At 38.3% G+C, this 144179-nt stretch overlaps 1 protein-coding gene across 2 annotated transcripts; it reads left to right on the plus strand.

The window, feature by feature from the left end:
- Positions 1 to 16285: 16285 nt before the first annotated feature.
- Positions 16286 to 80994, plus strand: MED13L (mediator complex subunit 13L). 2 transcript variants are annotated; one of them, XM_071209799.1, is made up of 27 exons: positions 16286 to 16427; positions 18907 to 19101; positions 19422 to 19610; positions 23478 to 23643; positions 27286 to 27390; positions 31583 to 32314; positions 33052 to 33277; positions 34256 to 34361; positions 34674 to 34798; positions 37524 to 37623; positions 43067 to 43287; positions 43624 to 43829; positions 48751 to 49688; positions 51533 to 51712; positions 52320 to 52543; positions 55670 to 55862; positions 56544 to 56970; positions 57817 to 58036; positions 59305 to 59493; positions 64573 to 64796; positions 64992 to 65134; positions 67618 to 67776; positions 69464 to 69640; positions 71630 to 71784; positions 74318 to 74479; positions 77144 to 77256; positions 78177 to 80994. In XM_071209799.1, exons 1-27 carry the CDS (start codon positions 16397 to 16399, stop codon positions 78307 to 78309), a joined length of 6039 nt encoding a protein of 2012 aa, XP_071065900.1. In that variant the 5' UTR covers positions 16286 to 16396; the 3' UTR covers positions 78310 to 80994. The 2 variants fall into 2 exon arrangements, with proteins under 2 accessions (XP_071065900.1, XP_004461955.2); XM_004461898.4 differs by having other exon boundaries at positions 43070 to 43287.
- Positions 80995 to 144179: the final 63185 nt, after the last annotated feature.

Below are 144179 nucleotides of genomic sequence, written 5' to 3' on the forward strand. Positions count from 1 at the left end.
CACAGTAAACCAAGAGGTGGATGAGAATTGTGGTTGATGGTACAGATGCAAGAATGTCCTTTGAGCTAGAGCAAATGTTTATCACTACTGCAGGATGTTCGGAATGTGGCAAAGCATGGGAATAATACAGCTGGAGTGACCTGTGGACTGTGGTTAGTAGTAATAATATTCTTACATCTATGCAAAAGATGTACTGTGTTGATACTGAGGCAGTATGGAAAATGTGAACCAAATATACACTATGGACATGGTAACAATCAGATGATATTATTTTATCTGTAGCAAATGACACACCACATTGTGGTGTGTTGATGGAGTGGTGTTATTTGGGAATTCTGCACATGTACATGATTATTTTATACGTTTACAATTTCTGTCATAAAAATATCTTTAAAAAGTAATAATAGGGTGGGTTGCAGGAAAAACACACACCAAATGTAACATCAGGACTATGATTAGTAGTAAGATTTTGACAATATTCTTTCTAATTTTTAACAGACATCTCATGACAATACAAGGTGTTGGTGGAGGGTTGATGTATGGAACCCCTGTATGATGTTATGCATGTTTGCTTTGTAAGTTCATAACTTTTACTGTACACTTGTTTATGTATGTTCATATATAAATGATATAAAGATAATAATAGGATTGTTTGGGGGGAAAATACTTTGTTTAGTAGTAATATTTTGACAATGCTCTTAAATCATTAGTTAAAAAGGTTTAACAATGCAAGTGATTGGTGATAGGGTGAGTTATGAGAGTCTTGTATGATATTATATATGTTTGTTTTCTAAGTTCACAACTACTACTATACATTTGTTTATGTTTATGTATGAGTGATATACTTCAATAAAAAAAAGTAATAGAAAATTGTATTGGCTGTTCTTGGGAATTGGAGGTGGCTCAAGTGATTTGGCTCCCACCTACCACATGGGAGGTCCTTGGCTTGGTTCCCGATGCTTCCTAAAGAAGATGGTGAGCTGGCACGACAGGCAGGTGTGGTAAGCTGACACAACAAATCAGGGTAGAGAGATTCCTGGTGCCCCCTAAAGAGGATGAGCAGGACAGCAAGCTGATGAAACAAGTGACATGAGGAAAAACATAATAAGCGACACAACAGAGCAGGGAATGGAGGTGGCTCAAGCAATTAGGCACCTTCCTCCCACATTGGAGGTCCCAGGTTTGGTTCCCAGTGCCTCCTAAAGCAACAAAGAAGGTGAACAGACAAAGCAAGTGCAGACAATGAAAGGGTGGGGAGAGAAAAATAAATAAAAATCTTTTTAAAAAATGCATTGGCTTTTCTTTTTTTTTTTTAAGATATGTAAATCACAAAAAGTGTTACATTAAAAAATAAAAGAGGTTCCCACATACCCCCCCCCCCACTCCTCCCACATCAACAACCTCCCTCATCATCATGGCACATTCATTGCATTTGGTGAGTACATTTTGGAGCACCTCTGAACCGCATGGATTACAGTTTATATTGTAGTTTACACTCTCCCCCAGTGCATTCAGTGGCTTATGGCAGGATACATAATGTCCAGCATCTGTTCCTGCAATATCATTTAGGACAACTCCAACTCCCGAAAATGCCCCCACATTTCATCTCTACTTCCCTCTCTCTGCCCTCAGCAACTACCTTGTCCACTTTCTCCAGATCAATGCTACAGTTTCTTCCATTACTAGTCACAATAGTTCTATAGTAGAATACTAGTAAGTTCACTCTAATCCATATTTTATTCCTCCATCCTGTGGACTCTGTGTTGGTCATGTCTGCTTCACCTCTATATTGAGAGGGGGTTTAGATCCATGGTTGATGGATGCGATTCTCCTGCTTGGAGATGTAGGCACTCTTGGTTCCCTAGTGTGGTGGTTGACCATCTTCACCTCCCTGTTAATTGACCTGTACAAGCCCAACAAACTGGAGAGTAGGAGCTGTAACTCATCTGAGGCTCATGGCTCAACTGCCACATGGCCAGTCCAGAGATTGAAGTCTCTTGGGTATACACCAATCCCAGCACTAACCACAGGTTCTGTAAAAGTGATAAAAGAGGTATGTGTAGAAAATTCACATCTGAGTCCAACTCCATCACACTCAGGAACAAAAATTCCCAGGTAGGGCCCACTGACAGAGCACTGAACTCCAGAGCCAACCACCATGATCATAGAACCTATATGTCTCTGTAGGCCTCAGTTGCACCAGTACCTGGGATTGTATCTACTTTGGCTGTCTCTGGTATTCTGCTGAGGTGTGCATAAGTATGACCCCTGTGATGACTTCCTGACTCTTTTTTTGAAGACTCTTAGACATATAAACTCATTTATCTTTCCTATTTCCCCCTTTTATTCAAGATCTCTTTCTAGTTGTGTTACCAGTTAGTAATTGGCGCCAGGGAGGCTCATCTCTGGGAGTTATGTCCCACATTGGGGGGTAGGTAATGTATTTACATGCTGAGTTTGGCTTAGAAAGTGGCCACATTTGAGCAACGCAAAGGCTCTCAGAAGGTAACTCTTAGGTACCCTACAGCTCTAGGCCTAGTTCAGATTTTAGGCACAGAGGCTCATAAGCATAGTCATCAGTATCATGGGCTCATCATTGGGCCATCCTTCTTCACTGGTCTTTGCCATTGCACTTGGGGGCTTGTTGCTTTTCCATTGGGGATGTGACAGAGCTCCCCTGGCTAGGACGCCATACTCACTCAGTTGTCGTTTGCAATTGTAACTACTATGAAAATACCCAGCAATTTTATGTACCCTATATACATGCCCTGGAGAACTCCCTCCCAACCATGTGTCTCCCATCAATAACACCCCACACCAATGTTCCTCCCCTGCCATAGTTGAACCCCTCTGTGGTCCAAACTTCTTAAAAAATGAAGCCTAATATATTGCCAAATTCAATTAATAGGAAAATGAAATAGTAGTGATAGGTTTAAAGATTAGAAATAAAATACTAATTTAGAAAGATTAAAATATATTAAAAATAAATTGGAGTATTAAAAAATGAAAAATATCATAAAACTTTGTTTTTGACGTTTTGCCTTTCATCACTGTAATAGCTGTTGCCCTATATGTATGTTTCATCAGGAGAATTTAATGTAAAGCAAAAGTACACATTCAAAACAGGAGTACAGGTATACTCCTATGATTTGCGGTTGTGCCTGCTGAGGCTAGGGGTACTGTTTTATTAAGGCTGGGCTCTCTCCCTCCTTACCCCTTCTTGTAAATTAGGGTTTGTAAGTCCAGACGTTCTTATTGGTCTGCCTTAGGCAAAAGAGGTATTGAAAATTACAACTTTTTACTGGCTGCATATTCCTAAGAGTGAGAACTGTCCAGGGGGAGGGGTCAGTGAAGCATGTGGTGGTCAGGTGATGAGTGGGTGTTTTGTCATCTGGTATCTTCCTGCATTAGGCGTTGGGCCCTCAGCCGTGGTTGGGCTGGTGATTTTCCTCTGGTCCTGTGGTCCTTCTCCTTTCCCAAGTTTTCTCTTCTACCTTTCCCTACCTCATTCCCTCCTCGGAGTATTCCATCCCTTATTCTTAAGGGATGATAAAGGAGGCTGATCTGTCTTCTGTAAGTACTTTACCCTGTCAATGGCATGTTGAATTCTCTGGCTAGTAAATCTAAAGATCCCAAAGGAGGGCCAACTGGGAGGTTTTCTGTTACAACTAGAGAAAATCCTTGCATGAATATCTGTAGGAGTTTGGTATTGTTTATGAATTCCAAAAATAGATACTGGATTATGTTGGTAAACTGATGTGTTCCTCTTGGCATGTTAGAGTGTATTAGATTCAGAGGTTTCGCTTTTACTTGATTAAATTATGATTAAGGCTTTGCTTGGGTTACTGCCCCCTGGGCAGGGACTCAGAGAAAATGACAAAGCAGAAGATGGCAGCAGGGTTAGTAGAGTTTGATGCTGGAGCTCCGGGAAGTAAACACACAGGAGAGGAACACAGAGGAATAGAGATGGCTTCAAAGATATGGCAGAGGCCCTAGAATAGAGAGAGTCTGATGGTCTGCAGCTGAACTTGTGGAGAGACCAGAGCAGCTGAGCCTAGAAAGAATGGAGCCCCAGTGAGAGAGACAAAGCTTATGGCAGCCTACAGTTGAGAACCGAAGGAGCTGGGACCACAGAGCTTTAGGAGGAAGAGGAAAGCTGAACCCTCCCAGACATAAACGCCATCTTGCTCAACATGTGCCAAATGACTTTGGGTGAGAAAGTACCTCTTATGGTACCTTGCGTTGGACTCTTTAGGGCTGGTAGCTGTAGCTTCTACCCCAAATAAATATCCATTATAAAGCACAAAAGATTTCTGTTACTTTGCATCAGCACCCCTTTGGAGGATTAATACACCATCTTCGTAAAAGTGGAGCTGTTCATGTCTGGAAGGTACAAATTTAATTAATAGGTTGACTAAGCAGGATCTGAAGATTGAGTAGAATGACCAGAACTAATGGTTTGAGGAGGGGGAGGAACCAAGTGAGAGAGGGGAGAATGGATTTTAAGACCTCCCAAATGGATGAGGAATCAAGCCCTAGTTTATTGGTAATTTGGTTGGCTATTTCTGTATCACAAGTAGCAACGATAGTAAACAGGGTTTCAGCAGCTGCCTCTTTAGAGGAAATATTTAGAGAGGGAAGTGTACCAGAAAGAAACAGGGTACACCAAGGACTGGTGTTTTTAACAATTAGTGTGGCATGGAAGGATGCCTACAATGCAGCTGTCTCTTTCCCCCATATGGATGTGTTTGTTAAGATGTTACTAATAGGGGCAGTATCAGTGAAGTGAGGGTTGGTATGGTATATCCATCAGTCTTTTGATCTGGCTTTTGCTGCAGTGGCAACCCAGTCAAGGAAGACATTAGAAGAAGCCTAAGGGCACAAGCACAAATGTTAAGTGGGTGTCCAGAGGGAGAGAATTTCTCTGGTGAGTAAAGTAACAGTAGAACTTTATTCCCATAGGCCCTAGGACATTTGCTTAGAGTAGGCAAGATCCAGGCTTATAATACTACACCTGTTAAACCTCCATGGGAACAGGCTGTAAAGCCAATTGTGTTTCTTTAGGTTCTCCTTACCTCACTCTGGCAAATGTTGCCCCTATTTGTATATCTTTCGTGTAGTTGACATACTGTAGTACCATCAGCCCTCGTAAGTACAGGAAGATTGGCTCCAGTGTTCACTGGCCTGTTGCGTAATGCCCTTGGCACTATAGAACAGAGTCAGTCTGGAGGCAGTGTCCACTGTGTAGGGGTAAGGAAACTGAGCCATCTCTGGCTAGCAAAGCCACAGGAGGCATCAGCAGCGGTATGCTTTCATGCACTTTGGGGGTATGGCCAGAAGATGTAACAGCTATCCTTATTGTTTTAGAGGCCATACTAACTGGCCATGCCACTAATTCAATTGGAGAGATACCATATGTGGTAGCTGGGACCTGGTCTAAATGCATGGATCTATTTGCCAGTCTCTTAAGGGTTTGTTGGTTTTGTGCACATGCCCATTGCTGTAAGGCATTGAATGTGGTTGGAGCTGTTAAAAGCCCTCATAACTTTGTATAATATGAAATAGGTCAGAATATTTAATGGGATGCTTAATGCCTTAGCCAGGCACCACCCTGTGGCAGGTCCTTTATGGCCCCTCTTTTCATGTCGTCATAGGGCATTGGCTTCATTGCTTTTGGAGCTGGATAACTGTGATTCTGGGTTCCAGGTATCATACAGGTACTTAAAAAATTCTAGGGCGCTATCCAGTTACAGACAGAGAGTAAAACATCTCAGGATTTAGGAATAATTAGAGATCAGACCCCAGGAATAAATGTGACTTCTTACAATCTGCCCCGATTTCCTTAAATAAAGCTCTTTCTCAAGATCATTGAATACAGCTTGTAGTAGAAATTTTGTTTCGGTTCTACCAAAATTACATTAATCAACAGGTAAAACATAATTTATAGACTTGCCTTGCTTCTCCTTAAAGTCCCTTTCTTTTTTGAAGATGAGCTGACTGCATACTCTTTTAGAGAAGCATCAGAGCAAAACGGTGTAACCAATAAGAGATTTTGATTTTTTTATAACATCACATTTTTCTAAGAATAACTGAGACTTTAACCGACAATGTCATCATGCACATCAGTATTAGAATAGAATAATAGACAGTGAGAATTGTAAAAGTCTTTAAGAATTTTATACAGCCCTCAAATATATAAGGAAATTACACATTTAATTTCTGCTTCATGTTTTCTCTTTTAGAAAGATTGTTTATCACAAAGAAATTTCACTAGTACCAGAAGAAAACTATTTTTCTATTAAATTTTACAAGGACCTAAGATTTCCAATGGAATAATGATTATCTCCCTATTATAATTTTATTGATAATATTTCCCTTGGTAGTAAAAGTTCTACACATTTACAATAGTCTTAAGAAATAAATTCTGTGATAACGCACTATATTTTATGACAAACCAGTTTTTTTTTTAAATCAGAAGTTTGACACCTTGCTAAAAATTCTGATCAAAATAAAATGTGACTAAAATTTAAAATATTATCAAAATAACCTCCCATTTAAACTTTTCCACAGTTTATACAAGTATTATATTTTTTAGTTTTGGAATATATTTTCTATTTTGAATTAAAATATATTGATACCATTAATTTTCATAAACATGTTTATTTAAGTACCTCATTTTTTACTAGGTGAAAGAAATTCTTTTGTAACAGTTTACAATTAAAGATATCCTTAATTATTAGGGCTTTATTAGAATACTAAAGGTTGTCAGGTCTGGACATTATATTTAAATAGACTTCTGTTTACCACAGTGTCAAATAAATTAGTAAAATAGTTTGGAAAAGACTTAATATAAAGACAAAATAGCAGTGGCTCTTTTTTTTTTTTCTTTTAAACCGTTAAGGATATGATGAAGAATTCTCTTAAAGCATGGATTCCTATATATATATGTAAATGTCAAAAGGACTTAACATTGTTCCCCTCAAAACAGACCAGCTATTTAAGAAAACTGTGTTACTTTAACAGAGGGAAAAAGTCAAATTTTAGTTTTGCACATCTTACAGATTTTTACTTAAAATTTGGCAGTTGGATTGTTAATTACTCTCATCCCAAGGCTGTTAAAAAGGTTTAAATTGGGAAGTTACAGGACAAACTTTACAAACTAAGGTTTATTCTGTAATATTTCCTCTGTCCCTTAATTTTCAAGCCTAGTAGAGAGAGACTAAGCTAAATTTATATTTCCCTATCTTCTCATACGTAGCCTTTCCCTCATATCTCTCTCAAAGAGAAGGCCCTGGGGGAGGGACAGGGCAGGGTGGAAGGGTTAAGATAGGTCAAGGAGCCTAGGAAGAAACTCTCCCTACCCCCAGTAGTTTCTATATTCAGATTTCTATATGACCTTTCCATCCTGCTTGGCTTTTCTAGAAGGGTATGAGCATAACATAAACAGCAGGTCCCTCAGAGGTTATGGTTTTGATACAGTGCCATGAAGTCCTGAACATTAAGTTACCCCTGCCCATTTTTCCTGTTGCTTACAGAAAAGGTCTAAATGGAGTATGATATTATAATTAAGTGTTCCATTTTGGAGATGTTTCTCTATCCTCCAATTTCTATTGTGGCCATGCTGTGTTACAGAAAAAGATTAGTTTTGTCCACTTTAGGCCGCCCAGCTGTAAAGTGCTCCTGTGTTTCAAGAGGCTTGCATAAAGGGGGTTAGGGATGGAGGAGTCTGTGGACTACCCATGTCCTGGTCTGCTGGGCCAGTATTGACCTATGAAAGAGGAAGATAAGAAAGGAGATATGGGAATGGACTTGGCCCAGTGGTTAGGGCATCAAACCTCGGGCCTCCTTGACCCGTGTGGAGTTGGCCCATGCGCAGTGCTGATGCACGCAAGGAGTGCCGTGCCACGCAGGGATGTCCCCCATGTAGGGGAGCCCCATGCACAAAGAGTGCCGCCCGTAAGGAGAGCCGCCCAGCACGAAAGAAAGTGCAGCCTGCGTAGGAGTGGCACCACCCACACAGAGAGCTGACATAACAAGATGACGCAACAAAGAGAGACACAGACACAGATTCCCGTGCCGCTGACAACAACAGAAGCAGATGAAGAAACAAGACACAGCAAATAGACACAGAGAACAGACAACCAGGGTGGGGGGGAGGGGAGAGAAATAAATAAATAAATCTTTAAAAAAAAAAGAAAGGAGATATCTAAGTGTTTATCTCCTCATAGTATATCAGTGGGTGGAGACCCACACAATAACAAGAAAATATTAAACTCCTGTCCTGGAGACTTTCTGCTATGTTCTCAGATAGAGGAACAAGAGTCTCTTGAGAACATAGGCAGGACCTAATAAAAGAAAACATACCAATACTTCAAGCCCTTAATATTATTGCAAGTAACTATGAATCTTATTCTTCAAAAAGTAAAACTTAATGGTTACCATAGGTCCCAAGAGGAGGGGAAGGGAAGAATAGAATAGATGGAACATAAGGCATTTTTAGGGCATTAGAATTGTTATTGCATGATCTTGCAATAATGGATACAGGCCATTTTAAATTTTGTCAAAATTTATGAACGTGTACGGTCCAAAATGTTAAACCATCACATAAATAACTGACCATGGTTAGTAGCAGTGCTTCAGTATTTGTACATCAATTGTAACAAATATACTATCCACAAGTAAAATGTTATTAATAGGGGAGAAGGGAAAGGGGGGAGGTTATTGGGTATATGGGAATCCCCTATATTCTGTATGTGACGTCCCTGTAACCTAAAGCTCCTTTGAAGATAAAATGAAAAATAATAAGACACTGGGAGAATATATGGAGAAAAATGTCACAGTACATATAAGACAATAGATCTTACAGTGATGAAAGACACAATGTCAAAAAATATTTCAAATTTTTTCAATTTTCAATAAAAATTATTTTATCTTCTTATTAACTTTATTTGGTTATTTTGTTGGTTTCATTTTTTAAAACGTTTTGGATCACAGAAGGGTCACAGCTTGGCAGGGGAGGATCATTGATGGTAAGGTGTCAGATGGGAGATACATGGGAGGAGGTTCACCTGGGGCATACCACTAAGGCACACAAATGGGTTCAAGTGTTAATGGGGCATTGTCACCATGGGTAGAGATCCACACAATAACTGAAATTAGATCAGATTCCCATCCTGAGAGCTCTGCCACATTCTCTAATGGGACAGCAAGAATCCCTGCAGTACAGGGGCAGACCCTAGTGAAGGAGGATGGACCATTGTGATGGGCGCTTGCTATTGATGACTGTAAAAAGTGAGGTGTTTAAATATACATGAAATTTTGTACTGCATTAATAGAGTCACTGGTGTTAATCTGTCCTTGTATACCAGAATAAACCCCACTTAGCTGTATTGTAGATCTCTGGATCATTTCTGAATTTTATTTGCTAGTAGTTAATTGTTAGTTTTGCGTTTTGGTTTACGAGTAAAATTGTTAGATGGTTATTTTCTCATTTTATAACTAATCTGTTCTACTGTCAAAGAGTACAAGCCTAATGGAAAGAATTGGGAGGCTTTCTTATTTTTCATTTGACTAAACAATTAGAAAGATTGACTATCTGTTCCTTGAAAGTTTGGTAAAACCTTATAAGCTGGTATTGAAGTGGGAGGATTGTTTTTTATTTTTATATCTTATTCATGTGTTTCAGATTTATTGACATAAAGCTATTTATAGCATTTTATGATTAAAAACAGTTCTACATTAGCTATAGTTAATTCTTTAGATTTCAATAATCCTTTCTATTGCTTTTATTTTCTTTTCTATTAATATGTGTTTCTATCATTATTTTCATTTCTGTTTTTATTGCATATATTTTCTTTGTTTCTTTCCCCCACCTTCTTGCTTTGCATGCTTATCTCTCTCTCTTTTTTTAAAAGAGGTACCCAGGATTGAACCACAGACCTTGTGTGTTGAAAGCAGGGGCTCAACCACTGAGCTATACCTGCTCTCCAACTTGTGGTATTGTCGTTCAGTTATAAATATTTTGTTATTTCTGTTGTGATTTCCTCCCTAACCCATGGTTTATTTAAGGAGTGCATGTTTAAGTTTCCAAACAAAGGGATTTTATTTTAAACATTTTTTTAAAAAGTTAACTTTATTTCTAACTCTGCTGTGCACTGTGGTTTGAGAATTTAAACTTTGCATGACATTATTTCTTTGAAGTTGAAGACTTATTTTGTGTCTTATTACCTAGTCCATTTTTGCAGGCATTCTATGGGTTTCTTAGGAAGAGTGTAAATTCTATTTATTGAAAGCAAAGTTTTCATATATATTCAAATTCATATATTTTGTCATTGTTTCTTTTTGGTAGTCTTAATATTTTCTCTGCTTATTCTTTTAAATACTGAGAAAAATATGTTAAAATCTATATTAATTGTAGATGTATCAATTTTTTTCTGTAATTCTACCAGTTTTTTCTTTATATATTTTAAAGTTTTATTGTATACTCTATTTTATATATATCAGAGATACAACTGTGTGCATACAAGTTCATAATAGTTAAAATTTCTTGTTGGAGTATTCTGATGATTATATAATCATCAAGTTCAATTATGTTTTATTGTTATTTTTATACCAGTTTTTATTTTTCTTAGTATTCACATGGCATATCATTTTCTACCTTTTAAAATTTTCATTCTTTCAGTATAATTTTACTTTAAGTATGTCTTATGTAAGCAGCATATAAATGGATTTTTTTGCTTTAGTTTTTCCATCCACTTTGATAATCTTTTTGTCTTTTAGATAGTTTTAATTTCTTCATACCCTGCTTATCTTTCCAACTTCATCTTCTTTCACCGTTTTCATGGTGATGCATCCATATTCTCTCCTTTTACTTCCTGGAATATGTGAAACTCTCTCCTACCTCAGTACCTTTGCAAATACATTTCTCCTTTTCGAAAGGTCTTTGCTACTTTTGCTTTTTAAGATTCAAAACTCAGTTTAAATGCACCTCCCTTTTTCAGAGATACTTTTTCCTGATCATCCCTTTCTAAAATAACCTTCACTCCATTATTTTTTCTTATTACCATTATTTATTTCCTTTATAAAACTTATAACAGTTTGCAGTTATTTTATTTATATGTTGACTATTTGATATTAGTATCAATATTAATGCAGTCATTGTACTTCTATGTTGATTTATTGATATTTTAGTCAGTGGACAGCTCCAAAAGGGGTAATGCAGTCATTAAAGGCTGTTTATGAGTAGGAAGAGATGAGTAGGAACTTTACAGAGAAAAAGGAATATCAAGTCCTCTAGATCTCTAGAGAAATGTTAGATAGCTTAACTTGCAGAGAAGTTTAATGTGAAAAAGAGGTTAAATAATTGGAAAAAGAGTCTACCTGAATCAGACTTAATATACTGAAAAAAAAGTATAGCAGGGCATAGGGGAATCCCCTTATATATTTTATGTAACATTTATGTAATAATCTACCTTTAAAAAAAAGAAAGAAAAAAAGAGTGAAGAATAAGGAATTTGAGAAGGCATATAATACTTGCCAAAAATAGATATTGGATTTGGATTATGTTTGTAAACTGGTCTGTTCCTCTGGGTGTATTAGATTGTATGAAATTCAGAGGGTTCACTTTTACTTGATGAAATAATGATTAAGGCTTTGATTGGGCCACATCAGTAGAACGCTGAGTCCCCACCCCCTTGGTGGGTTGAGACTCACAGAGAAAATGACACGGCAGAGGAATTAGAAGGGGAGTTTGATGCTGGAGCTCCTGGAAGTAAACACACAGGAGAAGAGCACAGTGGAAGAGTGATGGATCCATAGACATAGCAGAGGTCCCGGAAAGAAAGAGAGCCCAGTACTCTACAGCTGACCTTGTGGAGAGACCAGAGCAGCTGAGCCCGGAGAGGAAAGAGCCCCAAGAGAGAGAAGAAGCTGGGACAACGGAGCCTTAAAAGGAAAAGGAAGGCTGAACCCTTGCAGACGTCAGCAGCCATCTTGCTCCAACATGTGGCCACAGACTTTGGTGAGGGAAGTAACTTATGCTTTATGGCCTGGCAACTGTATGCTTCTACCCCAAATAAATACCCATTATAAAAAAAGGGTACTTGGCATCATCACCCCTTTGGCTGACTAATATACTTGGTCATGGTCTTCTTTGCCCTTAAATTAAAAATGGTAAAGCTTAATCATCTCTTTAGCCTTTTTCAATTTTCAAATGGTTAAAGTTTATGAAATACATAGAGTTGAGTGATTAAACATTAAGGTAAAAGTTGGAGATGGATGAGAAGAAGCAGGAACAGGGATGGAGCTTATAATTAAAGATTTACCTCCAAACTCTATAATGGCACTACATAATATATCTCTTACTTTCAATGTTCAGTCACAAATTTTTTTTCTCATTTTACTTATGTAGAACATAAGTTGGTAGGGGTATAAATGAATATCACCATTTATAGGTGGACTGGCTAGTAAAAAGTGCATTACATTTCAAGTCTAATTCTAGCTGTGCCTTTAAGAATGGCTTTGGGTAAGCTGAACTCTTTGTAGCCCTCTTTTCTCACCTATAAAATGAGGGGCTTGGTCTCTGTATCAAACTCCTTGAGTTTTCCTTTTAGGCAGGTTTGTAGATCAGAGAAATGTGATAGTTGTTGTGTACAAATATTTTTTTAAGACATTTTACAAAATCTTTTAGATTATCCATTATAGACAAGAAATAGTAAATTAGTGACAGTACTTTTTACTGTTCGGTGTATTTGTAACTTGAGAGTTCTCTGGTGAAATGTCACAGGAATCTGTTCTCAGTGTAGTCATTTCCACCATTTTTAGCAATGAGATGAATGAAGATAATTGAAGACTTGCTGATCAAATAGCCAATATGTTGGATAACAACAGAATTTGGATCAAAGATGACCTCAGCAGGCTTTGACTAAGAACCCTGTCTGACAAGATGAACATCAAGGATTCCTCTAGTGCACTTTTCTAGGAGGGCCAGGAGGCATATTGGACAAGGATCAGAGACAGGGGCTTGCTTCAGATCGTGTCTCCATTACTTTTGATGAGACATAAGGCACCACGTATGGAATTTTCTCTTTCTCTCCCTCATTCTGGCTGTTTCACTCCCCAGTGGCAACTGCCCTTAATTGTTAGGTTTTTAAAGGGTATCCTTTCAGAGAAATTTTCTGTTCTGTCAGTGTAAGCAAATTGTGTGTGTATGTATTCCTTGTATTCCTCTTCCATTTCTTGTGCATGCTATTTTTCTCGTAGCAAATTATGTTAGGGGTTTTCCCATATCAATATGTAAAGAACATGATCTTTTTTTCCCAATAGTTGCCTTGAAGTACATTGTAGGATATACTAGATATACTATGGTTTAGTTAACCACTCCTCTGTTAATGGACATTTTGGATGTTTTCAGTCTTTAGCTATTACAGTCAATAACTTTGTACATTGCTTTTCATTTTTTTAAGTTTTTTAAATTACAATTTTTTAACACATTAGTTTAGCTATGGGACAAGTTCCAGAAATGGTATTGCTTGGTGAAAGAGAAATTCTGCTCTCTGTCAGTATTGCCATTCCTGCTCTCTGTTTCATGCAATATTAGAAAATATATAGTTTCGTAGCTGGAAAGGTGTATAGATACCATCATGTCCTATTGAATCTTAGAATGTGGTCTTTGGACCAGGAGCAGCAATAGCATTGCTTAGGAACTTGTGAGAAATGCAAATTTTGGTGGCCCAACCAGACATACTAAATCCAGAGCCTTGGGAGCCCAGCAGCACTATAATTTTACATGTGAAGAATCTATAATTAGAAAGGTGTCCTAATTTGACAAAAATTATATTGCTGCTGGTGGCTTTTGTTATATTTCCACTATAACTTGCTTTTTTTCTTGTTTTGTCTCTTTAAAAAGGCACTATCTTTTAAAAATTATGAATGTAAAATAATTAGGCTGTTGATTATATTCCCACCTTTTTCATTTGTGCTTCTCTGTGTCCTTTGGAACACTTCTGTGTTCTAAATCTACTTATTTTTGAAATACAGCAAATTCAAATAAATACTGTTTTGAAATTTTCATGATTCTTTAAATTCAGTTGACTTTCTTAAACCTTGTATTGCCTCTCTGTTTTTTTAAACAAATCGATTTTATTGATACATATTAAGAAAGCATGCAATTTATCTGAAGCGTTCCCTGTTGTTTTTCACATACAAGTTTTCTCTTATCGCATTATGATCTCCAGTTGCTTTTTCAGACTCTGCCCATCATGTTACTCCATTCTTCCACTTAAAATTTCCAAATTACATCCTACTTTAAACCACATTTACTCCTTGTCTCATGATCTCTCTCTCGCCCTTTTCCCCCTTACTTTGATATCTTATTTTATTTGCTCTTATCTTCTTGAAACATTTAGATACTTCAAATTGCAGAAATTATTACACCTTAACCTTCCTATGGCATTTTGTTTTTATTTCAATTTCTGTATTTATGCCTTCCTTTGTTTTAGAGTTCTGCTTTCATATTAATCTCTTGTTAGCATGCATGCTTCTTGAGGGCAGAGACCTTGTTTTATTTTATTTATTGTCACTTTAGGCTCCTTCCACCTTTCTTTTACATTTATTAGTTGATAGATAAATGTTGGTTGCATTTGTTCTTATACACAGTTGGGAATCATTGTGATAGAGAATATTCCGTGGCTACACCCTACATCTGTAATTCCAGCCAGCTGTCTTATAAATATGCTGCTGACTACAGGGGAGGGTGGACATGTATAGGGATGAATCAGCTTGAACCCCTCAGCTAAAATTTACAGCCAGAAAATTAGCTAGTCTATAATCGGTAAACCTGTATTTTGGTCTTATTATGGGCCAGATACCATTTTGTGTGTTGATGACAATGGGTTTGAAGTGTACTTTTCATAAATAAAGGATACCGTATTTTTATGGTTGGTATTGTTTTTATACCTGTATATGTTTAAGTTACATACATGTATACCTTTGTGTGACCATAAAACTTAGAAGTATGGTGTCAAGGGGATTTTTAAATTTTTCAAAATTCTCATAAAATTTTAGTCATCATCTTGGGTTTACTTGTTGTGCTAAATACCTAAATACCAAGACTGGATATTTCCTGTTGATGAAACTTCACATTCTAGTAGAACACAAAGTTTCCTTGGGTTATCTCAACAACTTGTCAAACAGAATACCTATGCTTCATTTTGTGACAGGGTGAAATTTTTGTCATTTTTATTTCACTTTTTTCCTTAAAACATTATAACTTTATACTTCAAACAAAATTTAATTTTTAAAGTAATACCCAAAATAGTCTTCATAATATTTTAGAGAACTTTTGAAAAGAAGCAACACCTTGGAGATGATTTTTAAAATGATGGTTCTCTGTCCTTGTTTAATAAAGTGATTTGATTCCATGTAATGTTTCATCAGACAAATGTTCTTATGAGCTGTGTTGAAAAAAAGAGATGTGTTATGGCTGGCTTAGGGCCAGAGTTAACAAAGTTGAAAGAATGTGCCTCTATGATAATTTTGAAATTATTTTTCTCTAAGACACTTAATTTTGATCAATTTTTAACTATTCATGTAGAAAACAGAGAAGTGGATGCTTTAATAAAATTTTGTGATCAGAAGTAAATTGTAGAAAGTAAATATATATAGGTTACCAGCCCACTCTACACAACTTTTATAAAATGGTTATACAACCTCAGCAGTTGTATCTTGGAAATTTATATACAGCAGTATCCTTAATTGCTATATTTAGAACAACAGTTAAACCTTAATGTTTTGGTGTTATTGTATACCTAGCATATATATCATACTAGTGAAACTATTTTGTCATTGTACTTAGACTTGTAAAAAGCTAGTTCATGCTCAAGTCACAGGTTACTTTTCTAATATGTAAGCTGCTTGTGTTTTTTTCTTTTGCCTTTTAAATGTTTTCTTATTTATTTGACTAAGTACATATTTGAGTGCTTGCCATGTAGTAGGCACTGAGAAGGTAGAAAAATGTTATGAGTTTCTCTATGTCCTTAAGAGATTATAGTAGGTATAGGTGATACATTTTATGCACATGAAACTGGAAGTATTCTGCAAATAGCTTTCAAAAATTTAGAATCCAACAAGACAAAATTTTCAGATTTGTCTGGCAGCTTTGTCAGAAAGTTTTTATTATGTTATTTGTCAATCACTAGAAATTTGTTATAAATAATGTCAGTGGTCAGCTAACACCCATTGCCACTACAAAGTAGAGTTAAGTTTCTCATTTTTTCTTTTTAGTGAGCATTTGTCCTGTGCTTTCACATTCTTTCTTCATGGGGAAAGTAATGTATGTACAAGTGTGGAGATTGCCCAACACCAGCCAATCTATCTGATCAATGAAGAGCATATACACATGGCTCAATCTTCACCTGCACCATTTCAAGGTAAGGAAACCACTCTACCATCACCCACCAAGTGGATAGTTACCAGGTCTGTCAGGTTTTGTAGGGTGAGACATTATTATAAATGGACATTTTAAAGCTAAGCGTAAGGGTCAATCTCTGAAGAAAGGAGACACTATCATTTCAAAAGTAATAATAGCTTACAAGTTGTTTTGCTGAAAGCTTATCACAAATGCAACATGGTCTTTTATGAAGTGGTGTTGAGTAATAGAATATAGAGAATTTCCTTTAGAACAAAAAAGATTGATCAGCCTTTAAAAAATATAACCCGATTGTTAATTGACAAATCTCCTGAGTAAAGGTTTTTTATTGTTTGGTATGTTAACATTATTTAAGTAATATAATGATATGTGGTACTTACAGAAGATTATATTAAATTTAGCATTTGTAATTTCAACCAAGATCTAAATACGCTGAAGTTGTATAGTGTATAGTTTCCTTAATTATGTTGATATCTTTTTTATTTTTTTAAATTATAGATTACATTGGCTATAAGTATTTGTAATTTAACTTAATGCATTGATATTTTCATTAATTCCCCATTTTAATTACCACCTGCATATCACCAAAATAACTCCATGTCATTTTTTATCTAACTGTGCAGTCTACATCTTTGCTTTTGTCTTTGGAATTCAGAATTTTCTATGAACAGACATTCTTAAATGTTCCATATGGTAACATGTTGTTTGGTTCATTCTAATATATCATTCCTAGAGATACCTGATTGAAATAGTATATTACATACAATGTAATTTTTTAAAATGCTGATATTTTAACAGGCTTGACTAAAGTAGTTTTATTACTATAACAGCCTGTCATATGAATGTTTAGCCTTCATATTATTTATTGTTGTTTGGTTTTCTACAAAACATTCTGATTTAATTTGATGAAAGCATCTTCCCCTAAAGATAATTAAGCCTTGTTTTTTTTTTTAAGGTTAAATAAAGAACATTGAATCATCATTTAACTGTGTCCTAATTATTAACTAGATTCCCCCCCCCCCAACATATTTTGAGCTATGTACTTTATCATTCTGTAATTTGGTATATTTTAGGGATGGATATTAAATTTTAAAAATTTCATTCACAAACTGTACACTTAAGAGTTGTACAATATATGTTATGGCTTATCAGAATTATTTCAATACATTTTTTTTTTATTATAAAAGTGCTGTGAACCGTCTGATTTTATCTTAGATAAAATAAAGTGTTTATAGTAATAACAGAAAATAACAGAAGCAATAACTTGTTAAAAGGAATGGGAACTAACATACTTCTTAGTTTAATTGTTGGGAAAGCTAATATTAGCAATACCAGGTACCTATAGACCACTTATTTTAAATCTTACTGATTTGACATTGATGTCAAGAATCGTAGAAGACGTGTGGGTCAATATCCTGCTTTGGTGTGGAGGGCAAGTGCTGGCTTATAGATAATTATGGTTAATATAATTACCCAAATTGATGTGTAAATTTCCTAGAGGTGTTAATGCAGGAAAATTGCCCTTGATTTACTGTGTTGATCGAAGTCAGTATTTTAATCCCATTTAGATCATTGAGGAACAGCAGAAAGGCACCAAAAATATGTGGTATCTATAGCGATCTTGCCTGAGTGATGTCACATCTCATTCAGCTGTATAAAAAATTTTAAAAGCCAACAGCAAAAAAGGACATCCCATTTAATGGCTATGTGGAGATGTTTTTTAAAATCAGGATGAAGAAAAAGTGACCTTTACCCTTAGAAAAGTAATATTTGGTATGTTGAATATTCACTCTGAGTGTAAGAACTTGCTGGATTATTTATGGTACCATATACTCTACGTTTTTGTGTGTGTCTAGCTCAGGGAAAATGACATCAAGGTCAAATAATGAAAGAGGAAGATAGGAGAACATTGAGTGCTGAAATGTATTTTCATCAGCAGACCTTCCAAACAGTCATAATTGAAACTATAAAGCACTATGCTTCAAACTTGGTACATTAAGACTTTTCTGCTATTAGAAATTTTATTTATATATTTTTTTAAATTGCCACAGATATTTAGGAATTTCAGAAACCACAAGAAAAGTGTAAATGTTCTAGGCAGTTTTTAGGGTATACGTATTAAAAGATTTTCTTTGTTATGGAAGATTCAATGTTTACATTATATAAGCTGTTATTGAGCATTAGTGTGCAGCTAGTTTCTATATCATGTATTGATATAGTTGTGTGTTGATAATATGATACCTTCTCTTACCTGATTTCCTTCAAAAAGTTATGTGAATGGAGCAGCATATATATAATCAAAATGATGAAAATGAGAAACTTTTAAAAAAATCATACACTACAAGACATTAGGAAAAAGCATTGGGTGATGCTATGCATTAATCTAAAATTATCACAATTATTGTAGTTGCATTTTAAGTAGGAATTATTGCTCTGATCTGTAACACATTTCTCTCCCCCACCTTTTCACCTCTTCATAGTACTAGTAAGTCCTTATGGCTTAAATGGCACACTAACAGGTCAAGCTTACAAGATGTCAGACCCAGCCACCCGTAAGTTGATCGAGGAATGGCAGTATTTCTACCCAATGGTATTGAAAAAGAAAGAAGAATTGAAAGAGGAAGAGGAGTTGGGTTATGATGATGATTTCCCTGTGGCAGTAGAAGTAATTGTTGGTAAGAGAAAATATTTTGCCTGAAGAACTTTATTCAGTCTTCTTTATCTTTTTTAATTTAGAAAGATAATCCTTCAGACTCATTAGATACAAACTCTAAAACTTTCCTATCTTTTTAAATTCTCTTGACCTAGTGATAATATGCTTTGTAAGTTACCTTGCCTGAAGTACCAATGATCCTTGTATTACAAATGCTGTTGTCACAATATTTGAACACATATTTAACATTTTCACCTTTGAGCTTGACTTTGACCACTAAGTCAGCAGTTCTCTGTGACCTCTTTCTCAAGGCCTGGTCCTCCTTCCTCTCTGTCTTTACAGGTGGTGTTCGGATGGTTTATCCTTCAGCTTTTGTTTTGATCTCTCAGAATGACATCCCAGTTCCCCAGAATGTGGCCAGTGCTGGAGGCCATATTACAGTTGGGCAGCCGGGCCTTGGTAGTGTGAAAGACCCAAGTAACTGTGGGATGCCTCTTACTCCTCCCACCTCTCCAGAACAGGCTATCATAGGTGAGTACAATCCAGGAATGTCTTAGGTGGAATCGATCCCAGACAACCAGGTAGTTTCCCTGCCTTGGAACAGATGTATAAACTCAACTTGATAAATTCCTGGTGGAAGAGATAGAGGTAAAAAACTTTGGGAATTTTGCAAAATGAGAAGCCAATTTTTAAATGAACAATACGTGTACTTCAGAATTTTAATTGACTAAATCAGAGAATGACTGCCCAAGTAACCATTCCAGCCAGGAGAAGTTTCGGATAACCTTTTTCGTATCATAAAGGTTGACTAGTACCCAGGAGCTCTGGATAAAGGCTTTTTCTTTGTCAGTAATCTTTCTGCATTAATATTAAATATTGCATGTGAAAATTTTGACAATTTGAACAGTCTTCCTTCATGGAAAATTTCAGAAATTATTTAAATTGGGAGTATTTTGCCTTTTTAGTGAACATTTATTTCCTGTAGTATGTTTTTTGTTGTGGTGGTTGAACATAATTTTAATTGGAACTCTAGTTACTGAGGGAATGATTATCATCGTAGTTGAACTAAAATGATATTAGAGGCATTTAATGTGGTCCATGTTGGTAGGAACCTCAGAGTAAATAAAGTCTTGGCTGTTAAACTTTGAAAACAAACTATCAAGTATGGTATATACTTACATGGTAATTTTTCTGAGGATTAGATAAGACTCTATTTCAAAGTTTCTAACCCAGTACTTGGCACATAGCACATAGTGGAATTAAAGACTATATGGGAGGGCAAATAGGGATTTTCTGATAAAACACACCTAGTATTAAAACCCATCTGTATCTTCTACTAGGTTAGTGATCTTATTTAATTCTCATACTTCTTCTTAACCCCAGTATCCTCCTCTCTTAAATATATATATTCATGGTTCATAGAATTGTTGTGCATATTTGATAAGGAACTGGAAAGTGCTTTGCAAACACTAAAGCAATATCCAAATTGTAGTTTAAAATTTTAAAGCAATATTCAAAACTCCAGTTTTAGCACACATTATTAAGGAAGGAATTGCTCAGATATTGTGTGGTGTACATAGAAATGGACAACAAGTGGTCTCTGCTTTTAAATAGCTGTCTCGTTGCTGAGATGGTGGAAAAGAATGTACATCCATTTGTAATATGGTAGAGCAGAGAATTTTGATGGATTTGATAGGATTTGGCTTGAACCAATATTTAAAAAACCACTTTAAACTGAAACACACCCCCCTTTGCATTCTTTTATGGCAGTCATTTTAGGGAAGATTTACTAATATAAAGGCTAGAATTACTAATATTTTCAAAATTTTTAATCACATTTCATATAAACATTTGGAATTGTAGCAGTTGCACTAAAGTCTTAATTTTATCAGTTTGTTTTGCTTGCTATTTAAATGAAATTTGTGTATTCAGCTTCAAATTAGATACTGGATCAGATCAGAACTCTGAATTTCATAATTGAATAACAAGTTTTATTTATGGTGTGTTTCAGTGTGGACTTCATAACTAAAGATCTTCAAATTCCTTTAACTTAAGATTATATATGCCATTATGCAAGTACCTGGATAAATCCCCTAATACCTCCTCATCTCCTAAAATAAAAAAAAAACAAACAATAAAACTAAACAAAAGCTTCTGGTATCTTTGTAGTAAAATGGATTTGCCCAAATATTCCATCATTGTAGTTTGAATTACAGCTTAGAACCCTTAATGCTATATCAAAGAGAATCCTGCTCAGCCTTTTTTTTCCTTCTGCAGTTGACTGATTGAAATTCAGCATTGCCGTGTTTTCCTACATTTAGGACAAAGTGGGTTACCTTGCCCCCTAAAATGGTTAAGAATCTCCTAGATTAGTAGTGGTCCTAGGACTAACTAGTTTTGGTAAAATCACTCATACCTTATCTATATAGGTATATTAGTTTGCCTCATCTGTTTTATATGTGGGGATAATTGGAATACAGCATTTAACAGCATGGAATACAAAGCCTTCCTTAATTCCATGTAAGGTATCACCACATTTTAGTTAGGTCATTAAATCCTACTGAAAAACTTTAACCTAACTTTAATCAGAAAAGTCTTTGTGCCTTTTTCTCCTAACCCACTTTTTTTTTTCTGCTCATAAATTATTCCCTTATGATACCATGAGTTTTGATCTCTAGCTTTATTGTAGGGTGTTTTGGAGAGAAGAGCCATGTTATCTATTTCTGTTTCTTCCGTTTTACTAGTTTCATCATAGGCATTTAAAAAAAACCAATTGTAAAATTGAAATGAATCCTTTTGCACTATGAACAATGGCAAGACACTTTTTAAAATAAAAGGTAGCAATGAAAGACCACATTTCTTATATCCTTTATTTTATCCCATTTGTAATATAACGATACCTTTCTGGGGAACAAGAAAGCTTCAATTCCTCAAAATATAAGCATTTTTTTGCATGTGTTTTTTCTTTTTAAATACACCTAAGTCTAAACTTTCAACACATACAATGTTGTGTCGTATTGATACCAAGAACAGTTAGTTTGCAATTTTTTTTTCAGATGAGAGTGGATGTTTTTAAGGGTGCTTAATACTGATTATGTTGGTCAGAATGTTTTGCATCATAGTTCTATTGAGAATAAAACCCACAATAATTTATGAAATTGGATAAAACTAATAGAATCAGTTTAATACTCAAAACTGACTTTAGTATTTGCGATAAGAGCAATAAAAAAACTCAAAAACAAGGGAAGTGGATTTGGCCCAATGGATAGGGTGTCTGCCTACCACATGGAAGGTCCAAGGTTCACTCAAACTCAGGGCCTCCTGACCCATGTGATGAGCTGGCCCATGGGCAGTGCTGGTGCGCAAGGAGTGCCTTGCCACGCAGGCGTGTCCCCAGGGTAGGGGAGCCCTACGTGCAAGGAGTGCACCCCGTAAGGATAGCCACCCAGTGCGAAAAAAAAAGTGCAACCTGCCCAGGAATGGCGCTGTACACATAGAGAGCTGACGCAGCAAGATGATGCAACAAAACGAGATTCGGGGTGCCGCTGACAAGAATACAAGTGGATATAGAAGAACACACAGCAAATGAACACAGAGAGCAGACAACTGGGGGGGAGAAGGGAGAGAAATAAAAAACAAGACAAAAAAAAATATCCAATAATCAGTATTATCAGCAATCATACTGGACAAAATTGAAAGGAATGGATTGCATACAAATTATAGTTGGAAAAACAATAGAGAAAAACCAGTTTTTAATACTCTGATATAAATGCTAAGACAACCTCTTTGAATGTATTAGCACTAAACTTGCATAAATAGTGTCAGGCATAAGGATAAACAGCTCCACACACAAATTAAAAATTTGACCTTGTTAAAAACTTTGTTCCATTAACTTCTCTCTTTTACTCAGGGCACTATGTGCCTTTACACAGCCATTTAATTAAATGAGCAGATAGCTCCCTCTACTGTTTTGCCATGCTTGCAGCTTATTTATTATGTTGGGATTTAAAAATTCCAAACAATTCGTGCATGTACACATCTTTAATACTGTGATGTATGAACCCTTTCTTATACGTTGTAATCCAATACATGTGGAGAGTAGGATGTCTTTTTTGTGTGCCCTTATGGATTCTGTATGTTAGTATTGATGTGATTAACTGTTTTAGGAAGAACCCAAAGAATTATACAGGCAAAGTTTAAAAATAAATAAATAAAAAGCTGTATTGATACAAATTACAGTTATACCTCAAGATAGTGTTGTTGTCAGGATTTAGGGTAAAGCTATATCAATATTAGTTAGCAACAATTAAAATGCATGCTTATGTTAAATAAGCCAGCAATTTATGCACTAGAACTTTTCGGAAAATTCTGACATTCCAAATGGTCTTTCTTTTCCAGGTGAGAGTGGAGGTACGCAGAGTGCTGTCAGTCAACTAGGTTCCCAAGACGGGGGAATGATAACTATGCACAGTCCAAAGAAATCGGGGAAGATTCCTCCAAAACTCCACAATCATATGGTCCATCGAGTCTGGAAGGAATGCATCCTCAACAGAACCCAGTCCAAGTATGTATTCTGGTTTATGACTGGATCAGGATTTGGTGGCCTTTTTTTTTTTTCATAATTGTTTTTACTAGAGAAAGCTGTGGGTTTACAGAACAATCATTCATAAAATACAAGATTCTCATATACCACCACACCAACACATGCATTTGTGTGAACATTTGTTACAATTGAAGATAGCACTTTTATTTATACTTGTACTTGTTTTTTGAACACTAGTAGCCAGTATTTATTGGGAGATTCTGTGTTCTAGGCACTGCGTGAGACAGTTTGCATGGATAACCTCATTTAAAATATCCAATACATAGGCATGTGAAATATGTCCAATGTTTTTTGTGTTTTTTTAAAATTTTTTTTTAATTAGAGAAGTTGGAGGTTTGTAGAAAAATTATATAAAAATACAGCATTTCCATATATCTCCCTATTGGTGGCAGTTTGCATTAATGTGGTACATTTGTTAAAATTGATGAAAGATTATTAAAATAGTACTACTATCACCCCTAGTTGACATTAGGTGCGTTTTTTTTCTCTAAATACCACCCTATTTATTAACACCTTGTATTAATATTAAACATTGGTTATAATTCACAAAATAACATCTAGTAGCACTATTAGCCCATCATCTACAATAGGATTCACTGTATTATACAGTCCTATCTTTTTAAATTTTTATCTCAGTAACATATACAACCTAAAGTTTCCTCTTTTAACCACATTCACCTGTAATTCACTGCTGTTAATTACACTCACAATATATGCTCCCATCAACACCATCCATTTTCAAACTTCTGTAATCAACCTAAATAGAAATTCTGTACAAAATAAGTATCAGCCTCCATTCCCTACCCCCAGTCTATCCCCTGGTAACATAATTTCTAGATTCTCAATCTATTATTTTGCTTATTCTAATTAGTTCATATCATTGAGATCATACAATATTTGCCTTTTGTGTCTGGCTTATTTCACTCAACATAATATCCTCAGGTTTCTCTATGGTGTCATATGCATCAGGACTTCCTTTTTACAGCTGAATAATATTGCATCGCATATATACATCACATTTTCTTTATCTATTCATTGGTTGATGGACATTTGGGTTGCTTGTATCTTTTGGCAATTGTGAATATTGCCATGAGCATTGGTGTGCAAATACCTGTTTGAGTTCCTGCCTTCCAGTGCTTCTGGGTATACCTAGTAACAGAATGGCCAGGTCATATGGCCATCTTCTTGATTGCTACATGAGAAGAGTCTGTAAAGTTACACTTTTGTGTAAACTTGAGAGATCATTGCATTGGTATTGCAGCTTTTTTTTTTAAAGATTTATTATTTATTTATTTCTCTCTCCTTCCCTGCCCCCCCCCCAGTTGTCTGCTCTCTCTGTCCATTTGCTTTGTGATCTTCTGTGTCTGCTTGTATTCTTGTCAGTGGTACCAGGAATCTGTGTGTCTTTTTTTGTTGCATCGTCTTGCTGCATCAGCTCTCCGTGTGTGCGGTGCCTCTCCTGGGCAGGCTGCACTTTTTTTGTGTGGGGTAGCTCTCCTTACAGGGCGCACTCCTTGCGTGTGGGGCTCCCCTATGCGGGGGACATCCTTGCATGGCACGGCACTCCTTGTTCACATCAGCACTGTGCATGGGCCAGCTTATCACGTGGGTCAGGAGACCCTGGGTCTGAACCCTGGACCTCCCATGTGGTAGGCGGACCCTCTTATCCATTGAGCCAAATCCACTTCCCTTGGTTTTGCACCTTTTAAAATAGAATAAAATTCAAAACAAAAATGTTAAAATAGAGACACTCAAGTCAATTTGATTATCTGGAAATTGTTGAAGTATTGATCATCTAAAGATGGCATGATATCATCTGACATTTTTTGAGCACAGATGACTTAGAAATTCATCCTGAATGTCAAGACAGTAATTAGTAGGTTTGTTTTCTCTTGTATACCAATTTATGAATATTCCCCAATTACAAAAGGAAACGACCTCCTTTACCACATTTTCTGTTATACACTGGCCTTACATTTAATGAGCAGTTCAACTCTTAACTAAACTGATAACAGTTAGAGGGGTATATATTAGCTACTGTGCTTCTGTTTGTTGATTTGGGGAAGCTTTATTCATTTCTGCACCTACCCACCCAGTTAACCTCTCTCCCTTCATCCCTTCCTCCTTCCATCCTTTAATCCTTCCCTTTCTTGCTTAATTTATTTATTTTTGAAATAAAGGAAGAATTGATCCTAAGAGGAATATGAATATTTTAATCGCCTAAATGAACATGATAACAAAAGTCAGTAAATGCGATTCCATTTATCAAAACATTATATGAACACAATTAGAACATTTTCATATCTGTTTTAATGAGAATGAAATATCCATTTTCTTGACTGATATAAGTAAATACATGCCTACTATTATTCAAATTTTTATATACAGATGTAAAGCCTTTCCTTTGGACCCAACTTTTAGCAAATTCATACTATATATTTATATCCCAATGGATTGGTTGTAGAATTGGCTGCTGAAGAAGTAATAGATAATAAGAAATACAATTAAAAATTGTATGTCAGGGAAGCAGATGTAGCTCAAGTGGTTGAGTGCCTATTTCCCATGTATGATGTCCCAGGTTTGATCCCCACTACCTCCTAAAAACAAACAAATGAAAAAACCAACTCTCATTGGGGAGCCAGATTTAGCTCAGTGGTTGAGTGCTTGCTTCCCCATGTATGAGGTCCGGGGTTCAATCCCGGTACCACCTTAAAAAAAATTGTTAAAGGAAAAAAAATCATGTCATGTTCTAGAATTAAAAGTGCATATCATATACTTAAAACTGTACTTTCCTTTATAAAAATTGGTACAGAAATTTGCACTTCCGCCTGCAGTGCAGTGCCTTGATAATTTCTAAATTAACATTATTTTTCACATTTCATTTTCCATCTTTGATTTTCACCTTTCACTCCCACCAACTCCAACAGACTTTAAACCCTCTGCCATCAGCAGAGAACAGGAAGGTGAGACACCCAGGAAGCAGAGGAGGGTGGAGAACAACAGAAATCCTTGCAGAGCCATCATTGAAACATTTGAAGTATCAGCTGTAACAAAATCAGCATTCCAGATATATTACCCACACTCTTATTTTCACTGTTTAATAATAGAGATCTACTTTTTGCTACCAGTTATCAGTGATGTAGTGAAATGTAGGGGACATTTTGTTTTCTATCTTTTAGTTCATATTAAAAGAGGTGGGATGTTGCCCTTAAATGCTAGTAAATACTATAGGAGTTTCATGAGTGACTTAAACACTCTGTCAGAGGGTGTATAATTTACAGATGTGGTAGAAAAGCAATTTTAAAAATTCTAGGTTATTTCTACATAATTTACACTTTTTTTTTTTTTGGTGCCAGACACTTTTAATTGCTATATATACCACAAATGGTAAAATGTTAAATTTAATTGAAGTAGAAATATTTTGAATCTCATTTCTTCCAGTGCGTAGAACAATTAATAGTTTTTACCTTGGCAGCTCTAAAGTATAAGTCAGCAGGACACCATTACTGCATAAAATGTAAACAAGTCATATTTAATATTTTTTTTCCCAGAGGCCTGAGATGATCTCTTGTTTATCCATAAATCACATTTTAAATCCTTTAGGAGGAGCCAAATGTCAACTCCAACTCTTGAAGAAGAGCCTGCTAACAATCCTGCTACTTGGGATTTTGTGGATCCAACCCAAAGAGTTAGCTGTTCTTGTTCCAGGTAGGTAGTGAAAAAGACAAAGCAGTAGTTGGATAAAATGATGGCACATTGTGTTGGTTCTTCTCCTGGCCTTTCAGACTACTATCTCCTGCCTTCCTTTCCTCCCACTTCCCTCCCTCTCTCCTTTCTTATTTTTAATCTTATTTCTCCTCCAGAACAGAAGAAAAGGAGATCAGTTTTTTTTAATGTTCATATATGTTCATTTATTTCTTTATTAATCTGTTCGTATATTTATATTATAATTTTTGTGTAGATCTTTTTTATTTTTGCATAAATTTTATTTTTTCTTTATTTTCTTTTAACTAGTCTTTTCTTTTATGCAAATGATACAATTTTATTGTCATGATGCAGAAGGAGCCTTTTTATTTTTTCTACTCAATTTATTAATTTTTTTAAAAAAATTACATTAAAAAAATATGAGGTCCCCATTCACCCCCACCACTCCCCCCACAGTAACACTCTCCCCCATCATCATGACACATCCGTTGCATCTGGTGAGTACATCTCTGGCCATCGCTGCACCCCATGGCCTGTGGTCCACACCATAGCCCACACTCTCGCACATTCCATCCAGTGGGCCATGGGAGGACATACAATGTCTGGCAGTTGTCCCTGGAGCACCACCCATGACAACTCCAAGTCCCGAAAATGCCTCCACATCTCATCTCTTCTCCCATTCCTCGGAAGGAGCCGTTTTAGACAGCTGGCCCTATTATCACATTGCTCCCACAAATTTCTTCAGGCTAGCTACTTCAAAACTAAAAGCAGAAAGAAAAAAAAAAAACCCAAAAAACTAAAAGCATCAGTTTGACAATATAATCCCTAGCTTTTTAAATGACTTTATTGAACTCTTCTTAATTTTAAAATGAAGATACCAGTTGACTTTAGTTAAATAGAACTGGGTTAAATTGCCCTATCAATAATTTATTGTTTTTTTATTAGTAGTAGTGCTCCTTGATGACTGAGGCAGGTATTTGGTAACATCTGCTAAAAGCTAAAATTATTGTTGTTGTGATAACTTAATGACTCATTCACTAGGACCTCAAAATATTTTCTGTAGAAAATTTTTGCGCTCCTTATGGCTAGTCCTTAACTTACCACTCCATGCGGTAAAAAAAAAATCTTATTCTTCATAAGGGTTCTTAAATGTCTTAAGTGGATGTCAGCCTTTCCCCCTAGCTCAGTTGATTGTTAGAGAAAGTATTGATGATTCTTTACTTTATGGACAATTTAGAGTAGCTCTTCTTCCAGAGTTTATATATTCAAATTTGATACTGCGCAATACTTATAAAATATTTAGTTGAAATAAATATTTTTGGAAAGTGTCCATCCATTCCACTAGTTTAGACCAGGGGTTCTTTTTTGTTATTGTTGTTAGGCTAGTAAAAAGAATTTATTTGGGAAATGAGGGAAAGAATAGAGATTGCTGAGAAATGGAAGAGAAAGATGGAAATATATACTGAGATTTGGTGCAGGCTCCTCTAGGCAGAGAGAGCGATCAGGGGTTCTTAATATGGTGTAAATAAATTGGCTTCAGGGTGGGTAAGTGATCCATATATCCCTGAGAATGTATGCAAAGTTTGGTGTGTGTGGACACTTACATTGGGCCCATAACTTTTAATCAGTAGACCGTTTTGACCCTTTCCTCTGTCTTCCTCTTCCCCTTGAGTTGATTCTTTATTATCAAACTCTTCCTTCATAGTGAGCCTCTTGTTGAGAGATTTAACTATTGGCCTAATGAAACTCATGATAGATTTTTCTGGGAGGATGTTTTTCAGGAAGTTGTTTGCACATTAAGGGTCCTATCTCTGAGGATGTGAGACTATCACCTGATGTTGGGATTGGTTTAGTTTAATGCAACTGAATACTTGTTTTATTTTCATCTCTAAACCACTGTGACTTGTGTGACAAAATATCTATTAACATTGATTTCTAAAAAGCTCACAGTGAAGTTCTGGCCCACTTTTAGCAAATACATAGGATATAAATTTGGTGCATTTAAATTCATTTGTGCCTTCTTTTTCCTGCTCTTTTCCTGATCCAGATTTTTTCACTTTTAAAAGTTACCTTTTTATTGATTTATATCACTTTTTAATCAAATACCTTGATTTTTTTTCAACCCTGTAAATGTAAATGAACACATAAAGCCTTTGCTTTTTGTTCTTTGGGTTGTTGCTATGTTTCCTCCTCATTTTTTTTTTTATACCTTCAGGTCTTTTTCTAGTTATGCACTCCTGGGCCACCATTCCATTGACTTCCAAATATTTATCTCTAGACTTGACTTCTCACATACATTTACTCTAGTTTTTGTATTTTTGAGAGTTGCTTTTACGATGTCTCCTTAAGATCAACATCTCTGTTTCCCTACAAACCAGGTACCCTATTTGGGTCATTATTATCACACTTTTCCTTTCTCAATCTAGAAACCTTATCATTTTTTTCCCCTTCATTTGTTACATCAAGTCTATCACAATGACTTCTTTTGAAATGTCTGTTATATTCATACTACTACATTCTTTTAACCACAATGTATTTTTACACTATATGACCTGCCTCTGTTTCTTTCCACTATCAGTCCACCCATATAGTAAGCATTCTTAGCCTGATCTTCTTGTAGCCTTCTTTGGTCATACCTCTTTCTTCTTCAGATATTTGCAGTGGTTATCTATTGCTTACTATTTTATTCCTAATGATAACCATTTCACAATGTAGCCAAACTGTTAAATAAGTTGGAAAATCGACCATATAGATGATCCACTTTGCAAAAAGTTCTTACTTTGAAGAGGCTCCCAGGAAATATCTGTCAAAGGACTAGTGTGCTTAAATGTTCTCTGAGAAAATTCAAATCAAAAGTTTAATGCAAAATACTTATAGAGCTTAGATTTTAAAATAAGTACCCTGTGAAGATGTAATTGAGATTTTTTTCAGATGAGACAGACATACAATACTGCAGTACTGTACTCTGGGGGCTTTAAGTATACTTTTTGCCTTATTGTCAATAGCTTTATGCTATTTTTGTTTCCAGGATTTTTGTTTTCAGAGTAACAAAGACTTAGACATGAGTGTTTTCAGTTACCTGCTCTGGAATTACCAAACACATTATGGAATGGTCTACTCCTCACACTATTTAATGGCCTTATTGGGATGGGGTGACCATCCTGCTGTCCCACTAAACCATCCCATTATCCACACAAATCCATTTTACTGTCGACTAGGGCATCATTTAGTGTAATGCTGTAGTAATTTAATGCCACCCTGGTGGCTTCAGAGAGTTACTGCTTACACCAGCAGGAGAGTTTACATTTTTCCTGGGAATGATTTATGTATTGGGAGGAATTGGCTGACCTGCTATATAACTTTGCTGCACAGATTAAACCTTGGCATCATCTTGTGGGCCTTCACTGAGCAATTTTTCACACCCATGCTTACAAAGAATTCTGTTAGGATGTAAGTAGACTTGCTGTTCTTACGTGGTTCTAGCACATTTTCATGCATGTGTATTATTTTAATATTCACTCACAGCCTTTTTACTTCTGTCTCATTTTAAAACATGTTTGTAGGATTCAAAGGTGCCTTTTATCCCTCTTTTTTAGATAATAGTGGCAAATAACGTTTCTAGTGTACATATCCAATGAAATATTCTTTGGTTTGACCCTCATTATCTTAGTTTCATACTTTGGCAGGGGGTTGTATGGTTATTTCATTCCTACTTTACAATACTATAAGCCATTATAAACCTTTCTATGTTAAAAATTAGTAGTGTGTTCTAAAATACAAATTGGAAACTTTTTTTTGGGGGGGGAGGGGTTGTATTCTGACCAGATGATCCCATAATTCTTGGTTTTAAGATAAATATGAATAGATTTTCAGAGGTTCTCATCATGCTTGAAAGATTGGAGTTTTCAAATCAGTAATTTTGTAGGGGTTAGCAGTATATTAGTTTATGCTTCTTGATAAGTCCATCTCTTATCTCCTTAACTTGTATGTGATTGAGTCATCACTTTTTATGAGCATGTGTTACAATTTTCATTGTTTGAAATATAATTAAAACCAAGAGTCCTGTTAGAATATCATTGCATCTAATGTGAGCTTAAAAAGACAGCCTTACCAGAGACACGCTTTTGTAATGTTATAATGATACTGTCTATTTTCATCTGTATATTTGTTGACTTCATTTTAATTCTCATTTCAGGCATAAACTTTTAAAACGTTGTGCAGTAGGCCCCAGTCGACCTCCCACAATATCTCAACCAGGGTTCAGTGCAGGACCATCATCATCTTCATCTTTACCACTTCCTGCTTCTTCTAAGCACAAAACAACAGAAAGACAGGAAAAAGGAGACAAGTTGCAAAAGAGACCCTTGATACCATTTCACCATAGGCCCTCTGTGGCTGAAGAGTTATGCATGGAACAAGATACACCAGGGCAGAAGCTAGGGTTGGCAGGGATAGAATCTTCCTTAGAGGTGTCTAGCAGTAGGAAGTATGATAAGCAAATGGCTGTGCCTTCCAGAAATACAAGCAAGCAAATGAATCTGAATCCTATGGATTCACCTCATTCCCCTATTTCCCCTCTGCCACCAACACTCAGCCCTCAGCCACGAGGTCAGGAAACAGAGACTTTGGACCCACCATCTGTCCCTGTGAATCCAGCCCTCTACGGAAATGGCCTAGAACTCCAGCATTTGTCTACTCTGGATGACAGAACTGTCCTCGTAGGCCAAAGACTGCCTCTGATGGCAGAGGTCAGCGAGACAGTCTTATATTGTGGGATTAGGCCTTCAAACTTGGAGTCATCAGATAAGTGGTGGCACAGTTATCATCTCCCACCCAGTGATGATTCTGAGTTCAGGCCTCCAGAGCTCCAGGGTGAGAGATGCGATGCCAAAATGGAGGTAAACTCAGAGAACACAGCACTGAAAAGGTAAGGCAATGTCTTAAACTGTTCTTCAGACCACTTGCCAAAAGGGTTTTTTCTCTTCATCTCTCCCTGCTAAACCTTTATGTTCAAAATGAAAGCAGGCTGTTCCTCACCATTCTAAACTCTGCATATAGAAAATGTTTAAAAGTCAAGTGCTTTGTCCTTATTTAAACACAGTGGCATGATTATAAAGGGCTTATTGTGGCTTTTTTGTAGACTCCGTATGAATTTCGTTCTCTTGTTTTTTAACCAAGGGAAATGAAACTTTTCATTTCCTGTCATTTCTTCCTTTGCACGTTGATACGTTTGAAAAAGGCTTTGCATGCCTTTAAGTGTGTGTTAGTATCTAATGATAATTCTTAACATTTACAGGTCTTTTCAGCCACCCTTCACTATAAAAAGATTACACAGATTATCTCATTTATTGTTCACCACAACCATATTATTGTCTTAATTTCTTAAGTAAGAAACTAGAATCATGCAGTTAGTTAATGACACAGATGGATTCCAAACCTAGGCAGTCTGTCCCCAGATCCTGTGCTTTTAAGTGGAATCTGTGGAGTCAAAGGAAAAAACAGATATTCTTGGCAAAGGTATTTAATTGTGAATATAATCTCTAAAAGATACTCAGTATATAGAGATGTACTTTTTAGTATAAACTTTACAAATGTTTAAATCATATATGTATCTTTTTAAAAAATCATTTTACCTTGTTTAAATCATCGTTTATTTTCTTATAGACTCTTAGCACAACCTAATAAACGGTTTAAACTCTGGCAAGATAAGCAGCCCCAGATGCAGCCACTCCACTTCCTTGACCCATTGCCTCTAACACAGCAACCTGGAGACAGTTTGGGAGAAGTCAATGATCCATATACCTTTGAAGACGGTGACATAAAATACATCTTTACGGCAAACAAGAAATGCAAACAAGGGACAGAAAAAGATTCCCTGAAAAAGAATAAGGTATCATTTTACCTAGACAGAATTCAGTATTGTGTGGGTTTCTATCTATTGCACACATGTGGGAAGATTTCTGAGGCAGAACATTTGAGATAGTCTTGCCTGATTGCTCTGTCCCCATATTCATGCTCTTGGTACTATTGTATCAAACAGTGTATTGTTCTTTTTATGTCATGGCTCACCTTTGTTTACAAGTCAGCCGAACATAAATAAAGCCTCATATTTCCCAGGCTAGAGCTTGTACAGTGCATGTTTCCTCTCATATGCTAATTCTTGTTGGCCTATGCTCCCTGTTTATTTCTTTTTAAGTATTATTCCAAAAGACCAGAAGTGTAAAGAAAAATGTTAGTAACAGTATCTGCTATTTATTGAGCTCTGAGTGCTGAGCACTTTAACTATATATATCTCACTGAATTGATATTAATGCAGTCATTATTATCAGTGTCAGTATTAATTTTACTGGTTTCATTGTCATAAAAATCAGTACTGGAGGTGTATGCTGTCTTTAGCCTTAAATTTTAGGACATTCTGTAATCCTGGGCCATTTCAAGAGCTATTCTTGAAAATAGAGGAAATAAGACAATTGAAAGACACCAAATTAGTTTAGAGGAATTCCTTTACAGAGATCCATGTAGATCCGGAAAGTGTGATCCATAATTCAGAATCCAAAATACTATTAAAGGCAGCTTTTAACACCATGGCAGGTTTGTGATCAAATGCCACCAGTACCATTTATTTATAAAATTCTGATTCGCTCTGACTACTCCACAGGTTTGAGGGAAAAATGAGGGAGTTCTTGATTCTGTTTAAATTCAAGAGTAAGGGCATCTCTTTTATTTCTTCTGGTTGCATAGACCATGTTTTATCATACTTGTGCTCATAACAAGTTCCATTCTTCCCTCTAATTCTTTGTGTTCTCCCTCATATTCCACACTTTGGGTTGGTGTTCATGTGTTTTGTTTGGCTGAATTTATTATACAGTCAGAGGATGGATTTGGTACCAAGGATGTCACTACACCAGGTCATTCCACGCCGGTGCCTGATGGGAAAAATGCCATGTCTATTTTCAGTTCTGCTACTAAAACAGGTGTGTACAATGATTATTTGCCTCACTTGGATTGTTGCTAAAATAAAATGCAAGGGAGATGCTTCTCGATTTAGAATTATATTTTTAATTGTAATAATAATTCTATCTCCTCTTTAATATATTTTTCATAGTTGATTTTTCAGTTCCTTTCAAAACTGATAAGCATATCCAGAAGTAATTGTCTCTAAATTTAATTAAAGCCACAGGAAAAAAATTATAAGCAGGTCTTGTTCATTGAGATGTGTCTTCCCTGTCACTCCTTCTCCCTTGATGAAGTTGCTTATTCTGTTTCTTTTGCCTTATTTCCCACAGATGTCCGGCAGGATAATGCTGCTGGCAGAGCTGGCTCCAGTAGCCTTACACAGGTGACAGATTTGGCACCTTCCCTGCATGATTTAGACAACATCTTTGATAATTCTGATGATGACGAACTTGGGGTGAGTCTGCCATTGCTACATACAAAACTCTCCCTTAAAGGGAAAACGTTATGGTATTGCTTCAGAATTTCTTTATAGTTTGGTCTACTGAATTTGGGGGCTCTTATTTCAAGTCTTGAATGTTCTTTGAAAATATTTGTATACTTTGAAAAGATTTTAAAAGTTATTAGTGTAGTATTTAACACCTCTTGAGTTTTGTTTGTTAATAGCATTTTTTTCATTAATGGTTATTGTATATATTTAAATCGTTCACATTTATTTTAATACATTCTTCTAAATAGCATCGAATTAGTAGAAATTTGATATGTAGTCCCTGTATGTCAATTTTTTAAAGTTATTCCCGTGTAACTTTTTATTCATCTAAGTCAGAGGTAAGTCTACATTTTGAAAGATATGCAATATCTCTGTACTTTGTAGAAACATGGCATCATAGCAGGCAAATTGAATTTATGCACAGATGTTAAATAATTCAAGGTATCATATGAAAGTAAGTGACAAATAAGAAGGATTATAATTCTTTGGACAACAGCTGAACTAAGAGAAAATTTGAGTTCATCCCCCAAATCAGTTCTGTACCTGGCCATTGAGTGCCCATTGTTTCTGCGACCTAGAGTTGAGTGAGATAGTCCCTTTTTTTGTAAAAGTCAGTTTATTTTTCTTTTCTTCATTTATCTGCCTGCCAGTCCGTCCATTTTACTACATTTATTAATCATTCAATGATCATTTCTTTTGTGGCAGATTGTAAGGCTAACTATCCAGGTTACAAATATAGTTACATTAAAGCCCTTATACTTGATATACTCACAGGCTTAAGGAGAAATAATATATAAATAGAGTTACATATACTTACAAAGTTACAATGTACTTATGGTTGTGAGTGCAGTAATAGACCTGGATCTAAAGATGTTGGAGATTGAAAAACAAATCGACAAGGAAATCAGTGTTTCAGTTTCTAAGGCCCATTTCACTTGGAAATTATCTGATTGGGAGCTCAGTGGTTGAGTGCCTGCTTTGCATGTATGAGGTCCTGGGTTCTATCCCTGGTAACTCCTTTTAAAAAAAAATGTACCAGATAAGCAGATACTTAGAAGATGATGAGATCATAATGACCTCAAAGAATAGATTTGACTTGCAATGTGGAAAGACCCCAGTGGGGATTTAATTTGAGCCTGGAATGAGCATTGGTTAAGCAACAAGAAGAATGGTTTGGATTTGGGGGGATAATGAACAGACCATTTGATCTACTTTCTATGGTGGGTAGAGTTAGATAAAGTTAGGGAGGTTTTTGGCCCAACTTAGGACTTTGGTTTGATAATGTGTTCCTCTGGAACAACTTTTGTTGTATTGAAATATGAAGACCTGAATTCAGGGAGTGGCTTCATGAAAGGAAAAGGACGTAGCAATGTGAAAAATTCTTTGGAGGAAGAAATGACAAGTTTATTTATTGTTGTTGCTGATGTTGGAGATAATTTTTGAACTCGACTGTCTCATTAAAGCCAAGCATTGCCTAGTGTTGGTTATAATATCCTAAGAGTTAGAATAGGTGCTTTGTTGGTGATGGTGGGAACAAAGAAGTATGATTACAAATCAAAGAAGTAGAAGGGAAAAGGTAGAAAAGAAAAAAGGCAAGCAGTAAGAGGTAGCCCAATGCTATTCACAGCCACCATCCCTAGCAGTTATTTGTTTCTGCTCTACCCTCTTATAGTTATTTTCTATATAAATTATAATCAACACTGGTCTGTTTAAGTTTTTGTAATGTATTTTTAGTAATGTTAATATACAAAGGAGATTTGGACATTTTTAACCTCATTTTGATTTCTCTGAAATGAGTGTTCTTATTTTCCTCTGATTTCTAACCTGGCATTATATCAAGTGAACAGTTTACCTTAGACTAATTTATTAACTTATCTTACTGGTAACTGAAGTTGGACGCTTTTGGCTAAGTTTCCATTTCTGATGTCTTTGAATTTACTTTTACTTGTCAACTCTATAACATTATATTATTTATATATTTATAAATAAAAGGCCTTCTATTCATAAGAATTCTTTTTGCTTTTCCTTATTTTTGTTTATAATTTTTAATTCAATCTAATTATTTTAACACCAGTTCATTTGAGTTCTTAATCTTGCCTAATAAGGGACTTGACTTGTTTTAAAAAACATCAAAGAAAAGCATTGTATATTTCAATAATTTTATGGATAAGGTTATTTTTTGTGTGAATATGAATAGTCACTGTGGAAGTTAGTAAAGAAAATACATATGGTTTGTTTTGGTAAAAAGTAGTAGCTTTGGAGGGCTTGAAGTCATCTCTTTTAGCTCCTACCTCTAAACAGAAAGAAAACCAGACACATTGCCAGTTACTGCAGGAAGTACTACTCTAATATAATAATTGTGTCTGTAAAACTCCCTACTAATGATCTGGGAGGGAACAATTGCTTCAGGTCTGGAGGCTTTGCTTTGATGGCACAATCTGCCCTCACCAGAACCATGGGGAAAAAAAAAAAGACTCAATCACTTGCTTTCCCATACTCAGTAAGCTTGTAACCATTTCTTTGTTTCACCATCTGCTGATATTTCTATAAGATTACCCAATAAACACAATGTAAGGTGATATCTTTCCTTTATTTTTAAATAGCAAAAGACTTAGAAATATTTGACAGAAATACTGGCTTACTTATACACATGTGTTATTCTATTTTAATAACAAAAACAAAATATTCTTAGGCTGTGTCACCTGCGGTACGCTCATCAAAAATGCCTACAGCTGGAACAGAAGACCGACCTCTTGGGAAGGATGGAAGAACTGCTGTTCCTTACCCACCAAGTAAGCAGAGGAAATTGACTGAGGATTGACTCACTGCCTATATCTTACACATAATGTTCTCATCCTCTGTGTTACCTCATCTGAGCTTCCCCCTCCATTTTTTTCTTTGACAGAATTCTAACTGCAAATTAAAACTTGTATAAGTTCATACTCCTGAGATGGCAAGCAGCTTCTCATACACAAAGACCATCTTAATTTGAATTCCTTTTCCTTTGTTTTCAAGTTAAGAAAAAACTTTTATGGTTTAAATTATGGAAAACATGTTTTCAGTTTATTTTTCTAATAATTTTCTCTTGATCGGATAAATGCTGTGCAAGTGATTTTCAGGGAAATATTCCTTTAGGAGAGCTTGTGTAAAATGTTTCAATATCTTCATAAATATAATTCACACAAGTGTAATAAATATTAGTTTTTAGTGGTTCTTTTTCAGATTCGTACTGCTGTTTTTGTTTCGTGATAAAGTAGATTACATATGCTAACATGAAAGAAACTTCTTTTTTTCTAGAGTGTTCTTTACCCTGAGAAACCACATTATTTTACAAGAGAAAAGAAAGTCAGGGTAGCTTATGTGGATACTCTGAAGCAGAAACATAATTTCATTGCAAATCATTCTTTAATACCTTCTCATTAACTTCTACTGGTAATGAGAACAAATTGAGGGGAAAAACCACCATGTCATAGGGATGAGTCAAAAAGTTTTATGAACCTATAAATGTAGTGCTGATTTACTCAAATATAGAAGTGTGAAGTATACAGGGATTGGATTTTGACAGTTTTAGTGGATCCATAACTTTTTAAAATATGCAAAGCTTTCTCGAGCATGACGTGTATGAAAATGAATAATTATAGCTAGCCAGTTCCTATAGTTTTTTAAAAAATTAAATATTTTTCTTTTTTTATTACTCTATACTGAAGAATTTTACAAACATGATACTCACAGATTAAAAAGAAATAGTATTAAAATGGATACAAACAGAACAGGCCAGGTGAGGAAAATTTTTCCCTTGTGATAAACTAGTCAGTCCTCTAAGATTATTCATTCACAAACCATCCTGCTAGTTAGTATCATTGTCCAGTAAAGTAGTACTGTCTGCTCTTTCTTTTCTCTCAATTTATCAAAAAAGGAATTGTTTCAAAGAGCAGCTACTCAGAATTTTATAATAGAGTACAGGTTATAAAGATTAATGAATTTGGAATATAGCACAGCAATAATAGTACCAGGAAAACCCAAATATTACAGCAGTCAAGAGGATCTTCTTAATTATTACATAGTGTGTGTTGCAAGTATGTGCAAATGTGTGTTTAGCAGGGGTGTTGACACATACACACAGTATTTCCTGTCAAGTAATGACTGAAAATACCCTGGAAAGATATTTTCATTTCTGCCATAGCTTTATTAGGCATTGAGGTGGGAAGACAGATGTATTGTAAAATTTAATGTCTGGAACAGCACTTCCAATAGAAATATGAGATCCAGATATGTAGTTTAAATTTTCTAGTAGCCACATTAAAAAATATAAAAGGAAACAGGTGAAATTAATTTTAATAGTATTTTTATTCAACTTAATGTATCCAAAGTATTACCATTTCTACTTGTAATTAGTATAAAATTGTTGAGATATTTTACATTCTTTTTTGATACTATATGGTGTGTGTTACACACATGCAACACATTTTCAATTTGGGCAAGCATTTATGATACATAGTTTAAAAAGAAGCAACAGACTGTAACAACAAGGGTTTTTTTGTTTTTGTTTTTAAAGGGATTGAACCCAAGATCTCATACATGGGAAGCAGGCACTCACCACTGAGCTACATTTGCTTGCCAATGAGAGTTGGTTTTTTCATTAGTTTGTTTTGTTTTTAGGAGGTACTGCGGCTCAAACCTGGGACCTCATACATTTGGAAGCAGGTGCACAACCACTTGAACTCACCTGCTTCTCAAAACTAGATTTTCCTTAGCATCGAGTCTGCATTAATCTAGGTACAATTATGAGAAAGTAATACAGAAGTGTTTTCATTTTCTTAAATTAACCAACTGCTTATGTATTTTTATCCATGAAAACATAGAATTTTTACCTTTGAATCCACTTGAAGTATGAATCTTTTAGGGGGCAAAGTGAAACAGTTGGATTTTTGAGTTTGTGGTATTTATTCTAAAAGAGCACTGAACTGTTTGCAGTGAACTCTGCTAGGTGCTCTGGGGTAGGGAGATCCTGAGAAATCAGTGATAATGCTTATGTTGGAAGGCTTCAATCCTATACATGAACTTCTTTTAGAGATGCAGGGTAGGGGATGATTGGTGTCTTTAATGAGTTCCAGCTGACGAGCAGTGGATACTGAAGTATGGAGAGGATATAAGTAAGTGGAGCATTGTGAGCAAGACAGCTCAAGTCCAGGCCATTCTGGCAGCTATCCCCTCTCTTACTCTAGCCATTTTCTAGGAAGAAAATTGCACAGGCAAACCATGTTTTTCTTTTCCAGAAGACTGAAGTATTTGTGTTTTCTGAATCTTATTTCAGCTTTAACTACTTTTAAGTCCAGGTTTATGTGATCATCTCAAAACTTCTTTAGAGTCATCTCTTTTCAGAAATTGCGTATAACTTAGCATTTCCATCTTTTTCCATTCAAACCAAGTTGGGAGATGGGGAGGATTCTTTGCTGACTCCATCACATATTGAATGTTTTAGATATATGTGGCAAAGTATTTGCTTCTGTGTATAATGTACACAAAACACATAGTTAGATACTATTATTTATATTTTACAGATAAGGAAATTGAAGCTAGAGAAGTTATAAGTGTCTGATAATAAGAGTAATGGGACCACTTTTTGAAGTGGATTTCTGGCAGGTGGAATCTCATTTTATCTATGCTTTTTTTGTGCTGTTTTAACCCTGATAAAAATTATCAGGGTGTCTAAGGCTTTCAACACAGGTATATCACTGTTAGGTAGCTTCAAAGAAGTCAAGTTGTCTGAAGTAGAAAATGCCTTTATTACACATTTCTTAGAGGAAATTAAAAAAGTAAATTATGGGAACTGTTTTTTGTGTTTTTTTTGGTAAAATTTTGTGCCACAGCCAGAAATCTTGTATGTGAAAGAAAGACAATGTGTGTTTAAGCCCATGGTCATTTTAACACTATGAAAATTTATAGAATTTCTTTCTTTCCCAAAGATCGGCATTGGTAAATAGAACCTATCATATGATGTGTATTTGAAGATTTTATAAAGCAGAATTATAGCTAAGCACATTACATTTACAAATTATTGTTATTATTATTATTATTTGGTAATTGGGGCCAGGGATTGAACCCAGGACCTTGTATGTGGGAAGCCAGCACTCAACTACTGAGCCCCCTCGGCTTCCCTGAGTTGTTTTTTTCATTTGTTTTGCTTGTTGTTTGTTTTTTATTTTTTCAGGAGGCACTGGGATCCGAACCTGGGGCCTCCCACGTGGGAGGAGGGCACTCACCTGCTTGAGCCACATGCACTCCACAAATTAATTTTATATTAAAATTGACTAGTAGCTGCTATTTGGCTTGGCGAAAAAGGAATAGGGACTAAAGCTTAAAACTGATGGGTGTATTTCAGGTATACCGAAGTGTTTGTCAACATCTTCATTTTAAAGAAAACTTAATGATACAACTGAAGACCTGTTTTTCCACCTCAGAAATTTTTCAATGATCTATTTTCTCAGGTAGTTTTATTGTACTTCATATTTTGCTTGGCTAGTTTTCTATCTCTAGTTCAATGAATAATTATGTTCCTTAAGTGTAGAATACTTTCAAAGCAAGAAAATACCCTGAAAATCAACTTGGGATTTTTATGGGAATTGTTCATTTATTAAGCAGTAGGTACCATTTTGTCTAATAAAATCTTACACAGAATCCTGTAACAGAAAATAAATAAAACTGGAACTGCTACAATGGAAATAGAAGTTGGGGTCTGAAACCCTGGCTACTTGGCTTTCTCCTTCCCCTGTTTTACAGATAGGCACTTCAGGCTAGGAGAGGGTAAATAAATGATTTAGCATGATTTAAACTGCTTAGCTGTGAAACATGGTAAAGATCATCTGATCCAGAGGTTTTCACCTTTCTTTTCTACCTCTATATGTTGAGGTGGCTAGAAATTCTTTCCTCTACCTCTACAGAAAAAAAAAAAAAAAAGTGAGAATCACACATCTGGTTAAGCCTTCCCTTTAAGATGAAGTAACTGAAGCCCCAGTGGGCTTTAGCAGAGGCGGGACAGGAGTACCTAGATTGTGGACCCCAATTCACAGCTCCTTCATTGTAAAAACTCTGCTTTAAACTCTATTTCAGGGCAGACCATGGCACAATTATTCTTTTTTAGTTTCTGGTGCAATGTTGGAAGTCAGATCTTAGTCTATGTTGAAGTTGCTAGAAAGAACAATATGATAGGAATTTAGAACATCAACTGTCATTCTAAACAGCTGACTTTTAAAACTTGCTCCAAAATTGACTGAATTTGCTGCAAAGGTCACCACCTAGTGGCTACATTTTATAACCACAACTTACGTTTTGTTCTATATATCCCTACTTTAAAAATCAGTGTCTTAAAGGACAACTGTTGATGATATTTACCTCAGGTAAACCAAAGTGATAAAAATAATGTTGAGAATCACACTAAATTGCCTTTAGTCCTAGGTAGAATTGTTAATTTTAAATATGAAGTTTCATTTTAATGTCATCCTGGAACAGTTCCCCAAAAGAGAAGCCAGGACTATAGTGGATTTGTCAAACTAACTTAAGTAACCTTAGTACCTTAAAACTACTATTCTGTCTGCAAATAATTCTTATTGTCTGTAATATATATGCCTGATTTTATTGTTCATGGGTTTTCTATGTAACATTTGTTACATAATTCTGAAATATTTCATGCATACTTTTAAGCAAGGGTAGAGCATTTAATAAAGTGGCTACTTCATTTCATTACTCCCACTTTCAACTTAATTCACTACCTTAAACTTCCAAACCAGTTTTTGAAAGAAAAATGTTGTTCTGTAGATTTTGTTTACTTAATTAATGTGAAAACAAATCATAAAGCATCAAGCAGATAATGTTTTAGTCCCCCAGAAAAGGATACATTTCTGGTAATGGCCCTTTTCTTAGAAGCTTCCATTGTTTATATTCTATTATGTAGCTGACATGATCGTTCATTTAGCATTATCCAAATAGAATGCCTGGCTGTGAATTGGGATTTTTAAAAAGTCCTGTTAAAAGAAATGGTATTGGGAAGCAGATGTGGGTCAGGTGACAGGGCTTCTGTCTACCACATGGGAGGTCAATGGTTCAGATCCTGGTGCCTCCTGAAGTAAACCAGGAAAATGAACAGACACCGCAAGTGAAAAACAAGGGGGTGGGGGAGAAATAAATAATCTTAAAAAAAAAAGAAACGGTATTTTGTAACTTTTAAATTTCTTTTAGCAGTTGCAGACCTTCAGAGGATGTTCCCCACTCCTCCATCTTTGGAACAGCATCCCGCTTTTTCTCCTGTAATGAATTATAAAGATGGAATCAGTTCAGAGACAGTGACAGCATTAGGCATGATGGAGAGCCCTATGGTCAGTATGACTTCAACACAGCTCACAGAGTTCAAAATGGAAGTGGAGGATGGATTAGGAAGTCCCAAGCCAGAGGAAATAAAGGTAATTGCCAATATACTGACCTTCCCCAGGCAAGGTTATTTACAAATGGATTCATAAGTATCTTCTTTAAAATGGTATTATACCTATGCCATATATAGGAAAGTTTCTGAGAATACTTTGAATTGGATTACGATGTATACATCACTTGGTATTTTAATTATTGTGTCTTTTTGATTAATCAAAAAATTATGGAATTTATATTTTTCTGTTCATTAGGTAAGAGAAATATTGAAATATAATCATTTTTGTTCTTATTTTTATGATAGCACTGTGTAACTGTGGTGTGTTCTAAGTAGTTTATCAGTGTTTAATGCCAGCCTCACTTTGTTGTCTCAGGACTTTTCATATGTGCACAAAGTTCCAACGTTTCAACCTTTTGTGGGCTCCTCAATGTTTGCTCCACTGAAGATGTTGCCGAGCCAATGCCTGCTACCTCTGAAGATACCTGATGCCTGTCTGTTTCGGCCTTCGTGGGCAATTCCTCCTAAAATTGAACAACTGCCCATGCCACCTACAGCCACTTTCATTAGAGATGGCTACAAGTATGTACAGGGATTGCGTCATGTTATTTGCCATATTTAATGTGATTTTTAACTTAGCTAAATATGTATTACAATGATGACAGTAGCATACATAACTTAGGAAACTTCCATTATTGTCATTTCATGTTTTTGTGCATATTATTTTGTATTGAGAATGTACATTTTTTTCTAAACTGTATTTCATTTATATATAGAGAGATCAAGTGTCCATGCTCATGCAGTGCAAAATCACCATCTTTACAGAATTAAGCATTTCACTGGAGTTGGTATATACATGCTGCCTTTATTAGGGAGGGAGTGGTATTAAGTACATCAATTTCAGATGTGTTTCTTTAAGGCATTTTAAAATAAAGTATTAACATAGTTTCTGTTTACTGAACCCATGTGTTGTAAAGCAAGCAGCAACAGAATGGTGGTAGGATTTGGAGGAAGGAAAAAAAGGAGGTTTTTATGGTAGCTTGAACACATTTCATGAAGTCCAGAATTGTAGTACATACATCAACCATGTAGAATCAGTTTTCCCTATGATTAATAATTTCCTTGTGAAAGTAACTTAAATGCTATAAAACAAAAGACCACAAATTTAAATTTCTCTTGGAGACAGGTAAACAATGTATGTGGGTGAAATGGACAGGGTTAATGCAAAAGACCTGGCACTACTGCTACTCAGCATCAGTTGTGGAGGACAGTAGGAGTACATGGATTTGTGATGAAATGTAGAGAGTATGCCTGTGTAAAGGGACTTTTGTTATTCAACCGTAGCAAATTGTTGTTATGCAGGAGAATAGGTTCAGTGTAAACAGATCTTTTTGTTTTTGAGGGAGGATGGAAATCTAGAGTTTTAACATAAATTTTCCCTTTTTAAATGTTGGAAGCTTACTCTTAAAGTTAAAATTTGCACAAATAAGACAAATAAGTGGTCCAGATCCTGTCTGCAGAATACATGTTTGTAATCTCTTATAAAACAATCTTGATGGAATCAAGGTGTATCAGAAAAACAAACTGTGACAGAGAAGCAGTATGAAAGAATCCTAGACTTGGGAAGGTACAGCTAGTGTTACAGGACTCAAATTCTTGCCTTTTTTCTTTGTTGATTCCAAAAATGACATTAAATATACCATTTTTATTTGAGTCCTTCTTTAAAATGGACATCATCCTCCCAAATAGGACTTTTTTTTTTTTAATTAGAGGAATTGTGAGATTACAGAACTGCATAGTGTATAGATTTCTCATATATCACCCCTCTACCAGCACCTTGCATTGCTGTGGGACATTTGTTAGATTGTGAAAGAACATCATAAAAATATAAATACTAACCATGGCCCATGGCTTACATTGGAGTATTTTTTCCATACCCCTCTATTATTAACACCATGTATTACTATTGTACATTTGTTATAGTTCGTGAGAGAACACTCGTACTGTTGACCACAATCCATCTTCCACCATGTGGTTCACTGTTAGTGTACACTCAGTGGCTCTCACTTTCATTACAGAGTTGTATAGTCATCACCTTAGTAAATTTTTTAAATGTTTTCCATAGTCCAAAAGAAAAAAATTTCACATACCCCTATTATTGATCATTAGTGTTGATATAATAACCTTCTTTGACATTGATATATGAATATTACAATATTGCTATCAGCTACAGTCCTTAAGTTACCTTAATTATATTATTCCCATGCCTCACCATATCCTAACCACCTTATAGTAGGGACAGGCATTTGTTCTAGTTCATAGAAGAACATTCTTGTATTTGTGCTATTAACCACAAACCTCATCCACCACTGGCTTCACTGTTGTTCCATCCCTAAATTATTTTCTAGCTTTCCTTCAGCTGACATTTACATCCCTGGACTATCCCTTTCAGCCACAGTCACATTTATAAATCAGCTGTTACACACAGGACTTTTGACAAGCTCTGACAACTAATGGTTATGGAAATACTATGGAAGTACTAAAGCCCCAGCAATATGAAAGAGTATGCTCAAAAGCACTCTGAGCTGTGAATGCCTGGGTTGTGTTTGGCTGCCGTGCTCCAGTTATATTGTTGCTATTTAAGTAGATACTGGTACAACACAACTAGAGCACCCAGCACCTGAGCAGTTCACATACCCAGCTACAAATGAATGATGCAGAAGCTTCAGGAACCCATTTGACAGTTTAACAGTTTAATCTCTTAGACACACAGGCTCCTCAAAAGAGTCACATGCAACATTTTTCTGCATGAGAGTTTAAATAATTTAGATCTTTGTTTAGCTCACTTGAATCCATCATTTGCCATCCCAAAGATTCTTTGTATTCTAGATCAGCACTGTCCAATAGAACTTTCCGTGATGAAATGGAAGTGTTCAATATCTGCACCATCCAATAAGGCAGCCACTTTCCTTGTTACAGCCATTGAGTTCTTGAACTGTGGTTAGTGAGAATAAAACTGAATTTTTAATTTTATTTAAATAAATTTGAATTGAAATAGCACATATGGCTAGTCGTTACTTTTTTGAGCAGCCCAGTTCTAGACCATGTGGGATCCTCCTGCTGTGGTCTCCACCACCCGGGAATTCCCCTTTGTCATACTCAGTACTCCAGCAATCATTTGCTTAATGTCTGCCATCATTATTTATGAGAAAAAGTTTCTTTCTCTTTTTCACTGGTGAATCCTCAGGATCTAAGGTTGGCACTCAATTTATTTTTATTAAATAGTAAAAATCAGGTTATTTCATAAGATAAACCATTCTTATTGCCTAGGACACAATTTAATTATTTATGTTTTTAGTTGGTAGTCAGCTTCTCTTCTGATCTGACCTGCCTATTAACTTTAGGGTTTTTTTGAACAGAAAAATTTTAAAGGAGTCCAATTAGAGTAAAGATCATTGTTACACACTTACTATTTTGGTGTCTGCTAAACCTAGATTACCAGTCTAGGTTTCTCTGCCATTTTCTATCTATACTTAAAGATACCACTGTATGTCAGATATAAAACTTCTTTACAGTGCCTCATTTGGGTCTTTGAGGTGGTAGTTTAGACATAGGTAATTGAAAATTACAAGAAAATTATTTGAAAAACCCTGTCTTTATGACATTCTTCTTTCAAGTAAAAAATGCATAGAATATGTAGCCCATTGGAGGAACATCAATTTAAGCACAATAATAAAATATATCAAAAGAATATTAATAGAGAAGTGGATGTGGCTCAACTGATATTGTCCGCCTACCATAAAGGAGGTCCAGAGTTTGAACCCAGGGCCTCCTGGCCCGTGTGTTGAGCTGGCCCATGTGCAGTGCTGCCGCAGGCAAGTTGTGCCATGCCCCCTGCGTAGGGGACCCCCCCGGCACAAGGAGTGCACCCCAAAGGAGAGCTGCCCTGTGTGAAAATGCATAGCCCACCTAGGACTGGTGCCACACACACACAGAGCTGATGCAGCAAGATGACACAACAAAAAGAGAAACAGATCCCCAGTGCCAACACAGTTGAACACACAGCGAACAGACACAAGAGAGCAGACCATGGAGGGGGGGAAGGGAAAAGAAATAAATAAAAATAAATCTTAAAAAAAAAAAGAATATTAATAAATCAGTATTATTTTGATCCCCTCTATGTGGAACGAATGGGCTCACATGTTGTTTTACATGTATATATATATATACATGTATATATATGTATACAACGTATGTCAAGGAAACCTTTTCCAGTAATAAAACAATATTGCAAACATTGTTTAGTTTTGTGTTTGGCTATTCCAAAAAGAAGTCACTGCTTATGAGAAAATAGATAGCACAGCCCAGTAAGCCTCTGAACTAAATATAATTATGCTATAGGTAATGATAAAATAAAAACTGTACTAGAAAGTGCCTACCATCTCACAGGAATCAGCTAGAAGTTGGAAACAGTGATACAGTCTGTGTTATTCTGTGCAGCCACCTCATTAATATCATAGTATATGTAATACTTGTTTGTGTTATAGTACAGACTAATGGGTTACTTAAAATAAAATTCCCTTATCATCTCACGGTTACTTATCATTAAAACATGTAAACCTAGATAGGACTGCATTTTGAAGATTAGGAAAACATTAAGTTTTCATGTGTATTTGATTATAACTTCTTTAGAACATTTAGGTGTTCTAGAATGATATGTATAGATTATAGCCTCAGAGAACATGTACACTGAAAGACTTTTGACTTAAAAAAAAAAATAACAAAAATGTCATTGTAAATTAGACAGAAATTTGATCCCAGGGTCTGTTAGCTCTGATTTGGCATCTGAACTCATGTGTTCCAATTCCACTTAGAAGTTACAGCTTTAAAAAAATTTTGTTGACCAAAATTATATTGCAACATGTTTTCTTGTAAAAATAATGAAAGTTGCCTCAGAAGGTTCAGATTGGGATTGTGTCAATGTAGAATAAATAGAAAAGTGCTGTAGTGAATTCTTTTGTGCGTGTGTGTGTCTGTATTTTTTTTTTCCTCCCCTCTTGTGGCTTGCTTGTTGCATGCCCTCTCTGTCCACTCACTGCATGCTCTTCTGTGTTTTTTGTTTGTTTGTTTGTTTTTACTTGTCTCTCTTTTTGTTGCGTCACCTTGCTGAGTTGGCTCTCTGCAGCGCTTGCAGGCCAGGCAGCTCTTTGTGGTGTGTGGGTGAGCCTGCCTTCCCAAGGAGGCCCCAGGATGCGAACCCAGGCCTCTTATATGGTAGACAGGAGCCCAACTGATTGAGCCACAGCCGCTTCCCTTGAATTATTCTTCATATCTTCTCTATCGCTGCACTGAACTCACTTCTTTTTAAAAGCGAAAATGGAATATATCAAGTGATCACAAATGATAAGCAGTGAATAGTGCATGGTTGGGTTAATGACATATTATATATTCTGGCATCTTTGAATTGCCCCTTCCTCACTTGGTGCCCTTCTCTTTGTTTCAGTAATGTGCCTAGTGTTGGGAGCCTAGCAGATCCAGACTATCTGAACACACCACAGATGAACACACCAGTGACGCTGAACAGTGCTGCCCCAGCCAGCAATGGTGGGGCAGGAGTCTTGCCATCTCCAGCAACCCCTCGCTTCTCTGTCCCCACACCACGAACCCCCAGGACCCCCAGAACTCCCAGAGGTGGGGGCACGGCCAGTGGTCAAGGGTCTGTTAAATATGACAGCACCGATCAGGGGTCACCAGCCTCTACCCCTTCAACTACACGGCCCCTTAACTCTGTGGAGCCAGCCACCATGCAGCCAATTCCTGAAGCCCACAGTCTTTATGTCACCTTGATTCTCTCAGATTCTGTGATGAATATTTTTAAAGACAGAAACTTTGACAGCTGTTGCATCTGTGCCTGCAACATGAATATCAAAGGGGCAGATGTTGGGCTTTATATCCCCGATTCTTCCAATGAGGATCAGTACCGCTGCACTTGTGGGTTTAGTGCGATTATGAATCGCAAACTTGGCTACAATTCGGGACTCTTCCTTGAAGATGAGTTGGATATTTTTGGGAAGAATTCTGATATTGGTCAGGCTGCAGAGAGGCGCTTAATGATGTGTCAGACCACTTTCCTTACTCAACTGGAGGGAGCCCGAAAATCCCAGGAGCCACCTATAAGCCTTCTTCTCCTTCTCCAGAATCAGCATACCCAACCTTTTGCTTCCCTGAGTTTCCTGGACTACATTTCCTGTAACAACCGCCAGACTCTGCCTTGTGTAAGCTGGAGTTATGACCGGGTGCAAGCAGATAATAATGATTACTGGACAGAATGCTTTAATGCATTGGAGCAGGGGCGGCAATATGTGGATAATCCCACTGGTGGAAAAGTGGATGAAGCTCTGGTCAGAAGTGCCACTGTGCACTCTTGGCCTCATAGCAACGGTAGGTTTCCTGGACTACAAATTTACTTTGAAAGTTATTTTTACTTTGTTATATGGCAAGAAATTTTAATTTCATCACTTGAAAAAAAAAGACAGTGAGCTATATTGATTTTATCATAAACTGGGGAAATATTTCATATTGAAACACGTTTGGAAAAAGTAATTATTTTCTGAAAACCTCATTGATTGTGAGCTTATGTCTGCTGAGTACCAAAGTTGTGAAGAGTACATAAACTGATAATTTGTATACTTCCTGCATTCTATATCCAACCATTCAAGATCATATTTCCATGATAACTCTTCCATGAAACTTTCTACACATCTACAAAGTATTTTCTCCTTTGTCTGGTTTCCCAGTACATTTTATCTCATAGTAGTGATCACATTTTACCTTGTATTTTGGTTACTGGGGCACATCACTTGCCTCATGTATTTTCTTTTCTTTTTCTTTTTTGCTTGATTGGCCTCATGTATTATTAAAACCTCCACTTGACAGACATTTTGGAGTGCCAGGCAGTTTGCTATTCCCTTCCTTTCTTCATTCAATGTCGATTCTGTGATGCATCTTGTGTGAGTATACAATGGTGACTGATAGGAACAAGGTACCTTCCCTCGTGAACTTTCTAATCTAGTCTGGAAAATTATTTAATCAAAGAATTGCAAAAATAAGCGTATGATTACAAACCATTTTATGTGGTGAAAGCACGGGATAGAGGGAACCTGCCTGGCTTTGTGGTCAGGGATGATTCATTGATGAAGTAGTAACATTTGCTCTGAGATCTCATTGATGTTTTTTGATTTAGGGATACATTTCAAAATCTTTAAAGAACTCTTAAGCATATCATATTTCAGGTTGTAGTTGGTAGATAAATCTTAGATTTCCATCCCTGCCCTCTTTCCTAATCAACTAGAAAAGTAAGAGTGAGGAAAGAGCTTCAGGAGCCCAGCTGTATGGATTCTTGGCACATCACTAAAGTGTTAGGACTTTCCTCAGGCCTTTTTGAGAATTTGTTGAGCACTCCCCTGGGGGAAAATCCATATCCATGCTTCTGTGCACAGTTTTACATAGAGTTTCAGGAGATTTTCAAATTCCAAGTTAAGAACCCATCCCCAGGATGACACTTGTAGAGGGAATATTTCTTCTTAAACATTGAAACCTTCTCTTCCTCTATACACAGATGACTTTCAGTCTATAGTTGCCTCTGCCAGGTTTCCAGGTGCCTCCGGTCCATTGTAGGATGTCTTTCTCTTTCTCCATTTTGTATTTTTGTGAAAATATTTTACATCAAAAGCATTTTCTCCTACGTTTTAAAAAACTTCTAAGTTACTTTTCCCCACCAATCCTGTAATCAAAACATTGGCATTTGTAAATGAAAGTAATAGATTTTTTTTGTTAATAAGAGGTAACAGAGATTGAATCCAGGACCTCGTACATGGGAAGCAGGTGCTCAACCACTGAGCTACATCTGCTCCCCAGAAGTAATATAATTTTAATAAAGAAACTTTTGCAGTTCTCTTTTCTTATGAAAAACCTTGGGAATACAGATTTTTAAAAGTCAAATTTACCCATCTTTCTACTTGTAAGCAATTCTACAGTTAAACTCTTTTATAGAGAGTAACCCATTCTTTTATTTTTTTCAGTAATTATGCATTTATTTCTAATTTCTAACTTAGAAGAAATATGTCTTTACTCCTGACTCCTAAGTCAAGTATTTTAGCATCTTTTGCACCCAGTAACGTCTCCGTTATGGACCGTGACTGAAGTTATATGGCAAAATGATGGGAAGAAAGAGGAAAGTGTTAATCCCCCTTTATGATTTCTGTTCCTTTTCATTTCTTTTCTAGTGCTGGACATTAGCATGCTCTCCTCCCAAGATGTGGTCCGTATGCTGTTGTCCCTGCAGCCCTTTCTCCAAGATGCCATCCAAAAGAAGCGCACGGGCAGGACTTGGGAGAATATCCAGCATGTACAGGGACCACTCACCTGGCAGCAGTTCCACAAAATGGCAGGACGTGGAACCTATGGTATAGTATTTTTCTGTTTTCTCCTAACTTTTTTGCTCAGTGAATAACAGCTTTGGTTACTATCAAATCTTTGCTTCACTGACAAAATAGAATTGTGTTTTCTTTGTGATTGTTAAGCTTTATCATCACTTTTTTTCAAAGTCAGTTATAGAATCAGGTTTTCTAAACACCCTTGGTATAATCAAAGTCATCGAGGACAACAGTCCTTATTAAAGAGCAGATTTATTAGCTTCTCCTTATCTTCCTGGTCCTCCTCGCATTTTCATCTGGGAATGACTTCTGAACTGGTTCTGTTTGCTTCTTTGTAGTCAGGTTCCTAATGCTTACCTTAAAGGAAATGAAGTAGTATTGCCTGGAAAGTTAACTTTGATTTGTTCTAGTTTGCCCTCTGATCTTACTGAACTTTTTATGAGCATATTCTGACTCATTCACTTAATGTTCTTTATCAGGGACCATTTAATTAGATGGCTTTTTAAGAGTATCATGCAAATGTGCAATATAATTTCTGATGCCAGAATTAAGACTAATGTACCCAGTACTACTGATCCTACTAGGTTGCAGGAAACAGACACTCAAGCACTCTCCTAAACCACAATGTTGTTTTTAGGTTCCGAAGAATCTCCTGAGCCATTGCCTATCCCCACTCTGTTGGTAGGCTATGACAAGGATTTCCTCACCATCTCGCCATTCTCCTTGCCATTTTGGGAGAGGCTCTTGTTGGACCCATATGGGGGCCACCGTGATGTTGCCTATATTGTGGTGTGTCCAGAAAATGAGGCCTTGCTCGAAGGAGCCAAAACTTTCTTCAGGGACTTGAGCGCTGTATATGAGGTGAGAAAGATATGACATAAGTTCTCTCATTTTTTTCTAGTTATGACCAAATTGGAAAGACAGATATCTTAAATAGATCTCAAAGAAAATCTGCAAATAGTTGTAGAATGAAGAAAAAAATTAAACTGGCTAGTTTTGCTGGAAGTAAATTGCTTTTCCATCTTGGCTTTATATTTTATTGATTTAGAAGACTTTTCTGTAATCCAGCGTTACCACACATTTTAAAATCCTGTCAGCTATTTTTCCTCCTATGTTCAGAGTTTAAAAGTACTTCTCATTAGGGGAAAGTGGCTATATAGAAGTTGAGCTTTATGAAAAGAAAGCACATTCTTTCTCTTTTGGTGTATGGTTCTTTTTTTTTTTTTTTTAAGATTTATTTATTTATTTAATTCCGCCCCCTCTCCCCGGTTGTCTGTTCTCTGTGTCTATTTGCTGCGTCTTGTTTCTTTGTCCGCTTTTGTTGTCGTCAGCGACACGGGAAGTGTGGGCGGCGCCATTCCTGGGCAGGCTGAACTTCCTTTCGCACTGGGCCGCTCTCCTTATGGGCGCACTCCTTGAGTGTGGAGCTCCCCTACACTGGGGACACCCCTGCGTGGCAGGGCACTCCTTGTGCGCATCAGCACTGTGCATGGGCCAGCTCCACAAGGGTCAGGGAGGCCCGGGGTTTGAACCATGGACCTCCCATGTGGTAGACAGACACCCTAACCACTGGGCCAAGTCCGTTTTCCCGGTGTATGGTTCTTGAAAACAGAAAATCTTTAATCTTGAAAATTTCTGAATCTAGAAGTAAACTAAATGAATCTATTTATCCTTAGTTATTTATCTTAATAACTAAAAATTTGATACATATTATCATAATGTCAACCAGGTAAATAATTTATATATCTTGAGGTATATAAATTCCTATTACTTTTGAAAAGTTAGAATCATGTCTATCTTTGAAGAGTAAACACCACATTTTTTCTGCCCAAGTACATATACACTAAATTCTTTGTGGCTTATGCTTCTTATATATTTGTACTTGGCTAGATTAAATGATGTAATATTTCTGAAGTGCTTAGAATAGTGACAGGCCTATTACAAGCATTACAAAAGTGTTTATTCAATAAGATGCCAAGTTGAATTTCAGAAATATTCCAAAAGAGGACATTCTCTATCTATAAATGAAAAAACATGGAATAGTAGACTTAGGTGTTGCTACAAAGAAATGTAACATGTGAAACGATGGTATCAATGAAGACACTGAAGGAAACATTTGGATACAGTAATTCTGAACAGTTCCTGGTCCATGGATGCATAATAATCTTAAATCATAATTACCCTAACTCAGAAAACTTGTCTACGCAATTTTAAAAGCCTAGCCCTTCCCCTAAATCAAGCTTTCAACATTTAAGTTATGGAACTTAAGGATGGTTAGATCTTTTTAGACAATGCAGGCACTTTTTTTTCCTTAATGATTTTACTAGGGTTGCTCATTTGGCCATAATTTATACCTGCTCAAAAAGAGTGTGCACTAGAGAATTTCATAGGGTCTAGGTAAGCCTTCACTTCATCAACTCTAGAAAGGGATAAAAGAATATGTGATCCCCTGCTGGTGAACAGGATGTTAGGTAGGTAGCTTACCTTTTGCAGGTATGTTATATTAATTCTCTACTCTAAGCACCCATTCAGTGTCCTGCAAAATTTATTTTTTAGCAAATTTTTTATTGTCTTTTTTTTAAAAAGATACATATATTCACACAAAATGTTACATTAAAAAATATAAGAGATTCCCATATACCTCACTTCCCCCACCCCCATTCCTCCCACATCAACAACCTCTTTCATCAGTGTGGCACATTCATTGCATTTGGTGAATACATTTTGGAGCACTGCTGCACCGCATGGATTATGGTTTACATTGCAGTTTACACTCTCCCCCAGTCTATTCAGTGAGTTATGGCTGCATATATAATGTCCTGTATCTGTCCCTCCAGTATCACTCAGGACAACTCCAGGTCCTGAAAATGCCCCCATATCACACATCTTCTTTCTCTCCCTGCCCTCAGCAACTCCTCTGGCCGCTGTTCCCACATCAATGATACAATTTCTTCCATTGCTAGAGTCACAATAGTTCTATAGTAGAGTATCAGTTAGGCCTCTCTAATCCTTTTTTTTTTTTAAGATTTATTTATTTCTCTCTCCTTTCCCCCGACCCCGGTTGTCTGTTTCTGTTTGCTGCGTCTTCTTTGTCTGCTTCTGTTGTTGTCAGCAGCATGGGAATCTGTGTTTCTTTTTGTTGCATCATCTTGTTGTATCAGCTCTCCATGTGGGCAGCACCATTCTTAGGCAGGCTGCACTTTCTTTCGCGCTAGGTGGCTCTCCTTACGGGGCGCACTCCTTGCACGTGGGGCTCTCCTACGCCGGGGACACCCCTGCGTGGCAGGGCACTCCTTGCGTGCATTAGCACTGCGCATGGGCCAGGTCTACAAAGGTCAAGGAGGCCTTGGGTTTGAACTGTGGACCTCCCATGTGGTAGACGGATGCCCTAACCACTGGGCCAAGTCCACTTCCCTCTAATCCATATTTTATTCCTCCATCCTGTGGACCCTCAGTGTCCTGCAAATTAATAACAGTCTCACTGCCCTAAGACAAGTATTTATTTTTTTAAAAATGACCAGCATACTCCCTGCTTCAGCAGGCCTCTGCTATTGGTGATCTCCAAATGTCTGTAATAATGAAATAGAAGGCACGTAACATTTTAATGTTATCTTATGAGAAAACATTATGAGGAGAGGTTACTGAAGAGGTTTTAGTGGACATATGTCTCAGCCTTGATAGCAGGAATTTGCTTAATTCTTTATTTGACCATTAGCAATCAGGTAGTGCTTAGCAATCTCCCCATATACAACTTGTGTGAAGACATTTCTGTACTGCTTTTTTAGAGGGTTTAGTTAAGGTTTTTGAGTGAAAGAAAGCAGTTACAGGATAATTATCAGAAAGGGCCAACTTACAGTATTAGTTCAGTTGCCTGTAGTAAAAGGAAAATGTTTCCATGTTTATGGTAAAGAATCTCCCTTGCTAAGCATGTGCACTGAAGTATGGAATGGCTTCTGTTGTACTTAATGATCTTGTTTGTGGTATTAGATGTGTAGGCTTGGGCAGCACAAGCCTGTCTGCAAAGTGCTACGAGATGGGATCATGCGCGTGGGAAAGACCGTGGCACAGAAGTTGACAGATGAGCTTGTGAGTGAATGGTTCAGCCAGCCTTGGAGCAATGAGGAGAATGACAATCATTCCAGACTCAAACTTTATGCGCAAGTTTGCCGCCATCACCTAGGTAAGTGGAAATTTGTCAAAGTAAATTTGAGAAATAAAATAGCAAATTGCTTGCACCTCCTTCCCCTCTCTCCCTGCCACCCCCCCCCATTGGGGATGCAACATTATGTGCTTCTTTTATCTCAAGTAATGTTAGCATTCTATTACTGTATTTATATAGATCCAATTTTTGTGTTCAAGGTAAATAACTGATTATTATGTGGAAGTACAGTATTTAAAGTTGCCTAAAGAAGTCATATCCAATTTACTTTTTAAAAACTTAGCAGTATGACTTTGTATTCACTGCTTAATTTTAACCCAAATTTCCAAGAGAAAAGCTGTACACACACTGTACCATATAACATACCATCATGCCTTGTGCACAGTGTACCAGGATGGCTTTAGAATATATATATATGTGGCCTCTGATTTTTCAGTGAAGGCACATGGAAGCAATCCAAAAAGGATGATGTCATAAATGATTAACTCTCTTCCTCTTCAAGTAAGACTCCTATCTAGAATTTATAATACATAGCTTCATGTTCATTCTCATGTTTGCAGAATAAATAAGTATATTGTTCAGATGTGGAGCTAGCATTATGGGTATCATAATCAGAGTATTGCAACCTGAAAGCATAATTTTTTTAAAAGTGACCATTATAAATTTCTGACTCAGCCTGACACATTGCATGTACTCTTTCAGCACCTTATTTAGCCACTCTGCAACTTGATAGCAGCCTGTTGATACCACCTAAATACCAGACCCCACCAGCAGCAGCACAGGGACAAGCTACACCTGGGAATGCTGGGCCTTTAGCTTCAAATTCAGGATCAGCAGCTCCACCAGCTGGCAGTGCATTCAATCCCACCTCTAGTAGTAGTTCTACAAACCCTGCAGCAAGTAATTCTGCGTCTGGTTCCTCTGTGCCACTGGTCTCATCATCTTCCTCTGCTGCTGGTATTAACCAGATAAGCACTACCTCTTCTTCAGGATTCAGTGGTAGTGTTGGAGGGCAGAACCCCAGCACTGGGGGCAGTTCTACAGACAGAACACAAGGGAACATAGGCTGTGGCGGAGACACTGAGCCTGGGCAAAACTCTTCTCAGCCCTTGCAGGATGGGCAAGAAAGGTACGTTATGCACTGAGTGAAAGGAGTGGCTTCAACTTGGGCTCCTTATCTTCTTCTGCAATCTTCTCTCTCCCCTTGACCTCTTAAGTTTATAAATCCTGAAAAGTGCTCTTTTTTTCTTTTCTTTCCAAAAGAAAATTACAACTATCAATCTGTAGCTGCAGATTTGAGACCTTATAACTTTAAAAAATATATTTTTTTAAGCAAACCCATTTTATTGATACATATTAATAAAGCATACAATTTATCCAAAGTGTACAATCATTGGTATTTGGTATAATCACATAGTTATATAGTCATCATTTCAGTTGTATATTCATCATCATTTAGAGCATTTTCATTATTTCAATAGTAATTTAAAAAAACAGACAAATGAAAAAATTCTTCACCTCTCAACCTCTCATTGTTGTCCCTGATGTACACAGCTGCTATTTCTGGCTATTCTTGTACAATTATTTATCTATCAAGAAGTTTTATTGAGATTATTCACATACCATATGATCTATCCAAAGTGTATAATCAGTGGCTTTTAATATAATCAGTGTAGTGCATTCATCACCACAAAAAAATTTTAGAGAAATTCCATTACTAAAAAAAAAAACAGCTCCATACCGTTTAGCATTTATGACAACAACAGGGAAGAAAGAGGCGGCTGAAAAAGAAATCTCCCATTTTAGAGGCATATATTGTCATTTTTCATCTAACCTTGGTTACTTTCATTTTGGTAATATGATACATATTAATGTTGCATTTAACTTGTCATCATTGTTCAGGGAGCCAGTGTGCTCTAGTAATGATCTATTTTATATAATTTATTTTGTCCATCTCACAAATGGCTCTCTCCAGCATTACAGAAAGAGAGAAAATAGGAATTCCCACAGAACCTGACTCTGCAGATAGCCAAACCTATCCTCCAGCTGTTGTCATTTACATGGTGGACCCATTCACTTACACTGCAGAGGAAGAATCTACTTCTGGAAACTTTTGGCTCTTGAGCTTGATGCGCTGCTACACAGAGATGCTGGATAATTTACCTGAGCATATGAGAAATTCTTTCATTCTCCAGGTAACTTTATTTGCAAGTTTATTCTTTACTTTTGTTGTTGAATTTTTTGTTTAAAAAATAAACTTGAAGTATAGAAAAGTATAAAAGAAAAATATTCATAATCTTGCCTTCTAATTCACTCATCATTGACATTTTGTATACTTCTAGGCATATGTTTTATTATACAGTTGAGATATTTTCAATATAATTGTTAGGCCTTTTAAAATCCAATGTTATTCATGAATACGTTCCCAAGTTATTTATAATTCTCAAAAACAACAGTTTTTAGGACTGTATATTTCCCATAATTAACCATTCCTGTACAGCTACTTAAATTTTTTCCACTTTTTCCCTATTATGAATAATGCTACAGTAAACATCTTTTACATATAATATTTCACATGTCAGGTCATTTCTTGAAAAGTGGGTGCTTAGGCATAGATACTGATAAATATTGCCAAATTCCTTTCCAAAAAGGTTCTACTTACTTACATTCTTTTCAAAAGTGAGTGAGCATGCCTAATGCATTGCATCCTTACCAGTTTTATAGGGTCATAATTTTAAAAAATTGTTTAGGATTTAATAGATGAATTGAGGTACCAGGGCTGGGGATTGAACACAAGACCTTGTATGCAGGAAACCAGCTCTCAACCACTGAGCCCCATCAGCTCCCCGGAGTTGGTTTTTTCATTTGTTTGCTTGTTGTTTGTTTTTGTCTTTAGGAGGCACCAGGGACTGAACCCAGGACTTCCCATGTGGGAGGCAGCCACTCAACCACTTGAGCCACATCTGCTCTCATGGGTTTTGTTTTAATGTAACTTTCAAACGATCTTGTAGAATTAAAAAATCAAATTTACAGTTATTGGAACTGGTTGTTAGTTGATAATTTTCATTGTTTTCAGGTTGATATCACAAATGGTTAGACAGTAGCTCCAAATATGTGATTGCACACTGTATGAGAAATGTGTTAAAATGCAAGTTCTTAAAATTTGGGATCATGGCAACAATAAATTGATAATTTATCCATAAAAATGGGAACAGGGTAATTTTCCAAGTGACAATATAACTTAACCAACATAATGACACTTTTCATAAACTTCTGGTTTGCATTTGGAATACAGAATATTATGTTACCAGGATCAAATTATATTATGTTTGACATTTAAATATTTTTCAGTGCTAAGATTACTTTCCCCCATAAAAGTAAAGAATTCATGCCATTTCATTTTCCAGCTTTCTTTTTAGTATATGAGATCTCAGTTTCTAGTTCTGTGTTTTTCTTTCTATAGATTGTGCCTTGCCAGTACATGCTGCAGACAATGAAGGATGAACAAGTGTTTTATATTCAATACTTGAAGTCCATGGCATTTTCAGTGTACTGCCAGTGCAGGCGACCTCTGCCTACACAGATACACATTAAATCTCTCACAGGATTTGGGCCTGCAGCCAGCATTGAGATGACCCTCAAGAACCCTGAGGTGGGTATTTAGCAGTATTTGAATATTACTTAATATTAGAATAGGAGGTGGCTATTCTAAGGTGGGCAGAAACTGGCAAAAGGAGAACTTTTATACTAAAATGCAAACAAGAGAGTGTTTTATTTAACCCAGAGATTGGTTGGTTATTTGGCTGGACTTCTTCCTTTATGTAAGAATTGGTAAGTTTCCTTAACCTTAAATTAAAATAAAGGAGATAATTTTCTCAACTCTTAAAATTTTTTGAGAAGCTAAAAAACCCTGCTTTCTCTTGATGTAAAACCTAGATGCTTGCCACTTTTAAATATTAATGGGAGAGGGAAGTGGATGTGGCTCAAGTGATTGAGCTCCCACCTACCACATGGGAGGTACCGGGTTCGGTTCTGGGTGCCTCCTAGAGAAGATGAGCAAGACAGCTGGCGCAGTGAGCTGATGCATCAAGATGACAGAACAAGGAGACACAAAGAGGAAAGACAAAGACTCAAAAAAGCAGACAGTGGAGCTGGCTCAAGTGGCTGAGTGCCTACTTCCTACTTGGGAGGTCCCAGGTTCAGTTCCTGGTGCCTTCTAAAGAGAAGATAAGCAGATAGCAAGCACAAACATAGAGGCGGGTAATAAATAAAATCTTGAAAAAAAATTAATGGGGGAAACAGATGAGCACCTGCTTCCCATATACAAGATCCCAGGTTTGATCCCCAGTACCTCCTTTAAGGAAAAAAAAAATGAAATAAATATTAAGGTTTGACTTTCCCAAATTAATTTCGTTCTTTACTTTTTTTTAAACTACTCTTTGTCTTTCATTCACTAACTCTCTGCCTTCCCAGCTGTGTTTTATCTCTGGATACTGTAGTTGTGCATGTCTTTACCCATCAATGGTCCTCCATTTTCTGATGAACACTCTTAACAAGGAGTTCTGTGGTCTGCATCTCAGTACCTCTGTATACAAATGAGTGCTTTTTCCTGTATTTTTTCCATCTTCTTAGCCTTAAACCTACTTCCCACAGATATACACCAAAGATAATTTTGAAACACCAAAGCAAAGAAAATCTTAAATAAAAGTTGTACACTTTTTTTGCTTTACTAATCACTCTGTCTTGAAGGTATGTGTATAAGGTAATGTTCAGGATTTCAAAGCCTTCAAAGATCAGTTCCCACAACTTTACTGCATGAAAGATAACCCATTAATCAGAGTCCCAAATATCTCTTCACCATAAGAGAGCTTTTTAAAAAGAATAGCATTTTTCGTTAGTAATGTAAGTTTTTCTGGGGAACTCTATGAAATGTTTATCTCTTTGTAAATAAAAGCTTAGAAGTGAAAAATGATGGAACTAGTTAATAATGCATTTGTTGTTACTTGTTTCAGATCAGCTTGATCCCAAGTGAGAAAGCTGCTTTGCTTATCATAAGCTTATGACCCACATTCACTGAGGATTACATAAAATGGCTATCTTGGGCAGTTCTGGGTTAATTTTCCCTTTAAATTTGAATTTTACACTTTTGTGACTTCATTTATTTTCTCCATTATCCTTTTCTAGAATTTAAAAAATAATTTTGCCTCTACCTGTTTCTTAGTCTCCAGAAATTATGAATTACTTATTATTATAAGTAATAATTCTTTATAAACTTAAAATCCTTCAATTCTTTTCCTCTTTGTGGTGATTCTGTAATTCAGAGGCAGTCATTCCTTCATACTTTGATAAGAAGTGATCACATTTTCCAATGATAACTATTAATATTCTGCATTTTCATAGCAGAGATTAAAGCCTGACTACCTGCTGGTAGAATATTACAGGGGGTTATATAACATTTTACAAAATTGTACTCTACTGGCAGAATACCATCAGGAACTCATGAGATAAAGTGAGACTTTTACTGAAATAAAGGGAAAAAAAGTTCTAGTAATATACTTTCAACAGAAAGAGAAATATATCATTTTACTTTATTAAAAACAAAAGATCAAATATTATAAACATGTGTGAAGGTTTATAATTTTTTAACTCCTTTAAGGTAATGGTTAGTTGGTAAATACTGCCTCTTCATTCTGATGCTAGAACGTTGTGCTTTCTTTTTTTAGATTTATTTATTTACTTCTCTCCCCTTCCCCATCTCCCCCACCCCTCTCACCCCACTCCCCCACCCCCGGTTGTCTGTTCTGTGTCTATTTGCTGCGTCTTCTTTGCCTGCCTCTGTTGTTGTCGGCAGCATGGGAATCTGTTTCTTTTACACCCCTGCGTTTCATGGCATGGCACTCCTTGTGCTCATCAGCACTGCACATGGGCCAGCTCCACACGGGTCAAGGAGGCCCAGGGTTTGAACCGTGGACCTCCCATGTGGCAGATGGGCACCCTAACCACTGGGCCAAGTCCCCTTCCCTAGAATGTTGTGCTTTCATTCAGTAAATACAGCTGGGTGCCTACAGCGTGCCAGCCACTGTTCTAGGTGCTGAAGCTGCCATAGTGTACTGCAGGATCCCTGTACCCTGACATTCTGATTCTCTGGAGTAGCATAGTAACTTAGACAAACAGATTATCACATAAGAAACAATGTATTTTAGTAATTATTGTACAAGTTTTAAGAGAAGTCCTATCACTAGCATCAATTTCATTTTTCATAGAACATCTAGCATCTCAAAAACCATTTGGGAACTAATGTTTTGCCATGTGATTTATCACAGGCTATTTATTGCATCTAAACTATTTAACATTTGACCTTTTGTTTTATTCAAAACTATTTAGGAAACATTACTTGAACTCTTTCTTTAACAGTTTTACTGAGATACGTAATTCACACAATATGAAATTCACGCTTTTAAAGTATATAGTTCAGTGGTTTTTCAGTATATTCAGAGTTGTGCAATCATCATTACTATCTAATTTTAAGACATTTTCATCAACCAAGAAAATAACCCTGTACATATTAACAATCACACCTTATCCTCCCATTACCCCAGGCCATAGCAACCACTGATCTACTTTCTGTCTCTTTGGATTTGCCTATTCTGGGCATTTCATATAAAAGGAATCTTAGAATATGATCCTTTCGCTTAGCATAATGTGTTCAAGGTTCATCCATGTTGTCATGTACTTCAACTCAAGGTTCATCCATGTTATCAGTACTTCAACTCTTCTATGGCTGAATAGTATTCTGTTGTATGAATAGAGCACAGTTCATTCATTCATATGTTTTTGGGTTATTTCTACTTTTTGCCTATTATGCATAAAAATGCTGCTATGAACATTTATGTGCAAGTTTTTGTGTGGATGTATGTTCTTTTGGTAAATTCCTAGGAGTAGAATTACTGGGTTATGTGAAGAGTGAATGGATTTAGTAATTGATTAGGTTTGTAATTTTGAGCAAGTCATAGAATATCTCTGGGCCTGAGCTTTGAATGCCTAAAACGAAAGAATTGGGCTAGATTATGAAAGGGTCTCTCAGCTTTAAAATTCTGTAATTCTGTTATTACTCTGCCACATGCCTTCTAATCCAGGGCTCGGCAATTATGTCTATGGGCTAAATCCACCCCACAGGCTGTACATATTTATGGCCAGCTAGCCAAGACTGATTATTACATTTTTAAAGAGAGAAGAATTTGTGATAGATCCAAAAGTCTAAAATACTTACTATCTGGCCCTTTACATAAAATTTATCAGCCTCCACTGTAGTTTGTTAAATACGTAAATGTGTATGATAGCTGTAAACAAAGATGACAAAACTTTGTCACAGTTTAACAATCTAAAGTTTTTGTCATAGGTAGCAGCTAATGTTCTTTTTTCTCAAATCACACACACAAATCTATAACAGTATAATAGTCTTACTATAAAGTACCCAATATAAGTGTAATTGATGAATTTTCTCTAAGTGAAAATAAAATGTAATTGGCACAAGAAACAAAAACAGGACAGATGCAGGACATTATATATCCTGCCATAATCCACTGATTGGACTGGGAGAGAGTGTAAACTGCAGTGTAAATTATAACCCATGCTGTGTAGCAGTGTTCCAAAATGTATTCATCAAATACAATGAATGTGCTACACGGATGAAAGACGTTGTTGATGTGGGAGGAGTATGGGGGTAGGGTAGGGAGTAGGGGTATATGGGAACCTCTTATATTTTTAATGTAACATTTTGTGTGATCTATGTATCTTTTTTAAAAACAATAATAAACTTGTTACTTATTTTTAAAAAAAGAATTTTAGCCAACCAGTTCAAAAAAGAAACAAAAACAACTAGCATCCAGCAGCCCTCCTAATGTCTCTTCCAGTTATTCTAAGGGTAATTGCTATTTTGATTTCTAACAATCTAGTTCTGCTTGTTTCTGAGTTTTATATAAATTGAATCATACAATTTTTAGTCTTTTGTGACTTGCTTCTTTCACTCAACATTGTGATTCATCCATTTTGTTGCTTTCATAGTTGTTTTGTCGAGTCTCTTTGTTGTTTGATATTCCAATTATGTCACTACAACACACTTTATCATCTATTTTACTGTTGATCGGTATGTATATTTATTTCGCTTGGAATAATGTGATTAATATTGTTGTTAACATTCTTATGCCTGTCCTTATGTATGTGTATGTGCATTTCATAATGTCATTGCACATGTGCTTGTTCAACTTTAGCAAATATTGCCAAACACTTTTCCAAAGGGGTGTACCAATTTACGCTTCAACCAGCAATATATGAAAGTTCTAGTGGCTCCACATTTTCACCAATACTTGGTATTTTCTGTCTTTTTTTACTTCAGATATCTTGGTGGGTCTGTAGTGGTAGCTCAGTGTGGTTTCAATTTCCACTTCCACTAATGAAGTTTTGCTAATTTACTTTCCAATGTAGTATTTTCTTTTAATGAGGAAATTTTGGCTGGATTGGGTTCTTTAGCTTTTATCATTTAAACAATCTTTGTTATCTTGTTATCCTTATTGTTTATTTATAGATGTGTGCGTATATAGGATTGGTTGGAGAGGGAAGAAAATCATCTGTCAATTTTCCCTGTTGGTTTCACTCAGTGCTTTTGTAGATTTTGTTGTAAACATTAAGTTCAATGGCTTTGTGTTGATACAAATTTTTATTTTTATTTCAGCGGCCCAGCCCAATCCAGCTTTACTCCCCTCCCTTTATTTTGGCCCCAATCAAAGACAAGCAGACAGAGCTGGGAGAGACATTTGGTGAGGCCAGCCAGAAATACAATGTGCTCTTTGTGGGCTATTGTCTGTCCCACGACCAGCGCTGGCTTTTAGCTTCCTGCACTGACCTCCATGGGGAATTACTAGAGACCTGCATTGTAAATATTGCTTTACCAAACAGGTGAGCAGCCTTGGTGTTTATAAAGCATGTAAATTGGTGCCTTGTCTTTCCTTGGCTATTAATCTTTCCAGTTTGCCTATCTGAATGAAGTGGATAACATGTGGGTGGGTTCTTTGGAATTTTCTTGGTTTCTATCTTATTAAATGATAACTTTGATTCATTTGGGGGCCACTTTCTCATTTCTTTCTTTTTGAGATCACGGAGGAGTAAAGTATCTGCTCGTAAAATTGGACTGCAGAAGTTATGGGAATGGTGCATAGGGATTGTCCAAATGACATCCCTACCCTGGAGAGTTGTAATTGGGCGACTTGGGCGTCTTGGCCATGGAGAACTTAAAGGTGAGAAATTCCTGAAGTAGTGTGTATAGGAAGTACAGGAAAAGGAATGAGATCATGTTATTAACTGAGCTAGGGAGAAATTGAAAAAGTTGGTATAAGAAAAAAAGCAGATTATAGTTTTTTATTTTATTTGTACAGGATAAAGCAGTGGTTTTCACACATTTCTTTAGCAATAAAACCATATATTCAAATAAAATATTAAATACTGAATGCTGATATATATATAAAACAGGAAGAGTGTTTTCAGCCTTCAGTTTATTTCAGGGATAGTTTTTGTTTTTGTTTTTAGTTGATGATGATGGTTTCTGTCTTTATTTTGTTTGGTGGCACAAGAGCAAGAGAGTCTTGATTCTCAAGAATGAGTTATTGTAAATAGGAAGTCTTTATGTGATTTGCCACTGTCCAGTATTCTTCAGCCTGGAAGCTTGAGAGATGTTTTTTAAGTTGAATCTCTAGCAGTGTCTACCAACTGCTTGTGTTCATTATAAATACAACAGTCAACTAAGAAGAACTAAAAGTAACTGATAGATCATCAGCAATTTCCAGCCCTGCCTGGCATTGCACCCACCTCGTTTACTATCCTAGTGTAGCTACTTGCATGATTTTACATGAGCAATATGAACAGGCCTAGGTTTTTCTTTTTTAAGTCTATGAATTAATAGCTCATTTATAAGAAATTCAAAATATGCATGGAAATGGCAGCAGTTTTCCCCTCAGGTTCAAAATCAAGGCATATGTCACAAATTAGCTTGGTGGTTTCTAGTATCCAAATACATCTGAACAGCGTCGACAGATTTTCTCCGGAAAGGGCCAGAAAGTAAATGTTTTTGGCTTTGTGTGCCAGTTACTATATTCCAACTACTCAGCTCTACTGTTGTAATGTCAAAGAAGCCTGACACAATGCCTACATGAATGAGTATGGCTGTCTAGTAAAACATTTACAAAAACAGTTTGCTGACCTGTATTAGTATACAAATTGTTTCTTGACATGAAACATCAGGTATACGAGTATACATTGTATTTTTACTACAACCTAGGTAAGTTACTTTTTAGGGTTTAACAGTTTATACAAATATTACATAGTATACATTAAGCAAATGTCTTAGGCATCTATTGCACACAAAATATTTTTAGTAAGTAGTACCCATTCTAATTTTTTAAGAATATCATACTTATAATGAATTTTCTATCAGTAGCCCAGGGGTCTATTACATTAGGGGAATCATCATCTCATTTCTGTCAGAATTTCTGTCTTTATTCCTAGTCTGCTTTTTAGTCAGTCTTAAAGACTTTGGGCTATTCTTAAATCTTGGGATAAGTTATAATAGAAGAAGGCAGGGGATAAAAATGTAGTCTTGTAGTCTAGTCACTTGGTATTTTGGAAAATTACAATGAGGTACCTCTTAGAAGGGACAATTTTTCTCCTTATGTCATAGAAGAGAGGAATGTAAGTACGATCAGAGGAGCCCAACAAAAGATTGAGGAAAAAATGTAGATGGGGGGAGGGAAACATGGGGGAAGGGTTTAGTGTACGTTCTTTATCTCCAGAGTGTATATGATGAAATACTCACACTGCCCTTTTCTTCCTTATTTGGTTTGAAATATGGAACTTACATCTGTTTGATTTCCTGTGGTTTTTAAACTTATGTTCTTCATATTCCTAGCCACTTTGATTTCAGGCATTTCAGTTTGAGGTTCGTTAGGAATAGGAAAACAGTTTTTGGCATTTCATCAGTAGGGCATGACAACAGTGCTTGCTGCAGGAATATCATATACTGTATGTTTGTCAGGGAGGGAAAAGGAAAGGCCAAGTGCTTTTTATTTCCCAGAGTAGCTTACTCCTCAACAGTTCTCTGATTACAATAGTGCTCTTGTTTGGCGGCAATAAACAAAAATTAGAAAGAAAAATGTTGCCAATTTTTTAATCTAAATGATTAGCGTGGCATTGTTTGAAGCACATCATTTACACCCTTTATGAACTCTTTTGGATGTTCTGAAAATGTGTCTTCTGAGTTTCTGCTGCTGCTTGCCTTTCATGGAAACAGCCAACCTCTAACAGTAAATAAACCTGGTAAACAAACCTGAGCTCAGCCCCCAACTGTGCTCTGATCTCAAGAAAAGTTCCTATAGGGCACTGAAGGAATCAGACCTTTACAAAGATGAGAAAGGATAGAACAACTAACACAGGCATCTTCATCAAAAAGCATTCATTTTATGTGGCCAAATCTAACTGTGAAGGACTCTCAAAGGTTCAGACATGGCTTCATTCTACAGAATGGTAGACATTTGTTTCTTTGTTAATGAAGTCTAACAGAGGTCAAGTAACATTTTCTTTGTAGAAAGGAGGGGGAATCTATGTAAAGTCATATTCCCTTTGGGGCTCAATCGTGGATATTCAGTTACCAGGCAAAAATGGCCAAAATCTCAAGTTTTATGGCAGTATGATTTTCTAAAGACTGTATGACTCTGATATTTGATTTCAGATTGGAGTATCCTCCTTGGAGAATGTTCACTACAGACAATCAGCAAACAGCTCAAGGATGTGTGCCGGATGTGTGGAATATCTGCCGCAGACTCTCCTTCAATCCTCAGTGCCTGCCTGGTTGCCATGGAGCCCCAGGGGTCCTTTGTAGTGATGCCAGGTAAATTTCCTCTTGTCAGTTTCATTAATTAGGTATCACATCAGTTCAGTCCATTCAAACTTAAGTCCACAGATAAGCGGAGAATATATTTTTATTATATTATTGTAGCCTTGTAAGAGAAAATTGTACTTTGGGCTCAAAAATGGAAACCATTTGATTTCTTCCAAGGGAAGTAGCTTATGATTTTATTATCCTTGCTGACCATAGCTTGAGAAAGAGATTGTAAATTCTGGGTATAGTTGAGAATACTTAGTCATGAGCAGTGCCTCTTTGCTTTACCCCAATTTGTTGTTAGTGCATGAAAATCACCTTTCAAAAAACTACTAAAGGGCACAGTAACATGATATAGATTTAAATATTCTTTGGAAGACAAGTCTTTAACAGAATCTCCAAGTAGCCCTGAGGGGCTATTTAAGGTCTCAGATATGGTTGAGGATGGATGATAAGGAAATTAGGAATGAAGCAAGCATTTAGCACAGGACCTGGCACACAATAAGTTCTCAATAATGGAAGTGCCAGTAGGAGGATAACCAAAACACTGTAGAAACTGAATCTTTTAAAAATCTGGCCTTTTTTTTTTTTTTTTTTAAGATTTATTCCCGCCCCCCCGCCGTCTGCTCTGTGTGTCCATTCGCTGTATGTTCTTCTTTATTCGCTGTGTGTTCTTCTTTGTCTGCTTGCATTCTTGTCAGCAGCACCAGGAATCTGTGTCTCTTTTTGTTGTATTATCTTGCTGCGTCAGCTCTCCATGTGTGCGGCACCACTCGTGGGCAGGCTGCACTTTTTTTGCATGGGGCAGCTCTTCTTGAGGGGCGCACTCCTTGCACATGGGGCTCCCTATGCGTGGGACACCCCTGCTTGGCATGGCACTCCTTGTGCACATCAACACTGCACATGGGCCAGCTCCACACGGGTCAGGAGGCCCTGGGTTTAAACCCTGGACCTCCTGTGTGGTAGGCAGATGCTCTATCAGTTGAGCCAAATCTGCTTCCCTCTGGCTGATTTTTCAAAACCAGCAACTAAGCAATTTTATGTTTTTATTTTTCTAACCTGTTTTTACCACCCAGATCTTTCTTGGATCAAATGGGAGACCCTATCCACTCATTACCTGTAGAAGGCAATAACGTTGTGTGAAAAATGGGGTTACTTGCCATTAACCAGTGAAAGACAGATACCTTTATTAGCTTGATCTTTAGACCGTAGGTTACTTCAGGTGCCTGTATCACTTGGGCAAATTATATCACTTCTTTGTGCTTCTGTCTTCATATATAAAGTTGTAATAATAGTTCTCACCTCAAGGTGGCAGTGATGCTTTAATGAGATGACTAGTTTAGCACACAATCTAGCATGCAGTGAGCACTCAATAAATGTTAGTTTTAATACTTATTAATTGAATGGCACTATTTCTATAGGATTGTATGATTTAGGAAAACAATTTATAAATTATTAGAAACAACGGAGGAAAGCGTGGTGGGGGATTTATTTTTAGAAATACTTTTATAAATAAATAAAACATTTGATGGACTTGATCCAAGTTTATCTTAACCTTTCCAGGGTGAATTGAGGCTTGGGTTATCATAGCTACATGTCCTGAGATCGGGCCCTCTTAAAACTTCATTTTTGGGATTTACACAAAGAAATTGATAGGATTCTTGATTCTTTTTTCTTTTTTTTTTTTAATTAAAAGATGCTGTCACCATGGGCTCTGTATTTGGTCGAAGTACTGCACTGAACATGCAGTCATCCCAGCTTAACACACCTCAAGATGCTTCTTGTACACATATTTTGGTGTTCCCAACATCATCAACCATCCAAGTGGCTCCAGCCAACTATCCCAATGAAGATGGATTTAGCCCCAACAATGGTGAGTAGAAGACCTTATGTGAATAGAACTCAATTTCCAAAACAAGACACAGAGCTGGAATGTGGGGTCATGGGGCTGCTGCAGGTTTTTCTCTGTGGTAATTAACACTATATGAAATATGAAAAGTGAACTAAAAGATTGAGATTCTTTAGGTTTTAAAAATTTAATTTCAGCCTGTACTTCAACAAAGACCAAATCTTTCCCCTCTTGTGTGATTAACTTTCTCTTGTTTAACATTGAGGCAAAAAAATAATCATCTCTTTCATGTGAGTGTCATTCTTTCACTAAATATTTGTTCATCTTATTTAAGATGCATGAAGACTACCAGGCAGTATGAAGCCAGTGCTTGCCTTCAGCTAGTGATTGGGAATCTAATTTGCTATAAAGCAGCTCCTTATTTGATTAACCTTAATGGATTTTTGGGGTTTGAATATCTGTAAGGGATTTGTTAAGAAGTGGTTATTTGTAAACTGTTAAATGCTCAATATTAGGCATTCATTAGAATAGCTTTTAAGGAATTTTTAACAGCTGCCAGCATTTACCCATTTTAAGTGGGAACAAGAAAAGGCTACCAAATTTCTTTTTCCTTAAGCTTTTTATTTTGAGATAATTTCAAACTTAGAGGACAGTTGCAAAAAATAATACAAACCCCATTCAGAGAACTCCAGCTTACACTGCCACACATACCCCCAAACCCCCAGATCCACCAGTTTTAACATTTTGTAATTTTTATCTATTTTCTGAACATTTGAGAGCGGGCTGCACACATCATACTCTTTTAACACAATACTTCTAAGTACATTTCTTAAGAACAAGGATTTCACTTATGCACTCACCTTTAGTATAGTTATCAAGTTCAAGGACTTTGACATCAATACAAAACCTGCATTCTATATTCCGTTATTTTCTTATGTGCCAGTAATGTCCTTTTGAGCCTTTTCTCTCCTCCATAGCCTTGTTTGTTTTTTAAATTGTGGAAATATATATACATCATAAACATTCTCATCCCAGTCCCTCCCAGGCATGACATTCAGTGGGATTAATCACATTCACAATGTTGTGTACCCTCACCACCATCCATTACTAGTACTTTCCCTTCACTCAAACAGAAACCCTACACCCATTATGTATTAACTCCCCAAACCACTACCCCTCATCCTTGGGTAACCTGTAACTATATTTTCTGTCTCTGTGAGCTTGCATGTTCTGTAATATTTTCTTTGTGGTTACCATTGAAATTCCTAAATCTATAACAATCTTGTTTAGTTTGATACCAACTTAACTTCAGCAGTATATATGAACCTGTATGCCTATAAGCTGACCCCTCTGTCCCCACACCTTTATGTAGTTCTCATCACAAATTATCTGTTTATATACTATGAGTACAAAACCAAATTTTATATATATAGAATGATCTCAACCAAATATATGAGAAAAAGTCAGAATCATAGTCAAGTGGGTGATAGCTGTACCTTTTCATACTTTTATCTCTCCAAATTTTCTACTCTAAGCACACCTATTATAACATGGGAGAGGATTTCTTAGTGAAAACATAGTGCTGTGATTTGCTTTTGGAATATGCCTCCAGTTTTAGGGCAGGTTCGCATCTAGTAACATGCACTAACTCGGCCTCTAGTATGTTGGATGCATAAATGGAGTATACTGTTTTCTTGGATGGTGTCAACTTTGTTTCGTAATTAAATTACTTCTTCAGCTGTTTTGCTAGTTTTTTTTACGCCTTTGAATGCTATACAGAGTGTGGGGTTTTGTTTTTTATTGCCCCATTCTGTTAACACTTCACATTAGATTGGTGGAGGGAATATAAAATGAATTATTTGCAGCACCTTGCATTCAGTAGGCATGCATTCAATCTTATTATGTTGTTAATGGCATATGCCGATAATGGTCATAAGCTAACGGTGTATTAGTTAGGTTAGGAAGATGGACTATCTATTTAATTTTTGTACTTTTTCCTCCCTTCCCCTCTAGATGATATGTTTGTTGACCTTCCATTCCCAGATGATATGGACAATGATATTGGCATATTAATGACTGGGAACCTTCATTCGTCTCCCAACTCCTCCCCAGTTCCCTCCCCAGGCTCTCCTGGAATTGGTGTGGGCTCTCATTTTCAGCATAGTCGGGTAAGGATGATTTCAACCCTCAGGAAAATAATCCTTTTGAAGTATCCTTTTACTACACCCACCTTTCTTCTTGTTTCTCTTAGTACCTAGTATGAGAGAAATAAGTCTGGGAAAGTAACTCTGTAGTTCCATTTTTAATAGAAGGTAGGAGTTTGGAATAAATACATTATTATTCCCAATGAATAAGTTTTGTCAGAAGAGTATTCTATTACAGCTGCGAGAGTTTTATGCAAGTGTTGTTTTTCTTAGCAAAAATTAGTTTTGGTTGCTTCCTGCTTCCAAGTTATTTTTTAGCCCACTAGTGGCTTTTGGCAAGGCTAGTTCAACCTCCCTGTTTATTTTACATGCAACCTGAATGTGTTCATTAAAGAACACATTGTTGATTGATTATTCTGACTGTGCAATTTATTTATTTTAATAATAGATTGGTTGGTTGTTTTTTTTTAAAGATACATAAATCACAAAAAAATGTTACTGTGCAATTTTTATGTCATTATGTAGTCTGATTTCTATAGCCAACCTGTGGGAATGGCAAGAGACAGTAAGAGGCTCATTTTAGAGAAATGTCCAGATTAATGCCAGTGTATGAAGGGACAAAGTGAGAGTTTGCAACTACTATCATCTTTAAATATTCCAGGGATATTGCAGGTGGATCATTAGGAGATTTAAGAATTAAAAGGTTCTGCTGTGGCTTGTGTTACTTTCAATGTAATTGACACATGCCTCATTACTCTATTGTACTTTTTTTTTTTTCACTATACTATGTATTATTTATTTATTTTTTATTTTATTTTATTTATTTTTTTATTGACTTTGTAATAATATTACATTAAAAATATATATGTGAGGTCCCATTCAACCCCACCCCCCCACCCCCCCTCTCCCCCCCCAACAACACTCGTTCCCATCACCATGACACATCCATTGGATTTGGTAAGTACATCTTTGGGCACCTCTGCACCTCATAGACAATGGTCCACATCATGGCCCATACTCTCCTCCATTCCATCCAGTGGGCCCTGTGAGGATTTACAATGTCCGGTGATTACCTCTGAAGCACCATCCAGGGCAGCTCCATGTCCCAAAGACGCCTAAATGTTAAGGGATTGAGGGATCAAGACCTAGAAAAATTGCTATGTCTAAAATCTTAAACTAGTTAAATATATGATTTAAGTCAAGTAGTCAAGTTGACTTAAACTAGTCAAGTTAATGACAATTTACTGTTGTGATAGCAACCAAGAACACAAATTTGGCACTGGATAGTTTTAATTTAGGATTAATGTGAATTCTAAAGTCAAATAGCATAGCAGCTAAGAGGGCATGCCCCAGATTCAGCTCTAGCTCTGAATTGCAGGGCTGTGGCTTACAAGCTTTGTGACCTTGGACAAGCTTATTTTACCTTTCTCAGCCTTATCTGGGAAAGGGAAATAATGTACATAACTCCACAGTACCTTTTGTAATTCAGTTTATCCATTAAGCAAGGATTGGTAACTGAAGTGTAAGGTTAGTTTTCTAAGAGGTGTGAATTTTCTCCTTTGTTGGAGTCTCAAGTCCTAAAGTCTTTAATTGAATGGCACAGCGTAAGCAGTGTGTTCTGAAACTGGTCAGGTGGCCTCTGAGAGGCATTCAGAATTTCCTCTTTCTGAACAACTGAACATTCTTTGATATCCATGTTAAGACGTTACAAGAATAAAAGAAAGAATTTGTGCAAGGTTGGAGTAAAGACTTTTTTTTTTTTTACTAAGAATTGATACCATTGGATATATAGTAGTGGAAGATGTTTTCCCCTTGAAACAGGAGATTTGTGAATTCTTAAAGCTAGCTTAAAAGAATCAAAAGATGAGGGAAATGTCATTTGCAAAAGTGGAAAAAAAAAAGCACAATAAAGTTCTTAAAGGAATTTTTAAGGAAATTTCTGCAAATTAAAACCTGACTTCTCATTAGCAAATCTCATACTACTGCTTAGCAAGTGGGTAATATCGGTGTCCATGCAACTGCTGGTGAAAGGATTAAATGTCCCTGATCGGTGTACACTGACAGTGGATGTGGGTAATATCAGTGGGTAATATCGGTGTCCATGCAACTGCTGGTGAAGGGTTAAATGTCCCTGATCGGTGTACACTGACAGTGGACAGTCAGGTGAAGTCCATCTGGTTTGGGTTGGTTACTGGTGGAAGAGTATGTGAGTTTGGCCGTTGGCTGTCAGAGATTACACTCTTTCCAATTTCAGTTTGTTCCCTAATCATGTCATGGAAAAGATTTTACATTTTGCAGAAAAGAAACTAGAGCAAATCAATCTATACTTACTTGATGCTGTTAGTTTTGCTGGTATCTTCTGCCTAAGCTGTAGCTTTTCTCAGATATCTGTGTTTGTAGCAAAGAAAATGTGACCCTGTTTTCCTTTCTTGTTGCCTCGCTTTTTTTGTATGAGAGTCAGAAAGGGGATTAGTCAGTATAGTGCCCAGAGTGAACTGATTAAAGCTTTATTTGAAGTGAAAAATGCTTATCATGTTTTTGGGACTTTGTTTTTCAGAGCCAGGGGGAGCGTCTTCTTTCTAGAGAAGCACCAGAGGAGCTAAAACAGCAACCTCTTGCCCTTGGGTATTTTGTTTCAACTGCCAAAGCCGAGAATCTCCCGCAGTGGTTTTGGTCATCATGTCCGCAGGCTCAGAACCAGTGCCCCCTCTTCCTAAAGGTTGGTATGATATCATATTTGAAGTTTTGGGGGATAAATGATTAATGATGAAATTCAATTTTGTCTAGAAAGATTTGTCTTAGTTACCCAGTCTTATTGTGTTCCCTGTTTTTCTCACATCTACTTACACTTTGAGTATATTTTAATTGCAGTTGTAGAGAGAGGAAAGGGATTAATTGCACAAAGAAATTAATTACATTAATCCATTAACCCAAGCAGTTTGTGGGGCCTAAAGTGTACATCTAGGATATTTAGACAAGTGACTCTATATAATGATCTTTCTGTAAGTCCATATTGCATTGTTGTCAGTGGCCTGGGCCACAAGGATAATAAGTAACTCCCCTGCCACAGTCTGTCAGTGTTCATTAGAAAAGGACAGTCAGTTTTTTAAAACAACAACATTTGCTCCTATTGATATGGGCTATGAATCTCTTCATGAATAACCTGGGCTGTGTGTGTCAAACAATAAGAACTGTAGCCCCACCTTTCGTAACCAGCCAACCACTCCAGTCCCAGAAAGCCAATTAAGTGATATAGGCTCTATAGACTTAGAATATTCAGGGAGTATGCAAACTTCAAGCTTAACTGGAATGTGGGAAATATGTGTTAACTCAAGCTTATCTAGCACTCAAACAATGTACCATTTAACTCTTCACTCCTAAATTCTCTGTATAAAAAGAACCCTGAAATCTTATTCGGGGCTTGGGGTTTTCAGCAAGAGTTCCCGAGCCTGGCCTGTCGTTAATAAATTTTCCTTCCCAAAATTATTACTGAGTCCTGGCCTTCCATACGCCGTCATTAAATCTCTCTGCTTCCACAACACTACCTGTATATTTCTTGGAACCCTTTAATCCAACTTAAGGGTTAAAATCAAAAGAGGCTTTAGTTTGGGTGAAAGAAACTGGAATGAAATCCATTTCTCACCTACAGATTAACAAAAACCCAAAGGTTTGACAAATACTCTCTTGGCCTGACTGTGGGTAGAAGGCATTCTCAATTGTTTTTGGAATGTCTAATGATAACCACCCTCTACCTTCCCCTTCTGATGCAAGCAATCCCACTTCCAAAAATACTTTGAAAAAAAAAAAAAATTAAATGACATATGTACAATAATAGAAACAACCTAAATGCCCATCGATAAGGGACTACTACGTGCATAAATTATGATACAGTCCATTAAAAAATGAGGAATATTTCTATATAATTATTCTGTGGAGTAGTTTCTAAGACACATGCACACATTTATGAATATATCTGCTTATATTTTCAAGAAAAAAAAACAATGGAAGTTTAAACACCAAAATAAAATGAAGCAATTTTCTTTTCACAATGTCTTTCATGTTTTACCTCAAATTAGAATTTATCAGGATGAACCTCGAATTTTTTTTTCTCTCTCTTTCTAAAATATACAAACTTCCTACTTAGGCCTCCTGAAAAAGTTTAGGGTCAATAAACATCTCTAATGCCATGACTGTGGCTCCTAAATACCATTTCTCACTCAAAAGAACCAAGGTTCTTTGACAAAATGGTTAATCCCAAGTTCTGGAGCAAGAAATATTTAAGATGAGTCTGGGACAATTTATCATGCCTGAAAACAAGGAATTTACCTACCAAAGATTATTAGAATCATACCAAAGGACCCACAAGCCAATGTGGAGGAGTTTTCATTAGCCAGAGATGGGACAAAGACAGCAATAGATTTAAATAAATCCAGTGTTCCTAATTGTACTAAAAACCAAATTTATCAGTTACCTTTGGAAGCTGCTAGAGCAGTAACGTATTAATCTGAAAATTGATAAAGGGACGGAATCAAGCATTTATATTGTTTCTCCTTTACATGTTTTATTTCTAGTTATTTAGTAAATAAGTTAAAATCATTAGGTGAAAAATTGATGGGGGACTTTATAATGGATGGAGCTCGCTGAACCCAGTGACCAGTCTCAGTATTTAAAGTGGGTCCACCAGGTGTGTGTCTTTTGATGTGACAGAAGGACACATCCCCACTGATGAAGTATTCTTACCATTCACCACACCAGTGAATCTGAATCTAATTAAGTCTCTAGCTCTAACTACTGGTTTATAGGAAATAAGGATAGGGGACCATGTTAAACACCAATACAAGGATATAATCAGCCATATCCAGGCTATGGGGCCTATCTGTTGATTTAAGATCATTAAGAGGTATATCATTTAATCATTTTCCAATGTTGTGGACCAGGTTGGCTCATGATTTTAATAAACCAAATGTGAAAATATGTTTGAGATAATTACAATGAATAATATAAAAATGAATTGATTAGAAGATGATATGAAATGAATTCTGATATTAAAGAATTAAATATTAAATAATCATTGAAAATTTTTGTTGAGTATGGTCATTATTGTTTTAAAAGATCCTTATCTGTTAGAGAGAGAATTGAATCATTTATAGGCAAAATAGACAAAAAAAGAAAAATTGGCCAGAAAAGCTAACTTTCTCACCCTCCAACTCTAGGATATAAAATTACCTGGGATGCCTGAGCAGCTTAAAATTCGTACAGCTGATAGAAGCCCTGACTTCGAGGGGACTTCAGAGAACGTTTGCTTCTGGCAGACATGGCCCTATCTTTTTACAGCACTGTGGTTGTCTAGACAGGAAGGGTAACAATCTTTTTCCTTTCATAGGCTTCACTGCATCACCACATTTCTGTAGCACAGACGGATGAACTTCTCCCTGCCAGGAATTCTCAACGGGTTCCACATCCTCTCGACTCCAAAACCACTTCTGATGTTTTAAGGTAGATTCAGACCTAGGCAATACAGTAGTAGTATAGTTTGAAATTATATTCCTTTTCTCGTTTTCCCAAGGCATTTTTGAGCATGGCATTCATGGCAAAAATGCTACCTTTTGTACAGTGGGAGCACTGTGTGTAACTCAATTTGTTAAATTAGATAGTTGTGTGCAGTTATAATCACCTTTGTTTCCTATTTAGGGGAGGCATTTCATGGTGATGAAAATAGATCAGAACCAGGGGCAAGAAGTTCAAACATAGAGTTTGGAATTTAAAGCATTTGCAATGAAAACATTACCCTCCCTTACATAAGCTATATAAATAGAATTAACTAGAGGATAAATTTCACAGTTGGGAAATGCCTCCTGGAGGTGTGTATTAATTCTCTTGCACTTTAGTAGGCCATAAACATTCTTCAAGAACCTTAAGAAATTATTTTCAAACTCTTTAAATGATTTGGAAATTATAGTTAAGCAGGAACCTAATCAGTTTGATTTTGGCTTCCAGGAATTCAGAGCAATGCTGTCCAATAGAAATATATTGTGAGTCCCATTTTTAATTTAAAATTTCCTAGTAGCCACAATAATATATTTTACTTAACTCAGTATGTCCCAAAAGTTATTTTAACATGTAATCAGTATAAAATACTAAGATATTTTACATTCTTCTTCCAATGCATATTTTATACTTACAGCACATCTCAATTTGGACCAGACTCATTTTTAAGTGCTCAGTAGGTCTGTGGGCTAAGTGGCTATTGTACTGGACAGCACAGCTCTAGAAGGAAGGGGGAACATGAGAGAAGGAATGTGAAAGAGCCTGGGGCAAATTAAAGAATGACTTTAGGCCTTTTTCCTGCTAAAATCTGGAATGCATAGAATTCTGTCATCGGCCATACCTCCTGATCTGTGTGTTCTTTTTGGCAGGTTTGTTTTGGAGCAGTATAATGCTCTGTCCTGGCTCACGTGCAATCCGGCCACCCAGGACCGTACTTCCTGCCTTCCCGTCCACTTTGTGGTGCTCACTCAGTTGTACAATGCCATCATGAATATACTTTAATTGGAAAGCACTTGTTCTCTCTGGCTCAGTTTCTTCTCCCTGCAACCTCAGTTCAAGGAACCTGCTACACTCTGCAAATTCCCCACATCCTTTTCTTCAGACCACTCTCCACAGTCCTGCACTGTGATTACTTCTCAGCAGGCACGTGTCAAATCTGCAGTGTTCATTACCAGAGTGACTCACTGACACTTCTCCCACGGACCTGGAAACTTCCATAAGCAGTGACTTTCAGCCAGTGTTGTGGCATGTGCGGCCCCAAGCCACTGGTCCACGGGAGGTTTTTTTGTTGTTGGTTTTTAAGATCAAAACAGAAGAGACAGTATCCTTTTGCACAAGAGTCTGTCTTCAGTCTCTGTTTAAAATAAGGGCAGTAGCTCTATGGATGAAATCCTCTAGTTATTGGTGGATGGCCTGTGGTTTACCTGAACTCCATAATCTGGGACTTTTGAAAAATAAGAACCAGCTCAAGTACATGATTACATAATGGGGTTTGTCTCCCTAGTGCTCCTGTATCTAGGTTGGCATGACTGCTTTGGTTGATTACATATCTGTGTATAGATGTGAAAGGTCTAGAGACATCTTAATTTTGTTATTTATTTTAAGATGTTTTGTCATAAGGGTTTTTGTGACTTTATTTTAATTCTCGAGGACCAGGTAAAGAAGCTGAAACCCAACTGAGATCCACCATAGGATTCTTTTTGACTACAATAATACCTCTGTCCTAGAAGCCAGAAAAGGAGTGAAGAAAAATTGGGGAGATTATGCCTAAAAAGTAATATATTCAAAACCACCCAGCAGATTTTTTAAAGAATAAACTGGGTTTTAAAAGTTCTGCCATATTCCTTATTATACGTGGCTAGCTTTTCATGAAGGATAACTTTTTATACAGAAAGCAGTCCAGCTCAACTCAGAGCCGTGGAAGCAAGTTCCTTAAATTAGTTTATATAGTCCCAGTGGCAATATATTTTCCAGTGAATTCTTACTGAAAGCCAGGGCTCTCCTCTCATTAGATAAAAAGGGACTCATGTACATATCACAATCATTTGCTCATAAATCATAAAGCATTTTCTCATAAATCAGTTATAAATATGGTGAATTCTTTTCTGGACCATAGGAATATTATTTCAAAGAAATACTACAACTTACCATTAAAGTAGTACTTGAAGTTGAGCCTTCGTGGTAAGATTTTTTTTTTTTTAATGCCTTTTTAAAGCATTGATGGCTAATTGAAGTATTTTATGACTCCTCCTCATTCCAGGCCCAAGAGGGTTGTCTTTAAGACTCCAATTTTAATACTTGTGGTTGCTGTGTGTTTCTTTCTGAGGGGTACTGGGCGTGGACTTGCCTTCTGGGAGCCGCATTAATCTGGCTGTTGAGCTCAAGTCAGCTGTGGAGAGAATCATGCAAATTTTAAAAGTTCTTCCAAGAGACTTCCATGTCCTGGTTATTAACAAAAAAGGGAAAAATGTAATAATCGATATGATTTTGTAAAAGTATTTTTCTTGAAATAATCTAACGTTTAAAACATATTAAAAAATAAAGTTGTGTGGTGGGAAGGTGAAAGCAGAGAAATAACTTGTAAATGGATAATTTTGTTCTCTGTACCACCAATTGAACGGGAGGGGTTGACTTTCGCAATGTATAGGTTAAAAAAATCTGATATATCAAACCATTTGTATCTAATGTGTACAGTGTAAAATTGACTTTAAAAATATTGCAGTGCTATTTTTTCTTAATCAGAAAGGAAAATTCTCAAGGCCTTTTGAAGAGCATAAGATGATGAAGATTGTAAACTTGTATAAAATTATCTTGGTGAGAAGACAAATTGTAAAGTAGATATTTGTAATCTTTTACCACTTTGGGGTTGTTTTTTTTCCCAGAATTCATCAGAACTTTGAATTTTTTTTTAAATGGGCTCTTTTTAATGCAGGGGCTTTTCTTCCCTAGAAACCCAATTATATTAAGCAAAAAAAAGAAAAAAAAAACATACAAAAAAAAAGGCAGCAAAGGGTAGTTTTCATCTGGTGTCTTATTTAAGTTTTTTAAGTTAAGAAAAGCTGGTGACATATTTATACGTTTTTGTGCAAAAATAAATGAATGGCAATAGATTTTAAAAAATCTTATGTACTTCTGTGTGAAAAAGTCTGTATAATACTTCCCTTAAATATGCATTATTTTACTTGTGAGTTTTTTACTGAATTAATCTGAAATGTACAAGCCCTGGATTTGCTACAGAGTGAGAAGTTATTTTATTTTATTTTTTTTTTTATTTTTTATTTTGGAAATTCTGCAGAAATCAGAACTCTTACCATGGTTTGAACTAAACGGGGACGGGGGAGGGTTGGGATTGTTCAGCATGCTTGTATGTATATTTCAGAACCTTTTTTAAATGTAAAAGCTGTACATTTCTGGGAAGTTCTGAATTTCTTTTGTTTCCTTTTTCCTTCAAGCATTTTGCAGTGAGCTTCTTTTATATATAGCAAACAATTTGAAAAAAGACAAAAATATGTGAAGTTCAATTAAAAAACTACAGTATAGCGCTGGTACAGTACACTAAAAGACTTTGATAAAAAGAAACAATAATAAAAGGCCTCCATTTTAAATGTCATTCATATATACCTTGTGGATGAGAGCTATATACTTTTACACACTTTTTTAGAGGAATAAATTATTGAATTACTGAAACTTTGAGTGGCTTTTTTTCCCTCCCATCCTACTTTTGTAATAAAATTATCAATGCCTGTTTCAAAGGTATACCTATTTTGGATTGAACAAGATAAACCAGGCTCTTCTTTCCACAGTCAGTAAAATGGGTGTTGATTATTACTGCCCTAATTTCCTACCAGCTGTTCTGAATTCTCATACTCAAGGGTCCAACTGCATTCCTAGATCGGTTTTTATGGATGGCAAGGGTTAGTATTCTGCTAAAACACAAGCACAACATTGAAATAAGAGCCCTGATTTATAGTTCCTTAACTGCTTCGAGATCAGATCCACTGGTGTCTCTCAGCTCTTAGACTATAGTCAAGCCTACATTTGTATTCCCCTGCCTTTCTCTTTATAGTCTGAGCAGTTTCTTTTTAGTGCGCCTTAGAAATAAGACATCTCTCTGCTGGTTTCCTGATTCATAGGCAATTCCTAGAGCTGCTGACACATAATCGCAAGATATCTTAACACACCACCTAGAAACAGGCCTTTGTTGGCTACCTTGCATCCACTATGTTATTTTCTTCTTCTAATGTCCATCTAATCAGGAAAACTACAAGTTTCAGAGAGGAGTCTCACGGGCTTACTGTACTTCCCTGGCAGATTTGATAAAGTTTACGGTAACTATTTGAATAATTTGGAAGACCTTGCTTTTAATCACCTTCATTCTATTCCAGGGGTTCTTACCTTTTTGGTTCCACAGACCTCTTTGCCAGTCAGGTGAAAACCAGGGACCCCTTATTAAGCCCACACTATACTGTATATTATTTAATAAATATTTCACACCTGCACCAGCACATCCCCATGAAAATGTTTTTTTTGAATTTCAGTTCAAGCTCATGGACCCCTTGTAAAGAACCCCTGGCCTATTAAGACATATACACTGTTCTGAATATAACATTGTCTGAAACTAGTGATCAACTATTGAGATTATTCAGATTTGGTTATTTCATCTATAAAATGGGAATGATGAACATTCCTTGACAATTGCTTTGCAAACTAAACAGCTAGTCCATTTTATTACAGTCATACTGTTGAAGAAAGGCTGAGAAAGTAAGGCCAAATTTTCTGGTAAAAGATAATATTAATCTCTATCTCATTCAGTCTGCACCACTGTGTTTATTTTTTGTTGTTTTTTTTTTTAATTAGGGAAATTGTAGGTTTACAGAATAATGCAGAAAATAAAGAGTATCTATACCACCCCCCCCAACACACACACAGTGTTCCCTAATAACCCTTGTATGAGCGTGGTACCTTTGTCACAGTTGATTAAACAATATTATTATACTGTTAACTGCAGTCTGTAGTTTAGAGTTCACTGTTTGCACCACTGTGTTTTTAAAAACAGTTCATGGCAGTGTAACCCTGCTTGCCAAAAGTATTACCAAAGAACTACACACTTCCCAGATCTTATGTAATTGACCCTTCTTGTATCCCCTAAATAATCAGAATTAGGTGGACTTTTAATACAAACTCAGCTGGCTTCGTAGCTCATACTTTTGGGTGCTTTATCCAGCAACTAGCGAATGTTGGTTTTACTAACAGTAAGAATGTTTTCATAACCACCACCTGCATACCAATTCAGCAATTATAGCTAAATCTCTTCAAGGTAAGAAAAATCACTTGTTGGATACACTTAAGTATTTTGCACATTAGATGCAGATAATAACTTCGCACATGAGAGAAACTATCAACCTACAGCCATTTGCATTGTTCAGGTCTGCTTAATACTAATTTATACCCTCCAACTAAGAACATAGTTTTACATTTCTGCTATTCAGTAAGTCATAGGGAGAGACTGGCATCAAAGAACCAATGCAGATTTTAAAAGTATGCCTTATAAGATGTAATACTGGGGAAACGGACTTTGGCCCAGTGGTTAGGGCGTCCGTCTACCATATGGGAGGTCCGCGGTTCAAACCCCGGGCCTCCTTGACCCGTGTGGAGCTGGCCGTGCGCAGTGCTGATGCGCGCAAGGAGTGCCGTGCCACGCAAGGGTGTCCCCGCGTGGGGGAGCCCCACGCGCAAGGAGTGCGCCCGTGAGGAAAGCCGCCCAGCGTGAAAAGAAAAAGCAGCCTGCCCAGGAATGGCGCCGCCCACACTTCCCGTGCCGCTGACGACAACAGAAGCGGACAAAGAAACAAGATGCAGCAAATAGACACCAAGAACAGACAACCAGGGGAGGGGGGGAAATTAAATAAATAAATAAATCTTTAAAAAAAAAAAAAAAAAAAAAAAAAAAGATGTAATACTGAAGCATGAGACACACTGAAAATCTTTGCTGCTTATCATTTACACACTTAAGTCACTATATAAAAATTTCTAAAACTTTTTAATTCACCACATGCTAAGATCCTATCAAGATGCAGTTTTAACGTATTACCATGATACCTTGATGTTACAGGGTTCTCTGTTTTATATCCCCTTAACAAAAAGCTCACTTTAATCATTTGGTGTCATGAATGCCTAATGAGACACCGTTAGAAAATTCTGTTATGCTAGGTAATTATGTGGTCTTAATGTTTGCCCTGGGCATCTTACCACACTCAGAACCAGATTTGCCAGTCTTGCTCCACTTTGTTTAAAATTCTCAAGTCAAGTTTAAAAACAATTTTTGACAGTAAGTGCTTCTAGCTAGAACACAGAAGTAAAGAGGCAGGTGAGAGTAGAAGTTGATGAGGAAAGTTTCCACAGAAGCTGGATAAGACTACGCTATTGGTTTTTCTATGTATAGGTTATTTCCTTGAGCATAAGTTATCAGATGACAGGCAGACACAGATGTGCTTAGGTCAGCCCAAACTTTTTTTTTTTTTTTCCTTCCTTTAAACAAGTAGGGAAATGAGAAAAGCACATATTCAGGGTTGTTTTTTGTTTTGTTTTTGAGGTACTAGGGAATGAACCTGGGACCTCCTATGCAGAAAGCCGGCACCACTGAGCCACATTGGCTTACCTGAGTTAGTTCTTCATCAGTGGGAGGTGGGCATTCACCTGCTTGAGCCATATCCGCTCCCACTTTGTTTTAATAGTCTGCTGAAATGGCATCTGTTTGGGCTGCTATTCAGTGCTCTGTTCACTGGTATGGGTCATAGGGAGTACTCAGAACCGGCAAACATTTTGAAATTGGCCACACTTAGCCTTTCTTTGGCTGTTGCTAGCCGATTAGGCGCATTTCACCACCTGTTTATCCTTAAATCGGACAAAGATATTCAATGAAACTGAGCATCCCAGAGATAAGATTAGAAGGCTAAGAAAGATATTTTTGTAGTGTGTGTGTTTTGGGGGGGTCAATTTAAATAATTTAATGTGTAAAATAGTAATTTTTTTTAGTTGGAACATTTTTCATAAGTTTACAGGTTAGCTCCTCTAATGTAAATCATACTTTGCTCACTTAAGAGGCTCTTGGTGTTCTTTTTTTCCCCTCTCCCCCTCCTCTTCCCCTCCCCAGTTGTCTGCTCTGTCCATTTGCTGTGTTTTCTTCTGTGTCTGCTTGCATTCTTGTCATATGGCAGTGGGAAACTGTCGCTTTTTTGTTGCATCGTCTTGCTACATCAGCTCTCTGTGTGTGCTGCGCCACTCCTGGGCGGGCTGCGCATTTTTTTGCACAGGGCAGCTCTCCTTGCAGGACACACTCCTTGGCACGTGCGGCACCCCTACGTGGGGACACCCCTGTGTGGCACAGCACTCGAGTGTGGCAGCACTGCACATGGGCCAACCCACCACATGGGTCAGGAGGCCCTGGGCATCAAACCCTGGACCTCCCATATAGTAAGCAGATGCTCTATCAGATGAGCCACAGCTGCTTCCCTCTTTGTGTTCTTATTAATTTATCTGCATTAGTTACATGCATAATTTCCTGTCTGTTTTTTTTAAGATTTTGTTTTCTTCCCTTCCTCCACCCTGCTTTTTTTGCTGTCTGTGTCCATTCACTGTGTGATCTTCTGTATCTATTTCTCTTTTAGTCTTCTAGTCTTTCTCCTCTAGGATTTCCCGGAATTTGATCCTGGGGACCTCTGATGTGGAGAGGCTCCCTGTCAATTGCACCACCTCAGTTCCTGGTCTCTGCTGTGCTTTACCTTGACTCTCCCCTTTGACTCTCTTCTGTTGTGTCATATCTTGCCGTGTGACTCCCTTGCACGGGCACTGGCTCACCGTGCAGGGACTGGCTTGCCATGCAGCACTGGCTCAGTGCACAGACACACTTTCTCTTCTTTTTCACCAGGAGGCCCCAGGGATTGAACCCAGGTCCTCCCATATGGTAGGCGGAGGCCTTATTGCTTGAGCCACATTCTCTTCCCCGTCTGCATCCTTTTAAGTATGTTATTTTTAATTGCAGAAATCAGGTTTATATAGTCACATACTTACATACACACACACATATATACATTCCCCCCACCTCCCACTGTTTCTTCTATCACTGTATGTTTCCTTCATAGATGAACTGATTAGCTTCCATTTTCTGTGACACAGGAGAACTTACCTTCTATGATGATGACTTCCCAGAGTTGGCGCCCAGGAAATGTTCGGTGAATACAGACTGTTGAGAGAGTGAAATTAATTGCACCCAATGCCTTAGGGGGGGAGCAATTTAAAATATAGGAATTTCCTTTTTTGTTTTTGTTGGTAGCGGTTTGAGTTTTCTATTTCTTTTGCCAATTTTTCAAAATTTAGATGTTTACGAGAGAATTATGTTTTTCAAACTTAGTACAATGCTGTTGTGCAGAATACTCCCTTAATTACTGAACCCGTGCATTATTTTCTGGAATAAATTTTCTCAGTGTGTTATTTTTCAGTTTTGATTTTTCCAAAGAAACAGCTTATGGATTTATCAATTCTGCTATTCTGTTTTATCTTTTCTTTTATCTTCCTGTTCCTTTTTCTAGTTTCCGTGAGGGCTTTGTTTCATTTTCAGTACATCTTAATTGCAAGCTTATTAGTTCATTTTATTTTCACTTCTGATGATACAGGCATTTATAGCCCGGGGACTTCTGCATGTGTGTGGCCCTCCTAAAATTATGTGCAAAATTCTTTACATATATGCATTTTTCTAGAGAGAAGATTTTATTACATCAGATTCTCAGAGGTGACTGACTCCAAAAGGGAGAAAAATTACTGATCTGGCACTATGTTAAAGTTGATTACATCCACCAAGTTTTTATGTTTAGTGTTTCCATTTTTTTTTCAAACTCTTAATGCTTTATTTCTTGATCCATTTTTATAAATGGAAAGTTCTCTCTGGGTTTAGATTTGTATTATTAGTACTCATATAGTTTCCTCTTGCTACAGTGTTATCTAATAATGATTGGTTATTGCAGACATTTTCTGAAACCTTCAAAACAAGTTGTGTCCTATTTCTTGGGCAGTGTTGCCCAATAGAAATATAATGTGAGCCCCAAATGTAACTTTATACTTTCTTGTAGCCACATTAAAAAATGTAAAAAGAAAGAAGTGAATTTTAATAACACTTAACCCAATTATCCAAATTATTATTATAGCAACATGTAATCATAAAAATTGTCGTTGATATATTTAGCATTCTTATTTTTGCACTAAGTCTTTGCACTCTGGTAGGTATTTTACATTGACAGCACATCTCAGTTCAGATGCTAAATTTTTCATGGTTAAAGGAAAATGTTCTACCAAAACAATGAAGTTGAAGTTAATGGAAAATATTTTACTGTCCATTTTTTATTGAAAAAATTAAAATTAAATAACATTTAAAATTCAACTGCTCAGTCCCAATTGCTACATTCTAAAGTGCTCAATGGCCATTTGGGGCTAAGGGCTTTCCTACTGGACAGTGCAGCGCAAGGGCAGAAGGCTTTATATCAATTATTATTCTACTCAAGTGTATTTTCCATATCTTCTCTGCCCTTGTGGGGGACTCAAGGTCTGTCACAGGCAGATAGGAGTTGAAATTGCCACTCCAATTATGATCTGTCCGTTTTCTTCTGTACTGTTATTGGTGCAAAAAGGTTTATTGATGTATCTTTGTTTATAATTTCTCTCTGTATAATGATTCTTTATTCCACATGCTACATTTTTGCTTTAAATTATCCTTTGATATTAATATTACCACCCCTTTTTCCTTTGGTTAGAATTCCAGTGTTATATCTTTGACCAACCATTTACTTTCAACCACTGGTATTTTATGTTGTGTATACTTCGTTCAAATTGTTGCATTTTGTTTCTCAATAGAATAATATTTTCATTTTAATGGGATAATTTTTACCATTTGCATTTCCTGTTGTGTTACATTTGTCAGCCACCTTTTATAAGTATATATGCATATCTTTATTTGCTTCTTTTTACTCTTCAGTTTTGCCTTTTTGTGTATGGACTTTGCTCTTTGCTTTTAAGACATTTTGGAAAGAAACCATCATTTTCTAATTTGATTAGTGGTTACTTAAAAAAAATACCACAATCACAATGCTTTTCTTATTCATATATACTTTTTCTAATAAAAATTATCACTTCTTATCTACCAGCCCCAACTCCATTCCCATTGTCTTATGATTTAATGGATATGTAATCAAACTCTGCTGCACTCATTTCCTAAGCCCAGAGGGAAATACCTGCAAATCAAAGGAGACATTTTGTCTGTCTGTTGTCATCCTTTTCCTTGGACACTGACCTTTAGTTTCAGGCAGATTCCTTAGATACACGCTTCTCTTCCCAATAAATCTAGAAGCCACTTTTGTGGACAGGTACCCTCAATTTACTGTTAAAACAACCATATCAGTTTGGCAGAATGCACTGATTCTGTCAGCAGAGATTGTATGCCTCTAAGGTGCCAGGCCACATGCTTGGGGATAAAGAGAGAAATAAACACCCACTCAGGTTCTGCCTGCCTTCAAGGAAATCAGTATCTAAGATACAGTGGCCTATCCTCTAAAAGAGCTACTCTCCTCTAAAAGAGCTACTCAAAGGAGGCGGCTTCCCAAACCCGCCTAGGGTATGAGTGAATGCATTCTTCCCAGCTGGAGGCCTCAGGGCTCTGCCTCCTCCAGTCTCCATCAGCTTTCCTCTGCCACAAGACAGAAGTTCTTCCCCTGTGCAGTTCTGCCACCACAACTGAGCCATTCATCACTGCAGCCAGCACTTCAGTTTCTCACCCATTGCTCCTTCTCCACACCATTTGGCAAAGCCTCAATCCTTGATCTCCTGAGAGCTTCTTAGCAGGCAGTTTCCCAGATCCCCAGGTTAGATTTTGTTCTAGTCCATAAAGGATCAGGGTTGGAGCCCAGGAATCTGCATTAAATGCCATCTCTCCCCAGCTGACTGATCCAGGGTCCATCCAACTGCCATTACTACACTAACACTTGGGATATTCCTTTCCTTCTATGTATTTGCTAGGTAATTCACCCCATGACACCCAAATCTGCTGTAGATTCCACATTTCCACCAACCTACAAGATACCTCTGCCTGGAAGTGCACAGTCACTCCACACCCAAAACTGAGTTCAACCTTCTTTCAAACTCTGTCCTCCTCCTCTTCAGTCCTGGAGTCAGTGTCATCCCGGGACTTGTCTCTCTCCCTTATCAGCCGTGTCCTGTCACACTGATTCTCTACCCTGAAAGTCAATGGGATTCTTGGGCCAGGCATTGGGATACCCCAATAAATAGGACAGACACCATCCCTGACCTTATGTAGCTCACAGTCCAGTGAGATATATGGGTCAGAAAACAGGCAATTACAACACGTGTGGCAACTTCTATGTTAGATAAGTGCAGCATGCTTATGGGTTTGAGAAAGGCTTTCTGGAGAAGTGATATTTCAGATGAGATCTGGAGAACCACTGGGAGGCAGCCCTCAGAGGTGGGGCAGGGAACTAGGTCCCAGGCAGGGTTTACAGCAGGAGCAGAGAGCTCGAGGCTGGAGGAAATTGAAAGTACTTCAGATGGCAAGGGATCAAGAAGGCAGCTGTGAAGGATGGAGTGTGGACGTAAAACAAGTGCCAAATTCTCAAGTGATACATAAACCAGACTAAAGAATTAAGGCTCTTCTAAGGAAAATGGGGTTTTAGGCAAGTTCTACACATGATCTGATTGACCTTTTAGAATGGTTATTGTGGCCGTTGGCAGAGGACAAGGGTGGCAAGGGGAGGAGGCAAGCGGTGAGGGTGAGTATTGACACTGGGGAGGGGGACAGGTTCAGGGCTATTTAAAAAGGAGAATTAACAACACGTGATTGATTTGGTAGGTTTGGGGTAAGGAGAGGAGGCATCAAGAACGACTGAGGTTTCTGGCCTGAGCAAATGTCAGTGCAACGGATGTCGTACCAGGGAGGCTGGCTGCGGGTCACCTGGCTGAGAGTAGGCTCGGTGGAGGGGCAGGGACAGAGGCCAGGCCATCGTGGGTGGGGAAATGAAGAAGAGAGAGAGAGAGCTGGTAACCAGGCCAGCGCCCGGGGCTGTGAGGGAGGTGGGCAGGTTTGTTTTTTAATTTCAGAGAGTCTTAGGCATGCTGAGCCGGAGAACAGAGAGTGGTAAGTGACACAGTGAAGGACCAAGAGTGGTGGGTGAGCGCCTGGGTTGAAGCAGGGGAGATCTTGTGAAGGAGGCAGCCAGAAAGTGTGAAACGTAAGTAGTGGGGTAGAAGGTTTGAGAAAACTGGAAATAGCCTCGGTGCAGATTGGGGATGAGAACTGAGGAGAGAAACGTGGAGGGGCCTGAGACTCTGAATTTACAGTGGCACCAACCTGCATGGTTATGCTGTTTTCTCCCCTGCCCCAGGATTGGGATGGGGAAGGCAGTTCTCAATCCCGCTTCCTCCATCACCAGAGCATTGAATTAGATGACGGGGTGAGGCTGCTGATTCTAGCTGGAAATAGGCGTCTTTTAGCCCTCTTCCAATAGCTCAGATGAACTTGTCAGGGTGGACCTCGGCTGCTCTGTGGGGGGATAAGCTGCAAGGTAGAAGGTTTAAAATCTTCAGGGAGGGCCAAGGGGGCCTCTCCCAGGGTATGAGACAGAGTGAGAGCATGTAGCCAAGAAGGTAGGGAAGGGAGAGGTCAGTTTTATCCACTTCCAGCTCCTATTGAGCCTCGTCCCCACTGACAAAGTGCCCTTTGCCTTTAGTAGTCTTCAGATGCCCTCTAGAAACCAAGGTAGAGGTTGGGAGGACACTGGAACTGGTTTACAGTTCAAAGCACCATATAGGCACAGATTTGTGTTCTGTCCCGGACCTTAAAGAGCCAAGATCCCATGACTTCTGCACAACTCCCGCTGCCCCAGGCAGCTACACTGTCATCCAGACACCGAGTTCTCCATCACCAAAAGCTGCTCGTGCCAACACCTAAATGCCTCTCAGCTCCAGCCCCTCACCTCTTACCTGGGTCTCTCAAGAGCCTCCTTACTCATCCTCCTGCCTCCAGGTTTGTCCCCTCTTCAATCCATTCTCCCAGCTACGTAGTGGTTTTCATCAAGTCCAAATTCCTTAACAGGGAGCAAGGCTCATTATGGTCTGGTCTTGGGCAACCTTCCCAGGCTCCTCTCCCAAGCCACACCTCGAGTGCTTGCACGTCGTACCTGGCTTGGCAAGGCCCCCTTCCCTCTCCCTAAGGTACTGAATGCTCAGGCTGACACTGAGGCAGAAAGGCACACTCCATCCCCCCACTCAGCTGAGTGTACCTGGGACGTACGGGCACATCTTGCCCTGGCACAGGTTTTTGTTGAGAAGTGAAAACAGTCCAGTAGCTGAGGCCCAGAGGGAAGCTAGTTACCTAAGGCAACCGAGCAGGGGCAGGCCCAGACCCTGGTCCAATCTCCTGTCACTTATACCAAGGCCTGAGCTACTTGGGGGAGGCATGGAAATAAGCAGGTCAGGGAGTTCCTTCCACAGGGCCACACTGGGAAGCAAACGGTGGAACACCCCAAGTCTTGCTCTCTGTCTCCACTTCTAAGGCCAACTAGGAAAATTCTCTCCGCTTGAGGCACTCTCACCCTTGTCTTGGCAGATAAGGCCTTAGCTTTCTGGTTTCTACAGCTTCTGGGGAGACGTCCCTAGCTTTGAGCATGGTTCCTGTTCCTCCCGGGATTCCCAAAGCGGCCGATGTTCTCTCCATCATGGCCCTGACCATGCTGTGCGTTCAGCCAGCTGCTTCCCCAGACCCTCCTGCCTTCTCAGCACAGACACAACCAGCCTGAAGTCAGAGGAACAGAATGGTCAAGGGAGAACACAGCTGCAGGCCGTGAGCCCTGGTGAGATGGTGCCTTCCTAGTGTCCTACCTGGCCATTTCTGTAGAACCTTCTGAGCTTCAAAGAGATGCTTTTTCCAGATTGCCTAACATTTAAAGAATATGTGGTTTTGAGCCCAGCTCTTCCATTAACTTCCTAGATTCAAATCCTGCCTCTACCATTTGCTCTCCCTGTGCCTCCACTTCCTCATCTGTAAAACAGGGATGCTAATGGCACTGGCCTTTACCAGTTGTAAAGATTAAAAAAAATAGTAATATGTGTGTGGCAGGTAACATAGTACCTGTATGTAGTTGGCACTCAATGAATGCCTATTGTTTTTTTCCAGAAGGTGCTTTCTTTACCCCTCTACATGGCTGACAAATAATTTCAAACATGCACAATATGAAATTCTTGACTTCTCCCCTAACTGTGTCTTCCTCAGTCAACTTCTGCTCTTCAAGATGTTCAGTTCAAGCCAGAAACATAGGGATTACTATGGACTGTTCTCTTCTGCTCGCCCCTCACATCTGATCCATTTGCTTAAATCTTGTGAGCCTCACCTTCAGGATGAACCTGGGGTCCAAGCTCTTCTTACTCGGCCCCCACTACCACCTGCATTGAGCACAGAATTTCCTCTCGCCCTGCGGCTGCCTTCCTGCCTCCCAGGACCCTGTTCAGTCCGTTCTCCTGGCATCCAGTGGCCTCTGAATAAACAAACGCCTTCCTAGCTCGCCCCTGCTGAGAACCCTCCAAAGGCTCTCACCCTGGTGAAGAGAAAACCCAAACTTCAGCCTGTGTGGTCCGGCCCCGCTGCACCTCCCTTGCCAGGGTCCTTCCTGCGTCCCCAGAGCACGCCGCGTGCTCTCCCTCCCCGGCCCCACACGTCCTAGACCCTCTTTGCTCCTCAGGCCTCTACCCCATCACTTACTCGGCCAGTGCCTGCGCCCCTTCCCACACTGCCCAGGCCCTCTCGGCTCGCGTCCATCGGGGTCTAGCCCAGACGCCGTCTTCAGGTTAACGCAGCTCCTTTCTCCCTCCTCCCGGGTCATGAGGGTCAGGGCCTCCCCGGAATGTGACTCGAGGCTCTGAGTCCGCTGTGGCCCAAGTGCCGAGCCTGTGGCAGGCTCTCCAGCAGCACCCGGTGAGTTGTGATTCATCTGCAGGCCTCGCTCCTCCCTTTATTCTGGCCCCGACACAAAGTCATCTTGATAGAGTTGTCTCCGACCCACTCCCCCGCGGGCCCCAGTGCTCCGAGACGCGGTCTCTCTTCCTAGAACAGAAGCTCCCCGAGAATGGAGGCTATGCACACTTCCAAAAAGCCTTCAAATATTTTTTTTTATTTTGAAATAATTTTAGACTTACAGAAAAGTTGCAAAAGGTGTGAGGAGATTCCTGCATACCATTCACCCAGCATCCCTATTGCTAACATCTCGCATGACCCCAGTACAAGGATTGGAACTAAGAAATCAAAGGTGCTACCATGTTACTATCCTATAACTCAAAAATAAGAAATCAACACTGGTGCATTGCTTCTGACTAAACTCAAGACGGTTTTTCAGAATCACCAGTTTTTACACCCGTGTCCTTTTTTTCTGTTTGGGGATCCAACCAGGTCCTGCACTACCTGTCGTGACTCGTCGTCTCCTCTGCTCTGCCTTTTTCTTTCCTATCTCTGTTGAAGCACACTGATCACTTATTTTGTATAACTTACCTCGACTTGGGTTACCCTGACATCTTCCGCTGGTTAAGTGGAAGCATGCATTTTGAGGCAAGAACACCAGCGACGTGACGTGTCCTCAGAGCTTCACGTCAGGGGTCTGTGCGGTGCTCTGCCTCGTGACAGGTGGCGCTGACCTTGCCCACGTGGTTAAGGGGGTTCTGCTGAATTTCTCCACCCTAACCCCCTAATTCCCCCTCTCAGACCTTCTGGACTGAACGGATTGATGATGGAAGCAGAGAGGTACTTTTGTTATGCCTCAGACGGTCCACCAGGGGGTAACCTTCGCCAACAAATCTCTATGGACAAACCCAGCAGAGGTTTTGAAAGCAAAAGGTCCAGGTCTGGGGCCTGTTCAGGACGGCTGTTCTGAGTCCATCCTCCCAGGTGAGCCCCCGCTCGGGTGAAGAGCCCCCGGGGCCAGACTCCTGGCTGGGCCTCGACGCAGGGGTGGGGACAGTTCTATAGAGAAACCCGGCTGTGACACGCAAGTTTACAGCGTACAGAGGAGTGCCAGGGTCTCAGCAGCTGCCGGTGTGCGTGTGTGTGGAGGAGGGGGTGTGGGTAAACGATGTTGATTTCAATACCCGGCCCCCAGTTAGAAATTTAGAAGTCAATGCAAATGCCCTTCCTTTGATCCCGCCTTCCTCCCTCCTGCAGACGCCTTGAAAAACATACGGGAAGGGCCCCCCAAGTGTGAAATGGCTCCTGCAGCCAGAGATTTTAGGTTTGAACCAGACCCCAGGACAGTGGGGGATATCCTTACTAATTAGTTACATTTTAATTCAGCAGAATGTTAAAAAATCAACAGGAAAGGCTGCAGAGGGGCAAGAGAGAACTTTCCAGAGTGAAGAAAATGTCTATATTTTGAGGTAGTTGTTAGTAGGTATATATTTGTCAAAGCCCAAGAAACTTTACACACAAAACTGGTGCATTGTTTGAAAATAAATTAGACCTCAACAAAGCTGGTTTTTAAAAAGCATATGTTTTTGGACACATTTAATAACCCTCATGGAGTAGTGATGGAAGACATCTCCCCAACCAAATCACAACGGCCGAGGTTTTACTTATTCCTCTCATGTCCTTGTACATCCAGAACACATTTCTGGCTCTAATTTTGTCCTCTGAGACCAACAGGAAGATTAACAGGCATTTTTTAATGGCTCCCAGACTGACAGCCCCCTCCCCCAAATAAAAACAAGCCTCCCTGATCTGTGCCAGCCCCGCTCTACCTCTTGGCTTTTTGCAGCCATTTGCAGAATTAGACACCTGAGTTGGATGTTGCCCTAGACACAGTGGACAAGGAAACCTTAACTGTCTGGTGACCCTCTCCCCTCCATCCCAGCCAGGAAGGTGAAGCGTCAAAGAGCTCGCCTTACCTTCCTGAGGATTTGCCTCTGAGGACGCAGCCTCCAGGGGCTGAGATGGTCTGACCATCCCGCCTGGCTCGAGAGACATTCATCCTTCTGGAGGGCAGAAGCCTCGTGTGCCTCGTGGCCCCGCCGGCCCAGGCATAGTAGCCTGACAGCTCGCTTGTTCCAATCCACAGGGGCCAGGAGGCAAAGCTCCTTCCCTGGGGGAATTGTTTGGCCAACACCTGAAGCTCACGAAGGATGATGAGCGGAGGAGGCTGGGATCCGCTACTCCCTCCCTCATCAGTTTTCTTTCCTTGTCCATCAGTCCACGGACTTCCACAGCCTGGAGAAGAACCAGGCTGTTGAGAGCAAGATCCCAAACAGACTCCGTGCTTTTACAAATTACTATGGATTCTTCAGAGGAAAAAATGTATTTGTTTGATGTAGGACAGAGTTTGAAAATGGGCGGCCCTTGGGCCTAGTATGGCTTGTGGCCATGTGTGATGGGATTTTCACCACGGGATGTTTTTGAAAAAGTTTGAGTTAGTAGCCAACATTTCAAAATTGGGTGATTTCTATCTTTAAAAAGATCTTCCGTTTCTCTTGAACAATCATGAGGCTACACCATCCCTCCCCACTGTGAGTCAAGGCTTATGCTGTCCAGTTCCCTGCAATCCGTACTCTTCCCTAATGCCTTACGCTGGCTTTTGCTTTATGTGCTCGTATTATCTGCCTAGCCCCTGGAAGTATTTGAGTTTGTGAACCCCAGTATAGGGCTACCCTAGCACACGTTTTCAGAGCTCAAAGAGCCTTAAATGACATCTAGTTCAGGGGTCAGCAATCTACAGCTCATAGGTCAAATCCAGTCCACTCCCTATTTTTGTAATTAGTTTTATTGGAACACAGCCACACTCACTTGTGGCCACGTCCACCCTAAAGCTACAGATTTGAGTAGTTGTGATGGAGACTGTACGGCCCGCAGAGCTGTAAATATTTACCATCTGGCCCCTGAAGAAAAAATTCTGCTGACCCCTAACTTAGACCATCCTTCTCCTCTCCCAGATGAGGAAACTGAGCCCAAGAGAGGAAAAGACTGAGCTGAGGTCATGCTCAGGGTAACTGGCCCCTGAGTCCAGACCTCTTTCCACCAGATCCCGGGACGGGTTCAGCCCTCCTTCCTACCCAGCTGCCCTCACACTGAGACCCTCAAGGAGCCGGCGCCCCCTGCGCTCTCACCTGGCAGGTATTCCCGATCCCGTCCGCTGCTTCGGCTTGAGAAGCGCAGCCCCTAACACGCACGTGCCTGCTCCGCCCTGAGCACCACGGGGCAGGGTGTCTGGTTCACATCACCGCTGACAATCGGCCCACCACACCCGGGCCCGGGCCCCGTTCTTCTGCAAACCCTGACGTCGTTAACACCCCATCAATCGCGGGAAAGTGGGCCGAGCGGGCTGGCAGGGCCTCCAGCCTCCATCTGGGATTTGGTCCTGGCAGGGATCAAAGTGTGGCTGTCAGGGAACCTCGTGCTGGGGAAGAGGCAGAAGGACCGCGCTCTGTGCCCCCATGGGCTGGCCTTGGGCCCCTGGAGACACAGGGGGTCTTCAGGACGGGGGGGAGTGGGGGAAACCTGGGCAGTTCTGCAGCTCACGGGCTCTGTCCCTTTGGACAGGAACTTCACCTCTCTGAGCCTCCATTTTCCACTCTGTCAAATGGCGAATACAGATCCCCACCTTCGACAACCCTCAAGTCGAATAAGGTGACAGGATGTCTGGAATTTGCTTGAAAATACTCATGCTGGGGAGACGTGCATGTGTGGGGGGAGTGAGTGAGATATAGCTGAAGCAAGGTTGGCAAAACACTGGTAACTGCTGAACCTGCGTGATGGGCACATGGGAGCTCATTATACTCTTCTCTACTTCTGTGGATATTTGAAACTGTCCAAAATAGTAGTTAAATAAGAAGTCTGTGAAATTCTGCACAAATGTGTGGGGCAGTTTTCTTGCTTTGTTTTTCAATTTTGGAAGACAGCAGTGTTTCCTGATTATAAACAAAAGGCCTCATACCTTGCCGACCTTTCAAGCTCTTGCTTACCTTGGGACAGATTAGAACTTGCCACATGGTGTGTGCATGAATTTATTTAGCAGCAGACTGAATAGTGACCAAAACTTTGAAGTCAACAGGACAGATGAACAGCACATTATTAAACTGGAAGAAAGATCAGAGGAAATACTCAGAACACCACCCAAGGAGAACAAGAGGCAGAAAATAGAAAAAAGAGGTGAAGAGACCTTGGAGCTGAAATGAGAAGGCCTGACCGTTTGTAACAGGAATTTTCAAGAGTGAACAGTGAAATCTGGACAGAGGCATCATTCAAAGAGTATTACATAATTGATAAAAGACATCAATTCTCAGTTTCAGGATATACAACTACACCCAAGCAAGATAAGTAAAATTAAATCCAGATTGTAATACAATTGCAGTACACAAAGGACAAAATGTCTTAATCAACTGAAAACAAAGATTGCAAGCAAATATCTGATATCAGACTTTTCCACAGCAGAATAGAAGATAAGAGTTACTATCTTCAAAGTGCTGAAAAAATAGTAACTGGTGACCCACAATTCTATACCCAGTAAAACTATACTCAAGAGGGTTAAAATGGACATTTTCAAATGAAAGAAAAGCTTATTACCAATAGACTTTCTGAAATAACTATGAATGCATACAGTGTGGGAAGAAGGAAACTGAGTCCAGGAAGAAGCAGTGAGATGTGTGTGAAGGGGGGGAAGGAGGGGAGAGGAGGGGAGGGGAGGAGAGAAGAGGGGAAGATAAGGGAAAAAAAGAGATGCTTAAAAAATGCCTGGGTAAATAGTGCAAAAATAAGATGTTAGAAATAGATCCAAACACATAAGCAATCACAATAGATCTAAATATACCAGTAATAGCAATAAAAATGTATTGCTTTATTGGATTAATACTAAAAACAAAAACAAAACAGCTGTATACTGTTTACAAAAAATACAACTATCATTAAGGGCAGAGAAGGACTAGAGGTGCAAGAGTAGAAAAATATAAGCTAGGCAAATATTAGCGACAAGCTTGTAGGCTATATTAATATCAGTCTTTAAGGTAAATAGCACTGTCAGAAATAAAGAGACTTACAACCTAATGTTAAAATATTTAATTCACAGGAAGCACTCACAATTTTAAATTTGTATGCACTTAACATATCCCAAATCCACATTTACAGTGGAAGATTTTAACATGCATCTCTTGATAATTGAGAGATCAGGCAGATTAAAAGTAAGTAAGAACACAGAAGATTGGAGCAACACAATTAACAAGATACATCTAATGGACACATAGATAGAACCCCACAATTACAGACTGCACATTCTTTTCAAGCAGATGGACATTTATAAAAATCAGTCACATTACTAGACTGCAAAGCAAGTCAACACATGCTAAGGAATAGGTGTCAGGAAGGAAAAGCGGAAGATACTAGGAACGTGGCCATATGAAAGTAGCTTCTTTCCCGGCAACTCTCAACTCAAATCTATTTGCCCCTTCTGAACCTGGACAACTTCTCAAACCTAAAATCCACTGGGTGTGAATGAGACCTGGGGCTCCTGTGGGATTCACCAGATAGGAATGATTTGGGACTCTTTCTCCCATGGCAAGCACCTAGAAGACAGTCACATACGGGGGCAAGACCAAGACGGCTTGGGACTCCAGGGGCCTCCGCAGGGGAATGCCACTCTGCAGGCTTCTCCAAGCTGGGCTCAACAAGGAAGGGACTGAAGTGCTCCTGCCTCACAGGAAAGCTCTGACAACCAAGCCTGAGCCCCAGTGTTCCAACAAACACAGCAATTCACCGAAGGAGCACAGCAGTGAGGGTGGAACAATCAGATGAGGGGTTGGGGGACTCTGGCCTGTAGGCCAAATCTGGCCCACCAATTTTATTGGAAGACAGACACTCACGTTTTTGCCTTCATGCTACAAAGGTGGAGATGATATGGACTGCAAGCTTTACTTGGCCTCCTTTTTTTTTAATTAATTCATTGAAATATATCACCCATGCACATACATACATAAATAAGTGTATAGTAATAGTTGTGAGCTTATGAAACAAACATATGTAATATCATACAGAACTGTCATAACTCACCCTACCACAAACATCTTACGTTGTTGTTAAACCTTTTTAAATAATGGTTAAAGAGCATTGTTAAAGCATTACTACTAACCAAAGTATTTTCCCCCAACCCTTCCTATTATTATCTTTATGTCATTTATATATGAACATACATAAACAATTAAGTATATAGTAAAAGTTGTGAACTTACAAAGCAAACATGCATAACATCATACAGGGGTCCCATATGTGAACCCTCCACCAATACCTTCCAATGTTGTGAGATGTTTGTTACAAATTACAAAAGAATATTGTCAAAATCTTATGACTAATTACAGTCCTTATCTTACATTTGATGTGTTTTCCCCCAACATACCTTATTATTTTTAAAATATATTTTTATGACAGAAGTTTTAAACTTATAAAACAATCATGCACATATGCAGAATTCCCAAGCAACACCCCTCTATTAACACACCACACTGTGGTGGAACATTTGTAACAGATAACATCATCTGATTGTTACCATGTCCATAGTATATATTTGGCTCATATTTTCCATACTGCCCCATTATCAACAGAGTACATCTTTGGCATAGATGCAAGAATATTATATTACTGCTAACCACAGTCCATAGGTCATTCCAGTTGTATTTTTCCCATAGGTTCCCAACACCCTGCAATAGTGATAGACATTTGCTCTAGCTCACAAAGGGCACTCTTGCTCTGTACCACCAACCACAACACTCTTGGTTTACTGTGCTATTCAGTTCCTAGATTATTTTCTAGCATTCTGTCAATTGGCATTTACATCCCTAAACTACCATTTTCAGCCACATCCCTATTTATAAACTAGCTATTACTATTTTCACCATCCATTCTATACATTTCCACACTTTTACAGTAAGGCTAATTAAAACTTCTACATACATTAAACATCAGTAGTCCATCTCAGTCCTTTTCTTATCTCCATTAAGAATCCACCACCTACCACCAGGTCTTGAAGATATTTTCCTGCAATTTCTTCTACAAGTTTTATGGTTCTTGCTTTTATTTTTAAGTTTTTGATCAATTTTGAGTTAAATTTTGGATAAGGCGTGAGATAGAGGTCCTCTTTCCTTCTTTTGGCTATAGATACCCAGTTCTTTCAGCACCATTTTGCTGAATGGGCTGTCCTGCCCGAGCTGTAGGGTTTGACAGGCTAGTCAAAAATCACTTGACCATACATGTGAGCATCTGTTTCTGAGCCATCAATTTGGTTCCATTGGTTGATGTATCTGTCTTTGTACCATGCTGTTTTTACCACTATAGCTTGGTAGTATGATTTAAAGTCCAGAGATGAGGGTTCGCTTTTCCTTTTATGATGCTTCTGGCTATTCAGGACCCCTTACCCTTCTAAATAAATTTGCTAATTGTGTTTTTAATTTTTAAAAAAATGTTGGTGGAATTTTTATCAGGGTTGCATTGAATCTTTTTATTAATTTGAGTAGAATTGACATCTTAATCTTAATGATATTTAGTCTTCCAGTCCATGAACATGGAATGTTCTTCCAGTTATTTAGGACTTGATTTTTTTTTGTCTTTATTTTTTTACTGTAACATTCAAAAAATATACCCCCCACCCCCCCTCACCCCATAACAACAACCTCCTCCATCATCATGAGACATTCATTGCACTTGGTGAATACATCTCTGAACACCGCTGCACCTCATGGTCAATGGTCCACACCATAGCCCACACTCTCCCACAGTCCACCCAGTGGGCCATGGGAGGACATACAATATCTGGTAACTGTCCCCGCAGCACCACCCAGGACAACTCCAACCCCTGAAAATGCCCCCACATCACCTCTCTTCCTCCCACTCCCTACCCCCAGCAGCCACCAGGGCCACTTTCTCCACACCAATGCCACATTTTCTTTGATTACTAATCACAATAGTTCATGAATAGAATATCAGTAAGTCCACTCTAATCCATACTCTATTCCTCCATCCTGTGGACCTTAGAATGGTTGTGTTGCAGTTTTCTGAATATAAGGGCTTTACATTGTTGGTTAAGTTTATTCCTGACTACTTGAGTTTTATCTGTCATATTTTATTTCACCACTCTTCTGACACTTTTACTTTTATTGATATAATCGTCATTTCTTGACTTTCTTCCAGCCTTCTTTCTCCCATCTTTTCTTTTCAGGCTCTAGTACACCCTTTAGTATGTCCTGAAAATCTGGTCTCTTGCTTAGAAATTCTCTCAGTTTCTGTTTATCTGTGATTATTCTAATCTTGCCCTCATTTTTGAAGGACAGTCTTGCTGGATATAAAATTTTTGGCTGGAAGTTTTTCTCTCGTAGTATCTTAAATATATCAGACCACTATCTTCTTGCCTCTGTGGTTTCTGGTGAGAAATCAGCACTTACTCTTATTGGGTATCCCTTATATGTTATGCATTGCTTTTCTCTTGCTCTTCTCAGAATTCTCTCTTTCTCTTTGGCATTTGACACTCTGATGAGTATGTGTCTCAGAGTTGGTCTATTGGGATTTTTTTCAGATGGGAGTATGTTGTGCTTCTTGGACATGGATATCTATGTCCTTCAATAGGGTCGGGAAGTTTACTAACATTATTTCTTTAAATATTCTTTCTGCCCCTTTTCCCTTCTCTTCTCCTTCTGGGACACCCAAGACACATATGTTTGCACATCTCTGGCTGTTGTTTAGTTCTCTGAGACCTTGTTCAATTTTTTCCATTCTTTTCTTCATCTGTTCTTTTGTATGTTCGCTTTCAGAGGCCATTTTTTCAAGCTCACCAATCCTTTCTTCTGCCTCCTCAAATCTGCTATTCTATGATTCCATTGTTTTAAAATTTTCATTTATTGCACCTTTCATTCCCATGAGATCGGCTATTTTTCTATGTATACTTTCAAATTCTTCTTTGTGCTCATGCAGTGTCTTCTTAATATCCTTAATCTCTGTAGCCATCTCATTGAATTTATTATGGAGATTTGTTTGAACATCTATGATGAGTTGTCTCAACTCCTTTATGTCATCTGGAAGCTTATCTTGTTCCTTCATCTGGGCCATAGCTTCCTGTTTCTTGGTGTGGATTGTAATTTTTTGTTGGTGTCTTGGCATCTAGATTACTAGAGTACTTATTCTGGATGCAGTTTTTCTCTTTAGTTTAGGGCTTCCTGCCCTTTCTCCCTTGCTGGTTGTGCAGTGGAAGCCAAGGATGTAATTGGTGCTATAAATTGTGGCGTCTCACGCTGCCTTCATTGCCCCAGGGACAGATGAAGCTTCTCCCAACTTTCTCCTTTCCCAGAGGTAGGGGCAAGTCACAGCTGTGTGGAATAATCCAAGTCGTGCAGGCCTAGACTGCAGTTGCCCAGACAGACTGGTGAAGCTTCGTGCCCCTTTCTCCCCTGCCTGGGCCATGGATGGAGCTGCAGGTGTGGCCAGCAATCTATGCAGTGCAGGTCCAAGATGACCGCAGTTGCCCCAGCAGACTTTTAATTATTCAGTTTGTGCCAGCCAAGGGTACCCTCAGTTACCTGTAGAGACTGGTGCTGAGCTAGCCAGCCTCCTCCCTGCCAGAGGTGGGACTGAAGCCAAGTCTAGGGCTGCAGGCTGATCCAGATGAAAGAAACCGGTTCCTACTGTCACTGTGATATTTGGTCAGGCTGGCTTCCCCTCAGGCTGGTGGTGGAGTCAAAGTGGCAGCCACCGGCCCCTTTCCGACTTGGACAAATTCACACCCCAGCTGTTCCCAGGGTTATTTCTTAGTCATCCAAGTCTATATCAGTAGCTGAAATTGGCAGCCAAACGTCTCCTCCTCCCCTCTTTCTGGGAAATGGAGCTTCCAATTCTGGTCACAGAACAGCTCCTGGGGCAGCTTGCACCACCAGAGTAGGACAATCACCTGTCTCTGCAGCTTGGCTGGCAATTTCCCAGAGAGGCTGGAGCAGGTCCCTGCAGCTTCCTCCCTATTGGAGGTGGCACTTGGTCTTAGGCTAGAGCTGTAATCTGACCTGGATGGAAAGAAGCCGGTCCCCACCAGCACTGGGATTTTCAGTCCTTCCCGCTTCCCCTCGTGCCAGGCGCGGAGTTAAGATGGCTCTCGGCCTCTTTCTGACTTGAAAAGGCTCAAATTTTAGCTCTTCTCAGGATTATACTTTAGCCCGCTGAATTTTACTCATCATTAGCTGAAGCTGGTGCCCTACTGTTTCTTCCTCCCCCATTTTTGGGAAGCGGAGCTTTCGATTGCAGTCGCGGAACAACTCCCAAGGCGGCTTGTGCTTCCGGTGGAGGATGGCACCAGATGGGCAGTCTCCTTCCATTCCTTCAAGAATGTTGCAGGATGCCCTTCTGGCCTCCTGAAGCTCCCAAACAGGTGCTTCAGCAAGCTGCAGAGAGCTCTGGGTGTTTGCTAACTGCCCTGTAGCAGGAGCTGACTCGAGGAGCTCCTTACTCCGCTGCCATCTTGCTGTCTCCTGCCTCTTCACCTGGCCTTTTAATGAAAAAGTTTCCTGATCCCTGAAATAGAACACGTGGAGGAGACAGGTGAGCATCTGCACAAAAATCAATGCCCCCCAAAAAACCAACTTCTGACATTAATATGGTAATTTCGGAAACAATTCTATACCATCTAGTAAAGCTGAATATGGTAGAGTATAAAAATGTCCACAGATTCCTTCCATACCCACATTAGGATTTGCAATGAGTGTGCAGCTCCTCCGACCAATAGGTGGCATCTGTTTCCCCTCCGTGGAGTCTGAGCAGGCCTTGAGTTCCACGTGAAATGCAGTGGCATTGGCATTGTGGGAATTCCAAGTTTAGGCCTCAAGAAGCTTTGTCGCTTCCTCTCTCACACTTTCGCTGCCCCGAGACAGCCACGGGAACAAGGCCAGCCTTCTGGAGAGGCCACGTGCAGAACCAGGGTGTCCCAGTCAAGAACCACTAACAACTGTAGGTGGGAGGAGGCCTCCTTCCATCTCGCCCCTTCTGCACTGCCAGAGAACTGCTGCTCCCCATGTGGCCCCAAGTGAGAGCACCCCAAAATGCTGACCCCCAGAACTGTAAGCAGCAGAATTTTTGTTTTATGCTACTAGATTTTGGGGTGGGTCATTACACGGCAAATTCTAACTGAAATACTAAACATGTAACATGGGCAATTCTATTCCTAGAGATATGTTCTAGAGAAACTAAACTCGTATACAAAGAGACTTTATTAAATGCATTCACAGCATCTTTATTTGTAATAGCTCCAGAGTAGAAGAAACCCAAATGTCCAACAATTAGCTACAATATAGTCATGCAATGGAACTGTACATAGCTCTGAACATGAACGAGCTACAGTTAACTTTACCAACGTGGCTAAATATATAAAATTTAGCAAAAGTGGTAAGTTGCTCAATAATATATACAACGTGATTATATTTATAAAAAGTTCAGTAGTATGGTAAGTATATAACACATAGCTTAGGGATAACACAGACATATATAAATTATAAAGTAAAACAAGAAGATGATTAACACAAAAATCAGAATATTCACAAAAGCTCTGATGGGAAACTTCCAGTATGCTGGTACTAATGCAATTTCTTAAACTGAATAACAGATATATGATTGTCCATTTTATCATTCTTTAAACTCTACCTATGTATTTTACACACTGTGGCAGAGACCAAATAGCTATTCACCAAACCATCTTCCTTTCCCCTGGGGAGGCAGCTAACCAGCTATGGCCGCCTGCCATTATGGTGGGCCCAGCAACCCCCACGTGCGCTGCGTTATCCCCTCCCATGAGTGTGCGCTGGCCCAGTGACTTGTTTCTGACTGACAGAATTCTGTGATGACACCACACAAGACTGGAGCTCTGCCCCGTGACCACACTCTTCCTTCCCGGCTCAGATAAAGTGGGTTACTAGGGGCAGCCTCTGGCTATCAGCCAGCTAAGCAGCGAGGCCCCCAGCCCCGCAGCTAGCAAGAAACAGTTCTGCGAACAACCACACGCACGTGGAAGAGGGTTTCTCTCCAGTCGAACCTTCAGACCCAACACCCTAACTGCAGCCTCATGAGAAACGTGCAACAGAGGGGTCAGCTAGGCTGTGCCTGGATTCCTCAAGCATGAAGACTTCGAGACAATAATGTGTATTATATTCAGCCGCTAACGTTGTGGTAATTTGTTATGCAGCAGTGGATAACTAATAGAACAGCCTTCTTTGCAATCAGGTGTGGCCACATGACGGAAGTTTGGCCCAGAGAATGTGGATAGAAGTGACAAGTGTCACCTCCAATTCTAGTCTATGAACCCATGCACAGCATTCTACGTGTTTCTTCTTTGCTTACCTTCTAGCCAGGTGCAAAGGATCTAGAAGGACGGTTTGAGGGCCCTTGGGGAGGCAGAACACAGGCTATCAGGAGCCTACGACCCTGAGGGACTCAGCTTCGACTGTGATGGACACAAAAACTGAATCTTTGGGGGGTGAAACCACTGCAGCTTGGGGTTTGTTTGTTATAACAGCTGACCTAGCCACCAAATCTAATGCCCTCTAGTATGTCTGGTATGCTCACAAGATGAAAGAATTAGAACCAATAAATCAATAATACAAATGTAAAAAAAAAACAACTACAAAAAAAAACCTTTTTGGAGCCCAAATACCTTGACTGCCTTATTAAATACTTCCAGAGATCACTTACAGGAAACTCAAATTAATGGTTAGAAATTGAAACACAAGAAACGTTTCAAGTACAGAGCAGTAAAAGGCTAGGGCAGCATGAAGGAAAACATTAGGGGATTGAAATCCTATCCCCAAACCCAAACCCAAGTTCCAAACTCCAGCCTCCAACCCTAAACCCAACTCACCCCTAACTTCCAAGCCCCTACCCATGAGCCCCCACCCCCAAGCAGCAACCCAACCCTAACTCCCTAACCTCTAAAACTCAACCCTCAACCTCCTATTCCTTACCCCCAACCCCAACCTCCTAAATCCCAAAACCCTAACCCCAAACACCACCCCAACCACCAACCATAAACCCTAACCTTATCCCCTTACCCCAAATCCTATAACCATAGGCTCTATGCTCATCCATACCCCAGACCCCCCTAAAAAACACCCTGAAATCCAAACATGATCCTGACTACTACAAGCTAAAACCTATACCCAAAACTGTACCAAACACCATTCCTGGATCTGAATGCCTAATTCTTAGTCTTATGCCCTAAAATGAACCTTTTACTCAGCTTCTATCCCCATCCCTAATATCAAAGCCAGTCCCTAACTTCTAAGATGAAAACAAACCTGAAGTCACAAAAAAGAACTCTTCTTAGTATAGAGGAAATATCCTCAGATAAATTTCTTGTCTTATGCAGCATAACTTGATGTAATGGAAAAATTCTTATAGTTGTGAAGAATCTGAACAAAGTTAAAACAAGTGAAGTGACTGAATCAGTAAGCAAACACCTTCCAACCCAAATAAAAGACAAAGACCAGATTCCTTCAATGGTGAATTCTGTGAAATGTTTAAAGAGTTCACACTAATCCTTTTCAAAATCATACAAAAATTACAACAGTAGGGAAATTTTCCAGAGTTTTTCAACGAGGCTGGTACCACCCTGATACAAAGACATTACAAGAAAATTATAGACCAGTACTGATTACAAATATAGTCTCAAAACCCCAACAATACACTAGCAAACAGAATCCAGCAGCATATTGAAAAGATCATACATCATGAAAAACAGGGATTTATCCAAGGAATGCAAGGTTGTCAACACACAGACACCAATTAAAGGATTCAGGGAATGGTTTGGTGTAAAAAGTTCCAGGATCGGTTCCTCCTCAAAATCAACTGTAGAATTGGCAGAAACTACCTGGAATCAACTACTTTAGAATTTTGGGGTCTCGGGGCACACCGCAACATTCAAGGAAGAGCTGGAGGAGCACTGATAAATTACAGTAATACTGGGGAAACCAGCCTCCTCATGGTGCCCACTCTCCACCAGCCGCACGGAAGGCATATATGGGGACTATTGCCCAGGTTCTCAGAGGATCTTGTCGGTGCCAAGATGGTCAACAAGTAACAATTTCTTCAAAGTCAAAAGTAGTGTGTGGTCTGATTACTAATCACTGCCTTTAAAAACTAATGACAGATTACTGAAAGGCTGGAACAAGGGCAGCCATTGTACCAAAATCCCTCAGGCAAAAATGACAGAAATGTCATAGTGAGGCAGGCCTTTTAGTCTCTTTTCTCGTTCTATTTCCCATTTGGGAGCAAATTATAGTTTGGAAAAGTCACAAAACAACACACCAAGAAGACAACCACCACCACAAATGAAAGGAAAAAAAAAACAACAAACCACTAACCCCAGAAGACTGAGAGATTAAATTTCCAAAATAATAACTGCACTGTTTTAGTTTGCTAAAGGCTGAAAAAGCAAAAATACCAGAAATGGATTGATTGGTTTTTATAATGGGAATTTATAAAGTTAGAAGCTTACAGTTCTGAGGCTGTGAAAAGTGTCCAATCCAAGGCATCATTTGAGATGCTGTCTCACCACCTCAGGGCCGTATAGATGGAATAAAAATGTTTACAACAGTCTACGGAAAGACTTCTGGAATACAGTGGATAAGACAGTTACAAGGCTGACTTCTATGCCAGAAAAATAGCTCGTGAAAAGGCAGAAACTATCCAGAACAAATGTTCTAGAGATGCATAAAGCCATTATATATTAATAAAAGGTGCAATCTACCAGGAAGAAATAACAATCATAAATATCTATAAACCTAAGCAAGCTACCCCATAATATGAGGCAAACTCTAAGAAAACGGAAAGGAGAAATAAACATCTCTACAATAATAGTTGGAGACTTCAATATGCCATTCACGACAATAGATAGAACAACTAGTCAAAAGAGCAACAAGGAAACAGAGAACTTGAACAATATGGCAAATGAATTTGGCCTAACAGACAAATATAGAGCACTGCACCCTAAACCAGTAGGTTATACATTCTTCTGAAGTGCTCATGGATCTTTCTTTAGGATAAACACATGTTGGGTCAGAAAACAAGTCTCAATAAATATAGAAAGAGGTGAAATTATGATACAAAGCACCTTCTTTAATCATAAAGGAGTAAAGCAAAAATCAGTAAGTGGGAAAGGGGAAAATTCTCAAATATATGGAAGCTAAACAACACGTTTCTAAACAATCAGTGAGTTAAAGAAGAAATTGCAAGACAAATTAAAATTAGTAAAAATCTTGATACAAATGAAAATGAGAAGAGTAGTTATCAAAATTTATGAGATACAGCAAAGGCAGTACTGAGAAGACAGCCTGAAGCACCTATATTAAAAAAGAACTAAAATCAAAAGCCTAACTGAACATCTGGAGGAACAAGAAAGAGGACAACAAACTAATCCCAAAGCAAGCAGAAGGAAAGAAATAAAGATTAGAGCAGAAATAAATGAAATTGAGAACAAAAAGCAACAGAGAAAATCAACAAAACCAAAAGCTGGTTCTTTGAAGAGATCAATAAAATTGGCAAACCCTTAGCTGACTATCAAAGAAAAAAGAGAGAAAGTGCAAATAAAGTTAGGAATGAAAGGCAGGGGGTTGGGGGGGTGGGGTGGGGGGAGGGGGTCTATTACAACTGACCCCACAGAAATAGAAAGGTTAAGTGGCTTGCGATAATTAGGCTATTGTGTCAACTTGGCCAGGTAATTGTGCCCAGCTGTTTGGTCAAGCAAGCACTGGGCTTACTGTAATACACGGGCATTTATGGACTTTAGTCACCAGTGACTTTACTGCAGTGGTAAATCATAGATGGCTGGTTATAATTACATCAATCAGGGAAATTGCCATCAGCAGTGAGTGACACTTTATCCAATTATTTGAATGCCTTTTAAAGGGGAAGTGATTTCAGCATTGACTGAGAATTTCCTAGCTCATCTTTGGACAGCCAACTTCTCTCGGAACTCATCAAGAACCTTCACTGGACTTTCATTGGAGCCCCTGGTTGCAGCCTGCCTGCGGAACCTGGAGTTGTGCATCCCCATGGTCACGTGAGAGACTCTTATAAAATCGCATACTATTGACAGATATCCTTTGTTGATTCTGTTTCCCTAGAGAACCCTAATACATGGATATTATGAGAAACTGTATGCCAACAAAATAGACAGCTAGATGAACTGGACAAATTCCTAGACGTGAACAAACAACCTACATTGACTCTACAAGAAATACAGGAATTCAACAAAACTATCACCAGTAAAGAGATTGAATCAGTCACCAAAGATTTTCTAGGTGAGTTCTACCAAATATTTCGAGGAGAATACCAATCCTGTTTAAACTCTTCCAAAAAATTGGGGGTGGGGGGGGTGGGGGGTGGGAAGGGAAATCACCCAACAGATTTTATAAAGCCAGCATCATCCTGATACCAAAGCCAGATAAAGATTATACAAGGAAAGAAAATTACAGACCAATCCAATGAACAAAGGTGTAAAAATTCTCAACAAAACGTTTGCAAACTGAATCCAAAAGCACATTAAATCAAGGGGGTTTTATTACTGGTATGTTTCAACACAGGAAAATCAATCAACATAATATACCACATTAACAAATCAAAGGGAAGAAAGTCTCATGATCATCTCAATTGACACAGAAAAGGCATTTGACAAAATCCAACCTCTCTTAATAAAAACACTGCGGGAAGTGGATGTGGCTCAAGATAGAGCTTCTGCCTACCATATGGGAGGACCTGGGTTCAATCCCTGGGACCTCCTGGTGAAAAAGAAGAAGAGGAAGCATACCCACATGGTAAGTCAGTACCTGCACAAGTGCCCACGTGGTGAGCCAGCACCCGCACAAGTGCCTGTGCAAGGGCCTGCATGGTGAGCCAGTGCCCCGCGCAAGTGAGTCTCACAGCAAGATGACGACACATCAAAAGAGAGACAAGGGGAGAGTCAAGGTGAAGTGCAGCAGAAACCAGGAACTGAGGTGGTGCAAATGACAGGGAATCTCTCTCCCATCAGAGGTCTCCAGGATTGAATCCCAGTGAATTCCAGAGGACAGAAAATGAGAAGAGAAGACAACACAGACAGCAAAAACAGCAGGGTGGGAGGAGGGGAAAGGGGGGAAAAAAATAAATCTTTAAAAAAAGAAAAATAAAAACACTGCAAAAGATCATGTTCCTCAACATGATAAAGGCCATATAAATGAAAAACCCACAGCCAACATTGTACTCAATGAGGAAAGGATGAAAGCTTTCCCTCTAAGATTAGGAACAAGACAAGCATGCTGTATTAATCAATCAAAGGGATGCTGATGCAAAGTACCAGAAATTGGTTGGCTTTATAAAGGGTATTTATTTGGGATAAAAGTTGATAGTTATAAGGCCCTAAAGAATTCAATTCAAGGCTGCTTTCTCACTAAACAGGTGATTTAGATAGCTCTTTCTAATTACTAACCACACCGTAGGATGAGCTGACCCTTGGAGCTTCTTACTTTGCTGCCATCTTACCCTCTCTCCTGAATTAATTTTTATATGAGATGTAAGATAGGAGTTCTCTGTCATTCTTTTGGATATGGATAGCCAGTTCTCCCAACATCATTTGCTGAAAAGACTGTTCTGTCCCAGTTGAGGGGCTTGGTAGCCTTGTCAAAAATCATTGACCACAGAAGTGAGGTTCTATTTCTGAACTCTCCATTCAATTCCATTTATCTGTATGTCTATCTTTATTCTAATACCATGCCGTTTTGATCACTATAGCTTTGTAATCAGTATGTCAAATGCCAAAGACAAAGAGAATTCTGAGAGCAGCAAGAGAAAAACAATGCATAACATATAAGGGATATACAATAAGATTAAGTGCTGATTTCTCACCAGAAACCATGGAGGCAAGAAGACAGTGGTTGATGAATTTAAGATACTACAAGAGAAAAACTTCAAGCCAAGAATCTTATATCTGGCAAGACTGTCTTTCAAAAATGAGGGTGAGTTTAGAATATTCACAGATAAACTGAAAGAATTTCTAACCAAGAGACCAGATTTTCAGGAAACACTGAAGAGTGTGCTGAAGTCTGAAAAGAAAAGATGGGAGAGAGAGGCCTGGAAGAGAGTCTAGAAATGACGATTATATCAATAAAAGTAACTAAAAGTGTCAAAAGAGTGGAGAAAAAAAAATATGACAGATAAAATTCAAATAGTCAGAATAAACTTAACCAATGATGTAAAGCACTTGTATTCAGAAAACCGCAAAGAAATTTTTAAAAGACCTAAATAGGGAAGTGGCTGTGGCTCAATCAGATGAGCTCCCGTCTACCATATGGGAGGCCCTCGGTTTGTGTCTGGAGGTCTCCTTGTGAAGGGAGGCTCGCCCACATGCCGTGGAGCACCACCTAGCCCGCAGGTGCCATGGAGCGCTGCCCGGCCCGCAGATGCCATGGAGCGCCTACTCAGCAAAGTGATGCAACAACAAAAAAGAGAGACAAGTGAGAACACAGAAGAGCCCCCAGCAAATGGACACAGAGAGCAGACAGCAAGCAAGCCACAAGGGGGGAGGGGAAATAAATACAGACACAGAAGAATGTACAGGGAATGGACATAGAGAGCAGACAGCACACAAAAAGCTGCAAAGGGGGGGATAATTAAAAAAAAAAAGACCTAAATAATTGCACGAACATTCCTTGCTCCCAGATTGGAAGACTAAATGTCATTAAGATGTCAGTTCTACTCAAATTGATATACAGATTCAATGCAATCCCAATAAAAAGACAACCAGCAATTTTTAAAAATCGAAAACACAAGTATCAAATTTATGTGGGAGGGTAAGGGTTCCTGAATAGCCAGAAACATCTTAAAAAGGAAAAGCGAACTCTCATCTCCAGACTTTAAATCATATTACCTAGCTATAGTGGTAAAAACAGCATGGTACTGGCATAAAGACAGACACATAGACCAATGGAACCAAACTGATGGTGCAGAAACAGAACCTCACATGTATAGTCAAGTGATGTTTGACTAGCCTGTCAAACCCACATAGCTGGGGCAGAATAGTCCACTCAATAAATGGTGCTAAAAGAACTGGATATCCATAGCTGAAAGAAGGAAAGAGGACACCTATCTCACACCTTATCCAAAATTAACTCAAAATGGATCAAAAACCTAAAAATAAAAGGAAGAACCATAAAGTTCCTCAAAGAAATTGTAGGAAAATATCTTCAAGATCCAGTGGTACGTGGTGGATTCTTAAAGGAGATAAGAGGAGGACTGAGATGGACTACTGATGTTTAATGTATGAAAAGTTTTAGTTAGCTTTACTGTAAAAGTGTGGAAATGTATAGAGTGGATAGGAACATGTAGTGAGTAATAGCTAGTTTATAAATGGGGATGTAGCTGAAAATGGTAGTCTAGGGATGTAAATGCCAACTGACAGAATGCTGTAGAATAATCTAGGAACTGAATAGCACAGTAAACCAAGAGGTGGATGAGAGTTGTGGTTGATGGTACAGATGCAAGAGTGCCCTTTGTGAGCTAGAGCAAATGTACATCACTATTGCAGGGTGTTGGGAATGTGGAAAAGCATGGGAAAAAACAACTGGAGTGACCTATGGACTGTGGTTAGCAGTAATAATATAATATTCTTGCATCTATGCCAAAGATGTACTGTGTTGATAATGGGGCATTATGGAAAATGTGAGCCAAATGTACACTATGAATGTGGTAACAATCAGATGATATTATCTTATCTACAATAAGAGTTCCACAACAGTATGGTGTGTTCATAGAGGAGTATTGTTTGGGAATTCTGCACATGTGCATGATTGTTTATAAGTTTAAAACTTCTGTCATAAAAATGTATTTAAAAAATAATAGGGTGGGTTGGGGAAATACACCAATTATAAGGACTATAATTAGTAAGATTTTGACAATATTCTTTCATAATTTGTAACAAACATCTCATGACAATGCAAGGGTTGATGTATGGGACCCGTATATGATGTTATGTTTGTTTGCTTTGTAAGTTCACAACTTTTACTATACACTTATTATGTATGTTCATATATAAATGATATAAAGATGATAATAATAATGTTGGTTGGGGAAAAATACTTTGGTTAGTAGTAATATTTTGACAATGCTCTTTAATCATTAGTTAAAAATGTTTAACAACAATGCAAGGTATTGGTGGTAGGGTGAGGTATGAGAGTCTTGTATGATGTTATATATGTTTGTTTTGTAAGTTCACAACTATTACCATACATTTATTGTTTATGTATGAGTGATATACTTCAATAAAAAAAGAGGGTGAGTTTAGAATATTCACAAATAAACAGAAACTGAGTTTTCACAAAGAGACTGGCTTTGCAGGAAATACTAAATGAAGTGCTACAGCCTGAAAAGACAAGACAAGAGAAATAGAGGCTTGGAAGAGAGTCTAGAAATGAATATTATACCAGTAAAAATAACTACAAGTGAAAAAAGAGTGGAGAAAAGAAGATTTGACAGAAAAAACCCAAAGATCAAATTGGATGAAGAACTGCCTTTACAGTAATAACATTGAATATTAATGGATTAAACTCCCCAATCAAAAGATACAGACTGGTGAAATAGATTAGAAAATATAAGCCATCTATATTCTGTCTATAAGAAACTAACCTTAGACCCAAGGATACAAATAGATTGAATGTGAAAGGCTTGAAAAGACAGTAACCAAAAAAAAAAAAAAAAAAAAAAGCTGGAGTAGCTATACTTATATCAGATGAAATAGACTTTAAATGCAGAGCTGTTATTAGAAACAAGGAGAGTCATTATAAACTTATAAAAGGGACAATTCACCAGGAAGAAATAACCATCAACAGTATATCCTCCTAACCAGGATGCCCCAAATTACATGGGGCAAACACTGGCAAAACTGAAGGGAGAAATAGATGTCTCTACAATAATAGTTTGAGACCTCAATACACTACTCACATCACTGGATAGATGACCTAGGCAGAGGATCAAAAAAGAAACAAGAGTTCAAACAAAATTATAAGCAAATGAAACCTAATAGGCACATATAGAACACTGGACCCGAAAACAGCAGGATATACATTCTTTCCCAGTGCTTATGGACCTTTCTCCAAGATACACCACATACGGGGTCACAAAGCAGACCTAAATAAATTTAAAAGATCAAAATTATACAAAGTACTTTGATCATAATGGAATAAAATGACATAAACAAGAGGCAGAAAAAGGGAAAATTCACAAATATATGGAGATTAAACAATACACTATTAAATTATCAGTGGTCAAAATAGGTATGACACGAGAATTCAGTAAGTATTTTGAGATGAATGAAAATGAGAACAAAACATATTAGAAACTCTGGGATGCAGCAAAGGCAGTGCTAGGAGGAAAATTTATGTCACTCAATGCTTACATAATAAAAGAAGAAAGAGTTAAAATGAAAGACCTAACTTCACAGCTGGACTAACTAGATACAGAATAACAAACCATTCCCAAAGCAAGGTGAAGGAAAAAAAATAACAAAGATTAGAGTAGAAATAAATGAAATTAAGAACAAAAAAAACAATAAAGAGCATTAACAAAAACGAAAGTTGGTTCTTTGAGAATATCAAGAAAATTGACAAACCCTTAGCTAAACTGACAAAGAAAAAAAGAGAGAAGATGCAAATAAAGTAAGAAATGAAAATAAAGCCATTACTACTGACCCCACAAAAATATTATCATAAGAGGATATCATGAACAACTGTATGCTAACAAACTAGACAACGCAGACGAAGTAGAAAAATTCCTAGGAACATAAAACGTACACAGACCCTAGAAGAAATAGAAGACCTCAACAAACCAATCGCAAGCAAAGAGATTGAAACAGTCATCAAACAACTCCCCAAAATGAAAAACCCAGGATCAGATGCTTCACAGGTAAATTCTACCAAGCATTCAAAGAAGATTTAATACCAATCTTATTCAAACTCTTCCAAAAATTGATACCAATGCCAGATAGAGGTATGTGGCAATTTGAGATGATTTATGAATTCCAAAAAGAGAGATTATGCTTGTAAACTGTCTGTTCCTTTGGGTATAGTACCCTTTGATTGTATTAGATTCAGCTGAGATGTCTTTGATTAAATTGTGTTAAAGATGAGGGCTTTGATTCAACCACATCAGTAGAGTGTAACTCAGGTTAAGTCCCCACTCCGTTGGTGGGCTACATAAATGGTGACTCACAGAAGACACTGGAAGAAAGAGAGCTCCACAGACACAGCAGAGGAGAGAACTTTGATTCACAGGAAGCGAGATAAGCCTTATGCCTGATAGTTTGCAGCTGAAAAGAACAGAGCAGCTGCACTGAGGAAGCCCTGAAAGAAAGAAACCCTATTCCAGCTAACAGCTGAGATCAGAAAAAGATGGGTCCACGGAGCCCTAGAGAAAGAAGGAAGGAGAGACCAGGCCACCATGTGACTTCAACACAGGACAACTGACTTGGGTGAGAAAGTACCTCTTATGGTACCTTGAGTTGGACTCTTTAGGGCCTTGTAATTGCAAGCTTCTACCCCAAATATATCCCCTTTATAAAAACCCACAGATTTCTGGTACTTTGCATCAGCAGTCCTTTGGCTGACTAATACTAGATATTACAAAAGAAGAAAATTACAGACCCATTTCCCTAATGAATACAGATGCAATAATCCTAACAAAATACTTGCTAATCAAATCTAACAACACATTAAAATAATTATTCATCATGATCAAGTAGGTTTTATCCAGGCATGCAAGAAAATTAATCAGCATGCTACACATTAATAAATCAAAGAAGAAAAATCACATGGTCATCTCAAATGACACAGAAAAGGCAAATGACAAAATCCAGCATCCTTTCTTGATAAAAAACATTCCAAAAGATAAGAATCAAAGGAAATAGTCTCAATATTATAAAGGGCATATATGAAAAACCCACAGCTAACATCGTACTCAATGGTGAAAGACCAAACACCTTCCCCTTGAGATCAGGAACAAGACAAGATGCCCGCTGTCACCACTGTTGTTCAATATAGTGCTAGAGGTTCTAGGTAGAGCAATCAGGCAAGAAAAAGAAACAGCATCCAAACTGAAAAGGAAGAAGTAAAACTTTCACTGTTCACAGATTATATGATCTTATACATAGAAAAACCCAAAAAATCACAACATATCTACTAAAACTAATAAACGAATTCAGCAGAGCAGCAGGATACAAATTAATATGCAAAAATCAGCAGTGTTTCTATACAGTAGTAATGAACAATCTGAGGAGGAAGATAGGAAAAAAATTCATTTCACAATAGTGACTAAAAGAATCAAGTATTTAGGAATAAACTTAACCAAGGATGTAAAGCACTTACGCAGTGGTACCTTGGTACTTACCATTATTTGGTTCCAGGAGAGGCGAAAAGTACCAAAAATGATGAGTACCAAACAAATTCTTCCCATAAGGTATAATGTAAATAAATGTAATGTGTTCCCAAACCAAAGACAATGCATGTTTTTAAGCAATATGCAAAAAGATAGGGTTGTATATCATTATTTTACATGAGAAATAAACCTAAAAATTAACAAATACTTAGATCAAATAAAGACTTTACTTTATGGCCTAACGGGGTGGTGGGAGGAGAGTGGTGAGGAGGAGAGGTCCCATGGAGGGCTGCTTGGAAGGAGAGTTTCCCTCCAATACAACATCGGGCACTTGCACTGCAGGTGTTCTTTCTCTTTTCTGTCTTTTTTCAACTTGCACCACAGGCTCTGACATACTCTTTGTCACCTTCACTAAAAATTTATCCAAGAAGGACTGCTTCTGTCTTCTTTTCAGAATTCCTCAAAAGTGTGAAATTGTTTGGTCATTCAATCAATTCACATTTTTACGTGTCAGAGCTTTGTCTGGATGGTACTTCTCCACAAAGTTTTGAACTTCTGCCCATTTTGCACACATTTCTTTTATCAAGGAACCAGGGACAGCCTCCTTTCGCTCCTCCTCACCTGAAGAAATCTCTGCAGCCACCTCTTGTGGCTGCTCCTTCTGTAGATCCTGCAGCTCCTCAGGGCTGGGCTCTTAGGATGGTCCTCCACTACCTCCTCGACATCAGCAGCATCGACCTCCAGACCCCTGGACTGGCCCGAAGACACACTCTCCTGCACAGCTGTACCCTCTGGACCTGCAGGCTTGGGGTCAGCCTCAAACCCTTCACAGTCTCTATGAGTCACAGCTTCTGGCCACAGATTCTGGCCTGGTAATGCCGTCACCTCTTTTGTGATACAGGTTCTACTCAGCATTTTTTTCCCAAAAAGCTCCAGTCTCATCATAGTTAAAAATTTGGTTGGGGGAAAACCGTCAGCCTCTACGTAGTCCTGTAATTCACTGATGAATTCATCGGCAGCCTTTTTATTAACATTCGCTGCCTCGCCGTGCCTCATGACGGATGCCAGTCCTCTTTATAAAAAGATCAAACCAGCTGGGCTGGCCTTAAAAACCCAACACTCTCATCACTTGGTTCCAGTTTGTTTTTCAAAAGATCGATATGCAGCACTTTCACTTTTTCACATATCATGGCTTCTGATACACACTTGCCTGCTAACTACTTCTCATTTACCCAAATTAATAACAGCTTTTCAATTTCGAGTGTTTGGGGATGTTGTTTTGTTACTGCTTTAACTCCTTTTACAACATCAGCCTTTTCTGCCACTTCTTTATACTTAATGATGGTGGAGACCATTGCTCTAGGCATACCATACTCCCTAGAAAGACCAGTAATGTGAACACTGCTCTCATATTTACCTTTTTTTTTCCCCCACTCAATGGTGGTGCGAAGTAATTTTCCTTTCCGCTCAGTACTATCACTGCTCATTTTCTTAGGACACGTGATGAGAGAAAAAAATAAAAATAAAAGCAAAAATACACAAAATGACCATGAATGCTAAGATAAGACTACAATGGGACGTGCACAGGGCAAAAGCTACTGCAGAACTAATGCGCGACCCTTTGTTTCAGCTGGAAAGGGTAGTAAGCCATGAGGCAAAAGACACTGACAAGTTCTAGCTTGTGCACGGAGTACCAAACAAATGAATACTGGGCCGAATTTTCATGTAAAAATGTGTCTAGAGCCAGATTTGACAAGTTTCAAAGCAGTCGAGTACCAAGGTATGACTGTATTCAGAAAACTACAATGCATTGCTAAAAGAAACCAAAGAAGACCTAAATAAATGGAAGAACATTCTATGTTCATGGATGGGAAGACTAAATATCATTAAGATGTTAATTCTACCCAATTTGATATATAAATTCAATGCAATCCTTATAAAAATTCCAACAGAAAAGAAATGGAAAACCCAATTACCAAAATTATTTGGAAGGGTATAGCCAGAAATATCTTAAAAAAGAACGCAGTTGGAAGACTGTCATTACCAGATTTTAAATATTACCTGGCTAAAAACAGCATGTCTTGGCATAAAGATAGACATACAGACCAATGGAATTGAATTGATGGTTCAGAAACAGATCTTCACCTCTACGCTGTGACCCACCCAGCTGTGTCAGAACAGGCGATTCAACAAATAGTGCTGGAAAACCAGATATCTACATCCAAAAGAAAAAAAGAGGACCCCTAACTCATATCTTATAAAAAAATTAACTCAAAATGAATCAAAGACCTAAATATAAAAGCAAGAACTATGAACCTCCTAGAATAAAATATAGGGAAACATCTTCAAGACCTGGTGGTAGGTGGTTTCTTAATCCTTATACCAAAATCACAAGAAACAACAGAAAAAAAAAAAAAGGATAAATGGGACCTCCTCAAACTTAAACACTTTTGTGCTTCAAAGGACTTTGTCAAGCAGGTGAAGGCAACCCACTCAATGGGAGAAAATACTTAGAAACCACATATCCAATAAGGGTTTGATTTCCATGCTATATAAAGAGATCATAAAACTAAACAGTAAAAGAGTAAGCAATCCAATTTTAAAGTGGGCAAAAAACTTCTTAAATAGACATTTCCTGCAAGAGGAAATACAAATGACGAAAAAGTACATGAAAAAATGTTCATTATCACTAGCTATTAGGGAAATGCAAATCAACACTACAATGAGATCATCTCACACATCATAGAATGGCCATTATTAAAAAGATGGAAAACAGCAAGTGCTGGAGAGAATGTGGAGAAATAGGAATACTCCTTCACTGTTGGTGGAAATGTAGAATGGTGCAACCTCTGTGGAATACAGTTTGGTTCCTCCAGAAGCTAAATATAGAACTGCTGTATGATCTGGCTATCCTTCTACTAGGTACATATCCAGAAGAACTGAAAACAGTGATGAGGACATTTGCACACCAATGTTCATAGTAACATTATTGACAACTGCTAAAAGATGGAAACAACCCAAGAGCCCATCAACAAATGTGGTATATACATATTATGGAATACTATGCTGCTGTAAGAAATTAAATTGGGAGACATATGATAACATGGATGAACCTTGAGGACATTATCCTAAGTGAAATAAGCCAGACACAAAAGGACAAATATTGTATGGTCTCATAAATATGAAATAAATATGAAACATAAACACATGGAGTTAGGACCTAGACTATAGGGTACTAGGAGATAGGATGAGGACTGAGAAGGTGGACTGATTCTTAATGAATGTAGAATTTTCAATTAGCTTGAAAGCAAAAGTATGGAAATGGATAGAGTTGAAATGGATTATAGTGAATGTAACTAACACAGCTAGTTTAGAAATGGGATTTTGACTGAAAGGGGTAGTCCAGGGATGTAAGTGTCAACTGAAAGAAAGCTAGAGAATAATTTAGGGACTAAACAACCCAGTGAAGCCAGAGATGGATGAGAACTGTGGTTAATAGTACAAATATAAGAATGTTCTTTATGAACTAGAACAAATGTATGCCACTATTACAAAGTGGTAAGAATATGATGATGCATGGGGAAAATGCAGTAAAAGTAACTTATGGACTTGAGTTGATAGCAATATTATAATATTCATGCATCTATGTCAAAGAAGGTACTATACCAAAGCTACTGATCAAAAATAGGGAGGTATAGACTTTTTCTTTTGGACTAAGGAAAACATTAAAAAATTCATTGAGGCAATGACTGCACAACTCTGTGATTCAAGGGAGAGTCACTGAGTATATACTTTGGGTAGAAGGAACAAGGCATGGGACTTTCTAAAACAGTGAACTATGTGGTAGAATATGGACTGGGGTAACAGTACAAATATGAGAATGTTCTCTCATGAACTATAACACATATAAAATATTAATACATAGTGTGAATAACAGGGGGTATATTGAAAAAACATGCCAAGTGTACACTATGGACCATAGTTAGTGGTAACAGTCTGATCATGTTCTTTCATAATCTGTAATAAATGTTCCACAACAATGTAAGGTGTTGGTGGAGAAATGATGTATGGGAATTGTGCACATTATGCACAATTTTTCATAAGCTTACAACTTCTCTAATAAAAATAAAGTAACCAGGCACACATGCACATATACAAAATTAAATCAAAATAGGTTAAAGAACTAAATATAAAAGTCAGGACCATAAAACACCTAGAAGAAAATGTAGGAAAGTATCTTCAAGATCTTGAGTTAGGAGGTAGTTTCTTAGACCTTACATGCAAAGAAGAGTCAATGAAAGAAAACATAGATAAATGGGATCTTTTCAAAATTAAATGTTTCTGTGCTTCAAAGGATTTTGTCAAGAAGGTGAAAAGGTAACCTACTCAATGAGGAAAAATATTTGGAATACACATACCTGATAAGGGTTTAATAACTATGATATATAATAGATCCTCCAACTCAACAATAAAAAGACAAAGAACCCCATTTAAAAATAGGCAAAAGGCTTGAAAAGATGTTTTTCCAAAGAGGAAATCAAATGGCAAATAAGCATGTAAAAAGATGTATAGGAGTTGTTCCAGGAAGATAGCATTGGAGTATGCAGGTAGGGCTCTGCTCTGTCATAGAAACAACAGAGAAAGAGCCAAAAGCTCTCCAAGGAATCTGCTTTGGGGGTCAGCAGACCAGGACAGTGCTATGCAACCTGCAGGAGGGTGAGGGAAAGAGATGAAGAACCCAAGAGTTACTAAACCCCCATAGTGGTCAGAAAGGGCACCCATCCCCCACTCTGAAGGAGAGCAGCCTGGATAAAACCCATGGCCACTGCAGACTGCTGAGAGGGGAGCAAACAACTGCCCTGGGAAAAGGAAAGGTGCAGCAGAAGAAGGAGAGTGGGTTCTCTTCAGTGCATTTGGCTAACAGAGCCTGCTTTGAATCTCAGCTCTGGCCAGACCAGAAAAACAGGCAAGCTGGATTGAGAGAAACACCTCCATGGAAAGGTTTGCCAATGAGTGCCATCTGCTGGCCAGCCTGGAAACTGCTTTTAGGTCTCTTTTAGGCCAAAATCTTCGGAGAAATTCCGCACCCTCGTAGTGAGTCCCTGACCTGATATTGATAACTTAAACTTGGCAATTTTAAAGACTCAGAATAAGTTGAACCAAAGTAAAAGAAGAGCTGTGAAAAACAAAACAAAAAACACCACTAGCCATGAGAGATAAATTGAATGCAGGAGTAAACACATCAACATATTCAGATGCCTAGACATCAGCAAAAAATTAAAGCCAGACTAGGAAGCAGAAAGAGACAGCCCAGCCAAAGGAAAAAACTAAATATCCTGATGAGATACAGGATTCAAGACAACTAAGCAATGATAATCACACAAATCTCCTATGTCAATTCAAAAAATTGAAGGAAAATATGGCTAAAGAGATAAAAAATATTAAGAAGACACTGGGTGAACACAAAGAACAATCTGAAAGCCTGCAAAGAAAAGTAACAGAGCCTATAGGAATGAAAAGCACAAAGACAAAATATATTAGAGGTACATAACAGCAGATTTGAATTGCTTAAAGACAGAATTAGTAATATCAAAGACAGAACATATGAACTTGAAAAGACAGGAGAACAGAAAGAGAAAAGAATGGAAAAAATGGAACACGGTTTCAGGGAATTGAATGACAACATAAAATGCAGAAAAGGGAAACGGACTTTGGCCCAGTGGTTAGGGCGTCCGTCTACCACATGGGAGGTCTGCGTTCAAGCCCCGGGCCTCCTTGACCCGTGTGGAGCTGGCCCATGTGCAGTGCTGATGCGCGCAAGGAGTGCTGTGCTACACAGGGGTGTCCCCCGTGTACGGGAGCCCCACACGCAAGGAGTGCACCCATAAGGAGAGCCGCCCAGCGCGAAGGAGGGAGCAGCCTGCCGAGGAATGGCACCGCCCACACTTCCCGTGCTGCTGACGACAACAGAAGCGGACAAAGAAACAAGATGCAGCAAAAAGACACAGAAAACAGACAACCGGGGGAGGGGAGGGGAATTAAAATAAATAAAAATAAATCTTTAAAAAAAAAATGCAGAAAAATACATGTTATCGGTGTCCCAGAAGGGGAAGAGAATGGAAAAGGGGCAGACAGAATATTTGAGGAAATAATGACTGAAAACTTCCCAATCCTTATGAAACACATAAATATCAATATCCAAGAAAGATAGTGAACCCCCAGCAGAATAAATCCAAACAGACCTACTCTGAGACACCTACTACTCAGAATGACAAATATCAGAGATAGAGGACTCTGAAAGCAGCAAGAGAAAAGCAATGCATCACATACAAGGAAGCCTCAATAAGATTAAGTGCCAGTCTCTCTCAGAAACCAAGGAAGTGAGAAGATGTATTTAAGGTACTGAAAGAGAAAAACTGCCAGGCAAGAATTCATTATTTGGCAACCTGCCCTTCAAATATAAGGATGTAAAGTCTTCACAGACAAACAAAACTGAGAGAGTATGTTACCAAAAGATCAGAATTACAAGAGATAATAAAAGAGTGCTGCAGCCTGAAAAGAAAAAAGCAAAGGCAAGAGACTTGGAGAAGAGTGTAGAAATGAAAAATATTAGTAAAGGTAACTTAAGGGGTAAAATATGACAACGGAAAGCCAAAGGATAAAACGGATGAACTAAAAAATGCCTTTACAGTAATAACATTGAATGCTAATGGCTTGAACTCCCCAATCAAAAGACAGACTAATAGAATGGATAAAAAATATGAGCCATCTATATACTGTCTACAAGATACTCACCTTGAACATAAGGACACAACCAGGTTGAAAGTGAAAGGACAGAAAAACATTTCATGCAAATAGTAATCAAAAAAGATCTGGAGTAGCAATACTAATATTGGACAAAATAGATTTTAAATGCAAAATTGTTATAAGGGATGAAGAGGGCCATATTAATAAAAGTAGCAATTTGCCAAGGAGAAATGACTATAATAAGTATTTTTGCATCTAACCTGGGTGCCTCAAGATATGTGAGGCACACAGGCAACACTGAAGAGAGAAATAGATGTCTCTATAATAATAGTTGGATACTTCAATACACCACTCTCAGCATTGGATAGTACATCTGGAGAGAGGATAAGGAAACAGAGAGCTTGAATAATATGATAAATAACTAGACCCAACAGACCTTTATGGATGATTACACACCAAAACAGCAGGACATACATTCTTTTTAAGCACTCAAGTATCTTCTCCAAGATAGACCATATGTTAGGCCTCAAGGTGGGTCTCAAAAATTTAATTTAATTTAATTTAATTTTTTAAAGATTTATTTCATTCATTTCTCTCCCCTTCCCCCCTGTTGTCTGCTCTCTGTGTCCATTTGCTGTGTGTTCTTCTGTGTCTGCTTGTATTCTCATCAGGTGGTACTGGGGACCTGTGTCTCTTTTTGTTGTGTCATCTTGCTGTGTCAGCTCTCTGTGTGTGTGGCATCACTCCTGAGTGTGCTGCGGTTTTGTGCAGGGTGGCTCTACTTGCGCAGGGGCCACTCCTTGTGTGAGGGGCACCCTTACATGGGAGGATCCCTGTGTGGGCTGGCACTCCTTGAGCATGGCAGCACTGTGCATGGGCCAACTCACCACATGGGTCAGGAGACCCTGGGTACTGAACTCTGGACCCTCCATATGGTAGGTGGACGCTCTATCAGTTGAGCTACATCTGCTTCCCTCAATAAATTTTAAAAAACTGAAATTATACAAAACAATTTCTCTGATCATAAAGAAATGAAACTGGAAATCAATATTGGATGGAAAAAAGGGTAAATAAAAATACATAGAGATCAAACAACAGATCCTTAAATAATCCGTGGGTCAAAGAAGAAATTGCAAGAGAATTCAGTAAATATCTTGAGATGACTGAAAACAAGAATACAACTTATCAAAACCTATGGGACACTGCAAAGGCAGTGCTGAGAGGGAAAAGTTATAGCCCTCAATGCTTGCATTAAAAAAGAAGAATGAGCTAAAATCGATAGAAAAAGAACAGCAAACTAATCCCAAACCAAGCTGAAGGAAAGAAATAGTAAGGATCAGAGCAGAAATAAGTGAAATTGAGAACAACAATGACAAAAAAATAGAATCAGCAAAACCAAAATTTGGTCTTTCAAGAAGATCAACAAAACCAACAAACCCTAAGTTAGACTGACAAAAAAAGAGAGAAGATGCAAATAAAATAAAATGAAAAATGAGATGGGGGACATTATCACTGAACCTAGAGAAATAAAAGATCTTAGAGATTTCTCTGTACAACTGTACACCAACAAACTAGACAATGTAGAGGAGATGGACAAATCCTACAAACACACGAACAACTTACACTGACCCTAGAAGAAATAGAAGACCTCAGCAAACCAATCACAAGAGATTGAAACCAAAACCTCCCAAAGATGAAGAGCCCAGGGCCAGATGGCTTCACAGGGGAATTCTAGCAACCATTGAAAGGCAATCGAATACTAGTTTTGCTCAAGGTCTTCCATAAAACTGAGCAGGAAAGAATGCTACCAAACTTATTCCATGAAGCCAACATCACCCTAATACCAAAACCAGATAAAGATACTGACAAAAAAGAAAATTATAGACCAATATCTCTAATGAATAAAAATGTAAAAATCCTCAAGAAAATACTTGGAAACCAAATAAAAAACCACATTAAAAGAATTATACACCACAATCAAGTGGGTTTTATACCAAGTATGCATGGATTTTCAACACAAGAAAATTGATTAGTGTAATAAACCACATTAATAACTGAAGAAGAAAAATTACATGATTATCTAGACTGATGCAGAAAAGGCACTTGAAAAAATACAGCACCCTTTTGATAAAAACACACCATAAGATAGGAACAGAAGGAAGCTTTCTCAACATGGTAAAGTGCATATATGAAAACAAAGAGCTAGAGCTGTACTTAATGGTGAAAGAGTGAAAACTTTCCAGCTGAGATCAGGAACAAGACAAGGATGCCCACTCTCACCACTGTTACTGAATATTGTGCTAGAAGGTCTAGCTAGAGCAATAGGGCTAGATAAAGAAATTAAAGTCACTCGAATAGGAAAGGAAGAAGTAAAACTTTTGCTATTCACTGATATGATCCTATATCTAGAAAATATTGAAAAATCCACAAAAAAAGCTACTAGAACTAATAGACAAGTTCAGCAAAATGGTGGGGTACAAGATTAATACACAAAAATCAGTAGATTTTCTATATGACTGATGAGCAACCTGAGGAGGATGTCAGAAAAAAATCCATTTATAATAGTAACTAAAACATCAAATATTTAGGAAGAATTTAACCACGGACATAAAAGATCTGTATTCAGAACACTATAAAACGTTGCTAAAAGAAACTGAAGAAGACTTAAATAAATGGAAGGACAATGGGAAGTAGACTTGGCCCAATGGATAGGGCATCTGCCTACCACATGGGAGGTCTGCGGTTCAAACCGGGCCTCCTTGACCCGTAAGGAGCTGGCCCATGCGCAATGCTGATGCACTCAAGGAGTTTCCTGCCACACAGGGGTGTCCCCCTCGTAGGGGAGCCCCATGCACAAGGAGTGTGCCCTGTAAGGAGAGCTGCCCAGCGTGAAAGAAAGTGCAGCCTACCCAAGAATGGTGCCACACACAGAGAGCTGACACAACGAGATGATGCTACAAAAAGAAACACAGATTCCCGATGCCACTGATAAGGATAGAAGCAGTCACAGAAGAACACACAGCGAATGGACACAGAGAACAGACAACCAGGGCAGGGCAGGGCGGGGGGGGGGCGGTTAGGGGAGAGAAATAATAAATAAAATAAATCTTTAAAAAAAAATCTACAACTGAGAAATAGACACTCACATCTACAGTCAAGTGATTTTTGACAAGGTTGCCAAGACCTACCAGCTGGGCCAGAGCAATCTATTCAATGAATGATGCTCAGAGAACTGGATATCCGTATCAAAAACAAAGAAAGAGGACCTCTACTTCACATCTTATACAAAAATTAACTAAAAGTGGATCAAGGACTTAAATATAAAAGATAATCATAAGTTCTTAGAATAAAATGTGAGAAAATATCTTCAAGACTTGTGGTAGGCAGTAGTTTCTTAAACCTAATACCAAAGCATGAGCAGCAAAAGTAAAAATAGATAAATGGGACCTCCTTAAAAATAAACACTTTTGTTCTTCAAAAGACTTTTGTCAAGTACAACCAGCAAGATGGCGGCAGAGTAAGGAGCTCCCAGAGTCGGCTCCTGCTACAGGGCAGTTAGTAAACACACAGAGCTCTCTGGAGCTAGCTGAAGCACCTGTTTGGGGGCTCCAGGAGGCCAGAAGAGCATCCTACAACATCCTTGAAGGACTGGAAGGAGGAGACTGCCCATTTGCAGAGAAGATTTGTAAGTAGAGCGCTCCACGCCACAGAGCCCGCCGCCCGTCCTCCACTGGAGGCACAAGCCACCTCGGGAGCTGTTCCGCAGCTGGAATTGAAAGCTCCACTTCCCAAAAACAGGGGAGGAAGAGACAGTTGTGCACCAGCCTCAGGTACTGAGGAGTAAATTCAGCGGGCTAAAGTATAATCCTGAGAACAGCTAAAGTTTGGGCCCGTCCAAGTAGAGAGGCCAGTGGCCACCATCTTAACCCTGCACCTGGCACAAGGGGAAGTGGGGCAAGCAGGGCGAACTGAAAATCACAGTGCTGGTGGGAACTGGCTTCTTTCCATCCAGATCAGATTGCACCTCTAGCCTAGGCCCCACTGCCACCTCTAGCAGAGAGGAAGCTCCGGGAACCTGCACCAGCCTCTCCAGGAAATTACTGGCCAAGCTGCGGAGGCTGGTGATCATCCTACTTCGGCAGTGAAAGCCGCCCCAGAAGCTATTCTGTGGCTGGAACTGGAAGCTCCATTTCCCCAAAACAGGGGTGGAAAAGACGATTGACCACTGATTTCAGCTACTGATTCATAAATTCGGCTGGCTAAAGTATAGCCCTGAGAACAGCTAAAATATGAACCTGCTCAGGTCAGAGAGAGACTGGTGGCCACCATTTTTATTCCAACCCCAGAAGGAGGGGAAGCTGGGCTGACCAAAAATCACAGTGACTGTAGGAACGGGTTCTTTTACCCAGATTGGCCTGCAGCCCTAGCCTAGGCTTCAGCCCCACCTCTGGCAGGGAGTAAGCTGGCAGGTCCTGCACCAGCTATCCAGGTAACTGCAGGTACATTTGGCTGCACAAACTGAATAATTAGAAGGCTACCAGGGCAAATGTGGTCATCTTGGACTGGGCACTGCATAGATTGCTGCCCACACGAGCAGCTCCATCCCTACCCCAGGCAGGGGAGAAAAGGGCATGAAGCTTCATCAGTCTCTCTAGGCTTGCAAGACTTGGATTATTCCACACAGTTGTGACGCTGGCCTACCCCTGGCAAAGGAGAAAGTTGGGAGAAGCTTCATTGGTCCCTGGGGCAATGAGGGCAGCCTGAGCCTCCACAGCTTACAGCAACAATTACAACCTTGGCTCCTACTGCACAACCAGCAAGAGAGAAAGGGCATGAAGCCATAAACTAAAGAGAAAAACTGCACCCAGAATAAATAGTCTAGTAATCCAGATGCCAAGACACCAGCAAAAAATTACAATCCACACCAAGAAACAGAAAGCTACGGCCCAATTAAAGGAAAAATGTAAGCCTCCAGATGACATAGAGGAGTTGAGACAAATAATCATAGATGTTCAAACAAATCTCTGTAATAAATTCAATGAGATGGCTAAAGAGATTAAGGATATTAAGAAGACACTGGATGAGCACAAAGAAGAATTTGAAAGCATACATTAAAAAATAGGATATCTTATGGGAATGAAAAGTGCAATAAATGAAATTTTAAAATATTGGAATCATAGAATAGCAGATTTGAGGAGGCAGAAGAAAGGATTGGTGAGCTTGAAGAAAGTGAACATACAAAAAGAACAGATGAAGAAAAGAATGGAAAAAATTGAACAAGGTCTCAGGGAACTAAACGACAGCCAGAGATGTGCAAACATACATGTCATGGGTGTCCCTGAAGGAGAAGAGAAGGGAAAAGGAGCAGAAGGAATATTTGAAGAAATAATGGTAGAAAATTTCCCAACCCTATTGAAGGACATAGATATCCATGTCCAAGAAGCACAACATACTTCCATCTGAAAAAATCCGAATAGAACAACTCTGAGACACATACTCATCAGAATGTCAAATGCCAAAGACAAAGAGAGAATTCTGAGAAGAGCAAGAAAAAAGCAATGCATAACATACAAGGGATACCCAATAATATTAAGTGCTGATTTCTCACCAGAAACCATGGAGGCAAGAAGATAGTGGTCTGATATATTTAAGATACTACAAGAGAAAAACTTCTAGCCAAGAATCTTATATCCAAGCAAGACTGTCCTTCAAAAATGAGGCTAATAGTAAATTATTCCCAAATAAACAGAAACTGAGAGAATTTCTAAGCAAGAGACCAGATTTTCAGGAAATACTAAAGGATGTGCAAGAGGCTGAAAAGAAAAGACAGGAGAGACAGGCCTGGAAGAGAGTCTAGAAATGAAAGTTGTATCAATAAAAGTTAACTAAAAGTGTCAAAAGAATGGTGAAAATAAAATATGACAGATAAAAACTCAAATAGTCAGAATAAACTTAACCAAAGATGTAAAGCACTTGTATTCAGAAAACTGCAACTCAGTGTTTAAAGAAATTTAAAAAGGCCTAAATAACTAGAACATTTCATGCTCATGGATTGGAAGACTAAATATCATTAAGATGTCAATTCTACTCAAACTGACATACAGAGTCAATGCAATCATGATAAAAATTCCACCAGCATTAAAAAAAATTGAAAACATGACCATCAAATTTATTTGGAAGGGTAAGGGGTCCTGAATAAACAGTAGCATCATAAAAGAAAAAGTGAACTCTCATCTCCAGACTTTAAATATTACCTAGCTATAGTGGGTAAAAACAGCATGGTACTGGCATAAAAACAGACACACAGACCAATGGAACCAAACTGATGGCTCAAAAACAGACCCTCACATTTATGGTCAAGTGATTTTTGACTAGCCTGTCAAATCCACACAGCTGGGGCAGAACAGTGCATTCAATGAATGGTGCTGAAAGAATTGGATATCCATAGCTGAAAGAAGGAAAGAGGACCCCTATCTCACATCTCATGCAAAAATTAACTCAAAATGCATCAAAAACCTAAAAATAAAAGCAAGAACCATAAAACGTCTAGAAGAAATTGTAGCAAAATATCTTCAAGACTTGGTGGTAAGTAGTGAATTCTTAAAGGAGATAAGAGGAGGACTGAGATGGACTTCTGATGTTTAATGTACGTAGAAGTTTTAATTAGCTCTACTGTAAAAGTGTGGAAATGTATAGAGTAGATAGTAACACATAGTGAGTAAGAGCTAGTTTATAAATGGGGATGTGGCTGAAAGTGGTAGTCTAGATGTAAATGCCATTTGACAGAATGCTAGAGCATAATCTAGGAACTGAATAGCACAGTAAACCAAGAGGTGGATAAGAATTGTGGTTGATGGTACAGATGCAAGAGTGTCCTTTGTGAACTAGAGCAAATGTACATTACTATTTCAGGGTGTTGGGAATATGGAGAAGCATGGGAAAAAATACAGCTGGAGTGACCTATGGACTGTGGTTAGCAGTAATAATATAATATTCTTGCATCTATGGGAAAGATGTACTGTGTTGATAATGAGGCAGTATGGAAAATGTGAGCCTAATGTACACTATGGACGTGGTAACAATCAAATGACATTATATTATCTGTAGCAAATGCTCCACCACAGAGTGTTGTGTTGATGGAGAGGTGTTGTTTGGGAATTCTGCATATGTGCATGATTGTTTTATAAGTTTACAACTTCTGTCATACAAAATATATTTAAAAAATAATAATAGGGTAGGTTGGGGGGAAAACACACCAAATGTAAGATAAGGACTATGATTAGTAGTAAGATTTTGACAATATTCTTTCATAATTGGTAACAAATGTCTCATGACAATGCAAGGTGTTGGTGAGGGTCGATGCATGGGACCCTGTATGATGTTATGCATGTTTGCTGTGTAAGTTCACAACTTTTACTATACACTTAATTGTTTATGTATGTTCATATATAAATGACATAAAGATAATAATAGGGTTGGTTGGGGGAAAATACTTGGTTAGTAGTAATTTTTGACAATGCTCTTTAATCATTAGTTAAAAAAGATTAACAACAATGTAAGTTATTGGTGGCAGGGTGAGTTATGAGAGTCCTGTATGGTGTTATACATCTTTGTTTTATAAGTTCACAACTATTATTATATACTTATTGTTTATGTATGTTTATATATGAGTGATACACTTCAATACATTAATTTAAAAAATTTTTTTTAAAAAGACTTTGCAAAGAAAGTTAAAGGGCAGCCTATTCAGGGGAAGAAAATATTTGGACACCACATATCCAACCAGGGTTTGATATTCATTTAAATAAAGAGATCCTACAATTCAACTTTAAAAGACAAGCAACTCTATTAAAAAATGGGCAAAAGACTTCAACAGAATTTCTCCAAAGAGGAAATACAAATAGCAAAAAGCACATGAAGAAATGCTCACCACCACTGGCTATTAGGGAAGTGCAAATCAACACTAAAATGAGATACCAAAACACCTTATAGAATAGCCATTATTAAAACAAACAGAAGGAGAAACAGGAACACTTCTTCAGTGTTGGTAGGAATTTAGGTCAGTGCAGGCTCTGTGGGAGACAGTTCGGTGGCACCTCAAGAAGGTGAATATATAATCCCATATGATTCAGCAATCCAGTTACTAGGAATATATTCAGAAGAACTGAAAGAACACAAACTGACATTGGCACATTGATGTTCACAGCAGCATTACTTTAAATTGCTAAAATATGGAATCAGCCTAAGTGTTCATCAACCGATGGATGGATAAACAAAATATGTAATATTTACATGTAATGGTATATACATGTAATGGAATAATAGAAATCAGGATGTCGATGACAATATGGATGAACATTGAGGATATTATGTTGAGTGAAATAAGTCAGACACAAGAGGACAAATATTGTATGGTCTTACCAATATGAACCAAATACAATGAATAAACTCATGGAGATAAACTCTAGAGTACAGGTTATTAGGACATAGAATGTGGGTTGAGAATGGGCACTGATGCTTAATATATGTAGTATTATTAATAAGGTTAATTGTAAGAGTGTAGAAATGAATATAGTTGAGAGTAACCCATTATAATGAGTATAACTAACACTGCTCATTTATAAATGTGATTGTGTCTGAAAGGGTTAGTCTGTGAAAGTAAATGTCACTTGAAAGGAAACTAGAATAATCTAGGGAATGTACAACAGTGATTTGGTGGATGAAGATTGTGGTTTATGTTATAAACGTAAGGATGCTTGTCTTTTACAAAGTGCTAAGAATATGGTGATACACAGGAAAATTGCAACTAATCTAACTTAGGGATAATAGTTAATGGTAATATTGTAATATTTTCAGCAATGGCAAGAAGATATATTTTCAATACTAAGGGACAATAAGGCAGTATATGAGGGTATGGCATTTTTCCTTTTGAAGTAATGAAAACTTTCTAAAATTGATTGCAGTGATGACAGCACAATGCTGTGATGAAAATGAGAGCCACTGAGTGTACACTTTGAATGGACTGTACAAAGCATGGAACAGTATAACACAGGGTATCCAGTGGTGGAAGATGGACTGTGGTTAACAGGGCAAATATGAGGACGATATCTCATGAACTTTAATAAATATAAAAACCTATACAGGATGTTAGTCATCAGGAGGGTTGGGGGAAAAATACACCAAATGTAAGACATCAGCTATAGTTAATAGTAATATTTTGATGATGTTCTTTCATAGTTTGTAAGAAATGTTTTACAGCAACATGAGGTGGTGGTGGTGGGGAGATGTATGGGAATATTATATTATGATATGCATATTTGATTTGTTAATTCACAAATTTTACTGTATGTTTATGGTTCATGTATGTTCATGTTTGAATGATATATTAATACTTCAGTAAAATGTTATTTTTTAAAGAACGGTATAGGAAAGGCATTCTCCAAATACCAAACAACGTAAAATGCTGCAGGGTTTCCAACGGTGGGAGTGTAAGAAAGTGAACTGTATTTCACTGTCCCAGCTGTTAAAGGACAATGTCAAGACCTTGGAACCAGAGAAAAGGAAAAAGAGTCATAGCACTAAGTTTGACTGTTCAATGTATCACATTTAAATAAGTGCTGTTTGTGTTTTTCATCTCTTAAGGGAATACTTAATTATGGTTACAAAATAGAATGCAAATGTTATCAGTTTTGATAATGTAAAAAAGTAGGGCTAACCAGTGGGATTATTGAACGGGGAAGAGAAAAAGTAAATGGAATGAATGTGGTGTTCTTGAAGGAAAACAAGATGTGTTTTATTACTTAAAGAGTAGCCACAAAGTCTCAAGTAGGATATAACTACATTAAAGAGGGAGGAAAGCAGGGGAGAATAGCACAACGTCAGCAGGAAATGCCTGAAGATGGACAGTTCAGGTGTGACGTCGCAGAAAGATAAATGTGGAATACTTGACATATGTGAAAGTACAAATAAGAGATTTTTAGTTTTTCAAAGAGTTTGGAGTTCATGATGTGTAGATTTTAAGAGATGAAGAAAACCAAACTGAGATGATTGTGAACCTCAGAAAAAGTTAGAAGGTGTTAAGGCACTACACTGCAGACCTCAGCTGTGAATATCGGACGTATAAAGGCAGTCGTTCCTCTGCTACACTGAATACTGATTTAACAAGAAATGATTGTATAACAGTGGGCAATGGGAGAGGGGAGAGGTATGTGTATAATTGAGAGGATAATATAAAAAAGGGTATAAACATGATATTCAGAAAAATGGAGGTAACTATAATAAGAAATACGATAAATGTGGTTGTCCAGAGAAAGGAAATTAGGGCCACGTAGAGAAAAAGCAAAGGACTGCTATATTTCAACACCAGTCTAATGGTTTTATTTGATATTATTTAACTATTTATATGTGATTCCTTGAGTAACATTAATTTAGTTAAATTACATTTTTAAGAGTTCCCTAGATATGTACACCTCTGGTTAAGATCCCCTAGAATGAGTGGGATTGCATTTTTAAAATTGGGCCAGTTTCTCTTAAAATAAAACTAGTTTTGTTGTTTTAGTTGAGACCATTTATCTACCTAAACTTTGGCTCCTTAAACTGTTAAGTGTGGGTAAAAATATCTACCTTGAAAGGTCAGTCTGAGATTTATAAATAAGTCTGCCTTAGTACTGGATATATACATAAAAAAATCATTTCACACATTTTGAGTGGCCACTATTAAAAAAATAAACAGAATATTGCAGGTGTTGGAGGGGACATGGAGAAATAAGAATGTGTATCCACTGTTAGTGGGAGTGCAGAATGGCGCAGCTGCTGTGGAGAATTGTTTGGTGGTTCCTCAGGAATTAAATATAGAGCTGCCATAAGATCCAGTAACTCCTCTTCTAGCTATAGACACAGAAGAACTAAAAGCAGGGATGCAAAAAGACATCTGCACACTGACGTTCATAATTGCCAAATGATGCGAACAACCCAGGTGTCCATCAAAGAAGAATAGGTAAACAAAATGTGGTACGTGCATATGATGGGCCATCATTCAGCTATAAGCAGAAATGAAATCATGATGAATATGACAACGTGGATAAACCTTGGGGCTATTATGTTGAGTGAAGCCAGACACAAATGGACAAATACTGCATAATTTCATTTGTATGAATGAAATATATTAAGCAAGGTCATGGAGTTAATAGCTAGATGATTAGCACCAGAAGAGAGAATAAGGATAGACATTGTGGAACAGTGACTTAATTTGTGCAGAAATGGTAAAATGTTGCTTATAATGCTTGGAATTGGAGAGTGGTGATGATAGCACCTTAGAGGGAATGTAATTAGCAGCACCAATATTGTGGTTGAAAGGGTTGTATATGTCACTAGAAGAAAAGCTAAAGGATGGAACATAGGTCTGTATAGCATACTGAATCCCGCTGCAGATGGTGAGTGTGGATAGTAGTACAATAGAAGAATGTTCTGCCATAAATCAGAACAAACAGACATTAATATTACCAGCTAAAATTCACTTATGGCAAACTATGGACTGTGGTGAATATTAATGGATTAATATTTTTCAATTGTAAAAAAAGAATTATCCTAAGTGACAGAAACAGACACAAAGTACTGCATATTGTCACCATTTATATTTATCATAAATATAAATAAATGTATAGAGACAGGATTAGATTAGTGGATATGTATGGCAAAGGATGGAGAGAGGAATAGAAGGAAACTGCTAAGGGATGGGGTGTTTTCTTTTTGGAGTATGAAAATGCTCTGATATTGAGTGTGGTAGTGAAAGCACAACTCTGATTATAGGAAAGCCCACTGAATATACACTTTGAATGGACTTTATGGTATGTGAATATATATCAATAAAATTGCTTAAAAACTTTGTGAATAAAAGAAAACCAATGTGATGAAGTGATGGTAGTGCTGACAGGGAAATTTATAGCCCTAATGACTATATTAAAAAAGAAGAAAGAGCAAAAATCAAAGACCTAACTGAACATCTGGTGGAACTAAAAAAAGAAGAGCCAACTAACCCCAAAGAAAGCAGAAAAAAAGAAATAACAAAGATCAGAGCAGAAATAAATGAAATTGAGAACAAAAAAATAATAGAATCAACAAAATCAAATGTTGGTTCTTTGAGAAGCATCAACAAAATCAGGAATGAAAGGGGGGACGTGACTACTGACCCAACAGAAATAAATAGGATCATAGAGGATATTTTTAAAAAAACCTGTAAGTCAACAAATTGGACAACCTAGATGAAATGGACAAATCCCTAGAAATGTACAAACCACGTACATTGACGCTAGAACTGCAAGACTTTGAAACCGATCTACAGTAAAAAGATTGAGTCAGTCATCAAAAATCTCTGAACGAAGAAAGTCCAGGACCAGATGGCTTCACAGGTAAATTTTACCTACCTTTTTAAGATTTAATACTAACCCTGCTCAAACTCTTCCAAAAAATTAAAGAGGAGGGAAAATTACTTACCTCATTTTATGAAGTGAACATCACCTTAATATCAAAGATGAAGACACTTCAAGAAAAGAGACCAATCTCTCTAATGAATATAGAGGCTAAAATTCTCAATAAAATACCTGCAAAACAAATCCATCAGCATATTAAAGAATTATGCACAGGACTTCTGGGAAGATGGTGTTGAAGTAGGTAGGCAGGGCTCAATTCTCTGACAAAAACAATGGAGCAAGGGGAAAAAGTTGTCCAAGGGGGTTGCTTTGGGGATCTGCAGACCAGGAGAACACTTCACATCATCCAGGGGGAGAAGGGCAGAGAGACAAAGAGACCAAAAGAAAAACCATCTCTCCCAGTGGCTGGGAATGGCACATGTACCCCACCCTCAAGGTGAATATCCTTGGTAAAACCCCAGGCTCACTGCAGCCAACTGAGCCAAAGATCGTTCTCCTCCCTGGGAGGAAGAGGGGTCTGGCAGAGGAAGAGTGAGTTTGGCCAGCTGAGCCCACTTGGAAGCTCAAAAAAGACCCCAGCCAGCCCCAGGGAGAGGGGTGGGGGGATCTGATCAGGCAGGCAGTCACACCCGACTGCCCTGAGAGAGACAGGAACCAGGTCAGCGAGGGGCTGGGTGGAGGCAGGTGCTGACCAGCCTGGAAGAGAAGGAAGCCAGGAGCACCCGCAAGCTGCTAGAAGATGAATTCGCTGATAGAAAGGGGGCGGGAGAGTCAGATAAGCTTCCAGAAGCCCACCTAACCTGTGGGGTGGGGGTAGCTCAGCACAGGAATGCCTGCCTCACATATACAAGGTCCCTGGTTCAATTCCTGTACTTCCTAGAGAAGTGATCCAGACAGTGATCCACCAAGCTGACAGGCACCCAGCTGGCCCCCTAAGACAGGGAACTTACAGCCTGAGATTTTGTTTTAGGTTTTTCAATCCGTTATTTTTTTCAATTACTCTATTATATTTTTATTCTTTATTTTATTTGCTAAACCTGGGTAACTTACCTGTGAAGGGCAGGCTGCAGGGTGCTAGATTGATGAGCACTGGCAGCAAGAGAAGTTTCCTGTAGGCGTAAGAGGGAAGCCTGTTTTCCCTGGGTAGTTTTTGGTTTGTTGTCTTTTCTCTTTCTTTGTTTTCTTTTCTCCCTTTTCATTATTTTTTTCTCCTTAGTTCATTTCTTTTATTTCCCCTTCTTCTGTTCCTTTTCTTTCATTCCATCTTTTTAAAAAAGATTTATTTATTTATTTCTCTCCCCTTCCCACCCCGATTGTCTGTTCTCTGTGTCTATTTGCTGCGTCTTCTTTGTCCGCTTCTGTTGTTGTCAGTGGCACAGGAATCTGTGTGTGTGTTTTTTAATGCAATGGTTTTTTTTTTAAGATTTTATTTATTTATTTACTTATGCCTCTCCCCTCCCCACCCCCCACCCCCCAGGTTGTCTGTTCTCTGTGTCTATTTGCTGCGTCTTGTTTCTTTGTCGGCTCCTGTTGTTGTCAGCAGCACGGGAATCTGTGTCTCTTTTTGTTGTGTCATCTTGTTGCGTCATCTTGTTGCGTCAGCTTGCCATGTGTGTGGCGCCATTCCTGGGCAGGTTGCACTTTGTTTTGCGCTGGGCGGCTCTCCTTACGGGGCGCACTCCTTGCGCGTGGGGCTCCCCTAAGCAGGGGACACCCCTGCGTGGCATGGCACTCCTTGCACACATCAGCACTGTGCATGGGCCAGCTCCACAAGGGTCAAGGAGGTCCGGGGTTTGAACCTTGGACCTCCCATGTGGTAGACAGACGCCCTAACCACTGGGCCAAGTCCGCAGCCAATTCCATCTTTTTTTGTTTTGTCTTTTTTTTTTTTCCCCTTCCTTCTCTTCTCATCTTCCCAGTCTTTTATTTTATTCTATTTTTTCTTGTTTCATTTTCTTTATTCCACCTTTTAAATTCTTATTCCTTTGTATTTTTTGTGATTTTTCACTCTTACTACTTATTATTTTCCTGGCTCTTTTATGGTTCCTTTTCTAGATTCTTAAAATTATTATTATTACTCTTTTTCTCTTCTTCTCTCTTCCTTTTCTGTGGTTATAATATTTTTTCAAGGGAACACAAACAACTACAATGATATAGAGTAAGTGGAACCAAGTGTCAAAAAGGAACCTTAATACAAAACAAAACAAAACACTAGAGTAGAAAGAGAAGTTAACCATCTGAATAGCCCATCAAAATAAATAGATACCTAGACATCAACAAAAAATTACAAGCCATACTAAGAAACAGGAAGACATGGCCCACCCTAATGAACATGCTAAAAAAGAGGAAATGCAGAATGTGGAACTAATAAAGGATGTCCAAAGGAATATCATGAATCAACTTAATAAAGTGAAGGAAGAGATAAAGGATATTAAGAAGACACTGGGAGAACATACTGAAGAAACTGTAAACATACATAAAAAGATAGCAGATCTGATGGTGATGAATGGCACAATGCAAGAAATCAAAGAACACAATGGAAGCACCTAACAGCAGATTTGAACAGGCAGAGGAAAGAATTAGGGACATTGAAGATAGTACATCTACAATCAGAGAGTTAAAAGAATAGACAGATAAAAAGATAGAAAAAAATTCAGCAGGGACTGAGGTAATTGAACAACAACACAAAACACACAAACATATATGTTACAGGCATCCCAGAAGGACAAGAGAAGGGAAAGGGGGCAAAAGAAATGTTGGAGGAAATAATGGCTGAAAATTTCCCTACTCTTTTGAGGGACAGGAGAGAGAGGGTCAGAGGAGAATGTAAAAAGGAAGATTATTAGTAAGAATAACTAAAAAGGTAAAAAAGAATAATATACACAAGATATGAGATATATAAACCTAAAGAAAATATGGTTAATGTAAGTAATGCCTTGACAGTAATAACACTGAATATCAATGGATTAAACTCTCCAATCAAGGGACACAGAATGTTAATAAAGAAATAGAGACCCTGAATAATACATTAGAAAATCTAGACTAACAGACAGATACAGAACATTACACCCAAATACAGCGGGATATACATTCTTCTCAAGTGCACATGGATAATTCTCTAGGATAGACCACTTGTTACGTCATAGAACAAATCTCAACAAATTTAGAAAGAATGAAATTATACAAAGTAATTTCTCCGACCACAGTGGAATAAAGCGGGAAATAATTAAGAGGCAGAGAACCAGAATAGGCACAAAGATATGGAAGATAACACACTCTTAGACAATCAGTGGATCAAGAAGGAAACTGTGAAAGAAATCAGTAATTACCTTGAAATGAATGAAAATGATAACACAACTTATCAAAACCTATGGGATACAACAAAAGCAGTGTTTAGAAAGAAATTTATAGCCATAAATACCTGTATTTAAAAAAATAAGAAAGAGTTAAAATAAAAACCTAAATGCACACCTGGAAGAACTATAAAAAGAACATCAAACTAATCTCAAAGCAAGCAGAAAGAAGGAAATAACAAAGCAGTGCTAAATGAAATTGAGAATTGAAAAAAAAACTAGAAAAATTTAACAAAGCCAAAAGGTAGTTCTTTAAGAAGATTAATGAAATTGACAAACCCTTAGCTAGACCAACAAAGAAAAAAAGAGAGAAGATGAAAATACATAAAATGAAAAACAAGGGTAGAATTATCACCACTGATCCCAAAGAAATAAAGAGTACCATAAGAGGATAATTCGAAAAATTGTATGCCAACAAGATGGATGACTTAGGTAAAATGGTCAAATTTCTAGAATCACACAAACAACCTACATTGACCATTAAGGAAAGAAAAAATGGATGAACTCAACAGACCAAATACAAGTAACAGGATTGAATCAGTCATCAAAAACCTCCCAACTAAGAGAGCCTAGGCCCAGATGGCTTCACAGATAAATTCTACCAGTTGTTCTAGAAAGAATTAACACCAATCCTGCTTAAACTCTTCCAAAAAATAGAAGTGAAGGCAACATTACCTAATTCATTCTATGATTGCCAATGTCACCATAATACTAAAGAAACATAAAGATGCAACAAAAAGACTACAGACCAATCTCTCTAATGAATCTGGATGTTAAACTCTTCAAAAAAATACTTGCTAATCATATGCATCAACACATCAAACAAATTATACACCATGACCAAGTGGTTTTCATCCCTGGTATGCAAGGATGGTTAAACAAAAAAATCAATCAATGTAATGCACCACATAAACAGACTGAAAGAAAAAAATCACGTGATCATTTCAATAGATGCAGAAAACGAATTTGACAAAATACAGTGTCCTTTCTTGATAAGAACACTTCAAAACATAGCAATAAAAGGAAACTTCCTCAACATGATAAAGGATACATATGAAAAACCCACTGCTAATATTATAGTCAATGGTGAAATGCTAAAGGCTTTCCCTATAAGTTCTGGAACAAGACAAGGATGCCCATTGTCACCACTCTTATTTAACATTGTGTTAAATAATGCTGGAGTACTTAGGGAAGAAAAAGATATAAAAGGTATCCAAATTGGAAAGAAGAAGTAAAAATTTCACTATTTGCAGAGGACATGATCCTATACATAGAAAGCCCTGAGAAATCTACAAGAAAGCTTCTAGAGCTGATAAACAAATTCAGTAAAGTAGCAGGAGATAAATCAACACGCAAAAATCAGTAGCATTTCTGTACACCAATAATGAAGAATCTGAGGAAATCAAGAAAAACAAAATTCCATTTACAATGGCAACCGAAAGAATGAAATATCTAGGAATAAACTTAGGGATGTAAAGGACTTGTACACAGAAAATTATATAATATTGTTAAAGGAAATCAAAGAAGACCTAAATAAATGGAAGACTAAATATCATTAAGATCTGGCCTACCCAAATTGATTTACAGATTTCATGTAATTCCATTAATAAATTACAACAGCATGTTTTACTGAATTGAAAAGCCAATTATGAAATTTATTTGGAAGGGCAATGGACCCCAAATAGCCAAAAACATATTGAAAAAAAAAAAACAAATTGGAGGAATCATGCTACCTGACTTTAAAGCATATGACAAAGCTACAGTGGTAAAACTGGATGGCATTAGCTCAAGGATAGACATAATGACCAATGGAACTGAACTGAGAGCTCTGATATAGATCCTCACATATACAGTCAACTGATATTCAACAAGGCCACCAAGCCCACTCCACTGGGACAGAATGGTCTCTTCAACAAATGGTGCTTGGAGAAGTGGATATCCCTATCCAAACGAATGAGTAGATCACCATCTCACATCCTATACAAAAATTAAACTCAAGATGGATCACAGACCTAAATATAAGAGTCAAGATCATAAAGCTCCTGGAAGATCACAAAGGAAAGCATTTACGAGATCTTGAGAACTTGTAGAAGTAAATGGTTTCATAAACTTTACACCCAAAGTGCAAGCTATGAAAGATAAAATAGATAAATGGGATCTCCTCAAAATTAAACACCTCTCCACTGCAAAGGAGTTTTTCAAGAAAGTGAAAAAGCAGCTTACTCAATGGGAGAAAATACTGGTAACAATTTATCTAATGAGGGTCCAATACTCAGCACATATAAAGAAATCCTACATCTCAAAAAGAAAAAGAAAAACAGCCCATTTAAAAAATAAGCAAGAGATTTGAATATACACTTCTCCAAAGAAGAAATACAAATGGCTAAAAAGCATGTGAAAAGACACTCAACATCACTAGCTGTTAGGGAAATGCAAATCAAAACTACAGTGAAATATTATCTTACATCTATTAGACTGGAGGTTATTAAAAAAACAGAGGACGACAAGGGTTGGAGAGGATGTAGAGGAAAGGGGACAGTCAATGACTACTCATGAGAATGCAGAATGGTGCAGCCATTGTGGAGGACAGTTTGGTGGTTCCTCAGGAAGCTAGAGAACTCCCATGGGATGCAGCAATCCCACTTCTGGGTATATACCCAGGAGAATTGAAAGCAGGGGCATGAACAGATACATGCACACCAACGTTCACAGCAGCATTATTCACTAGTACAAAAAATTGGAAGCAACGCAAGAGTCCATGAACAGATGAATGGATAAGCAAATTGTGGTACATACATACAATGGAATATTACTCAGTTATAAGAAGAAAGGCAGTATTAATACATGAAACAACATGGAGGAATCTTGAAGACTTTATATTGAGTGAAGTAAGCCAGTCACTGAAGGAAAAATGTTATATGGCTTTACTGATATGACTTAAGCAAATTGAGCAGACCCATGGAGCTAGAATCTGGAAGACAGGTTATAAGGAGATAGAAAGGGAGTAGAGGGTAGCGAGCCAATACTCAATATGGGCAAAATCTATGATAAGGAGGAAGGGGGTGGTTTGGCAGTAGATGGGGGTGACAGTGTTGCAGTGATGTGATTGGGTTCAATGATGCTGGAATGTGAGGGGGAATAAAGGGGGGGGGGTTGGGTTGGACTATCCATGGAACTGGGGAGAAGGCTGGAAGAAGCAGCAGGTAAATGCTGGGGATTTGTAGGTCTGTGGTTAAAACTACAATGGTAGGAATGTTCTTCTGGCAGAGGAGGGTTACTGGCACAGGGTGTCAGGGGTGGAGGGATGTGCAGGATAGAGCACACCTGAGGCATGCTTCTATTCTATGGAGTATGAAAGTGTTCATCTTGTCATAGTGTGTTATATCAATGGGCAGAGACCCACACAATAACAAGAAAATATTACACTGCCATCCTGGGGAATACTGCTATGTTCTCAATTAGAGGGGCAAGATATCTTGAGAACATAGGAGGTGCCTAATTGAAAAAAACAACAACAGACTAATATGTCAAGCTTGGGAAGCGGATGTGGATCAAGTGATAAGGTCTCCGCCTACCGCATGGGAGGACCAGGTTTGATCCCTGGGGCCTCCTGGTTAAAAAAAAAAGAGAGAAAGAGAAAGCGTGCCTGTGCGGTGAGCCAGTGCCCGCACAGCAAGCTGAGTGCCTGCGCAGGGAGCAGAGTGCCCATGTGAGTGTCCGCATGGCAAGCAGAGTGCCTGCACAAGTGAATCACACAGCAAGATGATGACACATCAAAAGAGAGACAAGGGAGAGTCAAGGTGAAGCACAGCAGAAACCAGGAACTGAGCTGGTACAGGTGACAGGGAGCCTCTCTCCACATCAGAGGTATCCAGGATCAAATCCCAGTGACTCTTAGAGGAAAAAAAACAAGAAGAGAAGACAAAAAACAGCAGGGCGGGGGGAAGGAGAGGGGGAAAAATATGTCAAGCTCTCAATATTATTGCATTTAACTATGAGCCTTGTTGTTCAAAAATTGAAACTTAGTGGCTACCATATAGTCCAAGGAGAGGGAAGAACAGAATAGATGGAACATAGGACATTTTTAGGGCATTGGGATTGTTTTGCATAATCTTGCAATGATGGATACAGACCATTTTAAATTTTGTCAAAACCTATAAAAGTGTGTGGTGCAAAATGTAAACCATAATGTAAACCACTGACCATGTTTAGTAGCAATGCTTCAATATTTGTACATCAATTCTTACAAATGTATCATACACATGTAAAACGTTATTAATAGGGGAGAATGGGAGTGGGGGAGGGGATTGGGTATATGGGAATTCCCTATATTTTCTACTTGACTTTTCCGTAACCTAAAGCTTCTTTCAAGATAAAGCCAAAAACCATAAGATCCTAGGGGAACATATAGAAGAAATTGTCACTGTAAATAAAAGATAACAGATCTTATGGTGATGAAGGACACGTTTAAAATAATTTTATTTTTTCTTTAATTTTAATTTTTTTAGTTTTATATTTTATTTGTTATTATTTTATTTTTTGCCTTTGTTTTTGGGGCGGTTATGGATCACAACTGTGGGAGGGGAGGATCACTGATGTGGGGTGTCAGTGATGGGGGGATGTGTGGGGAGGAGTCCACCTGGGGCATGACTCCATGGCATATGAATATGTTTAAGTGGTCATGGGGCATTGTCTCAGTGGATGGAAACCCACACAATAAACACAAGAATATTGGATTCCCATCCTAGAAAGTCCTGCTACATTCTCTAATAGAGCAGCAACCCCCTCCCCCAAGTACATAGGCACTGCCTAGCGAAGGAGGAGAGGCCATCACACCAGGCCCTTGATATTGACAGTTGTACTCCTGAATCTTTTCTTGTGAAATTGAACCTTAGCCTAGTATCATATACTGCCTAAGAGTTGCCTCCTGAAAGCCTCCTTGTTGCTCAAATGTGACCTCTAAGTCAAACTCAGCATATATATGCACTACCTTCCCCCCAGCATGGACATGATTCCTGGGGATGAGCCTCCCTGGCACTGAGGGATTATTACCAAGTGCTAGCTAGCAAACCATTTGGAAAAGGACCTTGACCAAAAGGGGGCAATATTAAATACAAATCAATAAATAAATTCCATTATATTAGCAACAAAATGAATCTAATATCTAGGAATTAATTTAACTTGGCTTCTGAAAGACCTGTACTCAGAAAACTAGAAAATATTGCTATAAGAAATCAAAGAAGACCTAAATAAATGGAAGGACATTCTGTGTTCATGGATCGGAACACTAAATATGATTACGATGTCAATTCTACCCAAAGTGATTTACAGATTGTAGCAATTTGGCATTGTTTATGAATTCCAAAAACAGTTATTGGATTAAGTTTGTAATCTGGTCTGTCAGAGGTATCACTTTTTTTTTTTAATCCTCCCCTTGTGGCTTTTTTGCATGCTGTCTGCCCTCTGTGTCCATTCGCTGTGCATTCTTCTGTCACAGAATAATGTATTTATTTTCTTTATTTCCCCTCTCCCCTTTGTGGCTGGCTTGCTGTCTGCTCTCTGTGTCTGTCGCTGCGCTCTTCTGTGTTTTTTGCTTGTCTCCCTTTTTTGTTGTTGAGTTACCTTGCTGAGTCAGCTCTCTGTGGCGCTTGTGGGGCAGGCAGCACTCCACAGGACTTGCGGGCCGGGTGGCTCTTTGCAGCGTGTGGGTGAGTCTGCCCTCACAAGGAGGCCCCAGGATGGGACGTGAACCCAAGGCCTCCCATATGGTTGATGGGAGCCTAACCGATTGAGTCACAGCCGCTTCCCAGAGGTATCACTTTTAATTGATTAAATTATGATTAGGACTTTGACAGGGCCACA

The sequence above is a fragment of the Dasypus novemcinctus genome, chromosome 19, assembly GCF_030445035.2.
Source record: "Dasypus novemcinctus isolate mDasNov1 chromosome 19, mDasNov1.1.hap2, whole genome shotgun sequence".
NCBI lineage: Eukaryota > Metazoa > Chordata > Mammalia > Cingulata > Dasypodidae > Dasypus > Dasypus novemcinctus.

Coding starts and splice junctions, on each gene's coding strand:
- MED13L (XM_071209799.1), top strand. CDS start 16,397: ATGGCTCAATCTTCACCTGCACCATTTCAAG. Junction 27,391..31,582: donor GTTAGCTGTTCTTGTTCCAG/GTAGGTAGTGAA, acceptor TTCTCATTTCAG/GCATAAACTTTTAAAACGTT. Junction 65,135..67,617: donor TGGCCATGGAGAACTTAAAG/GTGAGAAATTCC, acceptor ATTTGATTTCAG/ATTGGAGTATCCTCCTTGGA.